The sequence below is a fragment of the Vombatus ursinus genome, unplaced genomic scaffold (genome assembly GCF_900497805.2).
Source record: "Vombatus ursinus unplaced genomic scaffold, bare-nosed wombat genome assembly UNPS02009994.1, whole genome shotgun sequence".
Classification (NCBI taxonomy): domain Eukaryota; kingdom Metazoa; phylum Chordata; class Mammalia; order Diprotodontia; family Vombatidae; genus Vombatus; species Vombatus ursinus.
The window spans coordinates 6,661,795-6,764,452 of record NW_020949772.1 but is presented as its reverse complement, the minus strand read 5'-3'; the positions used below and the strand labels follow the sequence as shown (position 1 = coordinate 6,764,452).

At 44.1% G+C, this 102,658-nt stretch overlaps 3 protein-coding genes across 8 annotated transcripts in view; all 3 read left to right on the top strand.

The window, feature by feature from the left end:
- Positions 1 to 13,533: 13,533 nt before the first annotated feature.
- DENR (density regulated re-initiation and release factor) lies at positions 13,534 to 34,886 on the top strand. 3 transcript variants are annotated; one of them, XM_027853503.1, is made up of 8 exons: positions 13,534 to 13,604; positions 16,431 to 16,545; positions 29,153 to 29,172; positions 29,774 to 29,858; positions 30,643 to 30,726; positions 31,935 to 32,051; positions 33,019 to 33,158; positions 33,589 to 34,886. In XM_027853503.1, exons 2-8 carry the CDS (start codon positions 16,440 to 16,442, stop codon positions 33,631 to 33,633), a joined length of 597 nt encoding a protein of 198 aa, XP_027709304.1. In that variant the 5' UTR covers positions 13,534 to 13,604; positions 16,431 to 16,439; the 3' UTR covers positions 33,634 to 34,886. The 3 variants fall into 3 exon arrangements, with proteins under 3 accessions (XP_027709304.1, XP_027709305.1, XP_027709303.1); XM_027853504.1 differs by having other exon boundaries at positions 13,583 to 13,621; XM_027853502.1 differs by lacking the exon at positions 13,534 to 13,604 and adding an exon at positions 13,672 to 13,751.
- A 641-nt stretch (positions 34,887 to 35,527) lies between these two features.
- On the top strand, positions 35,528 to 90,841 carry CCDC62 (coiled-coil domain containing 62). 3 transcript variants are annotated; one of them, XM_027853552.1, is made up of 13 exons: positions 35,528 to 35,746; positions 44,388 to 44,583; positions 48,292 to 48,458; positions 51,352 to 51,453; positions 53,476 to 53,647; positions 54,413 to 54,514; positions 69,342 to 69,430; positions 70,905 to 71,005; positions 73,613 to 74,359; positions 79,158 to 79,314; positions 81,949 to 82,062; positions 88,797 to 88,886; positions 89,896 to 90,839. In XM_027853552.1, exons 1-12 carry the CDS (start codon positions 35,720 to 35,722, stop codon positions 88,860 to 88,862), a joined length of 2,040 nt encoding a protein of 679 aa, XP_027709353.1. In that variant the 5' UTR covers positions 35,528 to 35,719; the 3' UTR covers positions 88,863 to 88,886; positions 89,896 to 90,839. The 3 variants fall into 3 exon arrangements, with proteins under 3 accessions (XP_027709353.1, XP_027709355.1, XP_027709354.1); XM_027853554.1 differs by lacking the exon at positions 81,949 to 82,062 and having other exon boundaries at positions 89,896 to 90,841; XM_027853553.1 differs by lacking the exon at positions 51,352 to 51,453.
- A 4,052-nt stretch (positions 90,842 to 94,893) lies between these two features.
- Positions 94,894 to 102,658, top strand: part of HIP1R (huntingtin interacting protein 1 related) — a 78,849-nt gene continuing 71,084 nt past the window's right edge. For both annotated transcript variants that reach the window (XM_027853489.1, XM_027853488.1), the window contains exon 1: positions 94,894 to 95,001. In XM_027853489.1, the coding sequence (XP_027709290.1) occupies positions 94,909 to 95,001 (93 nt within the window). In that variant the 5' untranslated portion in view covers positions 94,894 to 94,908. The remainder of the gene's footprint in view (positions 95,002 to 102,658) is intronic.

Genomic DNA, 102,658 nt, shown 5'->3' with positions numbered 1-102,658 from the left:
AAGAAAGAAAGAAAGAAAGAAAGAAAGAAAGAAAGAAAGAAAGAAAGAAAGAGTGAGAGAGAAAGAGAGAGAAAGAAAGAAAGAAAGAAAGGAAAGCTAACATTTATATAGCCCCTACTATGTGCCAGGCACTGTGCTAAGTGCTTTACAATTATTATCTCATTTGATCCTTCTAATAACCATGGGAGGTAGGTATGGTTATCTTTCCCATTTTACAGAGAAGGAAATTGGATAAGAAGAAGCTAAGTGACTTGTCCAGGGTCACGCAACTAGTAAGCATCTGAGGCCACATTTGAATTCAGGTCTTAACTCAAGGTCTGATGCTCTATTCATTGTGCCACCTAGCTGCCCAAGTATGTGGCTCTCAAACTAACCTGCTCTTAGGTTTCTTATTTGGCAGCTAGGTGGCGCATCAGCCTTGAGTTAGGAAGTCCTGAGTTCAACTGTGGCTTTAGACACTTACTAGCTGGGTGACCCTGGACAAGTCACTTCACCCTGTTTGCCTCAGTTTCCTTGTCTGTAAAATGAGCTGGAGAAGGAAGTGGTAAACCACTCTGGTATTTTTGCCAAGAAAACTCCAAATGGGGTCACGGAGAGTCAGACATGACTGAAATGACTGAACAACAGCATTATTATTGGGATTGTAGAAACCCACAAGTTGGGAGGTATCTCAGAGGTCTAACTCCTCTATTTTAGCGATGAGAAATCTGGGGCACACAGAGCTTCAGGCATTTGTCCATGGTCACACAGCAATCAGCAAAGCTGGGATTTGAACTCAGGCTTATGACTCCATATCCATTACATTTGCATGATACCTTGTTACCTCCTTTGCTAAAAGCACGAGTTTATGACCCCAGGCTGCTCAATCTCACTGAGCCTCAGTTTCCTCATCAGTAAAACTGGGCTCATTATAACACCCCGTTGTCGTTCAGTCACATCCAACTCTTTGTGACCCAATGTGGGGTTTTCTTGGAAAAGATACTGGAGTACTTTGCCATTTCCTTCTCCAGCCCATTTTACAGATGAGGAAACTGAGGCCAACAAGGTGAGGTGACTTGCCCAGGGTCACACAGCTACTAAGTGTCTGAGGCCAGGTGTGAACTCAGGACTTCCTGACTCCGGGCCTGGAGCTCTATCCACTGCGCCCCTAGTGGCCGGCACAGACCTCCCTACCTCACAAGGTTGCTGGGGAGAAGTGTCTGCCAACCTCAGAGCTACCGCAGCTTTACCGTTTTAGTCAAGGTCTGAAAACCCTCAATAGTTTGTTCCAAACAAGCAAAGCAACAGGAAGCCGACAGATATCCTCCTAGGGGAGATTCTAGTAAGGAGATCAAATGACAGCTTTGTCACTTAGTATTTTTGTGACCTTGGGCAAGTCATTTCTCTCTAAGCCTCAGTTTCCACATCCGTAAAATGATGGGGTTAGACCAGATGGCTTCAAGCTCCAAATCTACAATCCTTATTGACCTCAGGGAAGAGAAGGTCAGAGAAAGGAGAAAGGATCAAAGTAACCCCAGGATCTTAGAACGAGAGGTGGGAAGGACCTTTGAGAGGTCTTCTGGTCTTGTTGGGTCCTTCTGGTCACATCCAACGCTTCGTGGCTCCATCTGGGGTTTTCTTTTTTTTGTTTGTTTCTTTTTTTTTGCTTTTTTGATGAGGCAATTGGGGTTAAGTGACTTGCCCAGGGTCACCCAGTTAGTAAGCGTCAAGTGTCTGAGGCCGGATTCAGTTGGGGTTTTCTTGGCAAACACACTGGAGTACGTTGCCATTTCCTTCTCCAGCCCATTTTACAGGTGAGGAAACTGAGGCCAACAGGGTGAAGTGACTGGCCCAGGGTCACACAGCCAGGACGTGTCTGTGGTCAGGTTTGAATTCAGGAAGATGATTCCTCCTGGCTCCCAGCCCAGTGCTCTAACCACTGCACCATCTCAGAGAACTGAGCTCAGAGAGATTAGGTGACTTGTCACACAAGTTGTTGATGTTCCTAGGGTCTCAGAGCTAGAGCTCGGAGGGACCTTGGAGGTTGTATAGTTCAACCTTTTCCTTTCACGGGTGAGGAAACCGAGACTCAGAGAAATTAGGTGACTTGTTGAATGTCACAGAAATCATGAGTAACAGGGTTGAGATTCTGGCCTCCATGGGCCTTCTAGACCAAAATCCAGCATCCTTTCCATCGCATCATCCTGCCTCCCTGAAGTAAAAAAAATAAAGAAATAAAAGATCCTAATTTGAAAACAGACACCACCGGGGTCTTCTGCAGAGGAAATGAAACAGAGTTTCTCTCTCTGCTGAGACCACACCCAAAGTGGCAGGTAAGTGACTGGTTAGGCAGGTTCACCTTTAGTCATAGCAGGATGTGGAGCAGCCGGTCGTGGAAAGCTTTGGGAGTGGGGTGTAGTTCAGGGTAGTCAATGCTGACTCAGGCACCCCTGCTGAGAGAAAAGTGCATCAGGTTAAAATCAGGAAGCCTGGGTCTGAAGTGCACTTCTGCTACTCACTCACTCCCTGTCTGACCTTGGGCCACTCACTTCCCCCTCCAGGGTCTCATTTCCCCTTCTCCTGAAAAGGGGGCCTTTGGGATGAAATGCTGTTACAGAAATTTCCTGACCTAGAATCGTTCGGAGGTCCATCCCTCCTTCTATCAACCAATCAAAAAGCATTGTTGAACACCCACTGATATGCCAAGCACTATGCTGGGCACTAGAGACAGAACTCCAATGAATAAAACAATCTCTTCACAAGGAACTTAATGATGATGATGATGATGATGATAATAATAATAACAACAATAATAATAATAATAATGGTTGTTGTCCTTTGTGCTCAAAGAAGACCAAAATGGCATCACTATGTTAGAGTCATGGTACAGTGCGTCTGACTGTGGTTGATCAGACCAACACAGGTCGGGCACAAATAATCCACGTGAGCATTTGGGGTGGATTCTCTAAATTTGCGCATCTCACATTTCTTTCAAGCTGCTTCAATTCTGCTTTGCTCATAGAGCAGAGCACCTTCTCATGCCATGCTGAGTAGGCCTTTGCCAGCATCTCCCATATTATGCAATCAATTCCAAAGCTCTTCAGAGAATAATAATAATGATAGCTAACATTTATATAGTTCTTACTACATTCCAGGGACAGTGCTAAGCCTTTTACAGATAGCTCATTTAATCCTTACAACAACCTAGGAGGTCAGTGCTATTATTATCATTCTCATTTTACAGATGAGGAAACTGAGGCAACCAGAGATTAAGTGACTTGCCCCGGGACACACAGCTAGTAAGTGTCTGAAGCCAGATTTGAATCTCAGATCTTCCTGACTCCAGGTCCAGCGCTCTATCCACTGCACCGGGTGATATATATGTATATATAAATTCATAGGAAAATATAAAGAAAATAAACACAAAGTAATTAAATACAGGGCAAATTTGGCAGCTTTTTTTTTTCTTTTTGATGAGGCAGTTGGGGTTAAGTGACTTGCCCAAGGTCACACAGCTAGGAAGTGTGAAATATCTGAGGCTGGATTTGAACTCAGGTCCTCCTGACTCCAAGGTCAGATCTTTATCTACTGTGCCACCTAGCTGCCCCCTAGGGCAAATTTGGGAAGGAAAGCATAACCAGGTCGAGGAATTGGGAAAGACTGCATGGGAAAGGGGAAAGGAGATGCTTGAAGACAGATAGAGAGAGAAATGATAAATGAGAGATAGACAGAGAGACAGATAAGATTGATAGGTCAATGGATAGATAGAAGGAGAGAGAGAGAGAGAAAGAGAGAGAGAGTGTTGTTGTTTGTCCTTTGTTCTCGAAGAGGACCATGACATCAGGAAGGTGATTCCATGATATGCAAGTGAATTGGATTTAAGTGAGGCGGGGCTGTGCAACGGCACCAGCCTCACTTTCTCCCCTATAGCAATCTAGGTCCAGTAGCAACATATAAATCAGGATGACTGGAGATGGCCCCCTCCCAGCTAGGCTCAGTCCCAGTGGATCATGTGGTTGCAGGCAAGTCTAAGCCAGGACAGAGGCAGCAAGCTCAGACCTCATCTGTCCAGTGCTCACACTTGTTCAAATTCCCGACAAAGTCTAAATAGACAGATAGACAGAGACAGATGGACCGACGGATGGATGCATGGATGGATGGATGGATAGACAGACAGATAGTTGGAACATTTACAAACATTCACTATATGCCAGGCACTGTATTAAATACTAGTAATACAAGTTAAGCAAAAAAAGACAGCCCTTTTCCTCAAGAAAATTACCAAGAAAGAAGGAAAGAAAGAAAGAAAAACAACTTGTAACAGATGCATGGGCAAACCAAACAAATCCCTACATCGTCCACATGTGTTCAGTCTGCACTTTGAGTTCATCGTGTCTCTTTCAGGAAGGGGGCAGCATGCTCCATCATGACAGGCTTCTGGTCAGCCTGTTGTAAAAGAAAACATAGGCCAAAAAGAAAGAATAACGAAAGAAAGCAAAATAAAGAAAGTAAAAAAGTATGTTCCAATCTGTGTGCAGACACTATCAGCTCTTTCCCTGGGGATGGATAGCATTTTTCATCCTAAGTCCTTCAGAGGTGTCGTGGATCATTGCATTGCTAAGAAGAGCTAAGTCATTCACAGCTGATCATCCTACAATAATGCTGTTATTTTGTACACAGTACATTTCACTTTGCATCAGCTCGTGTAAGTCTAGGTTGTTCTGAGAGCATCCTGCTCATCACTTCCCACAGTATAATAGTATTCCATCACAATCACATACCACAACTTGCTCAGCCATTCCCTGATTGATGGGCATCCCCTCAATTTCCAATTCTTTGCCACGAGAAAAGAGCTGCTATAAATATTTTTGCACATATACCTTTTCCTTTTTGTTTTTTAATCTCTTTTGGGATACAGACCTAGTAGTGGTATTGCTAGGTCAAAGGGTATACATGGTTTTATAGCTCTTTGGGCATAGTTCCAAATTGCTCTATAGAATAGTTGAATCAGTGCACAATTCCACCAACTGCACATCAATGCCATTTTTTTCCCCCACATCCCTTCTACTATTTGTCATTTTCCTTTTCTGTCCTATTAGCCAATCTAATAGGTATGAGATAGTACCTCAGAATTGTTTTAATTTGCATTTCTCCAATCAATAGTGAGTTAGAACATTTTTTTGTATGGCTATAGATAGTTTTGGTTACTTCATCTGAAAACTTCGTATATTTTGATCATTTATCAATTGGAGAATGGCTCTGACTTTTATAAATTTGACTCAGTTCTCTATATGTTTGAGAAATGAGATCTTTATCAGAAAAACGTGCTTCAAAATTTTTTTCAGTTACTATTGCTAACTGTGTTTCCCTCCATCCTATTCCCCATCCATGTTTATTCTATTTTTTCTCTCCTTTCACTCTGTCCCTCCTCAAAAGTGTTTTGCTTCTGACTACCTCCTCCCCTAATCTGCCCTCCCTTCTATCAACTCCCCCCAATCCCCTTCCCCTCCTACTTTCTTGTAGGGTAAGATAGATTTTTATATTCAATTGAGTGTGTACATTATTCCTTCTTTGAACCAATTCTGATGAAAGTAAGGTTGATTCACTCTACCTCACCTCCTCCCTCTTCCCCTCCACTGTAAGAGCTTTTTCTTGCCTCTTTTATGTGAGATAACTTAGCCCGTGCTACCTCTCCATTTCCGTTTCTCCCAGTACATTCCTCTCTCATCCCTTAATTTTACTTTTTTTAAAGATATCATCCCTTCATAATCAATTCCATCTATATATACTAATATCTGCCCTAATAATGAGAAAATTTTTATGAGTTACAAGTATCATCTTTCCATGTAGGAATGTAAACAGTTTAACCTTATTAAGTCCCTTATGATTTACCTTTTCCATTTACCTTTTTATGCTTCTCTTGAGTCTTATATTTGAAAATCAAATTTTCTATTCAGCTCTAGTCTTTTCATCAAGAATGCTCGAAAGACCTCTATTTCATTGAATATCAATTTTTCCCCTGAAGGATTATACTTCGTTTTGCTGGGTAGGTTATTCTTGGTTGTAATCCTAGTTCCTTTGTCCTCTGGAATATCATATTCCAAGCCCTCCAATCCTTTAATGTAAAAGCTGCTAAATCTTGTGTTATCCTGACTGTGGCTCTGTGATACTTGGATTGTTTCTTTCTGACTACTTGCAATATTTTCTCCTTGACCTGGGAGCCCTGGAATTTGGCCATAATATTCCTGGGAGTTTTCATTTTGGGATCTCTTTCAGGAGGTGCTAGTTGATTCTTTCAATTTCTATTTTACCCTCTGGTTCTCGAATATCAGGACAGTTTTCCTTGATAATTTCTTGAAAAATGATGTTTTGGCTCTTTTTTGATCATGGCTTTCAGGTAGTCCAATAATTTAAAATGATCTCTCCTGGATCTGTTTTCCAGGTCAGTTGTTTTTCCAATGAGAAATTTCACATTGTCTTCTATTTTTTTTTATTCTTTTTGGTTTTGTTTTATTATTTCTTGATTTCTCATAAAATCATTAGCTTCCATTTGCTCAATTCTAATTTTTAAGGAATTATTTTCTTCAGTGAGCTTCTGAACCTCCTTTGCCATCTGGCCAATTCTACTTTTTAAGGAGCTTTTTTCTTCACTGAATTTTTGTGCCTCTTTTTCAATTTGGCCAATTCTTCTTCTCCTCATTGGCTTTTTGTATCTCTTTTACCATTTGGCCTAGTCTGTTTTTAAGGTGTTATTTTCTTTAGTATTTTTTTGTGTCTCCTTTACCAAGTGGCTGACTTGTTTTTCACAATTTTCTTGCAACACTCTCATTTCTCTTCCCAGTTTTTCCTCTACCTCTCTTACTTGATTTTCAAAATCCTTTTTGAGCTCTTTCATTTCCTGAGACCAAGTCATATTTTTCCTGGAGGCTTTGGATGTAGGAGCTTTGACTCTGTTATCTTCTTTTGAGTGTGTGTTTTGGTCTTCCTTGTCACCATAGTAGCTTTCTATTGCCAGAATTTTTTTCTGTTGTTTGCTCCTATTCCCAACCTATTGCTTGACTTTTAATTCTTTGTTAAAGTAGGGCTCCGCTTTCAGGGTGGAGGGCACACTGCCTCAAACTTCAGGGATTTTGTGCAGCTGTTGTCAGAGATACTGAACCTGTAAGTTTTCAGTTCTTCCAAGGCGGTATGATCTAAGGAGAGGTGTTTACTACTCTCCTAGCCTGTGCTCTGGTCTATGAGTGACCATAAACCCTCTTTTCTACCCTGGAACTGTGACAAGGGTTCCCGCTCCATTGTGGCTGCAAGCTCTGGTGTGCTAGTGCTCCTCTTTGCCATGGGACTGCCACCCAGGACCGTGACCCAGATCTGAGTGTGGGCAAAGCAACAGAGTCCTGCCTTAGTGCCAGCAAATAGACCCCTGTAATCTCCTTCTGACCAGTTTTTCAACCCCCTTACCATCGGTGGGCTGAGAGCTCCGGAAGCAGCCACTGTCACTGGTGACTTAGTGGCTCCCAAGGCCTGCCCTTGGTTTGCTGAGGCCAGGGTCATGTCGGCATGGCCTGTGCTGGACTGTGCTTCACTCTGTCCCAGGTGTGACAGACCTTTCCTGATGAACTTCTAAGTTGCCTTTGGCATCTGTGGGCTGAGCATTCTGGAAACTGTCACTACTGCCAGTGTTCCAGTTGCCCTAAGGCCACCTCCTGGTTTGCTGGGACCAGTCTGCACTAGTGCAACCTGTGCTGGACTGTGCTTCTGTCTCACCCTGGTTCAAGAGACCTTTCCTGCCAATATTCTAAGTTGCCTAGGGCTGAAAAATTGTTTCTTTCCATCTTTTTGCGGGTTCTGCTGCTCTAGAATTTGTTTAGGGTCATTATTTAAAGGTATTTTGAAGGGTTTGGGGGAGAGCTCGGGGGGGGTCTCTGCCTTTACTCCACCATCTTGGCTCTGCCTTTTCAGCATCACACTTTAATGGAACCCAGTGTTCTGGTGGGCAGATATTTCAAATACAAAATCAAAGGATGTCAGTGATGTCTGAGGAAAATACCTCTTGTTACCTTGGTTCCATACTGAAAACTCTACCAAGGATGATATAACCAACATGACTACAGACTTAGATGTTTCGGATAAGTCTAATTGACTCTCTGGCAGAAAATAGATGCAGTCAATTCTTCTATATTGCCTTGTGTCTCATTTCACCTTAAGACCAATGTGATCATCCTCAAACTCTTGGAAAGAATATTTTTTTTATTAATTTATTTTGATTTGTCAATAATCACTTCCATATGCTTTTGAGTTTAAAATTTTTCTCTCCCTCCCTTCCCACCCAAGATGGCACACAATCTGATATAGGCTATACATATACATTTCTATTAAACATATTTTCACATTAGTGATGTTGTAAGTAGAAATTAAAACCAATAGGAGGAACCATCAGAAAGAGGAAACAAAACTCAACAGAAGAGAAAAAAATTAGCAATTCGGCTTCCATAGTTCTTTCTTTGGGTGTGGATAGTATTTTCCATCACAAGATGGAAATGGAGATGTCTTAGATCCTTGTATTGCCAGGAAGGGTTAAGTTTATCAATATTAGTCATCATGCAACGTGGCTATTACTGTGTACAACATTCTCCAGGTTCTGCTCACTTCACTCAGCATCAGACCATACAAGTCTTTCCAGGTTTTTCTGAAGTCAGCCTGCTCATCATTTCTTACAGCACAATAGTATTCCATTACATTCATATACCACAACTTGCTCAGCCATTCCCCAATTGATGGGCATCCTCTCAATGGAAAGAACATTTTTAAAAGATGCAAAGAAATGGCTACATCTTCCCCCAAAGTACCAGTACTGAGTCTTTGTATCTCTCCCATAAAATATGGGTGGGGTGGAGAGATGAATGTGCTCCATGAAACATCAGGCATCAGTCAGGTGGCTCATGGGATGACGCATCTGGCATCATCTGATCTGTATCAACTGTCATCATACTCTAATTCATATGGTGAAGAGCAGAATCGAACATGACTCTCAGCCAGAAGACCTTGCCATTTATTTAAATGGCTTCAGGGGAGAAGAATTTGGAAATGAGGGCACAGTTGGTCCTGGCTAACCGCTGTCGGCTAAAATTTTAATTCAATGGAAAGCAAATAATGGTACCGTGTTCCTCTGGCTGAATTGTAGTCTGTTGGCCCTAAAAGGAGTGGAGAACCTGAAACAAGTGCTGAGATATTATTTTAAACAGCAGCTAGTCTGCAAACCCAATAAAGGTTCATTGTTGTTTGTCTTTCATTCTCTAGGAGGACCATGACAGCAGGAAGGTCCTGCTTCACTTGCAAGCAATTGGATTTAAGTGAGGGAGGGCTGTGCAAGGTCACCAGCTTCACTCTCTCCTTAGGAGCAATCTGGGTCCAGTGGCAAGATATAGATCAGGATGATTGGAGATGGCCCTGGATGCAGTGGGAGACCTTGGTCTTTTTAAGCTAAGGTCTTTAATAGGTCTCAGTTTGACTGAGGCAACACCCATTCAGTGACTAAGGCTAGGTAAGAAATGAGGTAGAGGATGGCCTCTTTTATCTAGTGAAAAACCAAAATCAATATGGGACGGGAAGACCCTCAGGATTTCTGGCTAAAATAGAAACAATTGCAATTTACACTCTATTTACACTATTTACACACTCAGAGCCATCAGAGCCCAAACAATGACCAAGTGAAGCTTGGGTTGGGAGCTTTTCTCAGATCAATCAACGAGAGCCAGAGTGATTTGGGTTTAAAAAAAAATCTAGCCCATAAACCCAAGATATCTTGTGAGGTTATAATGATCAAAATTTATATTCCTTTGGGCAGAGCACCCACAGGTAAGGGTATGATTCCCTATGTGGACAGACGGAGAGAAGGGAGAAAGATTAGGGAAGGAAAGAAGGAGGGAAGGAGGATGGGAGAGAAGAAGGCCAAAATATTACTTTTACTATGTTACTGTTACTATTTAAATTTTTTTCTTTTTTTCTCTCTCCTCTCACCCACCCTAGAGATTCCACCATAATGCACAAATAAGTATATATATATATATATATATATACACATATATATACACATACACACACACATAAACACACATACATACATACATATGTAAAATTATTCTATATATACTCCTATTTATCAGTTCTTTTTCTGGATGCAGATAGTATCTTTCTTCTTACGTCCTTTATAGTTAATTCAAATATTTATAGTCAAAATGACTCACTTAAAGTAACTTTATTAGATATTTAAAAGGAATAGCAAGTTGTACATAATAGATTTGCAGTTTCATATGCAATTATCTTTTTTTTATTATACTGTTATGAAAATGCTTGTTTTATTTCATAAATTAAAAATAAAATAAAATAATGTGAAAATGTATATTCTGTTACCTCAATGGCTATGGCCTTTTTTTTTTTTTTTTTTTTTTTGCGAGGGTGGGATTCTTTACTCAATTCACAGACCTTTGATTCATTCATGAAGCCAGACTGGACAGCATCCCATCGAATGTGGGCCAGGAGATTTGGCTCTGGAGACAAGTTCTGTCCTTGATGTGAGGCACGGAATGAATATACCAATATACCAAATAAAGTCCTCCATGAAGTAGGGCTATTACTTAATGGCAGGATGTTATTCTAAATAGATTAGTTAAAAGTCATCAAAATGCTGGGAAAACAACAACAACAACAAATTTTCAAGTAAATTGAACAGTTCCAGCTTTTAGACTGGATTTAGTTAGTAATCCTGGACAAGAAGAACTATATGCCCTTTGAAAATAGTCTCTCTTTTACTAGCAGTGTGACCCTCGGTAAGTCACTTAACCCTGACTGCCTCCAAAAAAAAAAAAAAAAAAGGAAAAGAAAAGAGTCTACCTTTCAAACCGCCAGAGATGACAAAATTGAGAAATGCCAGATACTTCGTCAGCAGCTAGCCCAGGGAAATACTGAAACACACTGTTAGATGGGGGACTTAGGAGGATGGAATCCAGCCAACATATTGCACTATACTAAATTAAAGAGCATTCCAAGATAGGTTAGCCTGATATCAAGAAGCTGAAATTGAACTCCATCCAACGACCAGAGACGTAGGTGCAGAGTAACAACAGTAAGAATGAACCCATGACAGGAATACATACAGGACCAACTGTGTTTCTTTATTAACTTAATTTATATACAATGTTCTCTGATTTTCCTTGTGAATTATTTTATGATTGAAATGTACATATGTAATGTTTATCTCTTTTGATTTTATAGTACACGTTTACTATTATCAGGTATTTGATTGGTTAACTCTGTAAAACATAATCGAAATCCCTGTAAGCCAGTTCACTTGAACATTAGTTGAATAAAGTGACTTTTGGGGCATGGTTCCAAATCACCAGACCAGTTCACAGCTCTACCGACAGTGCATTGACGCTTAGCTCTGTAGCTTATACATAGTAGGCACTTAATGCATTCTGTTGAATTGTATTGAAGGATCTTGAGGCCTGATTAAGCTCCAATTTATTAGAAGGACTACTACCTCTCTTAGACCATGTGACACCAAGATTGTGAAGCTTTCACTAGTGGTCCACTAGAACCCCCAGATCATTTTCACAGTAAGCACTGTTTATCCCTGCCTCCCCCATTATAACTTGTGAACTTGATTTTTTTTCTCTATCCAAATATAGGACTTTCAATTTACCAGTGTAATTTCATGTTATTAGATTCAGCTCAACATTCTGGCCTCTCATCTTCTTTTTGGTTCCTTAATCTGTCATCCAACATTAGCTGTCTTTACAGCCTGCTGTCATCTGCAGATTTGATAAGCATACCAGTTATGCCTTGGGTCAAGTAATTGATTAAAACACACACACACACACACACACACACACACACACACTAAATACCACATGGTCCAGGACTAGTCTCTGGGGCACTCTGCTGGGTGACATTATTCCACATTTACACTGACTTAATCAATCAATCAATAAACATTTACTGTACATTGTGCCCGCACTGTGGTAGGTGCTGGGGATACAAAGACAAAAGGCACATAGTCCCTGACCACAGGGAGCTTCCATTCTAGTAGGGGATATAATGACTGCACTTTAACTCTTCTATCATCAAACCCAAATCTCTCCATTTTGTTAACAAGAACAGTTTGAAAGACTTTGTTAAATGCTTTGTTAAAATAGCCCCCTTATCAAAAAAGTAAAACAGGATTAAACTCAAATGACTTATTCCTTTTTTGGGGGGAGGTGAGGCAATTGGGGTTAAATGACTCACCCAGGGTCACACAGCTAGTGTCCAGTGTCTGAGGTCAAATTTGAACTCATGTCCTTCTGACTCCAAGGCCGGTACTCTATCCACGGTGCCACCTAGCGGGCCCCTCAAATGACTTATTCTTGATGAAGCTGTCCTGGCTGTTTGTGATTGTTTTTTTTTTTTCTATATTTGCCAACCATCTCTCTAATAATACATTCTAGAATAGTTCCATGTGTAATAATGATGAACAGCTAACATTTATAGATAACTACAAAGTTTCCCAAGCCCTTTCTATTATCTCATTTGGTCGTTACAACAAACCTGTGAGGTGAGTGCAATTATTATCCCCATTTTACAGAGGAAGAAACTGAGGCTGAGAGATATTAAGTAACTTGCTCAGGGTCGCATGATTCTCATCTAAGGTTGCCTCGGAACTCAGGTCTTCCTGACTCCAAGTCCCCATTCTACATACTGCACCACCTAGTAGCGGTTGAGACAGTCCACGTTGTCTTTGATGCCCCAGTACAGGACCCGACACTCACTAGGGGATGGATAATTGAACTGAAGCCGAAATGGGCATCTTTCTCTCTCTATTTTCTGCCCATCGATCAAAGTCGGGCACAGTCAACCAGCACAGATTAAGAGGTTACTATGTTTCAAGCACAGTCCTAAGTACTAAGAATACAAAGAAAGGCAAAAGACAGCCCCTGCCTGCCTTCGAGAAGTTTACAATCTAAAGGGGGAGAGAACAGATACACAAACAAACTGTAGGAAGAATAAATTGGGAAATAAACGATAGAGGGAAGGCATTAGCATTAAGAAGGATCCGGAAAGGCTTCTTCTAGAAATAGGATTTTAGCTGGGATTTGAATCACTGATTCAAAGAGACCTTATAGCTCAACCGGTTCACCCCATTAGACAGATGAGGAAGCTGAGGACCATCCGGAAGGTCAAGACACTTGCCCAAGGTCCACATGGGTAGTGTGTGATGGAGGCATAATTTGAACTCAGGTCCCTTGCCTACAGAGCCAGGGCTCTTTCTATTGCCCTACCTGCCTCCTACTGCTGGGGCTCAGCTAGGATGACACGGTCTCAGGCCGTAAGGCTCGGCTTGACTCCGACGCTCCCTCCTTCCCTCCCAACACCCAGATCCTGGGGGCTCACTCACTACTAACCCGCTCACCCCACCTTGGGAGCTCCGGCCCCGCCCACCACAGACGTCACCGAGGATCTCCACCAGCCCCGCCCACGCTCCCGCCCCTTCCTCCGCGGCGCGTGCGCACTGGGCTCTTCCCTGCTTCCGCCTTCTCGCGACAAGCCCCGGGCCGCCGGCGGCCTCGCGGGACGCGCCGGCTTCTCGCGTGAGCGGGGCTGCGGGGTCTGTGGGGCCAAGACCACGGGGTGGACGGGGCTGCGGGCCTGGGCCGGGGCCGGGGCCGGGGCCGGGAGCGGGAGCTGCATGTGTCGCTTCTGTGGCCGGAGGCAGCGGGGACTGTGCGGGCGCACGGGTAACGAGGGCCGCTGGGGGGCCGCCGGGGGCCGGGGAGGGGGCGCGGGCGGACCCCGAGGGGCCGCCGGGCCCGGAGCCTGCACCCCGCGGCACGCGCGCGCACACGCACGCACACTCCCTCACACTCCCTCTCGCACACGCACTCATCCCCCATCTGCTCCCGCGGCGGCTTCCGCCCTGCCCCCTCTCCTCCCCCCTCGCCATCCATCCCCTCCCCAACTCTCCCGCAGCCTTCCCCTCTCCAGCCCCCACGATCTCTGGTACTCCCTTCCCTGCTCCTCCACACCCCTGACTCTCTATTCCTCCCTAGACCTCCCCTTTCCCTTCCCATTCCTCACACCCTCTGATTCTCCCATCTAGACTCTCCCCCTTCCCTTCCCATTCCTCATACCCGCCCCCAGTCTCCATCTACACCCTCCCCCTTCCTTTCCCATTCCTCACACCCTCTGATTCTCCCATCTAGACCCTCCCCCTTCCTTTCATATTCCTTATACCCCCCCCAGTCTCCATCTAGACCCTTCCCATTCCTCACACTCTCTGATTCTCCCATCTAGACCCTTCCCATTCCTCATGCCCCCCGCAGTCTCCATCTACACCCTTCCCATTCCTCACACCCTCTGATTCTCCCATCTAGACCCTCCCCCTTCCCTTCCCATTCCTCACACCCCCTGAGTCTCCATTCCCTTCATGAACCCTCCTACTTCCCGTCTCCTTATACGAATCATTCCCTTTATCGACCCTCATCCTTTCCTCCACACCCTCTGATGCTCCATTCCCTTCCTAGGGAATCTACACCCTTCCCATTCCTCAGGGCCCACTGCCTTCCTTCCTCCATATCCTTCATGGATCTTCCAGCCTCTCATTTCACATCTTCTGATTTGCTGTTTCTTTATAGACTTTTACCCTTTACTCTTCTGCTCCTCATTCAAATGTGTACCTTTTTCTCTGATTTCCTGTACTCTCTGCTGTAATAATTTCTTCACACCCTCTCCTTATTTCATTTTCCTTTCTTCTCATTTGTCACATTCGCTCATTCTCCATTCTCCTTTCCTCTTATCCTCTTCAGACCTCCTGGTCCTTTTCACCATTTTTTCCCCTCATTCTTCAACCTCTTTGGACATCAAGTCTCAAGTCCTTCAGGCCCTCACCTTTCTCTCTTCATCCTTCATTCGTTCTGAAGGATACAGTTCATAAATGCATCCTCCAAACACTCTTCTGTGTAATTGGTTCATCCTTCACATCCTTTGATTCCTTATTACCTTTCTTTTTCCTCCATTTTGGGCCATCCCCTTTGCCTCTCACGTTTCATAGTTTGTGCCTCATACCGACTTACCCCTTCAATACCTCATTTCTCGTTCTTTATTCAGCTACTCTCTTCAGCCTCTCATTGAACAAGTTATTCAACCTCTTTAGGGCTTGTTTTCTTCTTCTAGCTCTTAGATTGGGATGCTGTGGTGTTTCATGATTTCTTCTATCCTTTGAATCTTCCTCACTCACCTACTTCTTTCCTCTGCATGCTCTTTGAGACTCTCTGCAACTTCTCATCCTTCTCATACACTCTGGTCTCTGTAAAATGGACTAGAAAAGGAGTTTTTAAACTGGGATTCATGAATTGTTTTTTAATATTTTGACAAATGCATTTCAACCTAATGGTTTCTTTTGTAATTCTGTGTATTTTATTTTATACTAAAAGCATGATTCTGAAAAAAAGATCCCTTAGGCTTCACCAGACTGTCAAAGGGGTCCATGACCCAAGAAAGATGAAGAACCCGTGGGATTAGGTTATATTCAAATTCTAAAATTCTCTGATCCCTTCTCTCTCCCTTTCCCTACTCCCCACTCCCCTTACAGCTTCTTTACCCCATACTCAAGAAGCCATTAGAGACCCTCACAGGATCCCAGATTTAGAGCTAGAAAAGATCATCTAGGCTAACCAGCTGGTTTTATGGAGGAGGAAACTGAGGCTCAGAGATGTTAAAGGCTTTGTCCAAGGTCACTCAGTCCTCGGAGTAGCCAAGTTGGGATTTGGATCCCACCTTTGTCGGGTATCCTCTGCTGCCCTGCCCCTCCTGCCTTGCAGGTTGAGCTTGTCTTTTCTGCACGAGTCTCTTTATGATCACATCCTTATCCGTCCTCCTTTCACAGACTCCCTGGACTGGAGATCTGAAAAGGAACCAAGAGACTGCGTAGTCCAGTCCCTTACAAATGAGGGAACTGAGGTCTGGAAAAGGGGAGTGCACTCCTCCGTTGCCTTTCTGCTCACCTTTGAGTCTTTGAACATTGCCTCCCTTCTTTTCTGATTCTTCTCCGTTGTCCAGCTCATACTCACGTCTTTCTTCTCTTTACCCCTTCATTCTTTTTGTAGTAGTTTGTTTTATGGGGTTATAGTTTTTAAGATTCAGAGCTGGAAGCCACGTATTCTCATTGTACACATGGTAAGACAGGCCCAGAGTGGTCAGGTGATTAGCCCACTTAATTATCTCCTCATCCATATCCTGGTATGTCTCCTTGTTTTTTGTTTCTTAGTACTGTTTTGTGAGCCTTGTTATTACAATTTAGTGCTCAACAACCTCTTTGAATTGGATAGATATGGGAGGAAAGTGGCTTCCTACTTGTGAGTGTTTGGTGTTTAAGGGAATTCATTGAAAATAATGAAGTTTTTCTTTTTCCCTTATAGGTTTGTGAGATGGCTACAGACTTTCCTGAGTCCACTGCCCCTGACTGCAAAGGAGACCTAAAAAGCAACACCAAGCTAGACGCGGATTACCCTCTTCGGGTCCTTTACTGTGGAGGCAAGTGTTTTCAGGCTGTGTTATGTCGCTTGTTTCCCTGATGATTAGTAGTCAGTACTGTTTTTCATTTTCACGTGTCCTAAGTTCCTTCAGAATTTTGTGTTTTTTATTAAAATCCTCTGCTAAATTTCTACCTCAATGCCTCAGTTTGATGAAGAGGTGACCGGGTTCTCAGATACCAAAAAGATTTCAAGCAGAGTTCCAAGGGTAGATCCACCTACTTGTTAACTGATTTCGGGTAGGCTGGTCACTTGCTTGACCCCAGGGTAAGGAACATTTCTGCCATTGCAGCTCACCTGAGGCATAAGAGCTGCTGACATTTGTATAGTACATCTAAGTCCAGAAGCACTTTACCTAAATATCCCATCTGAACTGGACAGTAGCCTTATAGAGGAGGTGCTACAAGTATCATCCCCATTTTACAGATAGGGAAACTGGGGCTAAGAGAGGTCATTGTTCCTGGTCACAGAAGAACTTCCTGGATCTTCCAAGTATTGTCATTAAATTTAAATAGTTAATGGATGGAATTTCGTATATGTGGACACAAATCTTGATTTGATTTTTTTTTTTTTGCTTTGTGTGTTTTCATTCTAATGTGGAGATATTTGTGAACAGGATGTGCTTTTGAAGTGTTGTTATAGTGGGTAGCGTGCCAGGCCTAGAGTCAGGAAGACCTGACTTCTAATCTAGCCTCAAGACTCTTACTAGCTTTGTGACCCTGGGCAAGTCACTTAACCCTTTTTGCCTTCATATCCTCATTCTGTAAAATGAGCTAGAAAAGAAAATGGCAAAAGCACTCTAGTATTTTTGCCGAGAAAACCCTGCATGGGGTCACGGAAGAGTCAGACGTGACTAAGATGACTGAACAACAACTCTTTCTAAGGGGGATTGAAATTATGCCAGGCCTGAAAGTCTCCATTCCTTACCTAGGTCCTCACCCTTCCCCTCTGCAGTCTTCATACCCCTTGAGTCTCTCTTCCGCCTTAGACCCTCACCTTTCCTTTCTCCTTCACACCCAAAATTTTGGCTTTTTTTTTTTGTTATTGTTTTTGTTTTTGGTAAGGTGATCGGGGTTAGGTAACCTGCCCAGGGTCACACAGCTAGTAAATTTCAAGTGTCTGAGGCTAGATTTGAACTTAGGTCCCCCTGACTGCAAGGCCAGAGGTCTATCCACTGCACCACCTAGCTTCCCCCACAGCCAAAATTTTGAAGGAATTTAGGACACAGAGAAATGAAAAGTCCAGGAAGTCTGGGGTTGATATAGCAGGTATTGTCAAAGGGGAAGCAGCGTGGGACAGGGGAGGATCCCTAGCTCTGGAGTCAGAGGACTGGGGTCCCACTTCTGCTTCTGCTGCTTCTTCCCTGCTGGGTGACCTTGGTGGAGTCAGTGGGCCTGGGCCTCTGCTCCCTCATCTCTGAGCTGAGAAGACTTGGATGGCATGGCCTCTCAGGTTTCTTCCAGCTCCCTGTCTCTGAAGGTCTTGATAGGAAAGTGGCACAGTACAGAGAAAGGAAGGGAGAACCTGCAGGCTGGGAAATGACACTGTCATCCTGCTTTGTGCTGGGGAGAGCTTGGATTAGGCTTGTGGTAGTGGAAATGGAGGAGGCCAATCTGAAAAACAGCAAGGATCAGGCTGGATGAGCCTACAATCTCGGTAGAGAGAATGAAGGGGAAAGAGGAGTGAAAAAGGACTCTGAAAAAAATGGGACTAACCCGGAAATGAGGCGTCTGGGAAAGGGAGGGCTGTGTGTTTGAGGGCACGATGATGAGTTTGACTTTAAGCAGTTTGCATTTCAGATGGCATCTAAGTAGAGAAATCCATTGGGTATCTTGAGATTTGGGTATGGAGCGGTAGATTTGGGAGTCCTTAGTAGTTTGAGGTAGGAGCAGATGGGATCTAGGATGTGAGTAGAGAGAAAGAACAGCAGAGGGACGGAGCCCTAGGTGGCACTCACCCTCAGGAGGGAGGCGATGTCTTACGTGGATCTGCCAGTGCCTGGCAGAGTTGGAGGGAAGCTCTGAGGTCCTGCAGCTCCGCTCAGTAGCCAGAGCACGAATTCCCTCTGCTAAGTGACCACGTCCAACCTTGGAGACCTCCTGTGGTGTGCAACTCACTGCTTACTGAGACTGCGTTTCATTTTTATCCAGTTCACATTGTTAGTAAATTTTTACTGACATGGAGCCATTGGTTCTGGTTCTGCCTGCTAGGTCACAGCAGAATAAATCCAAGCCCTCTTCAGCATGTTCAAGATACCTCAAACAGGAAAAGAAAATAGTGAAATTTGGTGGGAAAAATGTGGTAGAATGATTTTTTAGATATTTACCTGACTGGGGAATTGCCACTGGGGGACAATCCCCTCCCACTTGTAGTCTCTCTCTAAATATAACAAGAAGCATTGTGGTCTCTTGGGAACCAGGAAGAGCTGTGCTGCCTCTCGCATACACATGTTGTGTGACTCTGGGCAAGACCCTTAACCTTTCAAATGAGATATTTGTGAAGTGCTTAGCGCAGCGCCTAACGCAGCCAAAGGCGCTTAATCAGGGCTTGTTCCCTGCTTCTCTCCCTCTTAATGGCAACTTAAGGCCAACTTCCTAAGACTGGACGTTGCAGAGAAGGTGCGGACTTGAATTAACTGGTAAAGGTAGGGTTCCTCATCTGGGAGTTCACTCTGACAAAAAAGTTGTTGGGCCGGACCCCATTCCTATCCCAGTTTAGTAGTAATTGTTCACGTTTATATGGAATTTTATGACTTGCAACATACTTGACTTACATTATTTCATTTTGACCTGACAACGGCCTTGTGTGTTCGATGCTGTTCTGCCTCGTTTTTTAGATGGGGAAACAGAGTGAGAGAGGTTAAGCAACTTCCCTAGGGTCCTACAAACTAAGGCTGGATTAGAATCCATGTTTTCCTGATACGAAGCTTGATATGATGTGGAAACTTGAGATAAGGATATATTTTTTTTTAAATCTCACCTCTCCACAAATAGGTTTTTAAAAATAATTTCAGGGGCAGCTAGGTGGCGCAGTGGATAGAGCACCGGCCCTGCATTCAAATCTGGCCTCAGACACACAATACTAGCTGTGTGACCCTGGGCAAGTCACTTAAGCCCATTGCCTAGCCAAAAAAAAATGCATTTTGGCCTGAATTATCTGGGCTTGCGCACACACCCAAATGCACAAAATTTAGAATGCATAATGTAGAATGATAGAAACAGGGACTGGACCTTTGGCCCTTCTGAGCAAATTATAGTCTTGGAGCTTTGTTTAGAGCACTCACGAGTTAAGCGACTGTTTTGCAGGGTTTCAGAGCCAAGACTTGAACCTCGGTCTTTCATCCCAGCTCCTAGGCTGTATCTCTATTCACCAAACTCTGCTGCCTCTCCTATGTAAAATAGTCTTCAAGAAAGGGTTACAGATGAGAGGAAAAGATACAGAAGTGAAAGGAGGACGGCGTTCTAATGGGAGGAGGGAGTTCTGACTAATATTGTGTATTATGCCTTAAATGTTGTTGGGGTTAATACAGCTACTATTTGACATTACCTGGCTTTTTGTGGCATGAAATTTTTTAATAGTGGCCATTGTTCTGCTACCAAAATATGTTCATCTTAGTGTGAACGTAAAGTTACAAAAGCAGTTGTTTTAGTGAGAAGTTAGGAAGCTTAGAGTTTCAGGTTTGTCTTTCTAGTGTTTAAATTAGGTGATTGAAGGAGCAGTGAGCAGAGATGAAATTTCGATAACATGATAGTCCTGAAGCTAAGGGCTCTCCGGGAGTCACTGGGCACAAGCTATTTCTCAAAATCACATAACTTTAGGGGTGAAAGGGATTTCAGTGGTCAAGCCCATGCCCAGAGAATCTCCCCTCTGCCATGCTTGATGAGTGGTCCCCAGGGCCTCCTGCGAGGGGAGCTCACTGCCTCTCAAGGGAGCCGCCTTTACTTTTGGACATTTTAATTCGTTTTTCGTGACATCTCCTCTATATTGGTTCCTTTGCTTCCACCCATTGTCCCTGTTTTGCCTTCTAGGACCATCGATTTCTCTATGGCACCAGTGTCCTTACACTGTCTTGCCTAAAACTAAACACAATATTTGAGGTGTGATTTGACCAGGAGTATAGAGGGATTATCACCTCCTAATTCCTGGAAGCTATGTCTCTCTCAATTCAACCCAAGATTGTATTTGCCATTATTGTATTATTCATTCAGCTTGTTAGGCCACTAAAATCCCCAGATGTTTTTCAGACAAATTGCTATCTAAATGTAAATAGTACTTGTGAAGTTGATTTTTTTTTTTCAACCCATGTGTAAAATTTTATACTTACCCCTATTCAATTTCATCGTACTAGGTTACAGCCTTAACCTCTGACTTGTCAAGCTATTTTTAAAAGCTGATTCTGTTGTCCTGTGTGTTAGCGGTCCCGTCTTGTCTGAGGATTGGTTGAGTGGGCCATTTATCCAAGGCATTGATATCCAGCCCTGGAGTGCTTCATTGGCCACCTCCTCCATAGTAGCCATTGAGCCCTCAACTACGCCGCGTCTGACCAATCAGCAAATTACAGGTGGTCTGAGTTCACTGTCTTTTAGTTCACCTACTTTTCCATAACAGTAACAATAGATACTTTCCCCAATGCTTTGCTAAAGTGGAGATAAACTATAGGAATTACATTTTTAAACTTAGTAAAACTTGTTAGGGGAAAAAAACGCTGTTGGGACCTATACTTGATGAAACCATGCCGGCTCCTTGTAATCACCAATTCCTTTGCTTTTAAGTTTAATTAATGAATTTATTAATACAAATCAAATTCAATTTAATTAATAAATTTAATTGATTCTCATGAAAACCTACCTTTTTCTCCCACATCCCCATACCCTATGGAAAAAGAAAAACAAAACACATATAGCAATTATGCACAGTCAAGCAAAACAAATTCTTACATTGCCACAAGCCAAAAAAATATGTTTCAGTCTGCACTCTTGAGTCTGTCACTCCTCTGGCAAGAGGTGGGTTCCGTGTTCCATCTTGAGTCCTCAGGAATCAGGCCAGCCATTTCCTTCAAGGTTGTATTGTGAACGTTGTATAAACTGTTCTCCTGGTTCCGTTTACTTTGCTCTGCATCAGTTCTTACAAGTCTTGTTTTTCTAGACGTTGACCCACTGTTTCATTAATGATCTGTTCTAGAATTTTTGTAGGAATCAAAGTCTAGCTCACCGGCTTGAAATGTACAAACACTTTTCTTCCCTTTTTGGAAATGGAGACATGTGCCCCTCTTCATCCCTCTGGTGTTCCTGTGGGCTTCGTGTTTTTGTCCAAGACACTGGTAATCCTTTGGGGTTTCCTTTTGGCTCCTTTTGAGCTGGTTATCAACCCATGTCTTGACTTGAAGCCCGATTCTCTTTTCACTGTGCCATACTGCCTTTACTAAAGATGGAGAATTCCATGGCAATATCCCTTCTATTGAATCCACGGGAGCATATGAGATCACCAAGAGAACTTGTAGAGAGAATAGTTGAGGGCCTAAGACAGCACTTTGGGGACCTCTCAAGTAAATGGTCTGATGAGAGAGAAATATGATGATCTAGCAGAGGAGACTGAGGAGAAACAGTCTAGGCAGAGAGGCCAGAAAGAGCTGTCTTGGAGGCCAGGGAAGGAGGCAGTTGACAGTGTCAGAAATTACAGCTAGGTCAAGAAGAATGAGGACTGAGAAAAGAGCATAGCAGTTAAAAGATGGGTGGTGGTCTTGAAGAAAACAGTTCTGTTAGAGTGGTTGGAAGTCAGATTACGAGGGGTTAAGAAGTGAGGAAATGGGGCCAGTTAGGCACTACTCTTTCCAGGGCTTTGACTGAAAGAGGGAAGAAGTAAAGGACTCATAATATGAGGGAGTGGCAAGGGAAAGGCTCTGGGGTTTTTTTGTTTGTTTGTTTTTAAAGATTTGGGGAGAACTAGTCACGGTGTAGATAGAAGGAAAAGGATTGTGTCAATAAGGAGAGAGTGACTAGGAGAGAAAACAGTGATAACCAGGGCAGGCCGCTGAAAGAGATGGGATCAAGTTGAGGCTGGCTGAGCTTTGGCGGTGAGAAGCCTGCAAGGATTGGAGAAGGAAAGGGGGATGATTGAGGTGAGGAATAGGGGAGAAGAGGAGCCTGGGACAGCCTTGGTTTTCTCTGCAAAGCAGGAGGTGACGTCCCCTGCTAGGGCTCTGGGGGAGCTGTGTAGGAGGCTAGATGGAAACAGCTGTTGTCCAAAACACAATGGAGAGTCAGCCAGATACCAATAAAAGGGTTGTTGTGGAGCCATGAGGGCCTCCTTGAGATAGATGACAAATCTGGAGTGGACTCAGGGGGCACTGCCAGTGTTTTCCAGCAGGGGTCAGTATAGCATTAGCAGGATCTGAGATAGTCGGGGTAAGTGAGCCTTGTGGTTTCCAAGGCGTGTGTGATGCTGGGATAAGTCAATCAAACAAAAGCATACGGTCAGGATTACCAAGGGAAGAAAGAAGGCCAGAGCAGGGGTGATGGAGTGGGAGAACAGGGAGCTTTGAAGTGGCTGATAGTCGTAGCTGGATGCCAGGTAGATTTAGGGGTAATATCCGAGGGAGAGACGCAAGGACAGAAGGCTGTGCTTAAAGAAGAGATTTCAGAGTTTTATGGGTGATGACGAAGTCATCAGGTGGAATGAAGGCACACATAAGGGTGGTTGACGATGTTAAGAAATGGGAAGCTGTAGTATTTGAAGAGGTGTGAAAGCGTGTCATCAAGTCTCCACATATGAGGGCAGGGACAAAGAGGGATGTCGTTAATTGTTCTGCGTTTGCAAAGAGGACCAGTGATATCATGGGTGATGTCTTGACTTGTGTGTGAATTGAATTTAAATGAGGCAGAGTTGCGCAAAGTCCTCAGCCTCACTCTTTCTTCCTAAGCCATCAAAATCTAATGGCAGGACAGAAGTCGGGATGACTGGCGATGGCCCAGGCTGCAGAGGATGACCTTGGTGTCTTTGATGTCTGACCGAGTTCTAAGTGCCCCTCAGTGCCTGCTTTAGCCGCCTTCGTAACTGTTGGAACAAATTGTTTTCATCTGCCTGGGAAAGTGCTTGGTGTGGTCATCCCCTTAACCCACTCACAGGTTTGAGGCCTGTCAGTTCCCTTCGACTCCACTTAGCCTGTCTGTTGAGAGGGCTTGCTGGAGTGTGGCCACTGAGCATGCTATGGCTTTTTGGAGCCACAGGTGAGATGAGTGAATGAGGTGAACACCAAAGGTGAGTGAGCAGCCCTGGAAAGGGCTCTGCACGCCGTCACACAGGAGGTGCTACTCCTTCCTGAATGCCCCATACGCCTCAGGGATACAGAGGGATGCAGTGAGTCAAGTGTACTGAACTCCTTGAGAAATGAGGGGAAATGGCCCACAGGCTTATAGTTGGCTATAACCAGGGTCTGAATAGGGTATTGTAGACAGATGGATTGAACCTCAAAAAAGGAGAGCTTGTACAGTGGTGGGGACAGGAGGAGGGCCTAGAAGTGGCGGTGAGAAAGAAGGCACCTTCCTGGAGAGAAGAAGCCGCCTCTCTGTCTCTGACAGTAGCATCCTGCCTGTCTGACTGTGGACAGGTCACTTAACTAATCTAGACCTCAGTCTCCTCCTCGCCAAGATGAGGGGATTGGACAAGACGGGTTCTATCCAGTTCCAGATCTGGGATCATCTTTATTCTCCCTCTTGCCCTGCTCCTCCCAGAAGGGAAAGAGAGCACAATGTGAACTTGGGTAGGGCTGGACTGGGGGATGCTAGGCTGACATGGGGAAAGGTGGGGCTTGTGACCTTCCAAATTAGGCCTAATAGGAAAAATGATTCTGTATTGTCCCCAGGTAAAATAGTAAAGTGAGCAAAAGTTTGTTTTTCCTCCTTCCTTTTCTGAATCTGTTGTTCACCTATTTGAAGTCTGCCTCTTACTACTTGGTGTCATGCTTCCCTCTGGCTATTTGAAGTCCCTCATCCAAATCAACCTTCCAAAAGTTCTGGGCTAAAAATAACTTGTACTAAGGTATGAATAAGGCTTAATCTCAAATGGGGGGGTCCCATACTGAAAGGGGCTTTTGTTAACCCCAAAAAATCTTCAGCAGTGGGTTTTGTCTCTGCCTGGTGTTCTTTCTTCTCTGCTAAGAGGTCCTGCAAGCCCCCCGGGCCCAATAAAATGAAGGTTCATTTATTGCTTAGAGACAGAGAGAGTACTTTTGGTTTGTGATAGCCCCTTTCTAAAGATGAGGATGGAGCATATCCTGGAGTTGTCCCTGGGCCATTCAGATGAGAGCTTGCCAGGCCTTTCGGTCATTAGGGTTTTATGGCCAAATGTTTCTTCTGGGTAGAATGGGAAGGAATTTTCTAAATTTTTGCTTAAAGAGTTGGAGTGTCCTGCAGTTCGAAATGACCTTACTGAGTTTCCTTACATTACTGATTACTCTAACAAATGTAAAACATGCATACATGGTTCAGTGATTTCATTATTCACAAAATCTTGTTGATCTGCTTTTCTCACCCGTGGGATTATTTGACACTGTCAATTGCATACATTTTTTCATTGGGGCAATTTGAGAAGCGGCCTGCGTTGCTGTCATCACCTCCCCTTCTCAGGGGGAGCCCTGAGACTCATCCTTTCAGGGGTTCCTGCTTGCTAGAGTGGGAAAGGCTTCACCCATATGCCATGCAGCGTGCAGGGCTGAGGTCATGTGCGAGCCCCCAGCTCAGGCCCCAGCCTGAGGTCTACCTACCTGGGGTCTACCATGTTCCATTTGAGTGAGCTCAGTGCAGCTCTCAGAAATGTTAGGGGCTCTAGCCTTAAGAATACTTTCTCAGATACTAGGGGACAGTGTCTACCACAAAGATTTACCTTTTGCATTATAACTATAGATAGAGGTATTGTAATTTTTCTAATATTATTTAAGGACAGCTCAAAGTACTTAAGCAATTTAACACCAACTGGTTGCTGATCCAGATAAACTATGTATGTGGTAGTTATGCTCCTGAATTCTGGAGCTTGTAGGCCAGAAAGCCTGCTATCCTAAAGGATCAGTAATGGGGTCCACATGTTGGATGACCCAGTGTTGTAAGAATAACGAGTTGACGTTTCCCAAGCACTGTAAGGAGAAAGACTTGGGCTGAAGAAAGCCATAGAAGTGTGAACGTGGTTAGGAGACCTTCATAATTGTAAAGAAAGCCAGAAATTGAATCTGGGAAGACTTGGGAAAGTTTGAGAGAGAAAAAAGTTAGGATGAAGGAGAAGTGCATCATGATCAGCAGTAGCAGCACCATGATGATGGTAATATTTATAGTAAGAATAATAGTTAACATTTATGTAATGCTTATTGTGTGCCAGGAACTGTGCTGAGAAATACCTGACAATTATTATTTCATTTGATCTTGAGCTAAAGGAGAAGAATGATTTGAAGAGGAGGATTCAAGGAAAAGTTAGTTAGCTGGGCAAGGTAAATGGTAAGAAAGAGTTTAGCTGCTAAGGTATTCACTAAGTGCCAAAGAGGGGGCCTACATTTGACAGTTGGGAGCAGTTTGTCATAGATGTTTTCCAGGGTGGCTCCTACAAGAAAAAGATTAGGAATAATACCTCATTTTTAGTAAATATGGAGAGCAGAGAGAATTCTTTGGTGAGCCTTGGGTATGTGATGTTTGTATTTCTTCTCAAAATGCTTGCTTCTTTCTTTCATAGAATGGAAATAAACATTTATTAAGGGCCTGCTGTGTATCAGACACTGTGCTAAGCGTTGAGGATACAAAAAGGGCTAAAAGACAATCATTGTCCTCAAGGAGCTTATAATCGAATGGGGAGACAAGATGCAAATATATATACAAAGCAATCTATATACAGGATAAATAGGAAAAAATTAATGGAGGGAAGGTAGTAGAATTAAGAGGGATTGGGGAAAGCTTCCCATAGAAGGTGGGATTTGAAGGAAACCAGAGGTCAGTACTGGGAGCAGGGGAGGGGGAGAACATTCCAGGCATAGGGGACAGCCAGAGAAAATGACTGGAGCTGGGAAATGGAAAATCTTGTTTGTGGAGCAGCCAGGAGGCCAGTGTCACTGGATGGAACAGTAGGAAGATGAGCAGCCTTCCTTAGAGTGTCCATCTTCCTCTTCTCATTGGTTTTTTTATTTTTATTTTTTATTATTTTGATTTATGAATAATCACTTCCATATGCTTTTGAGTTTAAAATTTTTCTCTCCTTTCCTCCCCACCACCCTCCCCAAAATGGCACACAGTCTGATACGGGCTATACGTTTACATTCATGTTAAAGTATTTTCACATTAGTGATGTTGTAAGTAGAAATTAAAACCAATAGGAGGAACCATCAGAAAGAGGAAACAAAACTCAACAGAAAAGAAAAAAAATAACAATTCAACTTCCATAGTTCTTTCTTTGGATGTGGATAGCATTTTCCATCCCAAGGCCTCTGGAGATGTCTTAGATCCTTGTATTGATTGCCAGGAAGGGTTAAGTTTATCAATATTAGTCATCGCACAACGTGGCTGTCATTGTATACAACATTCTCTTGGTTCTGCTCACTTCACTCAGCATCTGATTGTTTTTAAGCTGTAATTGTAGCGTTCTCCTTTTCCTTTGGCTTCCTCTCTGGGTTACACTCTCCCATCTTCCATTTCAGATTCCTCCCCTTGCCCTCCCTTTTCCCCATTGAAGCCGGGTTTCTGTTTCCTTTAGGAACATCAATTCTGCTTAGCAGCCTGGAGTGTGGAGAGGCAGTCTCTGCACCCTGTGCTCTGGGAGGGAGATTAGACTACACTTGTCACACCAATAACAGCCCTTAGACTGTGGGAGAAGTACAAACATCACCCACTTGTGCAGTCAGTTTCCCCTTCTTTCCCTAATGGCTGAATTTTTTAACTACTTGTGGGTACGCTCATGCCTACTCTAAGCCTACCTGGTTAAAACTAACCAATGTTCATTTCATCTCTGGCAGCCATACCCACCAACCCCTGCCTTGCACCATTTCTGCCTGCCTGTCTGTTCTGCTCTTTCAGTTTGCTTTACCCTCCAATGATTGTTTCATTTCCCTTTTCTTAGCTTGCCTCGTGTTACCAACAGCTTTCCCTTTCTCCTGCTTGAGTCTCCCCCCTCAGGAGCTAATGTCTAACCCTTCTTGGTCTTCCTTCATCCTTCTCCTTTCTCAGCCCTGAAGTAAGACCTGGGCCTGAGATTGTCCTTCACATTCAGCTCACTTCCCGGTTACCCCCAGTTCAGCCTCTGACCTTCAGTCGTCTAATCTTCCCTCTAGATTAGCAGCATAATTTCCCTTTTATTCCATTCCAGTCCTTTCCCTTTCCTTCTCCCTCAGAAGCTGGAGATCAAAATGTCCAGCAAAGAGAGGAAACAAGGGGCTCAGGTTGCCAGCTCACGTGCGGTATTTGAATGCTTGCTACGTAGAACGAGGGGGAGACTTTTTCTAAACGTCTCATGAGAGCGGGATGGCAGTGTTTGATGGGCCTTTCAGAGGCAGATTTAGTTTTGATGAGGAGGAAAATGCTCTAAAGGATTTTCTCTCCCAAAGTAGATCCGACTTGTTGGGAGGTAACGGCATCCTCTCCACTAGACACAAAGTCTGCATCTTTTCTGTTGGGTGTGTCAGAGAGGGAATCTTATTTCAGTATGGCTCCTTTAGATGGCTCTGAGCTCCTTTCTTACCCTGATTTTGTTAAAGTTAATTGGGCTTTTCTGTGTCTTGTGAAAACAGAACATGAAGCTTAGGGAATTAGCTGGGGGGATAGCATAAAGTGGAATGGAAATCATAAGCCGCCTAAGAATCAGTAAACTCTGTATTATTGTTGTTGTGGCACTGCCACCTCCCAGTGCCCCTAGTCAGGTAACCCATGGACAAGTCACTTAAATTCTGTAGGCCTTGGTTTCACCATCTGTAAAATAAGGGGTCTGATTTGATAATTCTTTATTCATTTAAGCTCTGCAGTTCTCCGATCCTACTTACTCAGAGATGATGTGAAGGATAAAAGAAAACTATTTTACATATACATTGTATGTGTATATATGTTTATTAGAAGAAACAGAAGTTGCATTAAAGGTGGTTCTCTACATGTATCTCTGTGAATACCAAGACAGCCTGGCTTTCAATCCAGGAGGCTTCTCTCTGACTCATCCTGGTAGGTTGGGGCTCAAGGCCCACTGTATTGGAGACAGAGAAGGTGTCAGCCTGCAGTGTTAGGAGCTTGTATCCGTGTACCTCTGAAATCATAGGTACAGTACCCGGGAACCAAATGTGAGGTGATCTGGCCCAGCTTATCTCACAATAATCGAATATCACACCAACTCCCTTTGGTCTTTGTTGAGAATTTAATTTAGCTACGTCTGCGGGTCACTGAAATAATTATGACGGTATTTTAGTGGAGAAAACTATTTCCTGGTCTGTCAGTGGAACTTGACTTAACTGCTTATTAGACCAAATTTGAGAGAGGAGGAGTTTTCAAACTAACAGAGGAAGATTTGAAAAATATTCTATAAAATTCATAAGGGGGGAGGGGTGGGGATGAAATAAACTAATAGAAAATTAATTCCAAATTTTTTTCTTTCCCCAGTCTGTTCATTACCAACAGAGGTAAGTCTTTTTAATACTCTTATGAGCTTTTGCTGCTGTATTTTCGAGTTGTCTTGTTTCTAGAGTAGTCTTAATGAATTTTTAATTTTCTACCTTTGCATTGGTCAGTAGCATTAAACCTCTGGAGTAGTTTCATGGTCTTATGGATTTATGAAGATTCTTTTTCCCCTTAGCTTCTGAGAAATAACTCCTTTATTCCTTTTGGCTGTACAGTTAACATTTTTTTTTTTTAGTTTCTTGAAACTTAGCAATAGCAACCTAAGAAAGGTAGTAACTTGAATTTAATGCAACTCAGATGGTTGAGAACTAGGCAAGTGAGAAGACACTGAAAATTTAGGAACTCATCCTATTTTCTTTGTATTCCCTTGTCCTGTCCCTTTCTTTATGCCTGTCTCTGAGTTACGTAACTCTCACATCACGACAGTCTGTTTGATTGCAGGTTTCCTTTAGCTCTTTTCCTGTTGCAATCTAGGTTCCAGGTAGAAGAGTAGGGGAAATTACTGTTTCCTCACTGAATATAATTGTGGCATGTAAATTAAAATAATTTAATAATGTGCAGAGTTGACTCTTGTAATAGTGAAATTTGATCTTTTTTCTTCAGTACTGTGAATATATGCCTGATGTTGCTAAATGTAGACAGTGGTTAGAGAAGAATTTTCCAAATGAGTTTGCAAAACTCACTGTAGGTAAGAACATTTTTCTTTTTCTGTCTTCAAAGTTTATGGGGTATGTGTGTGTGTGTGTCTGTGTGTGTGTGTGTAAAACCTAATAACTTTTAATACCATAAAGTTTACCTTTAGTGGGATAATATCATCCAGACAGACTATATAGAAGATTTTGTTAAATCTTCTGGACTGAGTATTGTAAAAATCTTCTGGACTGAGTATTGTAAAAATAAAACTCAGTGAGGGGTAGCTATTTTATACATTTTTGTTTTTAGTAATTCTAAAACTTTTCATGGGAACTTTTGTGACCTCAAAGTTAAGTTTGGGTCTGTTAAGTTTGATGTCTCTGAGAAGGTGCTTACCATGACCTTGGGAGGCGGAAGCTGTCCTCCATGCTGCCATGCAGATGAGCATCTTTCCTCCTAAAGTATTGCCTCTGTGCAGGGCCTGTAGTCCTTTTCCCACCTGCTTTCAGTCTGTTTTTGGAGAACAAAACACTTATTCATCAAAATTGGCTCAGCAGGCATGTGCTAAATCCTGTTCTCCGAGTCTCTGCTGGTTTGACTGTTTCTCCTGTGGAATCTATAGCTATAACCTGAAGGGCTTTCAGAATTAGACAGCTTAGCACAATCAATTATATTTGTCAATAGTAGACTCTCTCTTTAGTGTAGACATAAAATAAAAACTCCTGCTTTATCCATAGGATCATTGTTGCCCTTCTGGAGGTGCACAAGGGTTGTGGAAGTTTGTGTAAATGTGAAAAAAGGATATTCATGCTTTTTCATGGTTGCTTTTTTAAATACAGAAAATTCACCTAAACAAGAACCTGGAATTGGGGAAGGCCCAGGAACAGCAGGAGAAGAGGAAGAGAAGAAAAAGCAAAAAAGAGGCAAGGCCTAAGTAGACCCTCATTGGGGTTCATTCTCTATCTCTTGCCCATTCATTGGTGGAAGTAGGAGGAAGGGAAATGCAATGACAAGATCTCTAGTTTGCAGACCCTTCCCAAGATAATGAAAGGTTCCTCGTTATAATTCCTCATGCGTGGTGTCATACAAGGAATGATACAGTCCCTAGGGAGAATTTGGATCCAGTCTGATTTGGGACCATTGGTCTCTTTCCCATAAGCCAAATTGGACCTTGGGGAAACAGGCTTCCTTTGTCCTTCCTTTGTACATGTCAGAGAAGACCAGCCAGCCTGTTTATAAACTGAAAAATTCCAGCTGCCTCAGTATGATTCAAATACCCATATAAATTAGAGTCAGGTCAGTGCTGCTGTTGTTTTTACAGGAATGCCTTTTCATTAGAATGTGTCTACAATATTAGACTCTGAGTGTGTGACAGAGTTTTTGTGTTAACTGCTTTTATGGAATACCTGTGTTTCCAAAATAAGTAAACAGCTGAGTATTAAGATTCCTTTAATATACAGTCCCACTCACATTTAATGAAAGTTGTTTTCAGTTACTTGTTTCATATAAGGCGGAGTAGGTGAGAAAGTAGGTCAAGGCCCTTCCGTTAAAAATAATAGTAGGGGCTGTGGCTCCCTGGTCACTGAGCACAAATGCTCTTGAATGGCTATCACGATTTAATTCTCATCAGTGATTATTTCAGGTTTCTTATGTTTTAAAATAATGATCTACTTTTTAAATCGAAGGCTCACCTGTTAGTCATAGACTGGAAAGGGACCAGACATGGTGTAGTCCACCCCCACTTGCCCTTTTCATTTTATGGCTAAGGAAATTAAAATTCAAAGAAGATAATTTCTCCTTCTTTAAATCAGAAAAGACAGGTGAACCTGAGTAAACACTGGAAATCCACTTAATGTTTGTTTTATATTAAGGGGGGAAGCATTATCAGAACTTGTAAGTGACTTCCTAACTTAATTCCATTCATTGTGGCTTTAAAAATTGGGATGTTTGTAATAAATTCCCACATGTATGTGATCATATAAATTCTGTAACAAGGAAAAGAAATAGGAAAACCTCACTCTTTTCAGTAATTTTCTTTAAATAGTAAATTTTAAGAATTTGAATTGGTACTTTAATTCGTATTTTTGCCTTAAAATCACAAATAACATGGTGCTTTCTTGTTAAAATAAAGGTGGAAGGGGTCAAATAAAACAAAAAAAGAAGACAGTTCCGCAAAAGGTTACAATAGCCAAAATTCCTAGAGCAAAGAAGAAATATGTAACAAGAGTGTGTGGCCTTGCAACTTTTGGTGAGTTCGGGTTTAAACACATGTCAAAGAACCCAAGTTTGAACTGTAGATTTACCTGTTTTGTCAGCTGTTCAGAAACCTTCACAAGCCTGTTGTTTTGTTTTCCTGAAACAATAAAAATCAAACTCCGATTTTATAAATCTGGTTTTAAAATTGGAACTTTTTGAGAAATTGGAAAAGTCTCTGCAGTTGGGGCCGTTAGGAATTTTTTCCTTCCTTGAGGGTCCGATTAAGGGGGAAGTTTAGCTCAGTATGAGGAGGGCCGGCTAAGATTCCCTTTGAAGCCTACCCATGCTGCTCCTCTGTCCTCTACAGGGTTGGTGGCAGAGGGTTGCAGAGTGGCTCATCCCCTCTGTGAGTGGCAGTGGAGGGTGAGGGAAAGCGGGTAGCAGCAGAATGACCCACCTTCACAACTCCTTCAGTCCCTGGAGGCCTTGAACAAGTAGTGAGACTGGGGTGAAAAATTTAACCAAGGTCTCTTCGTGTGACAACACGGATTGCAAAACAGTGGACTGGACCTCATTATAAATATCAAGGTCTGTTTCTCTGCTGGGAATGTTTCCTCTCTTTTTCCTTTTCAAGAAAAGAAAGTAAACAAGATATTTATTCTGATTTGGAGTGTATGTAATCAGTGTGTCCCTGAAACTTAATTTGCTGTCACTGTGTATGTACTGTATATACACACACATAGGTTTATGTGTGCGTATGTCTGGTATTGCTGTTTTTCAAGTAATGAGGTTTCATGTGACCTAGGAAGCATGTCAGATCATAAAAACTGGTCGCCATTGCAGTTTAGTGATCTCTTTTTTAAAATAGGAAAATAGAATGCATTAAGTAATTAATACAGTGAATTAATTGATACAAAAACATATATAAATTGGTTTTTATGAATTTGAAGTCAGGCTAAATAATGTTAAAATAGAAAAGATTTCTTGGTTACATTCCACTCTCTTCTCTTTTTTGACAGAGATTGACCTTAAGGAAGCACAAAGGTTTTTTGCTCAGAAATTCTCCTGTGGTGCCTCAGTTACAGGGGAGGATGAAATCATCATTCAGGGAGACTTTACAGATGACATCATTGATGTGATTCAGGAGAAGTGGCCAGAGGTGAGTATATGACAAGCAGGAAAAGACTCGGGGAAAAGAACATTGAACCGACAGTTCAGAAATCTGGATTTTCTGCCCCTGACTGACTGACCTTGGGCAGATCACTCCCCTTCCCATGCCCTGTTCCCCAACCCCTGGCCTCAGAGTCTTCATTTTAGATTCTGTGATTCCAAAGTAAGAATGTTGTACTCAGTGATTGCTTTAGCTCCCTCCAGCCCTGAAAGGATTTGATTTTACTGGTTGGGTAACCTTGGGCATCCCCACCCCTATCCCTTACTCAATTTTCTCACTTGTAAAATGAAGGTACTGAACTAGAAGACCCCTAAGATTCTTTCCAGCTCTAAATCTTTGATCTTATCACTTTAAAAAAAAACCCAAATGCCTTAATTTACTCTAAAACTCATGAAATATAATAATCTGTGTTTTACAGGTGGATGATGACAGCATCGAGGATCTTGGAGAAGTAAAGAAGTGATTTTAAAAATTTGTCTGTATTTAATGACCTGAAGTTATAGTTGATGTAGCCAAAGGGAGGGAGGCCTTTAAAAATATATATATTTATCCTACAGTAAAACTGTAGACTACCCTTATCCTTGGCATTTCACTGTTCTGTACAAGGCTGCTTGTGTTTTTTCTTTTGTTTTATTTTTTAAATTGCCAAAGTCCAATAAACTGGGGAAATCCATCATGCTTATGCATGAAATAGAGATTTAGTTAAATAAAAAATTTTGGTCATATGGTACTGACTTTTTTTTTTGTCCTCAGCACACTCTAGACTTTTTGTGGGGAGCATTTTAATTCAGCTGTTGCTATTTCAATTCACTGTACAATTTTTAAAAAGAATTTGGATGTCTTACTACCAAAGCCAGGCTCTTTGCTTCACCCTTAAGTCTCCAGTGTGTTAGCCTTCAGTGGGGCAGAAGGCAGCTTGTAGATTTGTTGTGGACTTTACTATTTGATTACCAACAGAAATCCATTTCGTACATTTATTAAAATGCTCATTTTTGACTATCGGGCCACTGAGGTTGAAAATTCTTCCCAAGATCTGCAAATACAGTGAGAATGAGATTGTCCCAAAACTCTAATGACTGTTTATACTTAAATCAAAAATATCAGTCTAGGAAAGAGCATTTGCAGTAACTGTTTTTTTCCAAAAGGAAACTATTAGTGATAAATTCAAACAAATTTATACTGTTTTTATAAAAGCCCTAAGCCAGGCATTGTAAACTGGAAAAAAGAAAATGTTGTCTTTTAGGATGCTATTAAATTTGGCAACTGTGAAAAAAATGCTGATTCTATTTTTTTCTCCCCATACAAATTGAAATCTTGAATGTACTGGCCTTTTTATAATTAAGATCTTGAAAGTAATATATAGTAAGGATGTAAATTAAGAAAGTAGACTTCTATTAAAAGTATGCATTTTACTAAACAGATATCCAATTAACAGCTGTCTAAAGCAAACATTCAGGAGAGACCCATTCAGCATGTGTGGTGTTATGTATTCTCTTGGTGCTGAAAGATGGCTCTGTGTGTGGCTGTGTCAACTTGTGAACTTTGTGTCAAGATACTCAGTGTTCAGGGTCCCTGGGAAATGCGTTTTCAGTTCTTAATTTGGCCAGCAATGGATGTCTCTGCAGGAAAATGTAGGATTAAAATGATCCTTGCCTATACTATTTGTGTACTTTTTTGAGTTTGTGACATATTAAAATGGAAATTTGATTAACCTTTTTCATAGCTTTAGTTGTGACTAAATCCAATGAACAGTTCTTGAAAAGGGTAATTCACACAAATTCCACTTGTAAGTCAGCCCTGCACTGTTTTTCCAGAAAGAACAGGGAACGATGAAGCAGCCCCTTCTGCCCTTTCCCCTCCTCTCCTGTCCATCAATCAATCACCTGGTAGCAGATACTTTCCCTCCACGTGGGCCGCTATCTTCCGATATAGATCTGTATACGAAGTGTTCTGTTTAGCGGCTGACACAAGGCCCTGGGTTTGGATTTCTCCATAGTCCCGATTACAGTAACGAAAAGTTCCTGAAATCAGTATTCTCAAGAGTCCTGCCTTTTAAAGAAGAGTAGCCTTTCCCGCGCTGCCCTTCGCTTCTGAACGCTGCCGGAGGTTTCCTCCCAAAAGAGAAGGGGCTTTGGGGGGAGGGGCAGCGGCCTGGGCGCGTCCACGGGCCCCGGGAAACGCCCTTGAAAGGCTTCGGGAGCAGACGGGCCGCCGGTCACCCCAGGAGCCTCAGAGCCCGGAGGGCAGGCCGGCCCCCCGCCGAGGCGCCTTCAGCAGGCCGCGAGCTCCGCCAGCTGCCCGGGTCCGGGATCTCGAGGGCCGCAAGTTCTCGCGAGAGCCAGGTTCGCCCTCCGGGCCGCGTTTGAGTCAGGAAGGCGGTTTGTGAGCACTGAGTTGGGCAGGTGAAGGTGGGGGCGCGGCCGCTTGAGGCCAGTCCCCGCGACCTGGCCGGCCGGTCTGGGGAAGGCAAGTCTATGGCGTTTCCAAGGTGAAACGCCGACTCCGACTTTCTCCCGAGGCGGACGGGAGCCACCACGCTGCGGCCACCTATGAACCCGAACCCATTCCCCCGCAAGGTACGTGCGGCGCGGTGCGGCCCCGCCCTGGCGCTCGATGCCGGGTCCGGAGGCCCCGCCCACCCGCCCCGCCTCTCCGGGGCCCAGGGCCCCGCCCCGCTCCTCTCCCGGCCGTGGCCCCGCCCCGGCGCTCATTGCCGGGGCCGGAGGCTCCGCCCTTGGCCGTGGCCCCGCCCCTGGCCCGCCCTCTGTCGGCTGGGCGGGCTCCTGCCGATCCTTCGTCGCTTCCTCCCCTCTGTGGCCTGCCGCGCTCTGCTCTTCGTCCCCTCGTCCACCACTCTGCTCTGCGCGCTCCTCTCTTCCCAGCCCCCATTATTAATCTTGGTGCCTTCCCTCCGAGACCATCCTCGATCTGTTCTGTTTCTTGTTGTGCAGCGCTGTTTGCGCGGGGTCCCCCATTAGACTGTAAGCTCCCCGAGGGCAGGGCTTAGCGCTGCCTGGCACCTAGCAGACCCTTAGATGCTACTGGACTGGCTGACCGTCCTTTCCCATTCTTCCTTCTCTCCCATTAGAACGCAAGCTCATTGCCTGGGAGTCTTTTCATTCGCTGCAGTTGCACACCTAGACCTTCCTTAGCTCATTCCTGGCACAAAGGAGGTGCCTGACAAATACTTGTTGATTTATTGATCTCTTCTTTTTCCCCCTTTTTTTCTTTCGACTTTCTCCTCTCTTCTTTCCTTCTGTATTTTCTCTGCCCTCTTTTCTCTGCGGTTCCCTCCCTCCCTTTCTCTCTACTCTCCCCTCTTTCTATCCTTTTCCCATCCTCTCCTGTCCTCCTCCTATCAATCAGTTAATCAACAAGCATTTATTAAGTGCCTTCTGTGTGCTAGGCATTGTGCTTAGTTAGGTGCTGTCTTCCTTCTCTCTGCCTTAATTAATGCATTATGTTTTTATGTACATCATTTCCACATACCCCTCCCACCATCTGGTGAGTCTCACCTTTTAACAAAGAAAACATTTAAGAAAAATCAACCTAAATAGCCACTGCACTAATATTTTGGACCTGTCGTTCCCAACCACTCCAAAGAAATAATAGTAGTACATTTCCTTATCATTTTTTCTGGAGTCAAGATTAGTTATTACAGTTATATAGCTTTGGACTTAGTTTGGGAGGGGGAGTGGGGCCTTGACCTGTGATTTCATTGGGGTGACCTGTGACTCCTTGCATGGAAACTCCCTCCACCAAGGAAGATTCACAGGTTGTCTGTACCTCAGTCTTAGAGCTGTTTGAGGGCATTGAGAGGTTAAGTAATTTGGTCATGTCCATGATCTTGGTCAAAAAGCTGAGTTTACAGGTCCAGACCCCTCTTCCTCCCCACCCCCAATTGACCCCCCATGGTTGTGTATTTTTTTTCCCTGGTTCTGCTTACTTTGCAATATTTCACACAAGGGAGATGGTGTGGTATAATAGAAGGATGCTGGGTTCAAATCTTGCTTTTGATACTTACTACTTATGTTTCATTATTTGTAAAATAAGAGGGTTGGATCTGATGGCTTGGGGCTTCTTCTGGATCTGAGTCTCAGATCCTCACTCTTGCCAAGTGTCTTCTGCCCTCTCTTCTCCGTCCTTTTCCTCCTTAAACTCTCTGTCTTCTCTGTCTGGCCACTTTCTTTGACTGCTTCTCGGGTTCATGTTACTGGGGGATCAGTGGAAGGACTGGGAATGATTAGCCTGGAGAAGAGAAATGTGATGGCTGTTTTCAAAGCATTCGAACGACTCTTGGATGGAGGAAGGTTTTGACTTGCTCTCTTTGGCCCTAGGAGCAGAGAGGGGAAGTAACCAACATGTACATTTAATTTGTGTAAAAAGGAAAAAACCCAAAACATTGAGAGCTATTCAAGAATGGAATGGGCTGCCTTGGGTGGTTCTGGGTGCTGGGGTCTGACTGGGGAGGTCTTTGAGCAAAGGTCGGAGGGCCCCATGTTGGTGAGATTGTAGAGAGAGATGAATTCTTGTTCAGGCTTCGGTTGAACTAGATGGAGAGCTACTGAGGGCCGTTCAAATAGCAAATACTTAATGAATGCTACTTGACTTGGTTTCCTCCATTCTCCCTTCTCTCTCTGGTCTTCTGTTATTCTTTCTGTCCTGTTCCCCTTCTGATATTATAGCCCTTCTCTTTCCAGTCTGGCCTCTTTTTTAGGTCTGCTTTCTTCCCCTCCTCTCTTCTCTCTTGCCTTCCTCTTCCGTCTGTCCTCTTTTCTTTCTAGGCTTTCCATTTGTCCTTTCTTTTCTATCTTCTTAACTTTCTCTTTCTCCTCCTCTTCTTAGTGTCCTCCCCTCTCTCCTCTCTTATTTCTCACCTCTATTTTCCTGTTGTTGTTGCTTTTTTTTAAAAAAATCAATTCAATATTAAGCAACTAATAACTGACAATCTAAAGTTTGCAAAATACTTTCATTTTTGCATTTGAGCCATTGAGTGTTTAAGTTTCATTATTCTCATTTCACAAACTGAGGAAACTGAGGCTCAGAGAAGAGAATGACTTGCTAATGGTCACATAGCTAGTAAATGTCAAAAGTGGAATTGGAACCTAAACCTTGGTGCCTCTATGCCCTCTGCTCTTCGACAAGATGCTAAGTTCTGGGGGTGTCGTTGTTCAGTCCCGTCTGACTCTTCTGAACCCCGTGGACCGTACTGTCCAGGAGGTTTTCTTAGCAAAGATCCTGGAGTGGCTTGCCACTTGCTTCTCCAGTGGATTGGGGCAAGCAGAGGTTAAATGACTTGCCCAGGGTAGTACAGCTAGTGAGTGTCTGAGGCTGGATTTGAACTCAGGTCTCCCTGACTCCAGGCCTGGAGTTTGCCATCCAGCTGCCCTGGGAATACAGAGCCCAAAAGAAAACTGTCCCAGCTCTCAAGCAGCTTAGGTTACGTTCTATTGAGTATACATGTCATGGATATAGTAAACAACTTGAGTAAGAAGAGATCATTTGCAACCATGGGCATCAGCAAAGGTTTCCCTGGGGATGTGGCCTTGGATTCTGTGGAGCTAAAAAGAGTGAAGCTTAGGCTTGAGTGGGTGCGTGCGCAGAAGTGTGTTGCAGGAGGAATATTAACACTGTGCTCTACATTTAGGCACAGAAATAATTTATCACCTATCTAGTATCTAAGCCATTTTTAGCTTGGGGGGAAGAGAGAGGTGGGGGCAGGGAAGGAGGAAAAGAAGAGAAAGGGGGGGAGTATTAATTTTTCTTCTTAAGGACTTAGTCCTAAGCCTTTGCTGAAGTTGTTATCTCATTCCCTCGGGGATCACTTTCTCTTCATTCTAGGAGTTAGACAAAGAAACTTCCTTCCAACTTTATCTAAATCATTTCTCTTTGGAGAAAGGGAAGGGGAAGGGAAAGAGAATATTTATTTAGGCCTACTTTGTGCTACAAATATCTCATTTGATTTTTACTACCGCACTGGGAGGCAGGTGCTATTATGATCCTATTTTACAGTCAAGGAAACTGGGGCAGGCAGAAATTAAATGACTTGCCCAGGGTCACACAGCAAGTAATTGTCTGAGGTCAAATTTGAATTCAAGTCATCCTGACTCCAGGCCTACAGTTCTCTCTGTTCCCTGTCTAACTACCTTGGAATATCTTAGTCAGTTCCTGGTAAGGAAGAGCTTTCTCCTCCACAAGAGTTAATTTGGTTAATTATTACAACTCCCTAAGAAAGGCTTTAGCTAGGGGGTGGTGGATGGAGTGCTAGGCATGGGGTCCAGAAGATTTATCTCCTTGAGTTCAAATCTGGCCTCAGATTTGACCCTGGGCAAGTCTCTTCCCCCTGTTTACCTCAGTTTCCTCATCTGTAAAATGAACTGGTGAAGGAAATGGCAAATCCCTCCAGTATCTCTGCCAAGAAAACCCCAGATGGGGTCACAGAGTTGGACACGACTAAACAACAGCAGCATAGGGGGACATTCAACTTTGCTCTTTGAACAATTCTATTGAGAGTAATAGCCATTTAATTAATACAAGCATAATGTGATGCCTGGTTGAGCCTAATTTTAAAAATGGCATTTAGAGTTGTGGTAAACAGATTTTTAGCCCTGAAAACTATTAGCAAATCAAAACTATTGCTAGGCCAAAGGCCATCAACCACTAAGCGTCTGTTCCTGTGCTCAGGCGCTGTGCCAGGTGCTGGGGATACGGTAGCAAGAGTGGAACGTTTCTTCCCCTGGAGAAGCTTATAGGCTTTGGGGGAGACAGTATGGGCAAATCCAGGCACACCCCAAATAGATACAAAAGAGATGGAGCCTTCAGAGAAGGGCTTCTGTGCTTGAAGGAAATGGTGAGGAGGGAATGCCTTCCAGTCATGGGGGCTGGACAGTTCAAAGGCCAAGAGAGGAGAAATTAAGTGTTAGTGACTCTGGAGCCTCCCCTCTCTCTAGTGGGATTTTTAAAAAAACACTCGGAATGCCGGTCAGCCCGGCTACTGGGGTGACTGGGCCTGGTCAATCTCTTGGGCTCTGGAGAGTTCTGAGCTGAAGATTAGCTAAGCCAATTGGGTGACTGTACCAAATTCAGCATTTGTACTATAAGCCCTCAGAAAGTGAGGGTGTGGGGCACCATGATGCCAAGAAGGTGCAAACTGGATGGCTAGAACCTGAGCAGGTCAAAGTCCCACCAATCAGAATAGGTCTTAGCCATGAATAGCCACCTCGTGTCCAGCCTAATTTCGATGGAGAAACCATGTGTTAAATTTTTTTTTTAAATTAAGAAACAAATAAACCATATTTGAGGAATAAATAAACGATATTTTCAAGGCTTTGTTCTATGTCCTGGAGATACAATGGTGAAAAAAACCAACATGGCCCCTGCCCTCAAGCAGCTTACAATCTAATAAAGGAACTATGACATGCACACAAATAACTCTGGTGCAAGGTAGAATGTGATAAGGGCACAGAATAAATACAGAGAAAGTGCTTAAAGAAAATGTGAGGTGGGAAAGATCATACTTTGGTGGGAGAGGTCAAACAAAGGAACCAGGGCAAGTTACTTGGAAAGGTTGGCGCCTTGAAGAGAGCCATTTTAGTGGGCAGAAATGAGGAGGCATGGCCTGAGCTCACGCATGGAACCTGATGAGTGAAGGGTGAGCTGAGGGAACAGCTTCAGGGCCAGTTTGGCTTGAGTGTGGTTCTGAGAAGGAGAGCCCAGGGAGGGAAGATTGGAAAGGGAGATCAGAGCTGTGTTGGGGAGGGTCTTCAGTACTGAAGAGTCTGCTGCAGGCCACTGGCTGTCCTCTTTGCACTCTTTAAAATTATTGAAGATCCTACAGAGCTTTTGTTTCTGTGGGTTATATCTACCAATAGTTAACATATTAGAAATTTAAATGGATAAAATGTTAAAATACTTATTATTCCTTTAAAATAACAATAGTAAACCCATTATATGTTAACATAGATAACATGTTTGTGAAAAACAACTATATTTTCCAAAACAATAAAATTAGTGAGAAAAATGGCATTGTTTAACCTATTTTTGCAAACTTCATTAATTCTGGATTGATAGAAGACAGCTAGATTCTCATATGTGCTTCTATATTCAGTCTTTTTGTGATAATGTTGTTTTGATTGAAGTATATGAATAAATCTGGCCTTAGATGTGTAGTTGGAAGAGAGAGGAGTATTCTAATAGGCTAATGATATCTTAGTAAGATGATAAAAATAGTTTTGACATCATGGTCCCCCTGAAAGGGTCTGAAGGACCCTACTTTAAGGATAGCTACTTTAGGCAATAGGGTCTCAGGGATCTCCATGGGTCCCCCAAAAAAACTCACTCTGAGAACTGCTGCACTAGGTAATAAGGTCTTGGGGACCCCCATGAGTCTGCAGACCTCACTTTGACAACCACTGCTCTAGGTAATAGGGAACAACCAAAGGTTTCTCAGCAGGCAGATACATGCATTAGGAAGGTTATTTTGGCAGCTGGGTGAAGGATGGATGGGAGAAGAGAGAGAAAGGAAGCCAGGGAGACTAGGTAGCAAGCTCATCCAGTAGTTCTGGCTGGAGGTGTAACAGGCCCTGAAGCGGAAGGGAGAGATGAGAGAGATGGTTCCATGGAGAAGGCCTTCCCAGCCAGGTGGATGTGGGGAGTAAGGGAAAGAGGGAAGAATCCATGATGGCGGTGTCGAGCCTGAGCAGCCAGAAGGAGATGGCGATGTCAACAGAAATTGGGAAAAATAGAAGATCTAGGGGAGAAAGAAGAAGAGTTTGGTTTGGGGCGCATTGAATTTGTGGCATTACAACATCCGGTTGAGATAGATGTCCAGCGGGCAACTAGTTGGACATTGAGGCCTGGAGCTCAAGCAGGGGTTTGATTGGATGTTAAAGATGGCCACTGAAGCAGTGGGAGTGAATGAGTGAATGAGTGAATGAATGAATGAAAAAGCACTTAGTGTTTACCATAAGGCACTTTGCTGAGCTCTAGGGATACAAAAACAAACACACCAAACAGACTCTGCCCTCTAACAGCACACTTGGAGCAAGAGTGAAAAGAAGAGGAGAGTACAAGCTCTGTGCCATAGCAGTGGGTCAGAGCCCAAGGCCTCAGGGTAGAAGTCCAGGGGCCAGAAGGAAAGGCCAGTTCAGGCAGTTGGCTTAGTGTGGTTGGGAGAGAAGAAGAAAGATGAGGTCAGAGTCTGAAGGGGGTTAGGTGAGTCACAACTGACTTTGAAACTGGCATTTCAAAGTGTGCAAAGCCTTTGAGATATATTATCTTGTTTGAACCTCACTATCAACTGAGTGAGATCAGGACGATTTTCACTTTGTATTTCTGTTCTCTCTGCTCACCTAGCCCAGTGCCTGGTGCATAGAGAGCACTTCATAAGGACTTGCTGATTGATGCTGGGGGGATTACTATCTCGAGTTTACAAATGAAGAAACTCTGGAAACCTCATCAAAGTTAAGCGTCTTGGTTATAGTCATGGAGCCAATAAGTAGCCGAGGAAGGATTTGAATCCGGGTTTTCTTGTCTCAGAGTCTGGCCCTTCATTCACTCTGTCATGCTGCCTCCCAAGACAGAGCTGTCTTCCTTTTACAGGCTTAAAATTCATTGTCCTCCCCATTGAACAAATAGTATCATTTAGTCTTCAATTTAACTTACTCTCAAAGCATAAGGTGTTCAAAGAGGGAACGAATTTGGGTTTATGGCAAAGACAAAAAAACACAAGTTTTTCTGTGTTAGACTAATTGTTTTGTTGTTCAGTTGTGTCCAACTCTTCGTGACCCCTTTTGAGGTTTTCTTGGCAAAATTACTGGAGGGGTTTGCCATTTCCTTCTCAAGCTCATTTTACAGGTGAGGAAACTGAGGCGAATAGGGTTAAATGACTTGCCCAGGGTCACACAGTTAGTGTCTGAGGCTGGATTTGAACCCAGGAAGATAAAGTCTTCCTGATTTCAAGGCAGGCATTCTATCCACCGCACCACCTAGTTGCCCTGCTAGACTAATAGCCTTTTAGAAAAAAGAGGATTTGCAGTGGATAGAGTGCTGGACTCAGAGTCAGAACATTTGAATTCAAATTTTACCTCAGATACTTATTAACTATGCAACCCTGGGTAAGTCACTGTCAAACTCTGAAAATGAAGGTTATAGCAAAAGCTTTATACCAACTGTCAACTCTGACAAATAAAATAAAATAACACCAAAGAGCTCACAGAGGTTATAAGCAAAAAGCCTTCTTTATTCCTTTGAAGGAGGGAAGCTAGACCCAAGGCAGCGAGGCTAAGCCTTGTGACATGTATAATTGTGGCTAGACAAAGAGCCAGGCAGTGAGGGGGTAACAGCAACAATGAGGCTAGTGAAAAAAATCCATTCGTAGCAAGGCTTCATGATCGGAATGTGATTCTTGCTGGTGCTTAGCTGAGCTCAGGGATCACCTGGGGCTGGTGTGAACCAGTCCTATGATTTGGCTGCAGCAGAGTTCATCCAGAGGGTGAGCAAAAAGGATTGTTGTTGTGCCTAGCTCAGGGCATACCTGCTTGCTGGGCCTTAGCTCTGGAAAACAGAGAGGAGTGAAAAGAGAGGAGTGGTCTTGGCATGGGGATCCTGACATCACTTAACCTCTGTCTTCCTCATCTATAAAACGGAAATAAGAGTACCTGCTTCCATGGGATATTGTGGGGATCCATTGAGATACTGTTTGTAAAGTGCTTTGCAAACCTCAAGGGGCTATATAAATGCTGGCTATTTGTATTATTATTGTTGTGGGTAGGATGGGTAGAATGTCCCAAAATACCAAAAAGGCAGACTAGATGATACTGCTCAGCTCTGGGGACATGGTCTTTATATGTTTACTGTGTAGCTTCTTTGTGCTCTTTTATAAATCTTGAAGAGAATTACACTCAGTGAATTCATTTAACTCTGAATTAAGTAATTACTTGCAACCAGACCAGTCTCTTATTTTGAAAAAATGTAAGCTCAGTTAGCTTTTTGATTAGGTTTTTTATTTTATTTTTATTTTTTTTTAGTGAGGCAATTGGAGTTAAGTGACTTGCCCAAGGTCACACAGCTAGTACGTGTCAAGTGTTTGGTCTGAGGCTGGATTTGAACTCAGGTCCTCCTGACTTCAGGGCTGGTGTTGTATCCACTGCGCCACCTAGCTGCCCCTCGATTAGTTTTCTTAATGGTGAGGTGGTAAAACATTTTTTCTTTGCATAGAACATCATCTATTCAGAAACTGAGACCCACACTATTGAGAAACAACGGAAAGAACTGCAACTATTAATTGGGGAACTAAGAGATCGGGACCGAGAGCTCAGTGAGATGGTTCTGGCACATCAGAGACAGCTTCTGGCATGGGAAGATGATCGGCAGAAAGTGCTGACTTTGGAAGAGAGATGCTGCAAATTGGAGAGTGAGTACTGGCTGAGCCAGCTGTGGCCCCCCCCCCCCCTCACCGCCAGCCCCCAGCCGCACCCCAGGAGACCCCCTGATGTGCTTTCCAGCCATTCCCACAACACTCCTATAGGCAATGCTGGAAGGAACGCTGGAGGATTTGGGCAGGGACACATAGGCCTTGCTGCACTTAAGCTTTATTCAAAAACACTGATTAAATGCCCACTGCTTAGAATGCGTTATACAGAGTGATTAGCATAGTACCTGGTGCATAGGCAGTGCTATACCAATGCTTAGCTTAGAAGAGACCCGTTATACGCCCCCATTGGAGCAAGCAGGCTCCTGGGGGATATGGCCCACATAGATTCCTATGGCACAAATGAATAAATAGTTGGTATGTGCATTGGAGAAGCATAGATCAAATGCTGTGAGCCTGAAATGCTTTGTAAATATTAGCAAATATTTTTCTATCATGGCAAGAATCATTAGGAAGTGACAATGTTATTTTAAAAATTAGAAAAGAGCATCAATGAAATACTTTCAAAAAAAATAAAGGGATAGTATATACAATAACAAAAAAGGAAGTGGTAGTCTCGAATAACCTTAGTGGCTTTATAAAAAATAAGTCATACCAGACTAGTTTCATTTCCTTTTTTTGACAAGTTACTAGACAAAGTAGATGAAGGTAGTGCTATAATTTACCTAAGATCTTAGCAGAGCATTTACATATTATTGAAATCGTGAGTAGTTGTAAACTAGATAATTGTGCAATTAAATGGATTCAGGGCTGGATGAATGACTAGACCCAAAGAATAGTCATTAATGATTCAATGCCAGCTTGGGAGAACCAGTGAAGTAATATAGGGATCTGTGCTTGGCCTTGTGCTAATTAAAATTTTTATCAATTACTTTAGCAAAGCCAATGATGGCATACCTATCTGCAGTTTGCAGATGACGTGAAAGCTGGAAAGGGTGGCTAACAGTAGATGGCAGAATCAGGATTGATAAAAGATCTTGGCAGGCCAAGGCAATGTGCTGAATTGAAGAGGGTGAAAGTTAATTATTGTAAATATAAAGTCTTACATTTGGGTTCAAAAAATCAACTCCACAAGTATATGCTGAGAAAGGCATAATTAGAAAGCATTTCATCTGAAAAAAGTTTGGGCTTTTGGCAGATCACGGTATAAGGTCAGTCACGTGAGCTCACGTGAGCTCATGGTATAAGTCAACCATGTGATATGGTAGGCAAGAGTACCCACAGCTAAGTAGGGGATGGTCCTGCTGTGCTCTGCCCTGGTCAGACCATATATTGTGCTGTGTGGGGAGCCTCATTTCAGCTAGAAAGTGCCAATTCCAAATGAAGATTGGTTAAAGGTGAGTAGTCTAGAGCAGACTTGATAGGGACGTGATAATAGCTGCCTCCTGGTATTTGAGAGACTGGCACTTGCAATAGGATTCCACTGGTTTCATCTGCTTGGCTCCAGAAGGTACAATTAGGAGTCATGAATAGAAGGCACAAGGAGGCATATTGAGACTTCATGTAAGGAAACATTTCTCAGGAATTAGGAATATTCACAAGTGGCTGGAATCGGCTTCCCAGAAGGCCAGGAATGTAGCAGTCGTAAATGTTATTGACTGACGGGGCTCCCTTGGGCCCTCACAAGACATCTTCAAGTCAAGGCTTATTGGTGCCCTCCAGCCCACAACACTGCCATCTAAACCAGGTGAAAATGTAATTGGGAAATGTTTAACATAATAAATAAAAATGCAACACAACATAGATAATGTCAGCTTGTAGTTTTCTAACTCAGTCTCTACCTGCAGGGATCTGTTTCTGTTGGATTTGGACATCCCAGAGACAGAGGGAGTTCTTATTAAGGTTCCAACTGGGCTAGATAACCTCACGAGTCTTTTCCAACTGAGATTTTATGATTCAGGTTGCAAATTTGTGATTTACTCTATCTGCTGTAGGGGGCCATTGAATGTTTCTAAGCAGAGCAGTACACGACCATATACAAGAAATAATTTAAGTATACTTGTAAGGCAGTGTACAAACGAGTGAAAATCAATTTGGTACAAAGAGATTATGTATGGATGGGCTGATGCAAAGTGAGATGTACTGTGTACACAGTAATAGCAGTATTGTAAGATGATCAACTGTGAATGACTTAGCTGTTCTCAGCAATACAATGATCCAAGACACCTCTGAAGGATTTAGGATTAAAAATGCTGTCCGTCCCCAGAGAAAGTACTGATGGTGTCTGAATACAGATTGAAGCACGCTTTTTTTTAAACTTTCTTCACTTTCTTGAGTTTTTTTTTGTCTATGTTTTCTTTCACAATATGATTGTTATGGATATGTTTTACATGATTACACATGTATAACCTGTCTTGAATTGCTTGCCTTCTTAATGAGGTGAGGGGAGGAAGGGAGAGAATTTGGAACTCAAAGTTTTAAAAACGAAGGTTAAAAATTGTTTTTACACGTAGCTGGGGAAAAATAAAATACTAAATAAAAGCTTAAAAAAAAGAGACAGATTATATATGGGATGGTGGAAGGGTTTGGAGATTAAGAGGCCTGAATTCACTCTGAACCTCAATTTCTGTGTCTATTAAAAAAAAAAAAAAAGAGTTGACTAGATGATTTCTATGGACCCTTCCAGCTCCACATCCTGTTTGGAGAGGATTCTGAGAAGCCCAGCAATTGGAACGGGGCATCATTAGGTACACGAGGGAGGGTTTCCAGCAAATGGGTCTTAAGCTGGACTTTAAAGAACCCGATCATCCACCTTCCTGCTTTCGGCTGGAAGGGTTGTTCTCCACCTTCTTCAATTCCCGACACAGTGGTGAAGCCAAGTACTCTCAAAACTTCCCCTAGAAATAGGCATATTTTTAAACTTCAGTACTTCCCTATTTTGGAACCCATCCAGAATAACCATTTAAGTCAAAAGGCAATGGTACCATGACATCTCTTCATCTGCCATCCCACTGGTTTGGATTCCAAACCTGCCCGCCTTCTGTTGACACCATGTTTGTTGCTGTGGCCATAAGAAAATGTGGTAAGGAAACGGGTCACATAGAATTTAAAATCGTGCCTTGTGTTCTTCTCACAACCTAACCAATTTTATCTTCAGTTTTGATCTATGTTTAACTAGAGGTTTTTGATTACAAATCACTCTTGAGGAAGTGCAATTTTTTCTGTTTTCATGATGACATGGCAATGTTGTTTGGGGTGTTTATTCAGTGATTAACATGCACAAATGCCCAAGTACTGTGCATGATGCCTAGGCACCTCAGTATAGGGTGACATGTGCCTTTTAATTCAAACAAGTGAAGAAGAAGATGACTGGCATTTTAAAACAGTTATTTCAAAATGGAAATTATAAATTTATACTTTTGGTTATTTAGGCCATCCACGTCTAGGTGAAGATGTCTGTGTGCCCTTTAAAGGAAAAATGCCCCAGGGGGCAGCTAGGTGGCACAATGGATAGAGCTCTGGCCTTGGAGTCAGGAGGACCTGAGTTCAAATCCAGCCTCAGACACTTTACACTTACTAGCTATGTGTGACCCTGGGCAAGTCACTTAACCCCAATTGCCTCACCCAAAAAAAAAAAAAAAAGAATGGAAAAAATGCCCCCTAGCTAGAACTTCCCTCTGCTCCCCAGAAGGGCACCCTGTTACTCTTCAGACTTGTCCATAAAGAAATTCTTGCTGTCATTTCTCTCAGATGAACTGCATAAAAGGAGTGAAATAATTAGAACCCTCACCAAGAAGATCAAAACCCTAGAATCTCAACAAAATGACCACCAGGAGGTTCTTCAGACAGCTCAGCAGCAGCTCCAGGAAATGTCTCAAAAGGCCACCCAGGCTTCTTTCACCTGTGAGGACCTAGAGGTAGGCAGGGGGTCCCTGGGCACAGGCCTTGGAAAGTCGAGCCACCGCGTCCTGTTGGTTGCATGATTCTAAGCGGGGAAGGCTAGCTGCTCTCCAGGATACATGATAAAGGCAGGAGGAGGGGCCTGTGGGAAGACCACTGCTGTCCCTCTCAGTTTAGCTTCCTTCTTGCTTTGATTTTTTGGTGTGACAAGACCCAGCGCATTTGGAGGACCTGAGAAAAACCATGGGGTTTTAAACTCAGGCAGTGCTTTGTAGTTGGTTGAAAAGTAGTTTCTAAAATGACTTGGGGGGGTGGGGCGGAGAGCAAGCATTTGTCAAGTGTTGGCATTGTGTTGAGCACCGTGCTAAATGCTTTACAAATATTATCTGGGGGGAATGCAGATCGGCAGGAATCGACCAGAGTTAAAGAGAATCTTCTTTAAAAACAAAACAAAACAAACTTGTCTTTTTTTTTTCAATTAACAAATCCTCCTTTCCATCACCCTTCCTCCCTAAAGGGAATCATCTTACCCTAAGTCAGATAGAGGTTTGGGAAAGGATGAAGTGAGTTCAAAGTCTGGCTGAAGGCCTGTGGGCTCTAATTAGATGACTGACTTTTCTGTGTTTCGAAAGGGCTTAGCCCAGAGACCCAAAACTTGAGCTCTTTAAAAAAGGCCAGGCATGTCCAGTATCCAGTCATTGGACTACATGAGGGCCTTGCACTTTTCAGTGGCTTTCTCTTCTTAAGGAGAGAGCTTTAGCAGTCCCCAGAGTCAGCTTTGCCTCAAGGGGCCGAGCTCTTCGTGTAGTCTTTATACCTTATCCTTAGTAGTATGATGAAGTAAAGCTTGAAATTATTCAGGAATTCAGTTATGGATTCTAAAGAATTACATATAGAGAGAAAAAAGAAGTATCGTATAAATGATGCATCTTCCTTCACGGCCCAGCTCCAATGTTGCCTCCTCCATGGAGTCTTCCTTGATCCCCCAAGTTGTGTGTGCTTACTCCCACCTCAGTTTTCATTATATTTTGATTATTTGTGTTTATGTTTCATCCTCTTAGGAGAATGTAAGCTCCTTGAGGGCCGGGCCTGTTTTGTTTTTGTCATTGTCTTTGGGCCCTCTAGCACAATGCCTTGCATATAAAATGTCCTTTGTCACTGTTTTATTGAATTGAAAACAATCATCTAACAGCATCATTGGAATTAGGGTTTCATCTTTCATCCCCATCAAACCAACAGATATGTGTTAAGGATTTACTGTGAGCAAGGCAGCATGACAGGTGGGCCCTATCATGGAAGCAATGAACATGAGCTTGGATAGACTTCTGGAGAGAGTGGAGGACAGAAGGTCCTGGCATGTTATGGTCCGAAGGGTCACAAAGGGTTGGATACAACTGAGTGACTGAATAACAACATAATCCCAAAGTGAAGGCAAACCCAGTTTTGTGAAATGTAAATACTGTGATGCTTAATGTAGGCACACACACGTTTTGTATATGTATATGTATGTGTGTGTATATGTATGCCTGTGTGTATGTGTATACCATAGAATACTGGTTTTATTGTTGTTTCAGTCACGTGACCCCATTTGGGGTTTTCTTGGCCAAGATACCGGAGTGGTTTACCACTTCCTTCTCAAGCTCATTTTGCAGATGAGAAAACTGAGGCAAACAGGGTGAAGTGACGTGCCCAGGATCACACAGCTAGGAAGTGTCTGAGGCCAGATTTGAACTCAGGAAGATGAGTCTTCCTGACTCCAGGCCCGGCGGGCGCTCTGTGCACTGCAGCACCACCTACCTGCCCTATAATGCTTACATTCAATAGTAATAACACAAAATTCCATTATCTGCTCTTCTTCAGTAGCTTTTCACGGTACCGTTCTGAACAATGTCTTAAATGACTAATGCTTTATGAGAGAATCACGGGTGGCCTATCTCTTTTTTTTTTCTAAAATAAAGATCACATTTATTATCACCAGTTTCATAAAAACACAGACAGCTTTTACAAAAATGATTTTGACAGAAAAATATTTGAGTTTAAGTACATTGTAATATTGCAGGAAAAAACACACACTCTATTGCTGTGCCTCCCCCTAAAGCTTCAAAGAAACTAAACATTTCCTGATCAAGATATCCATTGTTTACCATGACCTGTCTTTGGAAGTAAGTTCATTGTGTTTTCTTAACAAGTCGAATCATTTACTCATTCAAGTTAAATTCCAGGCTGTACACTCTCTTGGCGCCATTGATGTAGCACTTTAATGAATAGTAGAGTAAGAGCTGAACGGGAACTTAGAGATCATCTAGTCCAACCCCCTCATTTTACAGATGAGGAAAATGAGGCCCAGAGAAGAAATGATTTGCCCAGAAGAGCTGGGTCTAGAACACGGGTCTTCTGATTTGCTGGCAAATGTTCTTTTCCTTCGGTCAGCTAGACATGAAAAACAAACCAAAGGATGTTGAAGATTTCAGACATTTCTTCCTCTGTGCTGAGAATTGCACCAGGTGGGGAACAGTTTAAAATAGTCTAATCAATGGAACAGGATGGATGACTTGCCCAGGGTCACACAGCTGGTAAGTGTCAAGTGTTTAGTCTGAGGCTGGATTTGAACCCAGGTCAAAGGTCACTTAGGTCAAAACATTGGCTCAGTGTGTCCTGTGTAGGGTAGCTTAACTTATAGGTGGCGAGCTTGATCCAAAACTAGGAGATTCTGTTTGAAAAGGCTTTTTAAAAAAAGGATGCTTATTTAACCTACTTTCACACCAGATAGATGTAAGTAAATGAAAACAAAGAAATCACCAGCAAAAGAAGTAAAATGAACCCAGATTCCTGTTCTAGTGGGAGCTCTAATAGTACAGACAGAATGTGACAAACATCTTCTTTTTCTCTTCTTGCATTATTCTCTCATAGGGAAAAAACAGATGTCTCAACAACTCAGTGATGGAACTTTCAGCACAGATAGGACAGTTACAAGCCCGAGAACAGGCGCTCTCTACAATGATCAAGCTTAAGGTAACACACCGACTGCATTTTTGACTTACTTTCTCAGATAGCTTTATTAGGCTTTATGAGAACCTTGAAAAAATAAGCGAGCATGGCACATTGACTGACCGGGTGCCCGCTTGCTGGGCTCCTTTAGGCCCTCAGGCTGGTTCTGCTGCACTAGCCACTCACTGAACCCTAGAGAACAGTTTTCCCCTGGGGGCTGCTGTGGCCTTGGGCTTGAGTTTGCTGATAAAGACTAGGTGAAGAGCTGTGATACATAATTCAGTCAGCAATTAGTATTTCCAAGATAGCTGTAAGGGTAAGGCTCTGCAAATCTAATGAAACCAGCTCAACCCACTTCCTTTAAAGCTCATCTTGGCCACCCCCTTTCCTCGCATCCTAGGAAGAAATTACCGTGTGTATATTTTGAACTGAATTTCTATGGATGTGTTTCTCCCTGTTGAATATAAGCTCTTTGAGAATAGGATTATTTTGATCATTATATTGGTTTAGCATGGGGCCTCGTACAGAGTAGTGGGCACTCAGTGTGTTGCTTATTGAGTAAATGAGTGAACCTTGTCTCTGTTTCTCATTCTTGCTTTCTTCCTGCCAGCAGCCTCCCTTTCTCCTTTCTTTCCTTCTATTACCTTTCCTTTTTTTCTGTTCTTTCCATTTCTTTTTTTTTTTTTAATTTTTAGGCAATTGGGGTTAAGTGACTTGCCCAGGGTCACACAGCTGGTAAGCGTCAAGTGTTTAGTCTGAGGCCGGATTTGAACCCAGGTCCTCCTGACTTCAGGGCTGGTGCTCTATCCACTGCGCCACCTGGGTGTCCCTGTTCTTTCCATTTCTCACTGTTATCTGATCATGGCCTCTAAGGTTTGCAAAGTGATTTAGAAAGGTCAACTCAGTTGATTAATAAACAGGCAAATGTTCTTTTCCTTCGGTCAGCTAGACATGAAAAACAAACCAAAGGATGTTGAACGTTTCAGACATTTCTTCCTCTGTGCTGAGAATTGCACCAGGTGGGGAACAGTTTAAAATAGTCTAATCAATGGAACAGGGTGAAAGCTCATCGTCAAAGGTCACTTAGGTCAAAACGTTGGCTCAGTGTGTCCTGTGTAGGGTAGCTTAACTTATAGGTGGCGAGCTTGATCCAAAACTAGGAGATTCTGTTTGAAAAGGCTTTTTAAAAAAAGGACGCTTATTTAACCTACTTGGCATATATGAATTTTATATAAATTTTTCTGGAGATATAATATGTGTATATTCATATATATGTACATATATTTCTAGTATACTTATTGCTAGAGTACCCAGGCTCTCTGAAAAATCTTCTTAGAGACTCCTTAGCAGCATGTTTTGTCTGTGACAGGATGTTCTCATCGGGTCACTAGCTTAAATACTTAGAAGTATACTTGTTGACTACTAGTATGAATACAGGTAAACTTCAGGGTTTTTCTAAAATTTAAACGATGGGAAGAATTCTACCTAAATGTTTGAATTATTTTGTAAAGAAAGACTTTTCTTTAATTAGTAGTATTAGTCTCTCTGTAAGTACATTGACTGCTTAAGTAGCCTTGTGGTAGGGGCAGCTAGGTGGCACAGTGGATAGAGCACCGGCCCTGGATTCAGGAGGACCTGAGTTCATAATCTGGCCTCCGACACATAACACTTACTAGCCGTGTGACCCTGGGCAAGTCACTTAACCCCATTGCCTAGCCAAAAAAAAAAAAAAAAGTAGCTTTATGGTACAGTGGGGAGCATGCCTTACTGGGAGTCAGGAAGATGAGTTCAAATCCAGCCTCAGATACTTATTGGCTCCATGACCTTGGAGAAGTCATTTGACCTTTTTGCTCCTTATTTTCCTCAGCTGTAAAATGGTGGCATTGTGGTGGTGGTGGTGGTGGGGGAGTGAACTCTTCTCTTCTGTCTCTTCTGTCTCTAAATCTCTGATCATGTTTTCCAGGGCATTTTTTCCTACTTTGGATTTTCTGTGTGTGGTTAATGTAAATATAAGCAAATTAAAATGCTGGCATTTCTAATCTGCAGGACAAAGATATTGCTGAGGCAATCAATCATATTACGGACTGTTCAAATAAATTTAAGATGCTAGAACATGCCTTGCACGATGCCAAAATGGTGGAATCCTGTATTATCAAGGAAAAGCAAGATTATAAACAGAAAATGAAAGTGCTAAAGTTTGAAGTAACTAAACTAAAAGGTAAGGAATGGAATTATGTGATGATATGCCACTTGGCTTTTGTGTTAGGGCACCCGTGCATAGAGAAGAGTGTTCCTAATGTGGTTTGTATATAGAGAAGCTCTTTTAAAAAAAGCAAACAAACAAACAAAAAACAACCTTTTGCACCTGTAGCCTAAGTGACGTTTTCCTTGGCAACTGTCCATTCTTCTAGTAAGTGAGGGGGAAACCATTTCTACAGCTCACCTTAATATGTATTTACTTTCCATACTTGAATACCCGCAGATACTTGGCTGATTTTCTGACTCATTTTCATCTTCCCCTATTTTTGCGTGGTTTAAAAGCTAAGATCTTAATTAGACCTTATGAACTGTCTTTGATACATGTAGTACAGGCCACGGAAGGCTTCTTGACCTCAGCTCTGTCGCTGTCCCTAACCCGTAGCCCCGAATGCTCCTGTTTTTCATACAAGCTGATGTTGCAGTAGACGGGAGCAGAGTGAGGTCAGGTCAAGGATCAGACCTTTTACGGCCATAAGCAGTATTGAGCTGAGCCCATACGTGGAAACTTGCAAGGGCTGTCTGCGGGTGAGATTTCGCGTCAAACCCTTGTCTCAGTCATTGCGTTGAGGCAGGAGGTTGCAGTCACAAGAAAGCCCCATAGGTCCTCCGTCACCTCTCTCCTCTACTGATATCGAAAGATAGGAAGAGACTTTACATAGGGGTGCTCTTGGTGCCAGCGCTTCTGTGTGATTCCAAGAACGGATTCTTCCTGTTTATATTAAAGATGAGCTGAATGAAAAGACGACTGAAAATAATGAGCAGCGAGAAGAGATCATCCACCTCAGGCAAGAGAAGAGTCATCTGCATGATGAACTGGTCTTCACTGGTAAGTGGGGGCAGCTTGTTCAACTCGCATGCATTTTCACTTGGCACGTCTGATACAGCTGGGCGTGTGTGTGTAGCGAGCTCTTGTGTCTTCCCAAGTGTCACTTACCTCTCTGCAGTATGTCAGAGGAAACACCTTTCCCCAAATATAATGTTTAAAGCCCTTTTAGTCTTTTCTCTCGTTAAATATGGACATTCATCAATGGCGATGAAAACTTTTGCAGAAGCATACACCGGTGTATCCTCATGGTACGGAGGGTGCCCTCGATTCCCTTTTGCTAACTGAGCGCAGGTCTTTGAAAGTCCTACCGAGCAGGGGGGGCTTCCAGAATAGGTCCAGTGGTGAACTGTAAGCGTGGCTTCTGCCTGAGGAAGGAAGATCCCTTCTAGCTTCTGAAGGAGAAGTGTGTGGGACACAGGGGGCTGGAGACTGGAGCTGACTGAGAGGGAGGAGAAGGACATAGGGAAGGTGATCTGGGTGGTTTGGGACTTGAGAAGATGGCCAGAGATTGGATTTGGGGAGAAGACGCTGGGGAGAAGCTGCGAACAAGCCAAGCTGTAGGAGGAGACAGCTGAGAAGAACTTGGTCACCTCGTTTTGAAGGATGAGGAAAAAGATTGACAAGAAGAGCCCGAAGAGGAGGATGAGGAACCAGAGAGAAGAAGCCAGGAAAAAGTACGGAAGGAAAGGTTAAGTCCAACACATCAGTAAGACAAAGGAGAGAAGGGAAAGGAGGTTTGGTAGTGCTGGCTGTCCACTTGAGAGGAAGGAAAGGAAATGGGGTGTGCTATTTGGGGGGTTAAAGGTAATAAGTGGGTGTTACAGAGTTGTCCTCACCCAAAGGAGTTTGAAAGACAAGGACTGATGGTCTCACTACCAGTGAGAAAGCAGAGCAGAGAGAAGTTTGCACTGATTGGTATTTCTGTTGTATGCAAAGTCCAGAATGGTCTCCCTCCCAAAATAAAAGGTGAGAAGTTTGAGGAATGTCTCCTTGTGCTCCAGGTTATCAGGGATAATGAAATCTTCCTAAAGGTCCTGGAGGAGCAGCATTGATGTCTCTAAGGCAGAAGAAAGATCTGAAGTGGCAGTGGAGAGACTAGCCCTGTGCCCAAAGGTCAGAGAGCAGAAGAATGGCACACGGGGGTGGAAAGGAGCCAGGCACACAGAGAATTTGAGCCAATAAGCGAACTGGAGCCTCTTCTTACACAGGAGGAAGCAGGGTGCCTTGGGAAATGAGAAGCTACTGGTCCTCCAAGGTGTGATGATAGAGTAGCACTTGGTGAGAAATCATCAGGAAAGATGAGAAGACCAGCGGCACTTGGTGACTCCTTGTTGAGGGAGGTAGTGTTGTGTCCTTGTGAGGATAGCAAGTGAGAAAGGCCTTCCATGTATCCAAGACATATCAGTGAAGCTACCAAGACTTGTCCAAGGAGATGACTGGTACCCTGGTACCCTTTTAGTTATTTATGTGGGCATAAATGATTCTGCTAGAAGGAAGCATTTTGCCAAAGATTCTGAAATATTGGACAAGAAACCAAAAACCCCAGGGCACAGGTGGTGTTTTCATCACTGCTTCCGATTAAAGGCAAAGGGTACAAAAAAGAAAAGCAGATTTGGGAAGTGAACAACTAGTTGACTTGGTGCCTGAAAATGGAACTTTGATTTCTGGATCAAGGCTTAAAATATAGGGTTTTCTGTCCAGGGATGGAATACCACTAACACATTTTGGTATGAATGTATTTGCCTGATATCTTACGTGTTCAATCTCCTCTCCAAAAAGGAGCAGAGGAGGAGAGGAAATTTCCTGTGTCTATACTCCAAGGTAGACACCATCGCAAGACACTGCAGTATAAGAAGGATGATGGCTAAGACATCCAGAAGTTCACAGGAGACAAAGTTCAAGGAAGTGAAAACAGCGAAACCCAAGTCCTCAAATGTCTAGCCACAAATGTACCAAGTGTAGCCAATGGTCAAAAATGAACCAGAGGATTTAACTTTAGGTGATAACTTTGCAATGGGATCAGACCAAATGACCTCAGTAGGGCTGATGTGATTTGAAAGAAACAGGATAGGGAAAAGAGATTGGGAATTAGCAAGGAATATTAAGGTCCACTCATGTGAAGAAATCTAGAAAGCGGAGAGGGGAAGCATATGGTGGAGAGCATTTGGTCAATATCAGTAGAGGGAGAAACATAAGTTGTTTTGTCATTGATGGTACTGTAGACTAAATAAGTGAGGCAGCTTGGGAAACATCATGAGCCTGGCACAGAGGCGTCATGGAGGGGCGATGGAAGATTTGTTATCCAATTGTTGTTGGAGTTTGCTCTCTGCCAGAATCAAAGGAGCTAATAATTTCTTGCTTTGCCTTAATAAAATGATTTTATTGTTCAAAGGGTAGAGAAATCAACAAAGGGGAATTTGATTCTTGGGCTTCTTTTTTGCCAACAGGGAAGAAGTGGTTTCTGGGGTCAAAACCATGGAAACTTTGGGGAGAAATAGTAACTCTCATGAATTTATAATTATGAAGGAAATGGAAGCGGGGCTCAGTTTGATGTGCAGCTTTGTGCAAACAGATTTCAAAGGGTACAGAGGAAAGATAAGTAAGTTGTCATGAATCCAGAGTTCTGCAGGGGAAATCACTCGTGGAGGCCTACAAGCTCTCAAGAATGAAATTTTGAACAGATAAAGCAAAATGGTTTTGATGAGGTAGAAAATTATTAACTATTTATAGACAATGGTACCGATGCCCAGGGAACTCACCAACTAGCGTGGGTTTTAAAAAGATAAATACAGAAAGAAGAAGCAGTGCTCAATAAGAGAAGATGAAAACAGATGTGTGTGGTTTGGTGCTGTAAGAGTATGTCAGGCATTCTGGAGCTCTGAATCAGCTGAGCACAGCTGAGGACAACAGAAAGAGGGGTCACAAAGCTCTATCAGGAAAAGAAGAGGCTCAGAAAAGGGATAGGACTGTCTGGGAGGATGGCGTGGTGAGAAGGGATGACAGAGAGAGGGCTGAACTGAACAATTCTGATTTGGCCTCTGTTTTCTCTACCAAGGAGAGTGACCATTGGATGGGCAAGCACAGAACAAAAACTGCTAATAGGGAGTTGATACCCAAGAAAAGTAAGGAGATAAGAGAGGACCTAGCTACCCTTGATGAATTCAAGTAGTCTGGCCCAGATGAACTACAGCCTTGAGTACTGAAAAAACATGCAAATGCCATCCCTGGGTCACTACCAGTGATATTTGAAGGGTCATGGAAAGTAGGAGAGGCACCACAGGGCTGGAGGACAGCAGAGGTTAACTTGATGTTCAAAAAGGAAGTGGTCAGTGACCAGTGAACTTGCTTTCAATTTCTGGGAAAATTCTGGAATGTATTATTAAAGTCAAGGTTAACGACCTTTTAGAAAAAGAAGCGATGATCACAGAGTGGAGAACAGGTCATGAACAGCTAACCTTGTTTTCCTTTTTGATAGGTTTCTCATATTGGCAGTTCAGAGGACTGCTGTAGATAGGAGTTTAGTGAGATTTTAGCAAAGCATTTACTAAAGTATCTCACTTTGTTCTTGTGGAAAAGATGGAGAGATATGGATTAGATAATATAATGTAGGCCATATAATATCTGCTGGATTTGGAATTGGTTGAATGGCTGGGCTCAAAGAGAAGTGATTAATGGTCACCTGTCATTTTGGGAGGAAATCATCAGTGGAATCCCCTGGGGAATTTCTGCTTAATCAACAAAGAGTAGTTTTATTTTTGAGCTTATCTTTCCCTACAGGAAAGAAGCAATGGTTTCTGGGGTTAAAATATGCTTACCTTGTAATCCTGTGTAGTTTATAGGATCCTTGTATAGTTAACCCTGTGTAGTTTAATGCTTTTTATCAGAACTTGCTCTGAAGTGTATATGGCATGCTTATAAAGTTTGCAAATGACACAAACCTGACGGGAATAGCTGACCCACTCGATGATGGAGTCAGGATCCTAAAATTTCTTGAGAGGCTGTGGCCTTGGGCCAGTTGTGATCAGGAGAAACTTAATAGGAATAAATGTAAAGTCTTACACTTGAATTTTTAAAATCCTCATAAAAACAGTTTGGGAAGGCAGCGTAATTTAGTTTGTGTGAAAAAAGATCTGGGGGTTCTTATGAACTTGCAAGTTCAGTATGAATCAGTAGGGTAAAATGGCAGACAAGAAAGCAAATGCAACTTTAATGTTTCATAAAGAGAGAGTGATACTTAGAAGGTGGAGAGCGTCCAGAGAGCAACCCCAATGGCCCGAGGGCTTGAGGTCACAGGACAGGTTGAAGGAAATGAGGGTGTTTTCCCTGCAGAGCAGACGACCTGGGGGGAGAGGAATGGGAATGGAAAAGCTGTCTTTTAGTATTTGAATGGCCCTCATGTGGGAGACGGACAGCCTTTGTTGCTTGGCCCCGCCTGCTGAGTAGGAGGTAGAGGTAAGGAGGCCCATCTCAGCTGGATGTCAAGAAAAGCGTCTTACCAATGAGATACCTCCCCGAGTGGAAGGGGCTGCCTCAGTGACCTACCCCTCTTTGAAAATCTTCAAGCAGAGACTGGATGACCCCTTGTCAGAGGTCTTGTGGCAGGGATTCCTTTGGGGTCACGACTATTGAGGTCCATCCTTTCTAGTTGTGAAATTCTGTAATTCTGGGACCAGACTCACATATCACCGGGATATAACCTACCAAGTGGGCTTTCCAAAATCCGTTGTGGAGGGAACATCACCTATGTTGGTACCCAGTACAGGAAGCACCCACGTGGATGAAATCTCAAATCTTTTGAAGTAAATAGTGAAAGATGTGTAATTAAGAAATAGTGGAATCCCCTCCCTTCCAACAGAATTTCAAAGTTAAAATTATTTTAAGTAATTCAAAAATATTCCCCTGCTAGTCTTTTCAGCGTTCTTATAAATATTAGGAGAACATAGTAAAACATTTTAATGTGGGCAGGTTAGAACATATTTTATTAGGTTAACAGTACTAATGTGCTTATAGTATGCTCCTCTTTTATCTATCTGTCTGCTCTTTAATCCTATGGGCGTGATCATTATGAATTGATTCTTCATCATTGGGCCTGTGATCTGATCCCTGTGGCCTCTTGTCTCCATGTTCTGTGTGGTTCTCGTTCATGTCCCTCCACAAGTCCTGGGGTTCGTGCTCGAAGCTCTTCTTTGGGGTGTGTTCCTATGTGGGGATCCCAGTGGAGCTCCAGGCGGGCCTTCCCTCTCACTCTGTGACCTGCCTCCTCCTTTTCTGGTTGAATGCTGCCTTTACATCACCTCTCATTTGTGAGGGGGCCTAGGAACAGGCTGGAGCCTCCTCACTTATACCTGGTGTCTCTCATTGGTCTTTTGGGTCACCTGCAATTGTGATTACTCTGAGATTGTGGCAGTCTGAGATTTGGAGCCATTGAATGTCACGGGGAGAGTCTCGGTGTGAAAACCATGGATGTAGGGAGCAGAGCGCAGCTTGGCCTCGGTGAAAGCATTGAGATTATCCTGAGTTTATGGACTGAGAAATTAAAGAATGAAAAAAAAAATAGTTTTGTGCCACCAGAGGCCACTCTTTTTATTGGATGAGAAATGATTTGAAAGTAATGAGATGAAGAGACTGAGCAGTTGAGGTCATGTGACATGCTGGAGTCAGGCTGCACCTGCAGGTCAGAAGAGTGCGCAGTGTACTTGGTCGGGTCAGGTCAGGGGAGCCCAGAGTGTGCTTGGTCAGGGCCGGAGAGCCCAGGGCGTTCAGTCAGGTCAGGGGAACTCAGGGCATGCTCAATCAGCTTTGGTCAGGAGAGAACCAGGAGCAGTTGGTCAGGAGCACGGTGCCTTGGATCAGTCTTGACAAACAGCCTTTGGTCCTGTGGCCATCCCCTGATTCCCACTAGTTCCGGAGCTGCTGGGGCCATTCATAGGTGTTTTGCATTCATTCCCCTTAATTCAGTTGAACTCTTTTAAAAGGCTTATCATGTTTACTGTAGACATTTTCATTTCACTTTACTTTGCAGCACAGACATTTGCATTAGATTCAATCGACTATTTTAAAAAAAGAATTTATTAGGTTAAATGCATGATGCCAAGCTCTCGAGATGCAGAGAGAAACCGGACACAGTCTCTGCACAAGCAGCTCTAATCCAAATTATAACATACCAGGATAGAAGATGTCCAGACAGGCAGGCATGAAAGACTCAGAGTGGAGAAAGACTCAAAGCGTTGCCGGGGGAATCAAGGGGCAGCTCCACCTGGCCTTGAAAAAAGGGCAGATTTCAGCATGGTGGGACGGGAAGATTCTGGGTATGGGAGACAGCGCATAGAAGGAACAGAGCCCAGAAGAAGTGGGATGGCATCCAGAAACAGCGACTAGTTTGGTGGGGATGTAGAGTGCAGGAGGTGATTACTGCTGGATGAGCCTAGAAAAGTATCATTGGGTGAAATTAGAGGCCTTGAATGCCTATAGCTACAGAATAATTTTTCCTTCACCTGAATCCCTATTGTATTTACTGGGGAGTCCCTGAAGGCTTTCAAGCAGGGGGAGTAAAGTGGTGACTTACCCCAGAATCATACTAGCTGTATGACCCTGGGCAAGTCATTTCATCACTGTCTGCCTCAGTTTCTTCATCTGTAAAATGAGGACAATAATAATATTGGGGTGTTGTGAAGATCCAGTGCAATAATATTTGTAAAGCACTTAGCACAGTGTCTTTCACATAGTAGGTGCTTCATAAATGCTTGTTTGCTTCCCCCTCAATCAATGTGGTTGTCCAGAGAATTCACCTACCAACTTAGATTTTTTTTTAAAACTATCTACAAAAGATGCAAGCAAGAGAAGGTAACTGAAAACGTTACTGAAAATGAATACAAAAGTATGACAGTCCTTTAAGAATAGTAACAGGTGGGGCAGTGAGGTGGCGCAGTGGATAGAGCGCCAGCCCTGAAGTCAGGAGGACCTGAGTTCAAATCCAGCCTCAGACCAAACACTTGACCCTTACTAGCTGTGTGACCCTGGGCAAGTCACTTAACTCCAATTGTCTTAAAAAAAAAAAAGAATAGTATTGGGAGTATTAAACCTCAGAAGGAGCCAACATCCGCCAGGAAGCCTTGAGACCACCAAAGGAGTTTATTAAAACCCTATTGGGGGAAAAGAGAATAGATGGTAGGAGTGCTGCTCACTGAGACTGGCAGAAGAGAGGCGGCAGATGTGCCCAATTCATGCTTTGCTTCTATTTTCTCTGCCAAAGAACAACTTTTGCATTGGTGAAGACAGGACAAAAATGACCAATCAGAAGCTGATGTACGGGAAAAGTAAAGAGACGAGACAGCACCCACTTGCTTGTGATGACCCTAAGTCACTTGGCCCAGATGAACTACATTCTTGGGTACTGGAAGAATTCATAGATGTGGCTGCTGAACCACTGGCAGTTTTATTGGAAGGATTGTGGAAAACAGGAAAGATGCCACAGGACTGGTAAAGGACCCATGACTTGATTTTCAAAAACGGGAAGAGATTAGAATCCACAAACTATAGGTCCTGCGCTTGGCCGTGATTCCTGAGAAGATTCTGGAACATGTTCTTACAGGTCTGTTAGTGAACATTTAAAAGGAAGTGATGAGCACAGAGGGCAGCATGAAGAGCAGGTAGTGCCAGGCTAACCTCATTTCCTTTTGTGGCAGGGTTGCTAAACTGGTAGGTCCAGGAAATGCTCTAGATAAGAGTTTACCTGGATTTTTACAAAACATTTGATTAAATATCTCATGTTTTTCTTTTGGAAAAGGTAGAGAGACACGGGCTGGACAATAATACAGTTAGATGGATTTTAAAGCGGTTGAAAGACTTGTCTGAAAGAGTCATGTTAATGGTCAGGTGTCAAGTTGGAAGGCAGTCTCCAAGGAAGCGCCCCAGGGATCTGTGCTTAGCCATGGGCAGCTGAACATCTTTATCAGGGACTTGGATAAAGGCATAGAGGGTATGCTCTTTAAGGTTGCCGCTGACAAAAAACCAGGAGGAAAGGACAAGATCCCAAAAGATTTTAATAGACTAGAAGATTGAGCCGAACCCCACAAGATGAAATACAATAGATATAAGTATAAAGTCTTATATTTTATTTCAAAAAATCAACTTCTATTTAGAAGCACAGGGTGGGAGAAGAATGGATAGCTGGCAGATTATCTGAAAAAGATCCAGGGGCTCAATGTGCATTGAGCAATGCAGTATTCATGAGCTCAATGCAAGCTCAATATGACTCAACAGTGTGGGGGCTGCTAAGTGGCGCAGTAGATAGAGGACTGGGTCTGGAATCAGGAAGACCCAAATTAATACCTACCCTCAGGTACTTTCTAGCTGTGTGGCTATGGGTTAGTCACTTAACTTCTGTTTGCCTCAATTTCCTCATCTGTAAAATGGGGATAATAATAACGCCCACGTTACAGAGTTATTGAGAGGATCAAATGAGACAGTAATAGTAAAGCGCTTAGCATAATGTCTGGCACATAGTAAGCTCTGTATAAACGTTAGCTGTCGTTTATCATTGTCATGTGGCAGCCAAGTGAGCCAATGGGATCTTGGGGTTCTCATTAAGATAAGTGCCATGTTCAGGAATCAGGTGGTCATACCCTTCTGTCCTCTGCCAGGTCAGACTCAGTTCTGAGTGCCACAGGTCAGGAGGGAACTTGAGAGAGCCCAGAGAAGGGCAGCATTGAGTCCATGCCATAGGAAGCAAGCTTGGAGGAGATGCTCATACATCACTTGGAGAAGAGAACACAGCAGGATTTATGAGAGCTGTCTTCAACTCTTTGAAGGCTGTCCCATGGAAAAGGCATTAGGCTTGTTCTCTTGGTCCCAAAGGGCTGAACTAGTAGCCATAGGTAGAGGTTGAAAAAATAGGTAGACATTACCAAGAGGCAGATTGAAGCTTGATGTGAAAAGGAGCTTCTCCTGTCTTGATGAGATGTGGTCTGCTTTGTGGGGGAGAGTTTTAAGCATGGCTGTATGACTGCTGGAGTATGTTATTCTAGGGGATTATTATCCAGAGACGGTTTGGGCTCGATGGTCTCTGCAGGTCATTGCAGCTCTAAAATCCATTGAAATCTAATTTAAGCCATGATGTGAAAGTAAAAGCATGGTGGCCAAAGAGATTTACTGGACAAAGACACTCTGTTGGCAGGAATTCTTCATGGAGGAATTAACCTTGAGTTGGCTCGTGAAGGATGAATATTGAGTCGGGAGGGAATTCTAAGGGAAATATTACAACTTAGTTGGAGCATAGGAGGGGGAAGAGAGCAGGGAAGAAGATTGGAAAGGTGGATTGGGCATTCCATCTAGGACAGTCCTACGTGCCATTGCGAGGAGTTTGGGTTTTATCCTGTAGACAGTGGGGAGTGTTCCTGTCAGAACTGGGCCTTGGCAGCCGTGTGCGAGATGGGAAGGGAGTGGAGACTGAAGGCAGGGAGACTCTGCTGTAGGTGGGCGGTAATGGGCACTCCATGAGAATGATAGGAGAAAAAACATTGATTCTGGAACCAGAGGACCTGGGTTCAAATCCTACCTCTTGATGTTTATTACCTGCGTTAAGTTGGGCACATCACATCACATCTTTGGATCTCAGTTTTCTCATCTTTATTTATTTGTTTTAAAAAAATTTTAAGTAATTTATTTTGATTTATCAACAATCACTTCCATAAGCTTTTGAGTTTTAAATTTTATTCCCCTCCCTCCCCACCTCCCTCCCCAAGACAGCACACAGTCTGATATGATACATACACATTCCTATTAAACATATTTTCACATTAGTCATGTTGTAAGGAAGAATTAGAACCAATAGGAGGAACCATAAGAAAGAAGAAACAAAACAAAACAGAGGGAAAAAAAATAGCAAAGAGTATGCTTCGATCTGCATTCAGACTCCATGGTTCTTTCTTTGGATGTGGATAGCATTTTCCATCACGAGGCCTTTGGAGATGTCTTAGATCCTTGTATTGCTGAGAAGGGCTAAGTCTGTCAACGTTAGTCATCGCACAGCGTGGCTGTTACTGTGTACAATGTTCTCCTGGTTCTGCTCACTTCACTCAGCGTCAGACCATACAAATCTTTCTAGGTTTTTCTGAAGTCAGCCTGTGCATAATTTCTTATAGCACAATAGTATTCCATCACATTCATATACCACAACTTGCTCAGCCATTCCCCAATTGATGGGCATCCTCTCAATTTCCAATTCTTTGCCACCACAAAAAGAGCTGCCCTTTTCCCGTTTGTATGATCTCTTTGGGATACAGCCCTAGAAGTGCTATTGCTGCGTCAAAGGGAGTTTCTTCATCTTTAAAATGAAGAGATTGAACTAATTGACCTCTGAGATTCCTCCCAGTTCTAGATCAATGTTTTCATGAGATGAACTTGATTCATCACATGTCTTTCTCTGGCCTCCATGTGACTAGCGGCATGTTTTTGCAGATTGGCTGGCCAAGTGGATGTATAGTTTTTTTTGTTTTTGTATAATTTTTTATATAATTTCCTATAATATTTGTTTTTACAATATATAATCTGTATAATATAATATTTATTGTATAATATTTATTGTATATATGTATATATACAATATATATTGTATAATATTTATTGTTTTTGTATAATATAACAATAATATAATATAACATATAATATAACATATAATATAATATAACAATAATAATATAACAATACCTTTGTGGCGTTCCAAATAATCAATATCGTAGCATTATAGGGAATCTGTGGATCTTTTCCCAGATAAAAATTGTTTATGCTTCATAAAGGAGAAAGGTAACATGTAAGGTCTTAGAAGAAGACCACAGATATCATTACCTTAGAGTCTTTCAGAAAGTCACATCATCAAAAATATTAAGCTTGTGTTTTGAATTTTTTTTAACATATCGATCTAAGGATGATTTAGATGTCTGTACCATGCCTGGAATGCCTCAGACACTATTTCAGTTTCTACTTCCATCATCTCATCAAAGTTCACCTGTCTGGGAGAGTTTTGGTTTACTCAGGTATTCAGGCAGATCTTTGATCCATCCAACATGCCAGGGGCCTTCCTCATCCTCCCTTGACATTGTCAGTATAGCAGCAAAGCTGTCTGGCTTCCCTCCGTCTGGTCACAGGATGAGCCCACATTGTGTTCTCACCAGTCAGCTCTTTGATGACATCTTTGACCCTGATTCTTCTTAAGAATTCTCCTTTGATAACGTTTTGTGTGCTGCTCACACCTCTCGCCCCTCTCTCCATTGTCCTTTCTGTGTGAGACTCATTTTCAGCTCTTTGGAGGTAGTCATATTACTTACCTGGCTGCCATAGAGCAGCACTAGTGCAATGATAATATTGAAAAGATGGGCCTTTTATGGGAAACTTGGGATCTTCAAAGGAGCTCTTGCAGACAGCTAGCTTATTCTGTTTTACTATGTGCTCAGCTTACTTTCTTTCTGTACTGTCTGTCCCAGATGCACTGAGGAAAAAGCTCTTGGAGGAGTGAAGGGAAGGGGACAAACATTTGTTAAGCACCTACTATATGCAGGGTACTATGCCAAATGCTTTATACATATTTGATCCTCATAACAATTCTGGGAGGGAAATGTTGTTCTTATTCCCATTTTGCAGATGAGGAAACTGAGGCAAACAGGTTAAGTGACTTGCCCAGTGTCACTCAAGTCACTCCATGTGAGGCTGGATTTGAACTCAGGTCTTCCTTGACTCTAGGCCCAGTGCTCTGTACACTACACTACCAGCTGCCTCTAGAACAGGGTTTCTTTACCTGTGTGAACCACAAACCCCATGAACCCCACAAACCCCAATTTGAAACACAGTCTGCTCTAAGAAAGAGACAAATGAAATTGGGGTACATATGTCCATGGTTTAATTTCTCTCAAGGTGGCTTGACATGTATTGCATGGGAGTTCAGTCCAAAACTGGACTTTTGGGATTTGGGGGTACAGCCTTATATGCTTTTCGAAGAGTAGGTATTCTCAAGGAGGTGTCAATCAACCATGATTAGTCGACATACTAGGAGGTGGGTGGGTTCCTTAGATCACTCAGTCCACAAGGGCCAATATAGCCCTCCATCAAAGGAAATACCACCCCTAGTCTTGAAAGTCTGTCTCCACCCAAACATGAGTAGGATAAAATCAATTCAGGCCTGGGTTGGAGTTTGACCAAAATAAGAAGATTCAATGCAATCTCATTATCAGAGATGTCCTTCTGAAGAACTTTGGTCAGAAGGCTGGCAGGGGTGGGAGGGGGGAAGCTCTGAGTCTCCAGTACACAGATTACCAAGAGAAATCACTTTCAACACCTGGGAACTGCAAACTTTTTTTTCTATTTTTATAACTGTATTCTAATATACTCGGTTTCCTTTGTAAGCTTATGTATTTTATGTTATGCATTTAAAAGCATCATTCTGAGGAATGCATAGGCTTCACTAGACTGTCAAGGGGATCTATGACACGAAGATGGTTAATACTCCCTGCTCTGTATGGGTGTCCGTCCAAATGCATGTTGAAATTTAGACAGTGAGTGCTTTTCCGCCACTTGATCTTTCCTTTGTGGACAGACCAGACTTCTTTGAGTGATAATGGATCCCTTCCAGGAAACATGACAATGCCTTGGACTTCATACAGTCCGCACAAAGTCACCCACGGATAACCATAACCATGTGGAGGATGACGCCGTACACATCCTGCCTTCTGAGCTGGATCTCCTCCATCACAGTGGCAGATAGCTTTGGCAAGTGCACATCTCCTGGTCTTAGACCTGGCCTAATGATTATTATCAGAGGGTTGTGAAACAGGATTCCACCTTCCAAGGCATCTTAAATGGCTCTACTGTGTGGATGAGAGCCATCGGAAGAGAGAGCTTCGAAGACACGTTCTGTTGGCTCAGATACTTTTTTGGCATCCACAAACAATAAGTGAGTGGGCTCTTCTATTCTCTACGTCTTCCAGTTAATTGTGAAATGTAAAGCTGTCCTCCATTCTTGAATATCGCTGATTCTCTATGAACGACCTCATCTCCTCCTTTCCGACGCAGCTCAGGCGCCATATTCTGCATCAAGCCTTTCCTGATCTCTCCACCTGCTGATGCCCTCCTTCCCTAACTCTCTTGGGGGAGTATTCACTTCATATTTATGCTGTAGATGTTCCTCTATGTACTTTAAGCTCGTTGGGTAGGGATTGGTCAGCCTTTGCACTAATGTCCCCGGCTCTGAGCACACTGCCAGGCACACTAAGAAGTCCTTGCTGATTGGTTGTTGCTCTTGATTTCTGTGTGGGAGATTCTGGTTAGATCATTGGGAGAGTCAGGCTTGTCTGTCGATCAGCGTTGTTCACCTGTTCACCTGTTTTGTTTTCGTAAGGTCTGACATTTCCCCCAAGCCTTCGTCCCTCAGTGCCCTCCCAGCTGGGTTGCCTCGTGTACACATCTCTTCTGGCTAGTTTTCCTTGTTTTGTTCTCTTTAGAGACTGTCGTGTTGGGTCCAGGTGTGGTGATTCTGCTGTGTTTAATAAAGAAAGCAGCTTGTTATAAGATCTCGTGCAAATCTTTTTCATTTTTATTTTGTTTGTAGCCCTCCTTCACTTTCATCTGCTGGTTTCATTTCTAGCAAGAACATCACGATTGGCTTCATTTAGCTACACATACACATTTGGGGAAGATTTTCCCAGTCGTAGTGCCAATAGTGAGCTGCAATTTGTGGATTGTCTAAAAACCGTGTGATTCTTAGCCTCCAGCACCCCTTCTTCTGACACCACATAAGCAGAATGGACCTCCCAGGCCTTAGGGCCATGTTTTTTTTTTTTTTTCTAGGTTTAGTGGGTTTCCGTGGCCCAAAGTCACGTATCTATCCCCAGGTGGCTAGTGTCCTGGTAACAAGCCTCTCTGTGAGGAGGGAGTTAAGCCAGTCTTCAGAAAACAGATCGGGTGTGGGGCCCCGCGTAAAGCCCCTCCGGCCTGGCAGAACCTGCCTGAGTTCACACCCTGCTGGCTTCAGGAGTCACCTCCACACCAGCAGCAGGCATCAGAGTAAGACAGGGGAGGGGAGTTTACTTAATAGTTTTAAAATTGGACTGCACTTCGGGTTATTTATTAGAAAGGGATTGATTTGTTGAAACAAAGTACATTAATAAAAAAAGTGAAGTCTAACATGTTACAATGCATTAGTGTAATACTGCTGACAAATTCCTAGTCAACAACTCAAGTCAAACCACTATTCAGCTCAAAGAAGCGTTGGGTTGTCATGTCCATATTTTGAATTGGTTTTCCTCGTAAGATGATGTAATAATGCTGCCGCTGTCCTGGGAACCACTCCTTGAGCATGCGAGGCTCCTTGTATTTACAAGATGCTGAAACATGTTGTTGGTCCCTCTGACTGCCTGTGGCCTGGTTTCAGGAAGAGGGAAGCGTTCCCATTTTAACCTTGTGTTGAATGAAAACCAGCTCCGCCTGATATGACTGTATTCACAGAGTAACAGAATATGTCATTGCTGTGTGGCAGAAAGTTCGTGTCTTAACGATCCAGGTCCGTGGTGAAAAACAAATCGTGGTCCTTAATGTTCTCCTGGGCTTTTAGCAAAGACAGAATAGACTTTGTGTGTGAGATGTGTAATGCCAGCAGAAGAAACATCACATGTTATTTTTAAGCTATTGCAGGCCGAAAAGGAGTGCCCTGTTTGTGGAGTTGGCAGGCTGGTTTTCAGTAATGAGAAATCTTGAACTTGAGAACTGAACTTCTGGAAATGAGAAGATTTTTTTGATATGGCTGGCCAGAAGTATTTTAATCCTATTTGTTTTCAAACAGTCGAGAGAGAAAAGAGAAAAGAACAATTACTTGATATCGCAAAATCAAAGCAAGAACGAACAGATACTGAGCTGCATAATTTGAGACAGGTATGGATCTAATTATGATTTGGGCTCTAGTTTTGTCAAAGGAATTATTAGGTGGATGTGTCTCTGTATTCTCCTTTGATATTTTTTATGGGTCTGAGCTCTGTGATGTCAGGGTGGAAGGTATTCTCTCCATCCAGACAGACATACATAATCTCTTCATGCAGCAAAGACCCCCACACAAACATATCTGTAGACACTCCTCCGATTGGAGGAGTCTAAAATCTGCTAAATCTGCTCCTTTCCACACTCTAGGTCCATTGGGTTTTATCCAAGTGCTTCCTTTTCCCATATAGCAACTGCTTTGGGGCTCAGAATTGTGGGAGTCAGCTGCCTCCATCTTGGTCATCATGGTAGCCCCCAAATGTTCACAGTGTTCCTTGATGATTGATATAGGACTCCGGGCCTGCAGCCTCTTAGGTCTACACTCCACAGTCAGCATCCCCTTTCTCTTCTTGGTTTTAGAAGCTACCCTCCATGTACCCACTGCAGAATGGGCTTGCAGGATCCCCATTTCATGCCCTTATTTTCACTCTCTTTAAACAGGGTTAGCCCTAAGAGTCTCCCCATGCCTGCCCTGCCACCTTCCCTTTCACTTGCCCCTTTCAAACTGTGTGATTTGTGCTCACTCTTTCAAAAACATTCCTCAGATTGGCTCTCATGTGGTATCTGTCAAGTTGGACATCCTTTAGCACCCCAGGCAGTTAAGTAACAATTGCAAATAGCTACGGGAATGTCCCAGCTTCCCTTCTCTCTGCCTTCTGTCAGGATCCCAACCTTAACAGGAACCTTCTTGTCCACACACTTCCACAAGGGTCCACCTGATGCTGGTGCCCATCCTCCCAGGACACGTTGGCAGCACTGCCCACTGCTCTCACTGCAGGCCTGGCCCACCTTCTGTCCTAGAGCTGCACACCCAAAGGTGCAAAGCCCTCAGTGGGACCACGTTGCTGTCTCCCACCATCTCTTTGTGTATGAGTATGCATGTGCATTAAAAGATATTTTTGGAAACAAAGCCTGGGAGACTAGTTTAAAGAAAAATAAAATAAAGCTTGGCCCCAGTCTTCCTCTGATTGTGCACACTCTAGAGTCAGACTATTTATTTTTAATTTTATTTTTAATTTTTTTTAGGCAGTTGGGGTTAAGTGACTTGCCCAGGGTCACACAGCTAGTAAGTGTCAAGTGTTTGATCTGAGGCTGGATCTGAACTCAGGTCCCCCTGACTTCAGGGCCAGTGCTCTATCCACTGCCCCACCTAGATGCCCTAGAGTCAGACTATTTACCTGTGCTTAGAGAATGTGCATTACTGTTTAGCCCTGGCAGTTGTGCCTTGGCTCCAAGGTTTAGAGACTGTGTCACACTGAGAAATCTTTGTACTTTATTAAGTTGTGTTCGACATGCCAAGTGTCAAATTGGAGTGATGTCATTGCATTCTTTAGATTAAAAAACGGGCTAATCTTTCCATGTCTCTGTGCAGGTATATGTCAAACAACAAAGTGACCTGCAGTTTCTTCATTTCACAGCAGAAAATTATAGGGATGATTCTAGAATGGACGAGTCCCGGATGCACGAAACCAGGTACATGGCACGTGCCTTCTGAGCGCCAAGGGGGGGTGCCAGGGCCTTTGCACCTCGGGGTGATCAGGGCTCCTCTCGTGCTCCTCCTCTCCTTTGGTGCTTTGGGCAGGAGGCTTCTCTTACCCGCCAGAAGCCGATGAGGAGTTCAGTTAGTGTCTGGGAGAGGGAGATCTCCGTCCGTCCCACTGCTACGGCGCTTGCCAGCTTCTGAGTCCTTCCCCTTCACTCTCTCCTGCCGTCCCCCCAGCAGTCATCCCCTTTTTACTGGCGAGGAAACTGATGCCTCGGTGCTTGGCCCAGTGTCTCGCTTGAGTGATAGAGCAGGCCGAGCACCCAGGGCACTGGCTAGGTCGTTCTCCTGCAGCTGAAGGGATCTGATTCCCATCTGACCTACATCGTGGAACCATCCATAATCCATGGCGAAGGCAGGCGAGGTGGAGAGGCCCACTGCAGGCCACCGCCTGCAGAGCGTCTGACTGGTTATATATACTCAGTCAGATGATTTTGAACAAGATGATTTTTAAAATAGTAGGGGTTTTTTTTTTCTGTTCAGTGATGTAAGTCCTCATTAGCATTTCATTTAATTTCAAGAACTTGTACTTTTCCCTGATGGCCAGAATTCTGCTTTGATTCTGAAAGCTGAATTTGACAACCTTGACATTAAAAGCTCATTAAAGAGTCGTGCACTCCCATGAAAGAAGATAGGGCTGTGACTGCCCACACAGTTTTTAAGTAGTAGAAGAAATACTTGGAGGCAGATACGAAGGACATATCTAATTTCAGAGACATAAATGTATACTACACCGCAGTGCACATGGAAGTGTTCTGAGCCTCAGTTTCTTCATCTGGCAAATGGGGATAATATTCATTCAGTAAAAACATTTTTTAAGCGCCAACTATGTGCCAGGCTGTGTGCTCAGCGCTGCCTCACAGGGTTGTCGTCAGGCTCCAATGAGACAATGGTGGAAAGGGCTTCGTAAACTTTAAAAACTCTACAGAGTGTTAATTGCTGTTGATGTTGATGACAATAATAATATAAATCTCGGCAGTTTTGCCAGCAGGCCCCTGGGATCTTTGGGTGGAGGGATCTGCTCCCATCCCCACACCCTCCCTGGGCAGTGCCATCCTTAGGGCTGATGTTGACTGCTGCCAGTCAAAGAGAGGGCAAATGCTCCCAGCTCCCAGCACAGCCCTCAGCAGGGCGCAGATCCTGTGCCCCTACCTCCACACCCTGGGAGCACGAAGGGAAAGCAGCCCTGCTGCTGGTGATTCCCAGTCCTGAGGCCTTTCTCTCCTTCGTGTCCAGCTTCCTCCTGGGGCGAGCTCATGGGGCAGCATTGGGCTGGCAGTGGGTTTTACTGCAAAATGGGGAGTCATAGTCTAGGGATCTGAGCCCCTGGTACTACCCTCCACCAGCTGTGTGATTCTGAGCAAGACATTTGTCCGCTCTTAACCTCAGTTTACTCCTCTGTAAGATGTGGGTAATCATACCCCACCTACCTGAAAGGGCTGTGGTATAGAGCCAGTAAAATGGTGCATGGGGAGCATCTCATAATGTTTAGGTGCTCCATCAATGGGAATCCCTACCATTAGAGAGCTGAGCCACCCCCTTTGCTGTCAGAATCCAGCTTGGTCTGGTTTCTCTGCTGGCTGGAGGTGTTGTTGGAATGATCAAATAAGGGGCTAGTATGTGGAAGGGGCTTTGCAAACATCTTTCATCAACTACTACTAGGACCACCTGCTTGATAGGCCACGTGGGGGTCTCTATGATATTTTTATTTCAAATATACACTTTGGGGAAGAGTATATGTGCCTAACCTTTATGAGTATTGATAGCATGGATTGTAAATTATATTTATATTTCTCAGTTTACTTTTATTCCCCTAATGTTATCATTCAATAATGATTTCCCTCCCTCCCTCTCTCCTTCCTTCTTCCTTCCCTCCTTCCCTTTCTTCTTTCCTTCCTTGCTCCCTTTCTTCCTTCCTTCCTTCCCTTCTTCCTTTCCAGGACTGTCCCTTTACATGTGGTTTGTTTGAATTGTTGATTGACAGGAATTCTCTGCTGTGAGACTGACAGCATTAGGCAAGGCAATAGCAGATTAGTAGGGGATCATTCAGCCAGTTAAGTAGCTGCCACATGCCACATGCCATGCCTTGTGCCAGTTACATTTACCCCTGAGCAAAACCTAAATATGTAAAATGTGGTCCTTGCCCATGAAGAACTCAGTGTGATTGGCAAGATCAGTCATACACACATGAAACAGTGTTACATGGTTGTATGCTGAAAACAATCATTAATGAAACTCTAGATTTTATAGTGTAGGTAATCATAGAATAATGAGGAAGGTAACTATGTTGAGCACAATTGTGAGCACAATGGAAGTTGGGTCAATCTGGTCTAGAGCTTTGAGGGAGGGCTTCATGGAGCCTCTGGGGCCTGGAGCTGGACCATGAAAGATGCCCTTCTCAGCATGGCTTTGATATATGAATTTCAGACAAAAGTCATCTTAGAGATGTATCTGCATTGATGAGGTCCATATGAAATATGTAGAGTAATGGTGTTAAATATGTATCATAAACATAGTTCTTTGTAATATCCTTGTAGCAGAGAATTGAGTTTCTCAGATCTCGAAAGTAACACCCCCAAAAGCATCATTAAGAGAGAGGGAAATCAGAAGATATACGCTAAGGATCATGAAATCGAGGCCTCCCAGGTTCAACACTGGAGGCCAGAAAAGGGTGGTTATGATGGAGGCAAAGAAGAAAAGAGAGTTAACCTTGTGTATGGAGAGGAGACTGGTCCTGGAACTTCAGCCATTTTTGCCAAAGATGGGCTAGAAAGACAAAGGCCCCTGCCCTTAAAAGAGAAAGTACAGTTTAATACATTGCCCCTGGTTGAATCCAAAAGGAGAAGTACATTGGGCAGAAGCAGTATGAAGTCAGCCAAGAGCAGCGACAGCGAGGCCCTGTCCCGGGAGCACCACTACTACCACCACCACCACTTTGGAGGGCCCGATCACAAGCATTGTGATCTCAACATCTTTGTGAACCCAGGCATGTCAAGAGCAAAGCAGCTGGAAAGGCTGGAAATGGAAGGTCATGAGCAGATGGAGGTGGCTGAAACCTCCTATTCCCAGTTCAATGAAGGCTCTTTGAGTGACTCAGACATTTGTGAATCTAAATGCTGCCACCCAAGTAACTTCGTCATCGAAGCCCCAGGCTGGAACTCCATTTCTGATGTGGAGTGGATGAGGATTTTCAAGCCTTCTAAAGTAGAGAGAATTGTTCGACCCAAGACTGATTGCACGTGTTCAAGGAGTGTCTGTGGAATAAAGTATCATCCTCTCAAAAGGTAAATTTTGTGTCCCATTGGCAAATACGCAGAATAAACACAACTACAATCTTTAGAAATGCTTTTTAAGGCCTTTGTTTGCCATTTGTGGTTATCTTATTCATGCCTATAGTATACAGAAGGCAGAATTTTAAAACACCAAGAGAGACCTTTGATATAAAATTCATTCAAGAAACATTTATTAAGCCCCTTCTGTGTGCATTAGTATTAGCTCTAGGGATGCAGAAATAATACAATTTCTGCTTTTAAATGAGTCAGTTGATCGGCAAACATTTATTAAGCACTTGTTATGTTCCAGGCACTGTGCTAAGTATTGGGGATACAAAAGAAAGGCAAAAAATGTAGTCCCTGCCCTCAAGTAGTCTACATTCTAAAGGAGGAAACAACATGCAAATGACTATATGTAATATGAATGGAAGGTACAAATCTAGCCCCTTCATTTTACAGATAAGGAAACTGAGTCACGGAGTGGTGAATTGATTTGCCCAGGGTGACATGGCTAGAATCTGAGGTGGGATTTGAACCCAGATTTTCCTCACTTCCAGGTCCGACCTTCAATCCGCTATAACATGACTACCTCTATGAGGTTGATAGAGAGGGGGCCTGGAGGAGGGAAATGGTGTAAGAGGGTCAGTGGAAATTATTTAGCTTCTTTTTCAAATGCTCAAATGGGGTGCCTTAATATGAAGGGGCGGGCTTGGTAAATTAAAAACAAATGTCCTGATGAAGGTCTGAGAGTCTCCTCAAGATGTGTGTGCTAGTAGAGAATTTAGTATTGGAGGAGAGAGGCCCTGGGTTCAAATCCCCATTCTGCCACTTGACGTGACTTTGGGAAGTTACACTTTATTGGTGGTGGTGGGGGGGGAGCGGGGAGAGGGGAATGTGAAAGGTACATAGGTAAATAATAAAGCATAGGGAGTGATGGAGGAAGAGAGATCCAGATAAGGAAACTGGAGGAGCTAAAATTTATCTGGGAGAGAGGTGTCCAAGAATGCTTCCTGGAGAAGGTGGCCCCTGAGCTGAGCATCAAAGGTCTAAATCAGAATTCTGAAAGGTAAAGGTAGTTCAGTGTGACTGGAACATAGTGTGAAATAAGGCTAGAAAGGGAAGTTGGAGCTTGACTGTGGAGGGTCTTAAATGGCCGCTTGAGAAGTTTCTGTTTTCTCTTGGAGGCAACATCCGGGCCTTGGGAAGATGATGGTGGCAGCTGTATGAGGTCATGAAGGAAAGGCTTGAGAGCAAGTCAGTTAGAAAGTACTTCGACCGTTCTAGGCAAGAGGTGATTGAGACTCAAACGTGGAGGGGGTGCTGCTGGAGAGGAGAGGGAGAGATGAGAGAGCTGTCACGGGCATGGACATGATTGAGCCAGTCAAGGCATGTGGGGGTAGGGGAGGGAAGAGACAAAGGGGCAGGTTTCGGAGTGGAACCCTGAAGGGCTCTGCCACACACTGCCTCCACCGGGGTCCTGGGCAGCTCTCTTCATCTCTCTGGGCCTTGGTTATAAAATGAGGGTGCTGAACTAGATGTCTCAATGGGTCCTTCCTGCTCTAAAATCTGCGACACTTAGGTGAGAAATGACGAGTTACATTTTTGGTATTTTGGATATGGTAAGCTTAAAGTGACAATAAGGCATGTCCGTGGAGGAGGGAGATCCTGCGGCTGACTGGGTAGATGTGGGAGTTGTCTAGGTAAAAGTGGCATTTAAGGCCGAAGAGGCAGGAGAGAGAGAAAGAAAGAAAGAGAGATAGAGATAGATAGAGAGAGAAATATGGAGAGGGAGAGAGAGAGAACGGGGTGGGGAAGAGAGAGGGAGGGAGAGAGAGGAGAATGAGAGAGAGAGGAGAATGTGAAAGAGAGGAGAGAGAGGAAGTGGAGAGAGAGAGAAAGAGCGGAGAGAGAGTGAGAGAATGAGAGAGAAGAGAGAGAGGAGAGAGAGGAAATAGAGAGGAATGGGGGGGACAGAGAGAAAGAGGGAGAGAGAGAAGTGGGGGGAGAAGAAAGGGAAGCAAAGAAAGCCTAAGTTGGAGTGAGAGGAGCATGAAGCTGCAAAGGAAATGGAGAAAGGACAGCCAGGCGGGAGCATCTAGAAGAGCCAGCATCAGTGTCAGTGTGGAAAGTTCAAGAACACAGCCGGGAGAACACCTGCATCCAGCTGTTCAAAGGTGAAGTGAGAGAAGACTTTGGGGTCGAGGAGTGCGGGGTTGGGCAGGATTGAAGAGGCTGCAGAGGCAGGTGTCGATGACTCCTTCAAGGTGATCAGTGAAAGCGAGAAGAAACAGGCTGAGAGTTTGCAGGGCTGTCAGGGGCCCTGTGAGGAAGGTTCTGAAGGAGAGAGGAGACCTGACTCTATGTGGCCCACAGGGAAGGACCAGTACATGGGGAAATACTGAAAAGAAAGGAAGGAGAGAGGTTGACCAAGGATGGGGTGAGCTCCCGAAGGAAGGAGGAGGGGATTTGCCCTTGGAAGGAGAAGAGCCACATTTCTTGAACTGGTGCAAAGTTGGGGATGAGTGAAGATGTAGAAAGGTTTGAAGGTGAATGCTGGGGAGGTGAACTGGTGGTGAACTGATCTCAAAGTAGAACACAGTCAACTGCTGAGGTTCATAGGGTTTGGGATGGAGCCAGGCACTGAAGGAGAAAGGAGAAGCATTGCACCAGCAGCTCTGGGAAGTGTGACAGAGAGTCAATCAATGGATAAGTGCATTGCTCTCTGGCAGTCAGGGCCCCGTGAAGTTCAGATGACATGAATTTGTAGTACGCCTTGTTGGCACATAACACCGCCCCACCCCCACCCCACACATACACACGCAATATTGAGTAGCCCTGGAGTAGAAGACAGCAGCCTGCAGCAATGGGAGGCCGCCCAGGAGGGAAGATTGGCTGAAGGAACTCAAAGGGGGGAGTAGTATGAAGAGTCTGGAGTAGGAGAAGGTAGTGATGCCAGATAAGGAGTGGTGGCAGAAGAATCAGGCAGGGATGGAGGAGCTGGCAGTCATGGCCAAGATAAGGCACGAGCCTGTGCTTGGAGAGGGAATCTCATAGATGAGATGGGAAGTTGGGAAAAATTAGGATGATTGTAAAGTCAAAGGTTTGATTCCTCTGGGACGGCTGAGATGCAGCGGAGAGGAAGGGCGCATCAGCTGAGGAGGCTGAACTAAGGAGAGGACAGGGTATTGATGGGAGTATTGTTGTTGCCCAAGATGAGGATGGGGAGTGGGATGGGGTGGGGGTGGGGGGAGGGGGGAGACTGTCAAGCAGTCTTGAATTAATTGAGGAAGGAGAAAGAGTGAGTGGGGGGAGATTAGATCCCTAAAGCCCAGGGCAGGGTGATAGGAGCAGATGGAGCCAGGCTGCCAAGGGATGCAGGCCCAGGTCTGTCAGGGAGGACCAGAGAGCAGCAGGGCTCACTCCCCTTCTGGCCTTTTGTGCTAGGCTATGAGGAGGGCTGGTGGTCAGCACCGAAGAGGGAGACAGGCTTCTTCAGGAGAAAGCCACATTTCAGTGAGGGCTTTTAAGGCCACCCTGAAGTGTGGGAAGCCAGCTCCTCTGCTGCCTGCACGGGACTGATTCGACTGCCTATTGCACAAGGCTTTCCTGGGAGGGCTGACCGCTTTTTTCATTTTAAACCTTTTCTGTATACTTTTTTTTTTATTTATATCACTGTTGCTTCCCAGTTATTCCCAATAGAACCCTCTCTTCTCACCCCTCCCTTGTCTGGCAGTTACGCTAAACAGACACAAAACTTTGTCCGTGTCTGCAAATGTATGCCTTATTCAGCACCTGTTGACCACCACCTCTCTGAAGTGGCAGGTGGCATTCTTTGCCATCAAATCCTCAGTAGTCACTGCTGGTCATTGCATTACTTAAAAGTCTCAAAATCTTTTCATTGTTGTTTCATTATGTCAATAATTGTTATTATTGTGATCATTATGTTGGTAATTGATCATTATGGCCATCATGCTCTTGGTTCTGGGTGTGTTACTCTTCCTCCATTCATGTCAGGCTTCTCAAGTTTTTCCTCATTCTCCCAGTTCATCATTTCTCACAGCTTCTCCCTGGATCTTAGACTGCCACAAGTGTGTCTACAGTGTTTGCTCACTGTTGCCTTTGTGAGTCCTGCTTGTGTGACCTTGTCCAGATCCCTGGCCCTCTTGGGGCCTCCTCCGGGCTAGAACATAGCAGTGGGCCCTTCCAGGTCTGACATGCTGGGAGTCTTTGAATGTCACCTGCAGGGGAAGCGGGGGGCTACCTCTGTTCCACTGGCCTTCCTCCAAGTGTGCCAGTGCAGTCTCTCTCCACCCCCCATTAGTGAAAGGCCTGGGGACGTGAATCCAAAACACGAGGTGGGCATTTTTTTAAAACTTCGATTTACTTCCACCCACAAAACAAAGCAAAAACTCCCAGCAACTTCCCCTACCTCCGGTACCTTTTGTTGCACACAGTAGGCTTCATAAATGTTTGCAGAATTTTATAACCACGTTAACTCTATTTATTTCTCATGATTTATTCTCTTAGATGACCCTGCCTGGGATACTTAATTTTTTTTTTTTTTTTACTTTTGAAAGACTCTGGTTGGTATAAGCATGTTTCAGTAAGGTATCTGGATTCTTACTTGTAAAAGGGTTTCTATAATATTGATCAATGCTAGTAGGATTTGATCTGAGCTCCTTCTTGAAATTGGCTTGTTTGTTTTTCAGCCTAACATGGGACCTTGTCCTGGAGAACTACTTTCACTGCAAACCTAGTGATGATGATGATGGCGATGCTAACATTAGGGTTTTCTGTATTTTATTGACAGCACGCCAATTGCCTTCTGGCATTCCCACCGAACGGGCACCTCTAATATGAAGTACTCAACAAAGAATGAGGAGAGATTCACAGATTGCTCTTCAGATAAAAGGCATTCATCTGGATTTTTACCGAGCAACAGAGGCCCAGACCCTGGCTTCCATCACGTTAGTATTTGGCAGGGAATGACATGAAGATTTAGACACAACTGGCAATTCCAGGGGGCCCTTAACCTTTCTGTAGTACAGTGGTTCGCTGATGTTTGTTTTATTTTAGGAACTTGAGGCTCTTTTAAAATGGTCTTTGAAAGTTAAAACATTTAATTTCCCAAATCAAATTCCCCAAAAGACGCTGTCATTGAACCTGGGTGTTCTTAACAGTGAACATGCTAGTTATATGGATTTTAGTGTCAATTACTAAAATCAATAGTGATGGGCATTCTTTATGACTCTTATTTTATAAAACTAAATATGGTAGGCATTCTTTATTATGCTTATTTTTTAGTCTTCTTACCAAGGGGAATAAAATTGGTTTCTGAGAGCAAACATTCTAGTTTCCTCCCATTAGTAATTTGTAATGTGCCTTGTCTTCCTTGATTTGCACATTGATGATGATGTAGGAGACTTTCCATTGTTGACAAGTAGAAACCAAGACCACTGGATTTGGAACTGGGTGCAGATTTTGCTACTAATTACTACTTGTGTGACCTTGTCAAGTCATGTCTTCTGTGGAGGTCTCTTGCCCTTATCTATAAAGTAATTATAAAGCATCGGACTTTGTGATTTATAAATTTTTTTTTTAAATTGTGAGCTAATTGATCAAAATGGATCAACAAGCACAAAAATTCGAATATACAAAGAACAAAAAAGAGGAATGTATGAGACTGGAGCCAGGAATTTCATTGATAAGAGAACTCAAAGGTGAGAAAACTCCCTCCATCAATGCAGATTGGCACCTTCTCTGAAACTAAAGTGCCTAGAACACAAAGAAAGTAGGTGACTTACTTGAGGTCAGTCAGCTGGACATCTCAGAGGCAGGGCTTGAACCCGGGCCAGCTCTGTGTCCACTGCACCTCCATGAAACAGTGACCTTCTGTTGGATACAGTTTGATTATTTAAAGTGTGTGTTAAATATGACAAAGTAACAGGAAAGTTGTCCTCTTTGTCTGCCCTTCTGACCTTTTGTTTTTCTTCGGGCATTTTCTCTTGTTTTATTAACGCTCTTTCCTCTCTTCTTGCACTTCTCTCATTTCCCACTAACTCAGCCTCACCCCACCCTCAACTGGGACCCTTCCTTGTGGCAAATAGGCAACTGTGATTTCTAAGGTCCCTCTAAGGCTCTAGTATGTTCTGTGATCCATTTTAAGCAATATCATAGACTAAAAGTCTATGAGTGAGATTTAAATTAAGAACATTTCATTTAATTAAATTCCATTTAATAAATTTTACCTGCTTCCCAGGGGGGAGTGAGGAAAATACTTTATAAACTGTAAGGGGCAATATAGAGATGAGTTGTTTTTGTTGACTATTAATAATGCATTTAAAAAAAAAACCCTTTGCATTCAGTATTTTAATGAGTTCAGAGAGATAGGAAGGGATGGAGGTACAGAGATACAAAGGAAGATGTGCACAGCCTTTTGTGGCTTTCCATCATGTCTTGTGTCCTTCCAGAATATTTCTGCTAAAGGCCTTTAACATTTGTGTTGCCTTTTTGCAGCTCTAGGCATTAATGAGGATCCAGCACAGAGACCGGACGTGTTTTACCAGAATTGCAACAGGAAATCAGAGTCACTTTCCTACATCCCTCTTTTCTTTCAATATTATCAAACCACTTCCCTTCAACGTTTCATTCCCCCAGGCACGTCTAAGAGTGGAGGGAACCTTTGCAGAAATCCATTCCTAATCTTTTCACAAGAAGATTCAGACAGTTGGGCTACATTACATTTGATGATATAATAACTCTGTGTCTCTTTTCTGGATTAGGATAGAATTAAGATAAAATTGACAAGAACTGATTGACCTCAGTGACGGTCAGTTGCCAGATCTAAAGAGCATTTCCTTATTGGAATGATGATAGACACTGTTACCTCCTTGGAAAACAAAGTAAATAGTTCTGAAGAGTAGCTGAACCTGGTAGAGAGGGTATGGCTGGGACATCTCAGCTATAAACCTGCCTGGGGAAAGATGGGATTCCAACGATCCTTTCGGGTCTCAGAAGCCTTCCTTGGGCTTCTCCTCTGACCCCGGCCGTGCTGACTCATGACCCTGCATGATATCACACGTATACAGATGGTCTCTGCATATGAAGAATGGGAAAGTACTTTAAAGAAAAGACTGTGTGTGCTCTAAGGGCATTTCAGAAGAGTTGGAAATGGCTCATTATCGTGGTGAAAATTCAGCATAGGAAGGAGCCAGTTAAATAGGACAAACTGGCATTCATGATCACATGTTTTAGGATAGCAGCACAGTTTTGAGTGTTTCCTACCACAGGTACCAAAGGAAAGTAGCAGGTCGAAAGTATTCTAACATTACTTATTAGGGACCTGAAGAATTGACAGGGAAAACTCAAGAATCTGATGTATGGGTGTTACTAATTAATTGGCACCAGTATGCCTTTGGTAATAGGAAACTATTTTAGTTGGATAGGCCTTAAAGAGATCAAAGGAACTTGTTTATAATATTTGTCAGTGCTGCTGAGGAAGTCGAAGAGTTATTCATTGATGGCTCTCCTTTTCACACAAAAAACCTATTTTCAAATGCTTCTTGATTTCATTAGCTTGTTAAAATTGTTATGTCTTCCAGGATGACTGTTCTCCCACAAGTAAGCTTCAGCGCTTGCTGGCGGAATCTCGAGAGATGGTTACTAATCTGGAACTTAGCACTCTGCTCCCCGTTAGCGCTAGCAATCCCAACAGTGTATGTTCATTTTTCTCTCAACTAAGTTTATACTCTCTGAATATGCTACTAAGTATAAAGGTGCCGGCTGATCTCTGGGGAGGCATGAAAAGCTTCTCTGATGTGCCTGCAGAGTGCAGGGAGTGGTGCATGAGCTAAAAGATGCCCCTGCTTCCAAACTGTTTCCAAAGTGTGATACTTAATGGGACATGTGGGGCGGGGGCAGTGTAGTAAAATAAGACTTCTTTCACAAAATGACCCCTTAAGCCTCTTGAGGCAGTGCATTCCACTTTTGGATGAATCACCTTGGCAGGAAGTTTCTTCTTATATTGAGCCTGTCTGTCTCTTCACAACTTCCCCACGCTGTTCCTCTGTGGGACCAAGCGGAACAAGGCTAATCCCACTTCTCCATGACAGTCCATCACGTACTTGAAAGGCAGCTACCCTGGATCCTGTGGTTGCTCCTGTCTAGACGGAACATAGCCAGTTCCTTCAAACGCTTCTAATGTGGTGTCATCTCCAGTACTCTCACTGTCCTGCTCAGCCATCCACATATCAGGGCTCTCACCCAACACTGAATACTGTCACACAGTTGTAGTAGACTAAGGCAGAGGTGAGTGGCACTAGTGCCATCCCTTTTCAACATGCCTCTCTCAGCTTTTCTTTTGACTGATGTATCATGCCTTTGACTCCTACTGAGGTAGATGGGAAATCACTAACCTTCCCTCCCCAGGTCCTTTTTTTATAAAACTGTCTTCTAGTCATGCCTCTGCCATAATGTACCTGTGCTATTTATTTCTTGGATCTTTGTGTAGAACTTTACATTTATCTATTTTAAATTCCATCTTACTTGATTTGGCCCATAATTCTTTCCTGCTGGGATGTTTTTGGATCCTGATTTTATCATTCACAGATTTTCAGTGTTGTCTCAGAGTCTCAGTGTTGGAACGGACCTCAGTGATCATCTAGTACAGATCCATACATGATCTGTTACAGTACACCCAATTAGTCATCCGGCCAACCTTTGCTTGAAGATTTCTACTGAAGGGGGAGACGTAGCACGTCTCAAGGAAGCCCATTCCCCCATAACTCCAACTGTTAATGAAATGTTTCATTATATCAGGCCTAAATTTGGCACTTTGCCATTTTCAGCCATTGCTCCTAGTTGAGCATGTCTTGTTAAATTTGATAGAGTTGTCTTCTGTGCCTTCACTCAAGGCATTCATTAAAAAAAAAGAGGGGGGGAGCAGCTAGGTGGCACAGTAGGTAGAGCTCCAGCCTTGGAGTCAGGAGGACCTGAGTTCAAATCCAGTCTCAGACACACAACACACAATACTTACTAGCTGTGTGACCCTGGGCAAGTCACTTAACCCTAACTGCCTAGCAAAAAGCAAGGAAAAAAAAAAGTAAACAGGACAGATCCCTGGGGCATTCTACTAGAGACCTCCCTCCAAGCTGACACCAAACCGTTAAAGGTTTTCTCTGCAGCCATTTATTCATTCAGTTCAAAATCTCCATAACTGTGCTATCATCTAGCCCACCTCTGTTAAGCTTATCCAATAAAATGGGGCTTTGCTCTGGTTGGATATGCCTCTGTCTAAAGCCTTTCTCTCATCTACTGGTGGAGCTACCTTTTCTTGAATGGAAATGAGGTTAGTCAGGCATAACTTATTACTGATGGCACCATGCTGGCTCTTAGTGATCACTTCTTCCCTTTCTGAATGCTCACAAGGTGCTCTGTTGATTCTCAGATTTTCTTGTGAATTGAGATGGAGCTCCCCAGCCTGTAGTTTGGAGAGTTCTCTTTCCTTTTTTGGATGGCAGAGCTAGCTGTGCTTTCTTTTTCACTACCTTATGTTGCTTTCTCCCCTGCTCCACCTGAATTTTTAAGTCGGCAGTCACTTTCACTAACCGTGGGCTGGCAACTTGTACTCGCTGAGGGGCATGGAGGTGATGCCCTCTCTTACCATCTCCTCATGTCTCATGGGTTTCAGTTTCCTTCAGTTCTCTCTTTCCCGATTGGAAGATCATTGTTCTTGGCAGAAGAGTTGGGCAGTCCTGTCATCTCTGTCTTATTCATTATCATTAGCCCATTTATTCTCCATAGCAATCCTGTCTCTTCTTACTCTTCTTCTTCCTTCCAGTTGAGCTTAAAAATAGACTTAAATGGATCTGTGATCTCATTGGTTTGAAAATTCTCGCCGTCATTGCCGATGACAAGCTGTCCATGCCTGCCCATCCCCAGGGACTCTTGTCCATGTTCTCCCCAAAGTTCCCCACAGTGGGTCTACCCATTGTGCTGAAACAAAACAAAACAAATGCATCCTCTTTGCCATTGACTTTTTATGTGCTGATTTGCATCCTTTCTTGCACATCAAATATATCAGTGGAAAAATATCCATTGCTTTGCAGCCTCCATCATATTAACTAAATGGTGTGTCTACATCAGAGGGATGTGTCTGGTCCTGCTTTTGCCACTAGCAACTTTGTGTGATTTTGGACAAGTCACGTAACTGCTTTTTAATCTCATTTTCCTCATCTGTAAAATGAGGGGTTGGGTTAGATAATCCCTTTCAGTTTCAAAATTATATTCTTTTTTTTTTTTAATATGAGGCATTTGGAGTTAAGTGACTTGCCCAGAGTCACACAGCTGGTGAGTGTTATGTGTCTGAGGTCAGATTTGAACTCAAGTCCTTCTGACTCTGGGGCCGGTGCTCTATCCACTGTACTATCTAGCCGCCCCATCAAAATTATATTCTAAATCCTTGGGCTTGGGTTGGTTTTGTTTTTGTTTTTGACAACCTGAAATAGCTTAATATTTCCAAATTCATATTGAAGATCATTGTTTTTCCTTTTTCATATACCTTTCTCAGTACTTGGACTCAATCTCTCTGGCTATCTTTGCCTAGTAACAATTACTGTTTGTTATAATGTTCTTATATAAATAGAGATATTAATACTGAAGGGGGCCAGGAGCACAGTACAGTTTTGGTTTTGGACTCAGAAGACTTGTGCTCAGCCCCAGAATGCCCTGATATTTGCTCCTGGGGTAGTCTTGAGCCAGTCACTTAATCCCTCTAGTCGTCAGTTGCTCCATCTGTAAAATGAGAGTTGGACACCATGATCTGTCAGGTTGTTGGTAGTCGAAAAACCCACGATGCCATGATTGGAATAGCTAGTCTCTGCTAGCAGAAGAGGCCTTCCCTGGTGTCTGTGGCAGGCAAGTGAATGACTGTTCAAGAACTATTAGAAAAGTACTAGTAGATTGGGCAGGCACTGTCATGGTCCATGGGCTTAAGCCTTATTTCCTCCAAGAGACTGAAAGCTTTTAGGAGGAAGGAACTGTGTGAGGCAGTTGGGTTAGAAGACCTCTGGGAACCCTTCCACCCCTGCATCTGTGTTCCTGTGCAAGCCTTTTTTGATCTGTTCCATGGCCCCTCAAGACAGTGCCAGGCCTGCAATAGGCACGCCGTGGAGAGTGGGTGAATTGAACTGTGCACCATGTTGTTTCTAGCATAGTGGTTGTGTGGTCTATTAAGTTGTTGGCAAGGTCTTCATTCGAGGTCTCTCAGAATAGCATGGGTTAAATCTGGCAAAGAGCTGATTTGTTTGGGACAGTGGATGACTTCCATATAGTTTAGCCATAATGTTGAGTTGAGAGCTGGGCACTCCAGCTGGTGACAGCTGTAGAGTGGCTTGAGAACCCTCCCTCACCCCTCAAAAAAACAAACAGATTAAAACTCAAGGGATGTTATTGCTCAGAGTGAATTGTGATTAACTAATTCTGTTAACTCCTTAAGATTAGCTTTCTTTTAAAAGAGCATTAGAAGCATCTGGGTAGCTCAGGCGAGAGAGCACTGGGCCTAGAGTCAGGAAGTTGAGTTCAAATGTGGCCTTAGGCACTTACCACCTGTGATCCTGGGCAAGCCACTTATCCCCAGCTGCCTCAGTTTCTTCATCTATAAAATGGGGATAATAATAACACCTACTTGTTTGGGTTGTGGTGAGGATCAAATGAGATGATATTTGTAAAGTACTTAGGATAGTGCCTGGCACATTGTTGTTCAATTGTTTCGGTCTTATCTGACTCTTCCAGAGCCCATTTGGGGAGAGATATAGGAGTGGTTTGCCATTTCTTTCTCCAGCTTATTTTACAGATGAGGAAACTGAGGCAAACGGGTAACTGCCTAGCACATGGCAGGTGCATAATTGCCTGTTTCCCTCCTTCCCTCCTACTAGTAAATGAGACATAATCTGAATAAAAAAGACAACACTTGAGCGTGTTTTCAACTGTTTGTATTGAGTGGTAGAATCACAGAATCAGAATTTTATAGTTGAAAGGGAGCTCAGAGGACTTGTTGTCCAGCCCCCACCCAAAAAGGAGTCCTTTCTGTAACTCTTAATGAGGGGTCATTCAACTGCTGCTTAGAGACCTTCGAGGAGTGCTCACCCCCTGGGGATGACAACCTGTTCCATCTGTGCATGACTCTAATTCTTAGAAGATTTTTTTTTTTAAGGCAATTGGGGTTAAGTGACTTGCCCAGGGTCACACAGCTAGTAAGTGTCAAGTGTTTGGTCTGAGGCTGGACTTGAACTCAGATCCTCCTGACTTCAGGGACAGTGCTCTATCCATTGTGCCACCTAGCTGCCCCTAGAAGGTTTTTCATTACTTTGGACCTAAATTGATTTCTTTGCAATTTCTGCCCATTGCTGCTGTTTCTGCTCTCTGGAGCCTGATCCCTCTTCTCGGTGGCAGCCTTTCAGATACCCAAACACAGCATTCATTGTCCTTCTCAACGAGGCTTCTCTTCTTTTGGCTCAACGTTTCCAGGTCCTTCAAATCATCCTTCTAGGTTACAGTCCCAGGACCCTTCACCAGCCTGCTTTTCCTTCCTCTGGACACTTCCAGTTTATTAGTGTCCTTCCTCAACGGTGGTGCCCAGAATAAGCACAGTGCTCAAGGTGTAGTATGACTAGGGCAAAGTACTAAGGGACTATCACCTCCTTATTTCTGGAGGGGATGCCTCTCAGTGTAGCCCAAGATCAGGCTGGGTTTTTTTTTGGCAGCCATGTTTAGCCTACAGGCCACGAAAACCCCTCCATCTTTTTCAGACAAACTGCTGTCTAACCAGGCCTCCCCATCCTATACCCATCAAGGCCAATCTCCGAATCCATGTGTAAGACTCATGTTTATCCCAATTCAATTTCATTTTATTAGATTTAGCACAGAGCTGTAGCCTGTTGAGATCTGGTCTACCCTGACGCTGCTATCCACCATGTCATCTATTCTTCTCAACTTTGTGCCATCTGCAGATTTCATGAAACTGTGCCTTTAGCCAAATTATTGCTAACAGTGTTATACAAGCCACAGCCAAGCATTGAGACCTCAGGGTCTCCATTGGCCAGCTCCAGGCAATGGGTCTTGAACCATTAATTACCACTCTATCCACTCCACCCCCCAGTTTGGAATTCTTCTAATTGTATTATCATCTAGTCCACTCTTCTGCCTCATTTCTCGAGAATGGTAGGAGATGCTCTACCATTAGGTTAACTGGAGTATAGGTAAAGTGTATTTAAGATGTTAATTACCCTGATCTACTAGTCCAGTCTAGTGACCCTGTCAAAGAAGGAAATCAGATTACTCTGGTGTGATCTGTTTTTGATGAAGCCAGTTTGTCATCAAAACCATTGCTTGGGACCCTGGTGTTCATTTGTGAGCTCTTTGGAGATCTGTTCTGGAATCTTCCTAGGAAGCAAAGGCCAGCTGACTGGTCTGGAGTCTACAGGCTCTTCTCTTTTCCTCTTTTGAAAATCTGGAGATTTTCTGTTCTCCAGTCCTGTAGTACCTGCCAAGTGCTCTTCACTTCTTCTGGTATCACAGCCATCACATCAGCCAGACCGAGTGATTACCAGTGCCCAAGGCTAGAGTTCAGCTGCCTTGGATTCATCCAGGACAACTAGCTTTACCTGAGTTGGGTATCATCTCCCCATTTGCCATTTTGGTTCTTCTCCTTGGTCGTTCTCCTTGGCAGAGAAAATAGAAGCAAGTGAGATTTGAACAACTGCTGCTTTTCTCTGTTGTCATCCCTTGCACCCCTGCACCCCTGCCACTGCTTGCCCATCCTGTTCCTTTGATCCTCCTCTTTCCTCTTTCCCCCATGTAGCCATAAAGATCTTTATTGGGACTCTTCGTTTCCTGCAGCAGCACCATTTTCAGCCTGAGCTGTAGGAGTCCGGCAGCAGAGTTAGTTCTGTGCCATCCTCCCTTTTGATCCAAACACACTTCCATTTTCTGTATGTCTCTTCTTATAGTGAGTTTGGTGAGTTCTCTTTGCATCCCCTTTGGTGCCTTTAGACCCCTCCCATTCCCCCCTCCTTTGGGAATTACTCCATCTGTATCTTCAGAATTTGATTCCTGGGCGTTCCCCTCCCCTCCTGGGCTGACTTCCTCTAAAGGACGCTAATCTCTTCCTCCAGATATGCCCATCATTCATGTCCTGGTAGCCGGTCTTTCCTGGTTAGTGAGAATCAGATCCGTGATAAAAATTTCCCCTTATTGGTCCCTTCGCTAAGGCAATTACCTGCCTTTCTTTTTAGTGGAATGTATGCTTCTTGAGGGCAGGGGTGATCTCCCTCTGGTGCCCAGCATCAGATCTGGCACATAGTAGGTGCTTAATAATAAATGCTTGTTGGTTGATTAATTTGGTTGCTTTCCTGTGTGCGTCCAGAGTACTGACTGAAGGGTTCTTTTGTAGACGGACCTCTCCGAACTGACAGCTCACAAAATGCCACTGCCAGTGATTGAAGAAAACACCTCTTGAGTGCAGTTTTCCAGGTGATCATGGGTAAGTCACCTCTGCTTATCTTGTGACATTTCCTAAGCAGCTTCAGAACACTGATAATGAAAGGTCAAGGCCAGACTTTGTTTGTGCCCCTTCTCTTTCACATCACCTTTACCTGTCAACCGGCCCCTTCCACATTTCAGGGACTAAGTAAGTGTGGCTGTGACTCAGTTATTGCTGAGTGTTAGATAAGAAACACATCCTAGAGGTTACCTAGCCCAGCCTCCTCCTTTTACAGAGGAGGGCACTAGGACCCAGAGAGCCAGAATAATTTGCTCAAGGTCACAGCCAGAACCAGAACCTGGATCCCCAAGCCATACCAACACACTGCCTTGAGCAAAGTAGGCACTCGATTAAGTCCTAGACATTTTCTAATATGATTGAATATCAACATCTTTCAAAATCAGTGGTTTACAAATAGCCTCTTCAAAACTCCCCTTTAATGGAAAGAGATCTTTCATATTTAGTTACAGGATTAATAAGGCATGGTCATAAGCTCTGGACCCTTCCCCCCAATAGCTGGAGTTTCTGCCATGATCCCTTCCCCCCGGGCCCTTTCCCCCCCCCCCCCCCCCGCCCCGAATGGTCCTATATAGAGTTTCTCTGGAGTCCAATTTCATATGGGCTAGTTTGTTCAGAGGTTTTTGAAGTTTCTGAAAGTCAGCACAACCACTTGAGATATAGCTAACAAATCATTGATTTTTGGTGTCAGCAATTTTTCATTTCTTCAAAATCCCTCATATGATAGTGCAGTTCTGATCTGTACCCATTTAGGAAAGGAGAGAAGAGCCCAGCTCCACTTCCTGGAGGTGGCCGGCGGCGGGAGGTTCCTACAAAGCCGCCCTCTCTTCTGCAACCAAGGGGACTTGGAGGTCTTTCACACACCCCTGGTTGGCCTTGCCTGTGTCAGGAGGCAGAGCTACGTTTCACAGACAGTGGGGAATCAGACATCACTATTCTCTTTTTACTGATCTTGTTAAATGTGTGTGTCTTCCCTCTTCCTCCCCGACAGAAGCAGATTTCTTGTCTATTTGGAAGGAAGGAAGCAGACATCTTTGCATAATACTTACTTTGAAAGAAGAGGATTGTAATTCTTCATAAGCAAAAAACAGCTAATGCCCAAAGGTTCCAGAGGCTAAAAGACCAGTTCTTAACACCTGTATTTTGAAATGTCGTCAAGTTAGTAGTTTCCAAATGTCAAATACATATATGTACATGTATGTAGATTTACATATCTAGATGCCAGGCCTTATATGTATATATTTGTGGAACCAAACTTGGTATTATGCTGAGAAAAACATGGCTCGTGTGTAAAGATGCCCTCCCGCTAAATGTTGGAGAAGTCTTGGGAAAGCGTGAACGTCAAAGTGAGAGCCCCACAGATGGGTGATAATTGTGCAGAATTCTCCTCCCTTTTGATGAATTGTCTGAACTATTTTTTCTTGGTTGTGTATGCATTTTCATTTTTTACTGGTCTGTTACCAGGGTCAGTTTATAAATGCCTAAGAAATGGCATTCTCTTATTATTTTGTTGTTTTGGCTCTGTATTTTGGGATGTAAATAGACATGAAATAATGTGCGAAGTGTTTTTAACTGGAAAGTACTTCCTGAGTAACTGAAAATTGATGTCCTTTAGCCCCCACAAAAAAAAAACAACCGAGCTGAGCAGTTCCCCTCCTCTAGTCTGGGTCCCCTTGTATACCAAAAGCTCACTAGAAGAGCAACTGTTATGTGTGGTATTTTAATTTTTGTACCTCCAAGGAATGAGAACAGTACCGTATTTAACTTGCAAAGTCATTTTATTTTTTAAAAATATGCCATGTGTATCTGTCTCATCAAAGAGAAACAACAGCTGCATTCAATGAAAAGATTTTTGACAATAAAGAGATGACCTTTCTGCAGTCTCTTCTTGGTCATAGTACAGGAGTGGAATTAGGGAGGCTGGTGGGTAGACCCAGACAAGGGAGGTGAGAAGAAAGTGGTGGCCCTAGGCCCTCTCACTCCCTTTCCAAACTAGGAGCAGCCCATCACTTGCATTCCATTATTAAGAAAAGGCCTGGCCCGGCAGCTTTGCTTAGGAATGCGGGGATTTATTTTTTAAAGCCGTACCAACATACAAGAGACAGCTTTCCTTTGTGCTCACCTAAGTTCGTCTTTGTTAAAAAGAAAAAAAGATTTCTGTGTTATGTCATTTGATTTTCATGAGTCTAGAGGACCCATCCCTTTTGGCCTATCTAATTAGGGTACTGAAAGCAGAAATGGGGTGGGGTTTGCATATGTTCTTTATAAATGCATACTTTATATTTGGAGCGGGTGAAACTGAAAAGTTATAGTTTGATTCAGAATAAAAAGATTGCCAAGTTAGGAAACCTAACATGTCCCGGGGGAGGCTAGATTCCAACAGACGTCCTCCTTACCAGATTGCCTAATGAGGAGTGAACACTGCTGATTTGCTGGGTTTGAAACTCTGGGGGAACCAGGTTTTAATAGGACCAGTCTTTGTGAGGCTGGGAGATTGGAGACTGGAGTTCTTTTCTAGATCATATGATTACAGATTCTAGACCCCTTCTTAGCAGTGCATGTGTACTCCCATACGGTTCAAATAGGAGAAATTTTAAGTTTCTCATATTATCTACAGGCGATTTTGGAACATCATCTGCAATTCTTTTCATGGCTGCCTTTTTGCAAACACTTAGTGTGGACCCTCCAGCATGAGATGACCAAGTATCCCACGGGATGATGTTCCAGTGATGCCTTTGAATGCATAATAAGGTGACTTCACCAACACCTTTACCCACCACCTATCCAGGAACAACCTATGAGCAATCTCCTTCCCTTTATTTTTGGGTTTTGTCTAGGGGGCAGTTCCTGTTTTTGAACAGGAGCTTTGGAAAGGAACCTTTGGGGTGGTATCCTCACACTATAAAAATGGCCCCAAAGTTGTGTTTTAAAACCGTATTTTAACACACATTCCCGTCATTGACAACCTTCAGCTATGAGAGAGGGTTACTGATTTATTTGCTCAGTTATTCGTCAGCCAGGAATTATCTCAGCTGCTGAATGAGATTCTCTTCTAAGGGTAATTTTGGAGTTTATGGAAACACTTTTTTTTTAACAGAAATTAAAAGACTTTTTTTTTTAAAAAAGGGAAATCAAAGCCCATGACACATAAGAGCCAAAAATAGTTTTTGCCTTCAGATTACAAGCACTTCTGCCTAGGGCTGGAAAAGTCTGGGTGGTAGATGGCAAACGAAAAGGTGAGGTAGACCCTGAGCTGTTAGGGACCTCAGCTTGAGGCCCATCAGCTACTGGGGCTCAGCTGTTCTTCAGAATTCCTCTCCTTGCTCACCCCTCCTTCTTCCTCCCCCCCAAAACACTCGCCTCTGAATTTCCATTCCCATCATCAGGGTCTTGCACAGAGCCATTTTGCAGTCCTGCTGCTGTTTGCTTGGTGAGTTTTTCAGAATCCACTGGGAGCAGGTTCTTTATTCCAAGCCTTTAGCAGAATCATCTTGTGGGATGGGGAGCAGAGCAAACTGGGTGCATCAAGGCAGCACCTGAAGAAGGAAGGTTGAAAGCCAAAGTGGTCTTTGGATATGGGAGACTGACCATCAGCCACTGGGAGGGTGCTTAGATCAGTCTCAAAGATGCTCACACTTTCCAGGTCCTTGGTTAAGTATACTCTCAAGAGGGTGTATGTCCTGTACCAGCTAATGCACCAGCCAGACCAATTATTTTATTTCATTTCAACAAATGTTAATGTGTGAAACACACCATACTGGGAAATAGGAATACAAAGATGTAAAAAAATACTTTCTACTTTCTACTGAGGAGTGGGCTGGGGGTTAAGATAGTCACATGTGCACAGATAAGTATAGAGGCCATCTGGGCATTCTGCAGATGAGTAAACCGAGGCCCAAGGAGGTCAAGTACAGGTAATAAGTGGAAGAGCCAGGATTTGAACCCAAGTCCTCTGACTTGAAATCCAGTGACCCTACTGCCCACCATGGGGAAAGCTGCATTTCTTGCCTGGCACAGGGAAGAGGGAAATTACAATAACCTTATAACAAACACTTATTAAGTAACTGTTGTGTACGGGGCACTGTGCTTGGCAGTGGGATGGAGCGTCAGGTGATAAAAAATTTAAAGATGACCAAGTCCCTGCCCTCAAGCAGCTCACTGCCTAGCTGAGATGTACTGCACAATACTACATAAAACCATTAGAGACTTACAAAATGGTGATGTTTGAGCAGGATGGGCATGAAGAGGCAGTGACATTTGAGTCAGACTCTAAAGGGTGAGTAGGTGTTGTCATAACCAGTGGAGTTGTCTAGAAATATAATGGGCGCCCCTTGAGAGGGGTGGGGTTCCCATCCCTAGAGAGCCGGGTGGCCACTTATCAGGAATGTGGAGGACGGGGTGCTCCATCAGGTACAGGTTGGATGGGGTGGCCTCTGAAAATCTGTGGTTTCATGACCAGGACTATGAGTGAGAAAGATTATTTTGCTAATGGAATAAAGTTGGGATTGGGGGGTGGGGGGAGAATGTGAAAGTAGGAAGGCCTTTTTTTGTGGTTGTTCAGTCATGTCTGACTCTTTGTGACCCCATATGGGGTTTTCTTGGCAGAGATACCAGAGTCGTTTGCCATTTCTTTCTCTAGCTTATCTTACAGATGAGAAAACTGGGGTAAACAGGGTAAAGTGACTTGCCCAGGGTCACAGAGTTAGGAAGTGTCTGAAGTCACATTTGAACTCAGGTCTTCCGGACTCCAGATCTGGAGGAACACTTTCCACTGCGCTACCCAGCTGCTCACCTAGGAGGAGGATATTACTGTTAATTAAGGCCATGGTAATGACTAAATGTACTAGCTTCATAAAGACCTGGATCTTGATTTTGTTGGAAACTCCCAGATGAGGAAATTCCTCTCTATGAATGCATGCCTCCACCTTCCCTGCAACTTCTAGTTTTAGAGAGTTGCCTACAGCAGATTTGTCCAAGATCACAGATGTTAGAGGCAGGACCCGAACCCAGGTCTTCCTGGCTTCAAAGTCAGCAGCTCTTCTACCAGCCATCTTATATTGCCTCTGGACTAGGGTCAAATCGACAGGAATGTCGGAGGGGTCAGATTCAAGAGAGGTTGGGGAAGTGAAATTGGCAGGACCTCCTAACTGATGGGAGATGAGAGGTCTAAGGAAGGTGGAAGAAAGCAAGCCCCCTGGTTTGGAATATGGCTAGTGCTGCTGGAGAAGGGCATGGCAAGCCGCTGCCAAGAAAATCATGGACATGATGGTCCACAGGGTCTGGAGAGGCAGACACGACTGAATGACTGAGCAACAGTGCTGTAGGTGGACTTGTTTGTGGGGTGAAAGGAATGGGGAAAAGAGAGTGGACAGATGGGCTCGAAGGGTTACGGAAAACCTTTGTTTTTTAAGTATTGGGGAGATGCGAGGTCACTTGTAAACGGATGACCCGCGGGAGGTGGAAGATGTAAGAGAAATGAGATGCGGAAGGGAGGGGGCAGGTGCAGGAATGAGCCCTGGTAGGGACTGAAGTTCTGTGACCTTTGGAGAAGAAGGGGACGAGCTGACAGATGGATGGCCTCGATGTCAGGGCAGTAGGAAGCTAGGGGATCTGCTCTGAGGAGACCTAAGGAGCAGGGATGGAGCAAGGAAGATGGGAAGGGGTCCGCCTGAGGTCCAAGGGTCAAGGGGAGGCGATAGACTTAGAGGATGACGGGTGGGGGGTGGGGAAGGTGTAAGGAGGGGTAGAGCTTGATTGCTGGAGGCGGGAGTGGGCGGAGCTCTTGATCAGGTGTGGGGCTGGCCAGCCCTGGGAAGGAGGAGTGGTGCTGATGATGCTCAGGGGCGGGGCGGGGCCGGCCCGGGAGGGGGCGTGTCCAGGGCGGGGCCTGGGGAGGCGTGGCCGTGCGGGTGACGCGCTCTCTCAGTCGCGCTGGGCGCCGGGGCCGGAGCAGACGGGCCGTTCCGGGTCGGCGAGGCGTTCGCGGAGCTCGCGGGCGGCGAGGATGAACACGATCAAGAACGTGCCGGCGCGGGTGCTGAGCCGCAGGCCGGGCCACAGCCTGGAGGCGGAACGGGAGCAGTTCGACAAGACGCAGGCGAGGCTCGGGGCCGGGGCGGGAGCGCCGAGAGGGCAGGCAGCGCCGCGCAGCCCCGCGCGCCCCGGGCGCGGCAGCGCACCCCGGGCGCAGTGCGCGGCGCTGCGGGAGCGGGGCCGGGGCAGCGCCGACCCCCGGGGCCCCTCCCTCGCGCGGGCGGGGGGCGCCCGCCGCCCCCTCCTCACTGGGAGGCCGGGGGTGACCGGCGCGCCCGGGCTCCCCTCCCCTGCGCTGGCCCCGCCGGCTTGGGGTCCCCGTGGCCCGGGGGGCGCCCGCCTTGTACCTGGCCAGCTTCGTAGGCTCTAGCGCTGGGAGGGATCTTAGAGGTCAGCTAGGCCGGCATTCTCCTTTTACAGAGCAGGAAACTGAGACCCAGAGCGGGGAAGGGACTCGTCCGAGGGGGCCGGCGTCTGGGAAGTAAGTGCTGGAGCCAACTCTCCAAGCCTGGCCTTCCGACCCCCGTCGGGCACTCCCCACCCCCTGCCTCCCTTTCAGCACGCGGGGATTTCACCATGCTGGTGGGTCCATGTGACTGATGTCATCTCCCTTGTGTGTGGTTTCCCACGGATGTGTGTGTGTGTGTGTGTGTGTGTGTGTGGATGTCAACGTGGACGGGTTTGTGTGTGTGACACCCGGTGTTTGTCTCTTTCGATAAATGTATGGAGAGCAGCCCGGGCATCCCTCCGTGTCTGAGCTCACAGACGGAGCTCTCGGCACGGATGGGTGGCCATGTGTGAATGTATAAACCTGTCTGGACATCTGTGTGTTTGTGGCTATGAATGGTTCTTGGTGTGTGTTTCCTTCCATAAATGTATGGCGACCCATACCAACATTTGTATCTTTGTGTGTATGTGTCACTTTGAGTGTGTGTGTGTATGTGTGTGTGTGTGTGTCTGTGCCCATATGTAAATGTCTTCCTATCCACACATCTCATTGTGTGTGTAAGTCTATATGAGTGTCTCAGTATGTGTTCCTATGTAAATTCTTAGCACTATCCAGGCATTTCAGTGTGTTTTTGGGCACCTTTTTGTTCAGGTGCCCCCGTGTTTATCTCTAAGTATTTATGAAACAAAGTCTGGAGTGGGGGCAAGGGGACAGTGGGGTGGGGGGGTACACTTTCCAGCAAGTGAGGGCGGTCTAGGAGTATTTGCTCCTTTCCAGGGGTCTTGAGACTGAAGAAGGTGCCTGTTAGGTTTGGGGGTGAGGTAGGGTGGGTCACCAGTCACTCCCTGCTGTGTCTCTGGGCCCTTACTCTTCCTCTCCTGGCCCAAAGCCCTTCCAGAAAAAGGAATGTCCAGAGAAGGTTTTCATGGTTTAAGTAAACACGGAAGCCCAGCTGGGGCTTTGCCACCTCATGTCAGATGACAGGGCCCTGGCAGCCAGGGACAGCAGAGGTGAGGGCGCTCCTGCTCAGCCCCCTCCCAAGGAGAGCCAGCCCTGGTGCTCTGTCCACAGGGATTCCGGTCTTCTGGACCTCAGGTTCATCTGTTCTATAATAGTAGCTGACATTTACATAGTACTTTAAAATTTACAAAGGGTTTTGCATACATGATTTCATTTGAGCCCCTCAGACAGTGTGACTTCCTTCCCCATATGTACCTAGGAAGGGCGGTTGGGCTGGCCAGAACATCCAGGAGGGTTTAATTTGGCTGACGGTGATCTGCTGACCCGCTGCCTCATAGGCTCCCAGACCTGGATCTGGAAGAGATCCTATCTAGACCAGTCTTTTCATTTTACAGAAAAGGAAACTGAGGTGCAGCAGGGTTATGGGTTTTAGGATTAGAGACCTCAGCTGCCCTCTGTTCCAAGCCTCCATGTGAGGAGATTGAGGCCCAGAGAAATGAAGGGGCTTGCCCAGAGGCACCCCTTTTGTGAGCATCAGCATGGAGTGAGGGCCAGCTCCTTTGACAGTGATCTGACAGGTTGTATTGTGGAAGGGGGGGGCCACAACTGTCCCTGTGGGCCCCAAAGAGCAGAACTGGCAGCGTTGAATGGGTGGAAGTTGCCGGGTTAGACTCAATGTCAGGAAAAACTTCCTAACAATAAGAACTGTCCCAAAGTAGGCCGGGCAGCCTTCGGGAGGTGGAGCAGTTTTGTTGGAGGCCTTCCAGCAAAGGCTGGATGGCCTAACAAGTCAGGGACGTAACGGAGGAGATTCTCGGGACTCAGAGGCCTCTCGGCATGCCTTAGCCCTGAGGTTGTCAGTACCCCATGGGAGGCAGGTGGGACAGGGAGGGATGGTTACACCCATTTTACAGATGAGGAAGCTGAGGCCCAGAAGCGGACTTGCTTGTAGGAAGCATGAGGGCAGTTTGGAACGGAGGCCTGCGTGATGGCTCTACCCTTGGCACCGCACTGCCTCTCTTGCCTTCTCAAATGTATTCGTCTATATAGTGTTGGGGGGTTAGCCATCTCAGCTGGAGCCTCTACTCTTTTCCAGGCTGGATCACAAGGAATGACAGTGATCTCTCTCCCCATCTCCCCCTCCCATCCCCAAGTCTTTGATTCTCACAGTAGGACCATATTTCCTTAGTGGAAGCTCCTTGTTTCCTTTCCTCCGGACTGGAGCTCACCAGAGAGGCCTATTATCTCATCAATGCCAAGGTGAAAAGTTATATGTATGCGGTCAGACTTGTTTGCCTGAGCTCTGGCCCAAATACAAACATGTGCACACCCTCTTATTAAATACCTGCTCCGCACAAACACTTCCGGCCCCATACAGGCGTCCCCAGGCTCCTTCTTTGGCTCCAGAGCTCAACAGGCCCAGAGAGTTCTGAAGCCTGTGTTTATTTAAGCAGTTAAATGTTGGAGGACCCTTTATGAGAATCTTGTCATGAATACTAGGACCCATCAAGGAACAAGCATTTATTAAGCATCTACTGTATGCCGGGCATTCTGTTAAGCCCTATAGATACAGAATCATTCGATTAACTAGCCTTTATTATGGGCCTACTATGTGCCACGCAGTACCCCTATGTGTGCCGTCCCCTCTGTTAGAATATGAGCCCTTTGAGATCTGGGATTATTCCAAGGACTTACCACAGTGTTTTCCATGTAATAAAATCTTAATAAATGCCTTCTATTTATTCACATTGCCAGGCCCTTGAGAGGGACCAGGCCAGGACTGTGAGGACACTGGTTTAGGGTCTCCCAGGGGAGTTAATTCCCTCTACTAAGGCAGGTAGCTCCTAGAGCCCAGGATCACACAGCTAGGGTGAGTCAAACACTTGAGCCCAGGTCTTCCTGGCTTTGGGGCCCAGCACCAGGCCGGACACTGAAGATACAGAGACAAAAACAAACCCATCCCTGTTCTTGGGGGGATCATGTTGTATCGGGGGAGACGACATATATATTTGTAGATGATGGCATGGGAGAGAGATACTAGGATGATGGATCCCGAGCTCAAAGGCACCTCAGATATCATCTAGTTCCCAGCCCCCTCATTTTACAGAGGAGGAAACTGAGGCCCAGAGAGGTTAAGTGAAGTCACCCAGGTGGTAAACACACTAGGTGGGATTCAATGCCAGGTCCTCTGACTCCAGAAGGGAAGGAAGGGAGTGAACAGTCATTAAGTACCTACTATGTGAAAGGTGGCCATCACCACTAGACCTCTGTGCACGTGTTCCGTCCTGTCCCCCTCGAAATCCCGAAGTAGAATGTAAACTACTAAAGGACAGGCCGCGTTGTTCAGTTTTGTATCTCAGTTGTCTAGCCCCGTGCCTGGTGCATAGTAAGTACTTAATAAATATTGAGCTGAGAACTGAAGTCACCCGTTAAGGCTACCCTCCCTTCTCGTCAGGACTGGAGTCAGGAAGACCTGAGTTCAGAGGTAGCCTCAGACACTTACTACCTGTGTGACCCCGGACAAGTCACTTACCCCTGTTTGCCTCAGTTTCCTCATCTGTCGGATGAGCTGGAGAAGGAAATGGCAAACCGCTCCAGTATCTCTGCCAAGAAAACCCCAAAGTTGGACACGACTGAACAGCACTCCTACTTAATTGAGATTGAAATGTCCCCTGCGTCACAGACACTGGTGGACAATTGAGACCGCCCGTCAGCAAGTTGTTTCCCCGTCGTCCATGTTTGCAGAGAGCTAGTCCTCTGACTTCTTGGACTATTTTAGAATCAAGTCCGAAAAGGCAACCTGCACCCCCATTTTCACTTTGAAATGAGAAAAAAAATGAATGGGGCCACCCCCTCCCCCACTCAGTGAACAGCAATGACTTAGTTGTAAACCTTAAGCCCTCCGCAGGCCCCCACCTAATGAGCACTGAGAATCATCTGCCCAGAAATGGCCCTGCAAATTACTCATTTATCACCATGATTACCATCATTACCCTACAGTGTCCTGCGTGTTCTTGGCCCTGACGTCCAATTCATAAAAACTGAATGTGGTTTTTTAATTCTAGCCCTTTTAGAGGTACCAGAGTGGCAAGTTACAGGGCCTGGTGCACAGTGGACACCCACTGAAATGTTTATTGTTTGGACAGAATGTAAATCAGGCAGGAATGTTCCATAGGACTCACCGAGCCCTGGACCTGGAGTCAGGACAGTGGTTCTCAGTTCAAATCCTACTTTTGATTTTTTTTTTTTTTTTTTTTTGAGAGTGGGTCTTTCTGTCTTGCTTAGGCTGGAAATTCAGCAGCCACTCACAAGCTGATTCCTATATTAATTGGTCCTGCTCCATTTTTCTGACCTGGGTTGCTTCATCCCTTGGTCCTCTACTCCTAGAGGTCGCCATATTGGTGCAGGACTCAGTGTGGACACCTGGTTGGCTTTAGCCCCATTGTAGCCTAGAACTCCCAAAGTAAAGGGTTCCTCTGGCCACTACCTCCGCCAGTATTTGACTGGCCTTATTCTTTTACAAAAATTTTTAATTGCTAACACTTTCATTTCCCAATAGATCTTTTCTTTTTCCCCTCCCTTGGGGAACCATGCCTCGTAATAAAGATAAAAACAAAGTGGGAGGAAAAAAAAGTTCAGCAAAACCTCTGCAATATTCTTCTATGCCCTTTGCCCCCTCCCCACCTCTGCAAAGAATCAATCAGTCAATCAATAAACATTGGTTAAGTGATTACTCAGTAGGTCTGGGTGCTGGGGATACACGAAAAATCCCCAAACAAGGAGGACAACATGTAGTAAGTAGGTGTGTATGTGTGTGTAATACATATATATATATACATATATATATAATATACACATATATATAATACACACACACACACATGTATATATAATATACACACACATGTACATGTATACAAAGAGTGGATAAACACCTCTGACGCCTTTGAGTTGGTTTGATACCATGGACAAATCACTTTCCCTCTGGGCCTCAGTTTCCCCATTTGTAAAACAGAGCATAGGTCACAAAGGGGTGGTCAGGAGGATCAAACTAGGGCAGAAAATTGCTTTGCAGTTACAGGCTCTCTGTGTCGAATGCTTTGCCAGTGTTTAAATACCTACTGAATGCCGGTTGTTATTGAGGCAGTGGGTCAAAGGTGGATTCAGGACCCAGGTGTTCTCTGAGCTCTCGGTGTGTGATAGTGAAGGGACAGAGGTAATGACCTCTGGGTGCCTCTGGGTCGCAGCCAGTGTTTTGGTGAGACCCCAGTGAGATCGTGCTCTGTAAGATCTCTGCCAGCTTCAAAACCCTGGAGAGATATTGTTTCTGGTGTCCTTAGGATAAGGAGCTGTGATTTCAGTAAGCTCATTGTCGGCACAGGCGGCAGCCCACCTTGAACCACAGGCATTTGTAAAGTACCTACTGTGTGCTAGGCGCTGGGGACAGATGAAAATAAAAGTGACTACCTCTAAAAATTTTCTTTCTACTGGGGAAGACAACATATGAGTGTATAAACAAATACGTAATTTTGCACCATCAATGCATTTCAACACAGAAGTACAATATGCATTCTTTTTTGGGGGGGGAGATCAGCAAAGGCCTCATGCAGAAGAGAAAGAGGCTTGGGCCGAGCTTTGAAGGCAAGTAGAGAGTCAAACTTAATAGGTCAGGTCCACAAGCATTTATTTATTAAACCCTGACTGCGTGCCTGGCTCTGTGCTAAGGGCTGGCGATACAAAGAAAGGCAAAAACAAAACAAAACACAAAAACAGCCACCCATCGAAGTCTTGGGGTGTTGCTTAGGGCTTCGAGGTCAAAGGACTTGTCCAGGGTCACAAAGCTAGTCAGTGTCAGAGGCCAGATTTTCATATACTAGCTTATGTGTTATTTATTTGGATACGTGGCTTATCTGCCTTATTAGATTTTCTTGTTTTCTTTTTTTTTTTTTAAGGGATGGGACTCAGTAAATGTTTGGAAGAAGCAGAGGAAGTCTTTCATTGGCTCAGGGGGGTCAGTGGGTTGTTTTCATTCATTTATTCTTCAGTAAGATTCATGCAAGTATCTTTCGAAGACTAATAAATGATAATAATGTGCATGGTATAGTGGATACAGAGTCAGCTGCGGAATCAGGAACCAAGCAACAAGCACTCAGTGAGAGCTGGGTTCCAGTCTTGCCTCTGATGTCAGTTGGATTTGTGGATCTGGGTTGGTTCCTAACTTCTTGGGGCAATGCTCAAAGATGACAAGGTACAGGTAGTGGAGTACAGGAAATGTCCACCACGTGTGCCCCGGCCCTGTCCTCCCCTCACTCAATCACTCATCTGCCCGGCAAGACCCAGTGATCTAACTGTCCAATGTGCCCTTGAGTATCAGCCACTGCAACCCTATGAGAAGGGTACTAAAAATATTATCCTCCTTTTAAGATGAGCAAACTGAGGCTTAGGAAGGCTAAGTGACTTGCCCGGAGTCACACAGCTAGGGCTTTGAATAGAACCCACATTGTCCTGCTTCCAAGTCTAGGAGTCTTTCCACTCTGCCATGGATAAAAGGGTTCAGTTGCCAAGTTGAGGAGGTAGAATTTAAGCCAAGTCACCTTGATCTTACTCCAATGATATCTTAAAGCATTAACGTCTCCTTCAAATGGAGTTGGGGTGGGGAGATGGAGAAACATCCATGAAATAAGATCGCCCTAGATGGCCAGTCTGGTGACAAGGAGCCAGGGGGTGGATTGGCTTGGCTTTTTTCCCCTCTGGTTGGGCCTCTCTTGGGAACCAGAGGGATGAGACAGTTGCTTGCATATCATTTTTCTTTTCCAAGCTCCCGTCCCCCTGCAGAGCTGAGCAAAAGCCCCCCCCCCCCCCCTTCCCCAGTGATGTCTTGGCAGGGCATGGAATCTGTCCTTCATTTTAAACTTTCCACAATGGATGGATGAAGGCTGTGGGAATGAGGTTTTGTCAGTGGTTAATATTTAATGGGATTACTCCCAGGAATATCAAATGAACTCACTTCCAGATTGAATTGCTGGGAAGAAGCTGAATGTCTGTATACATCATTCAGTAGAACAGGTCTGTCTGTCCATCTATCCATCTGCTTGTCGGCCCCATCTATCCATCTATCTGTCTGTCCGTGTATCTCTCCATCTACCTGTCTGTACCTCTATGCATCTGCTTGTCGGCCCATCTATTCATCTGTCTGTCTGTCAGCCTGTCCATCCATCCATCCATCCGTCCATCCATCCACCCATCCATCTGTTCATCTATCCAGCCACACACACACACACACACACACACACACACACACACACACACACAC

What these genes read in the sequence shown, in the direction of transcription:
- DENR (XM_027853503.1), top strand. Translation starts at nt 16,440, where the DNA reads ATGGCTACAGACTTTCCTGAGTCCACTGCCCCTGACTGCAAAGGAGAC. An exon ending in GTTTGCAAAACTCACTGTAG is followed by an intron (nt 29,859 to 30,642) that starts GTAAGAACATTT and finishes TTTTAAATACAG; the next exon opens with AAAATTCACCTAAACAAGAA. An exon ending in GAAGAAAAAGCAAAAAAGAG is followed by an intron (nt 30,727 to 31,934) that starts GCAAGGCCTAAG and finishes GTTAAAATAAAG; the next exon opens with GTGGAAGGGGTCAAATAAAA.
- CCDC62 (XM_027853552.1), top strand. Translation starts at nt 35,720, where the DNA reads ATGAACCCGAACCCATTCCCCCGCAAG. An exon ending in CGAACCCATTCCCCCGCAAG is followed by an intron (nt 35,747 to 44,387) that starts GTACGTGCGGCG and finishes TTCTTTGCATAG; the next exon opens with AACATCATCTATTCAGAAAC. An exon ending in TCCCGGATGCACGAAACCAG is followed by an intron (nt 71,006 to 73,612) that starts GTACATGGCACG and finishes ATATCCTTGTAG; the next exon opens with CAGAGAATTGAGTTTCTCAG.